General features: G+C 39.6%; 4 protein-coding genes and 1 long non-coding RNA gene across 9 annotated transcripts; 1 reads left to right on the top strand and 4 right to left on the bottom strand.

Moving 5' to 3' along the window:
• Positions 1 to 42894: 42894 nt before the first annotated feature.
• On the bottom strand, positions 42895 to 44311 carry LOC130609264 (uncharacterized). Its single transcript, XM_057428042.1, has 2 exons — positions 44087 to 44311; positions 42895 to 43352 (listed from the first exon to the last, which is right to left on the bottom strand). The coding sequence occupies exons 1-2, from the start codon at positions 44283 to 44285 to the stop codon at positions 42895 to 42897; spliced, it is 657 nt and encodes a 218-aa protein (XP_057284025.1). The 5' UTR covers positions 44286 to 44311.
• Positions 44312 to 46297: 1986 nt separating this feature from the next.
• LOC130609251 (uncharacterized) lies at positions 46298 to 50552 on the bottom strand. The gene is made up of 4 exons (XR_008974743.1): positions 50293 to 50552; positions 48442 to 48483; positions 47950 to 47980; positions 46298 to 46364 (listed from the first exon to the last, which is right to left on the bottom strand). It is a non-coding gene; the product is annotated as an uncharacterized LOC130609251 (long non-coding RNA).
• A 498-nt stretch (positions 50553 to 51050) lies between these two features.
• Positions 51051 to 57481, bottom strand: LOC130609213 (cytidine and dCMP deaminase domain-containing protein 1-like). Its single transcript, XM_057427934.1, has 3 exons — positions 57187 to 57481; positions 52291 to 52477; positions 51051 to 51843 (listed from the first exon to the last, which is right to left on the bottom strand). The coding sequence occupies exons 1-3, from the start codon at positions 57241 to 57243 to the stop codon at positions 51665 to 51667; spliced, it is 423 nt and encodes a 140-aa protein (XP_057283917.1). The 5' UTR covers positions 57244 to 57481; the 3' UTR covers positions 51051 to 51664.
• A 1960-nt stretch (positions 57482 to 59441) lies between these two features.
• On the top strand, positions 59442 to 65788 carry YARS2 (tyrosyl-tRNA synthetase 2). The gene is made up of 5 exons (XM_057428020.1): positions 59442 to 60271; positions 61391 to 61558; positions 64357 to 64512; positions 64845 to 65015; positions 65491 to 65788. The coding sequence occupies exons 1-5, from the start codon at positions 59457 to 59459 to the stop codon at positions 65648 to 65650; spliced, it is 1470 nt and encodes a 489-aa protein (XP_057284003.1). The 5' UTR covers positions 59442 to 59456; the 3' UTR covers positions 65651 to 65788.
• A 3756-nt stretch (positions 65789 to 69544) lies between these two features.
• DNM1L (dynamin 1 like) lies at positions 69545 to 113145 on the bottom strand. Of its 5 annotated transcripts, XM_057427865.1 has the most exons (20): positions 112887 to 113145; positions 101862 to 102009; positions 93158 to 93196; positions 91928 to 91974; positions 90761 to 90832; positions 90086 to 90172; positions 89109 to 89271; positions 87391 to 87511; positions 86199 to 86330; positions 85734 to 85940; positions 85427 to 85547; positions 83948 to 84103; positions 83749 to 83838; positions 82659 to 82751; positions 80463 to 80519; positions 79243 to 79320; positions 76807 to 76971; positions 76065 to 76174; positions 73561 to 73720; positions 69545 to 72100 (listed from the first exon to the last, which is right to left on the bottom strand). In XM_057427865.1, the coding sequence occupies exons 1-20, from the start codon at positions 112986 to 112988 to the stop codon at positions 72044 to 72046; spliced, it is 2205 nt and encodes a 734-aa protein (XP_057283848.1). In that variant the 5' UTR covers positions 112989 to 113145; the 3' UTR covers positions 69545 to 72043. The 5 variants fall into 5 exon arrangements, with proteins under 5 accessions (XP_057283848.1, XP_057283850.1, XP_057283849.1 ...); XM_057427867.1 differs by lacking the exon at positions 79243 to 79320; XM_057427866.1 differs by lacking the exon at positions 93158 to 93196.
• Between the last annotated feature and the right edge of the window lie 2351 nt (positions 113146 to 115496).

The raw sequence follows: 115496 nt of genomic DNA, 5'->3' as shown, positions 1-115496 counted from the left end.
AAAAATTCCAAAGTGCCTAAAGTCTGTTTCCCTCAGAGAGGGAAAAAAAGCACTAAAAAAAAACATTTGGTACCTTCCATAAGCAAGTTTTATCTTAATAAATGAGTAGTTTAATTGTCTGTTATACCAATAGGAAATTTATATATAAATATGTAAACCTCTGTGGATTGGATTATCATCTGACATGATCTGGCATTCCTCTTCTGAAAGCAGGGAAATAAGCTACATTCATGGCGACAACACTTTGGCATATGTATTTACAAGCCTTCTTGCATGGACAGAGCCTGTCCTGTACCCCCATGTTGAACTGCTGGCACAGGAGCTATTGCAGCTGTTCTTATCCAGAAAGGGATGCATAATCCTTAAAGTAGGGACCTCACTGGGGAGACCATCACTTCACTTTGACACTCCTGGCCAAAGGTCTAGCTCAGAAACTTAACCAAGAGCAAATTGTGACATTGCACTATCCAAACATATTTTGAATATCAGGGAGCTAAATTCTGCTGGTAGATGCACATAGTTCTCACAGGGTTCCTAGGAAGTCCCACACGTGCCTACAGAACAGAACATGTCCTGGGGAGGTAAGCAAACAACCCTGTTTTCCCATCACAGATCATTTTCATAGGCCTGTTAGTCCTACGCATTCGCTTTGAATAACTCAAATCAAATGCATTCCAGTAAGAGGTTTTAAAAATACTAAATTTTTCTTAGGAGGTCATTTTCAAAATACTCCAGGTCCAAAAACAACACAGAGAAAGGGAACTTACAGCACCGCATGTGGAGGAAATTGTTTTTGTAATTTTTTAAAATATGATAGAAAACAGACAATTAAAATCTATTTTTTTTTCTTCTAACTTGTTAACCTAAGTAATACTGCATATGCCATGAATGAATAATCACCAGAAAACCTGGACAAGTCTACTTTTACTGCTCAAAAGTTAGTAGTAGGCAAAACTAATATATGAAAAGTAACCCTGAATATGGAGTAGCATGGGAATGAAGAACGGCAGACTAAAGATCAGAAAGGGGACTTTTAGAAATGGTTTCATCCTGTGAAACAAAACACCAATGCTGGGCATTTTTAAATGTCCTACTTAATATGTCTATCTCCCCGTATGATGTCCCTAAGAAGGGGATGCAAACGTTTTTTGGGTTGTTTCTATTGATTCTGTGGTATTAAAGGTCTTTTCCAACCTAAATAATTCTATGATTCTATGACAGTGTTCCTTTAAAATCAAAGCAGTGTTCAGAAGTCACAAAGGAGTATATTAGACCTGGCAACAACTGAAAGCCATAAACAGAAATGAGGAACAGTGACACACCTTATTATGACTGATCTCCTACTTGTATGTAATCAAAAACATTTCACAGTACTCCAAAGAAAGCAAAGAATGTTAGTCAGAGAAATAATAAAGTGTTTTCTCTAATGCAGAAATCTGTCTTTGGTCTTCGTTGTTATTCATGGGATGCAGTAAATGTATTTTCAAGTCTTAGCCCTTCCTTTAAAAGGGCAAATTCATTTTAAAATTAAATCTAGAAACTTATACTTTTCTAAACCAGGAGGGTGCTACTGGAGGCAATCTGTGTAATGCTCTTGTGGCATCAGACTGCTCCTGCAAATAACTTGTTTTTATTTACAAGATCTGTTAAAGCTTTCTTTGTCTAGTGTTGCTGGCCTACCAGAGCACCTCGCATCTTTAGCCTTCACTTCCCTTAAACTGGTGTTTGTCAGTAAACTTTACCATGGGCCATATTACCACTGGAGATCTCAAACATACTCAGTCATCCTCACCATAGTCTTGTACTTGGGAAATATAACCTTCCCACTTGCTCTTTTACAGAAAGGAGATTTGACTTCAAACATAGTGGGTAGAGTCCAGAAAGTTTTTGGCTGAACGAGGAACTGACCCCAGGTCTTCTGATCTTGAGATAATGTTCTAACCACAGCCCAGTACAACTACCTTTCACTGAACTGTTTTAGTAGAAACCATTAATTAGTATGGATAATGTTGTAGTAGGTAACAGTAAACATAGACATTAATTCATTGCCAGAGAATTAGTCATTCCTTTCCTCATTTCATCTCCTGCCCTTCTTCTGCTGTCATTGTGCCTAAATGTTAGTGCTTTTTCTTCTCTCTCCCTTGCTAAATAGAATTAATCTATGTAAAATATTACATTATATTGTGCACTGACACGGGGTTTGCGTTACTTGGCTTTTTTGTAGGGTTTGTCTTTTGAGTAGGAATATGCTGTCCATTAAAAAAGGTTCAACCCTCCCTTCTGGGCATATACAAAACTGCAGGTGAGATGAAGTGGCACCATCATGAACCACAATACAAGAATCCAGACCTTTCACTGGTTACTGCTAGCCTGGCAGTAGGTCCTCAAAAGGCAACTCATTAAAGCTGAGAGTATCTCAGGCTGCCTGTCTGCTTCTTACCATGTTTAGCCCTTAGGCTCCAGCTTGCCAGAAGCATTATGTGTTCTTGTCTTTAGAGTTCAGGACCAAAAAGACTTAACAGTATCCCTTCACACCCCTCTTGGAGAGTGGTTAATGAGATAGCCCAAGGAGCACAGTCACGAGGTGAATCACGCACAAGCTGTGCAAAGTTGTGAGACTGATATTTCCCAAGTTATTTCAACTCCAGCAGATGCTCTTCCATTCTTTTACTTTAATTGTTACTGATTAAAACCTCAGTTTACATTCCTGACTCATACTCTAGACCCAGCCATCGAGATAATATGACCTTAAGCCATCATCTAATATGAGACAAAGATCTGGAAAGAGCAGCAGAAATCAGAATGGAGAAAATGCACGTTTGAGCTTAACATCACAGTGCATCAAGGACAAGGCTTGAAGAATCAGGTGTTAATATAACTATGTGAGTTTACACCTAGCATATTGTTTTAGATGCTGCATGGCATCTACCTGTTGAAAATGCAGCAGGGAGATTTGTACAAACATATCGAAGACATAAAGGGTTTTATTGCAGATAGCATACATAGGCCAGGATTTTGCAATTCTTTACAGTCATACTTTAGATATTTTAATAGGTTTGCATATGATGAGGAAATAAACCCATTTTATCTCATTTCACATGTTAAGAGACAAAAACATTTAACGTACATATTAGAGGTATTGTCAGCTCAGGATCAGAAATTAAAGTTTGCTTGCATCCTTTCTTCCAGCATGGTGTCCAGTGTGACTGGAAAGAATTCAAGTTTAGGAACTTGACATTTGCTACAAGTTTTTCTGTTATTCAGCCTAAGCTCCCATTCCCATATTTGTATCCTGTAATTCTTAATGACCTTTCAGACCAGCCTAAACATCCACATATACAGACAAAGGAAAAAAAAAAAGAAAAAAAAAAAAGGAAGCAGGCATTTGCCTTACATGTCTTTAGCAGCTACAGTTTAGAGCCAATATTTTGAGCCGAATCCCCACAAGGTATCAAGGCCTTCTGAGCATGCCCATGGTCACAGAGCAGGCATCACCATGACCATGAAGGGGAGCAGGGACACGAGCTGCAAACACAGTGCCTGTCATTAGCCTCTTTTTTTCCATGCTGAACACATATTCCCCCTAAAATTGCACAAGACCCTCTCTTACCTATGCCTTTGTTTTGCAATCTCTAAGCTGTAACCAGCTATAGAACTATGAACCAAGCTGCCATCCCTCACACTTTGAAGGGTGTTGGCCTCAAAAGTCTCCAGCCTCCTTTTGCTTTCTGAGGCTCAGAAATACACCAGTATTTAGACATCTGGGAGCCCCTGTAACTTAAATTAGAGACTTAGGTCTCCCTCAGTTCTGGAAAGATTTAAGAGCATTGTTTGACCTACACAAATACGTCTTATTTTGTGTTCACTAGGAACTGAAATAGCCAAGCCTGAGCCACTGGGCGAACACAAAAAATAAGAGCGAAAGGGGCTTTTTTAGCTGCTGCCCGAGAGGGTAAATATCTTTCAGAAAGTTCAGAAACTTTCTGAAGCCCATGAAGGTCATAAAATAATGGGCCCCAGCCAGAATAGCTATGTTTGGTTTGGAATATCAACAGAATAAATCAGCAGTGTTGTAGTGTCAGTGTTGAACTCTGCTTGGAAAGCACACTGTGCCTCAGGATACATGAGCACACTTGAGTTTAATTCAAAACACTGGACATTGGGCAAAGACAATTAAAAAAAATGTGCACAAGTCTAAGCCCCACACAACTCCATCCAAGGCTGGAGAACATTGGATGTGGCATACAGGATGAATGACCTGTAACAGATTAAAACAGACTGTAGAAAAGAAAGCTGTTGGCTAAAAATAGGAAATAATATGAGGGGAAATACGCTTTTTCATCATAAAACTTCCCCTTTGTAGTAAAAATGTTGCTTGGCAGCTTCATTGGAGTGGATTGTACTGTGCCCTTGTGCTGTAGTTACCTTTGCGTTTGCAGTTACAACACAGTAACAGATAGGGTGCTGCAGAGAACAACGGAGGCTTTCAAAGACAAGCTTTAGCCTTGAGGAGGGACAGGGTGTCCATGCAAACTGTCTGTTTGCAGGTTGGCTTAGGAGTGTTATGCAGCTCTTCTTTAAAATGAAAGCTGGGATTACATGAATTTTAGTCTGTCTTTTCAAAAACTAGAATAAGGATTCTTAAGAAATTTCTTCTTTCCTGATGCTAGGAAAAAACTGCTCTAAACATACGATACATATAGCCATGAAATAAGATTTTATTAATAGGATATTTGTTGTTTTAAAAGCACATGGAAAAAGCTTAGAGTTTTTAAAATAAAGGGAGGCTGTGATGAGAAACCCTGGCCTGATAATATACATGCTGATAAAAAGGAGAATCTACAAAGTAGTATTTGCAAGAAACATTGTTGTAGGGTTTTTAGGGTTTTTTTAATGATACTGCTACTCAACCTGAAAATACTTAAAACCTGGAAGTGAAAAACCGGTGCTTTGGATTGCAGTAATGTTCCTGTAAGTGTTATTGCAAAAGTTTTCTCACAGCTTAAATGGCACAAGGAGATAAAGGAAAATTTGTCTTCTGGTGTGAAGGATTGGAGCAGAGGCATTTGAAAGAGGTATGAGTGCCAGAGCGGTTCATTGAGGAGGGGGCAGGAAAGCCAGAACATGGGGAGGGTGGAAGGGAGCTGGCTTCTCTCTGGTGAGGAGTAAGGGATGCCAAACCTCCAGTGAGAAGTATAACTGAACAGGGCCAAGCAGCAAATACTACACAGGCAAAAAAAAAATGTATGGGCTGGGTAAACTGTGGAAGGCAAAAAGGCCAAGCAAGCAGTGTGGAAAAGGAAGGAGAAATTTCAGAAGCTCTGAAATATGCATGGTGGAAAGCAAGACCGCCTAGATGGTCTTCCAGCGTATCCAGCAAGGAGGACTCAGAATCATAGAATCATAGAATCATAGAATAGTTAGGGTTGGAAAGGACCTTAAGATCATCTAGTTCCAAAATCCCTGCCATGGGCAGGGACACCTCACACTAAACCATGTCACCCAAGACTCTGTCCAACCTGGCCTTGAACACCACCAGGGATGGAGCATTCACAACTTCCTTGGGCAACCCATTCCAGTGCCTCATCACCCTCACAGGAAAGAATTTCTTCCTTATATCCAATCTAAACTTCCTCTGTTTAAGTTTTAATCCATTACCCTTTGTCCTATCACTACAGTCCCTAATGAAGAGTCCCTCCCCAGCATCCCTATAGCCCCCCTTCAGATACTGGAAGGCTGCTATGAGGTCTCCACACAGCCTTCTCTTCTCCAGGCTGAACAGCCCCAACTTTCTCAGCCTGTCTTCATACAGGAGGTGCTCCAGTCCCCTGATCATCCTCGTGGCCCTCCTCTGGACTTGTTCCAACAGTTCCATGTCCTTTTTATGTTGAGGACACCAGAACTGCACACAATACTCCAGGTGAGGTCTCACGAGAGCAGAGTAGAGGGGCAGGATCACCTCCTTTGACCTGCTGGTCACGCTCCTTTTGATGCAGCCCAGGATACGGTTGGCTTTCTGGGCTGCGAGCACACACTGAAGCCAGCTCATGTTCATTTTCTCATCAACCAACACCCCCAAGTCCTTCTCTGCAGGGCTGCTCTGAATCTCTTCCCTGCCCAACCTGTAGCTGTGCCTGGGATTGCTCCGACCCAGGTGTAGGACCTTGCACTTGGCATGGTTAAACTTCACAAGGTTGGCATCAGCCCACCTCACAAGCGTGTCAAGGTCCCTCTGGATGGCATTCCTTCCCTCCAGCGTATCAACCGAACCACACAGCTTGGTGTCATCGGCAAACTTGCTGAGGGCGCACTCAATCCCACTGTCCATGTCAGCGACAAAGATTTTGAACAAGACCGGTCCCAACACCGATCCCTGAGTGACATCACTCATTACCGGTCTCCAGCCGGACATTGAGCCATTGACCACAACTCTTTCTTTGCGGCCATCCAGCCAGTTCTTTATCCACTGAGTGGTCTCAGGAGACCTTCACTGCAAACCTGTCAGGGTTATACTCAATTCCTTCCCCAGTTTGTATGTGGAACACACAAGAAGCTAGAGTGGATATTGCTAAGGTTTAAGGACATTGCTAAGGGGTTTTGTTTTGCAGGTTTCCAAGGTCCTTCACATAGAGCTAGGAAGTCAGCACTGGTCTGCACTTGCCTCTTGTACAGCCACAGCTGTGGCGCAGCAACCTGACCAGTTCTGTGCCTTCTGAATACACAGAATGCATTACACATCCATCAAGGACTTTCTTACTAATTACATCAGTTATTTTCTACTGTTATGAGAAAAAGTGGACAGATTCACCACAGCCTGAGCTTAGGGTTGTAATTAACTTATTGTGGAGGTAATTATGAATAGTAAATGGAGCACAATGAATTCTGTAGTCTACAATATGCTCACCTATAAAAGAAGGGGTATTTAGTACACCTGAAAAGCATGCATCTGTGTTTTAAAGGCAAATTCATGTTCTTCACATCTACTGCAGTGCCTACAGATGCAGATTTGTTAAACTGGCATTAAAAAAGAGAGAGAGAGAAAGCATAAGAACCTGAGGTAGTCTTACCTAAAAAAAGTGTTCACATATAGATTTAAAAGTTGGGCCCTACTGTTGCCATTTTGTGTATTTGTTTCAATGGAAAAGTGCTTTCTCCACAGGGCCAGAGAGCTACCCGACTCACAGCAACCACCCCTGGACCACCCCCGGACCATGCTTTACCCATCTGCTTATGATCATGAATAGGCCCCTTTTTTCTCTCCACTGCCACAGCAAAAGCAATGCTGTCAGCCAGCCAGACGGTGCATGTCACGCTTGCTCCCCTCCAGTGCCTGCTGCACCAGCGCAGGGCACGATGGCACACAGTGGGGATGGCCACGGGGAGCCTTTATGGAGCAGACACTCCTTTGGCAAAGAAGGATTGTTTGAACTAATCTAGGATGGGCACAACATGGCAGACTGGGAGGTCTCTGAGCAGCACAGAGGCTGCTCTCTACCCATCGTGTGGGCACTCTCTCCTTGGGAAAAATCACTTAGCAGTATTGATTAAACAGTCATGTTAACTGCAGTTGGCAAAAGCCTTGGAAAGTACATGTCTGCTCTCAGGTTCTTCATTAAAGTCCACAAACAGCAGTTAGTTGATTCCCAGACGGGAAAGAAATCAAAGTAAATAAGGTGTAGCCCTGGACAATGGTCCCTGATCTCTCGCATGTTTACACCAACCACCAGCAACAGATGTGTATCTTGCCCTGTCGCTGTTTTCACTCATGCAGACTGGTTGTAGGGCCTTGGCTAGAATTTTTTTCTCTGTAGACACACGTGTAAAAAAAATAAATAAAAATCAGTGTAACATTTCAAGCCAGAGAAATCTCTTAAAACGATTCTTGTTAAATATTAAATTCTTGTTAAATGCTCATGGCCCTGCAGTTTGGGCAACAAGATTCTCTCGTGACTGCTAACATCACCACTGGCAAGGTTTCTTTCCTTCACCCTGGGCAGTCCCCAGGATGTTTAGCTCTGGCTGCAAGCAAAGCCCCTGCATGACCTGCTGCCTTCACAAAAAGGACAGCAAATACCCCATAGTTTACACTAACTTCTGCTCTTGCCCTTTAAGCAGAGGCATCTTTACTGGAGTAAGACAGTTTTCTTTTCACATTTGTGTCACTTAACAACAGCTTTTTCAGGTCAAGAAGAGGAAGTCAAAGAGGAAAACAAAAGGAGGGTTTCTGTAAAGATCTTCCCAATATTTTTTCCTCTTTCTATGCCATAACAATAGCTCTTCTGCTGAACTAAGGAAAATACTTTTCCCCCACCCCCTTCCAAGACAAATTAATTAATGTTTTTTTGGGAAGGACTCTGTGCAGCAGGCTTGCTGAAAACTGCACACGTTATAAAGTACAAATCATTTTTGCTTTGGCTTTGAAGACAATTCCTGAAGATGACATCTCACTGAAAAAGTTGAGATGAAAAATAATCCAGCAGTTCCATCTCTGCTCCCACATCAAAGTAGCTCCTCCTCCTGTAAATTGAGTCGTGAAGGCCGGGTAACATATTGTTTATGTTATAAGCGTAATAACATATTATAATAACATTGCTTAGCTCCATAAAACCGAAAAACATTCCCAGACACAGAAAAGTCAGCACAGGGTGGAGGGAAGGGAGGGTCCCAAAACAAAGGATATTGCAAATGTGGCTGGAGAATTTTCTTGCCAAAACAAAGTGAGATACATCTGTTTGGGCCCTTCTTAATTTCAACGGTAGCTGTGTTAATACAATGATTGCTCATGGGTGTACAAGCTCTCCCCAGGTGGGGAGGGTTAAGGTTACGACAATGCAGGAAAAACCCATGGACACACACACATATACACACATTAGTGTTTTGCAGTGTGTCTATATACAAAGAAACCTCCGGGATGGTGAGAAGAAATTTAAGAATATGGGCCCTGTAAGGGATACCCCTAACATAAGGGATATCTCATTGTTGGTGGTAAGAGGTTTGGGAGGCTCCCAGCATTGCTTTCCAGCCTGCAATTTCACTGGAAAGGGATACATCAAAAGATGCAGCCTAGCTCACCAAAACTGTTCATATGCAAGATAATTTCTGAAGGAACAAGAGAGCTGTGACAAACATCTTATACCTGTTTATTATTTCCTGAAGAGCTCTGATGGGGACCATCTTCAGTAATATTGTTCTAGTGGTTGGAGTCCCGTATTTCCCCAAACATACTTCTCAGAAACTGTACTATAATGTCTGAGGTGAGGGTTTGTGGGAATATCCCAGCTCCAATATTTCTCTGTAAAGTGGTATCTAAAAGCTCTGCATGCTCACATTCCCTCTGGATGCCAGGCCATTTAACTATTGCTGACTTTCACACATGGCTGAATTTAGCAGACCATCCCCATCATCAAGTGGCATCACTTGCCACTTTCTCCTTCCCACTGTGACTTTTTCAAACCTGTGAATGCTTCTCTTCGTAGCTCTGACCCTTGCAATTTGCAGGTAAGGAAATACAACAGCTTTCTCACACCTGTGCTGTGCAGTACTTAGTTCTTTGCGCCAGACTTAGAACTGCATCTGCTATAGACATTTCATAGGATGAAGACTGTTCTGAGTCTTAAAAGTCCCCTTATATGAGAGACCTGCCCCCATAAGGAGCATCCTACTCTAAGGGATTTTGAGGGTGTGGGAGGGGTAGTCCTGTGAAAGCCAAGCTTGTAGTTTGACATAAACAGCCTTAGATTGTAAAAAGAAATTAAATTGCGACACCTGGAAACTTCAAGTTCTGTTGAAAGCTGTCTGTAAATGAAGCTGTAACTTCACCCCTCCCCTCCTCCCCCCCACCCCCAGCACTTTAAACCATTTTAAAATCCTTCACAGTCACTGGCCTATAGCTTTTAAATGCCTAAACACAATTAGTTTGGGGGGCTTAGGAGCTTTGCCATCCTGTTTTTCCATAGGTGTTCCACAGACAGGCATGTTTGGGTACAGCATCTACCCTTGTTATCACATACAATATACGTTATGCATGTATCGTTACAGGTGGCCAGCTCTTCCATGCATATCAAATGAACTTGTCACTGTCCAGAACAAACATTCCATTTCTTTTAATATGTATTCTTGCTGGTCTCTTCAAAACACAGGCATGCTGCTCTCACAGCCACACTGCTGCTGGTGGTGCCTGCACTAGACAGAGGATTTGGTCAGGGCTTACTAGAGGAGATACTAGTGATTTTGCCATCCAGAAATATTACAAAAAACCCTGAAAAAGTGTAAAAATACCTTCAGGTTTGGTTATGAGTATTATTCAAGAGAAGCAGGCTATAAGTTTTGCAAAAACAAGATTCCTAGGAAAACTCTGACCTTCCTAAGGAGTGGAAACAAGACTAACCTGTGTAAGGATCTACGACAGGGACACCCTCACCATGACACTCAGACTCAAGCACTGTGTCAACAGAGATTTCAGCGTTCAAGCACTGCAGATCTCTGTACTGGGTGTGGAATAACCCCAGACATCAACGTCAGCTGGGACTGACCATCTGGGCAGGTGACCTTGGGAGTTACAGTGGAAATCAAATGAAAAATTGAACCAATAGCACACTTACATTGTGAATTGGAGAAATGGCGCAATGGGCTATGTTTGGAGAAGCATGGCTAGCAGACCAAGGGAACTGGTTACCCTTGTTTGGCAGGGAGTAACACCACATTGGAGTCCTGTGACTTGAACCCTCCTAGATCAAGAAGAGGGATGCCAAGAAGCTGGATCTACCAAGGCAGTAAGAAACATACAGCACATAAACTGTAAGAAGAGGTTGAAGGAAATGGGCTTGTTTGACCTGGTTAAGAGGAAGCAAAGCAAGGATGTAAAGCAACCTATAAGTACTTGAAAATAAGTTCCAGAGATGACAGAACCAAACTTGTCACAGCAGTGATAGGTGGTGAATCAAGGGGCAACAGGGCATCAGCATCATGCTGAGGTTCGGGAGATTTGGATTGGGCATTAGCAAAAGACTTATCAGGACAGTGAAGCCATGCTAGAAATGGCTTCGTAAAAAGGTCAGAGACACTTCCACCCTTACCACCTGTGAAGACTTGGCTAGAAATAAAACAAAACAGCATGGTAACACAGTATTTCCTACTATGTGCACAGTGCAAATGGTAACATCTCCAGTGCAACCAAGACAGCTGCTGATAGTAGATGACATTTTAGTGGTACTTTTGGTTTTGCTCCCCTTTAGTACTATATAATTTTTACAGGAATATGAAAGCTTCTTGACATAAGGCCAGGTTGGATGGGGCTTTGAGCAACCTGGTCTAGTGGAAGGTGTCCCTGCCCATGACAGGGGGCTGGAACTGGATGAGCTTTAAGGTCTCTTCCAACCCAAACTGTTCTCTGATTTTATGATTCTATAACGTGAAAGAATAACAAACCATCTTAGGTTTGTGGGGATAGAAAGAAAAAATCTTCAAGCTAACTTTAGCTGAAGATTAGGAAATATTTTCCAGTTGAAGGCAATCTCATGCACTAGTTGGGGATTTAAGTTCCATGTGGCTCTGACTAGCTACAAGAAGCAGATCAGGGCAACATTTGTTCCAACTAACATTAGCACTAATTTGTTTTGGCCAATGACAAGATGCTTTGACCTTCTAACAGCATAAAGAAAATACTTTTCTTATTCCCTAGCACAAAGTTTAGATTCACGGCAAAGCAGAGAGTTTTTCACAGGTCTTGAATGCTTCTACACTCCTGTGGTGTTGTTCTAATCAAGCCAAGAGTTCTGCCCCCATGAAATTTCGTACAACACCTACCTGAAAGGAAAAATACATATGGAGAAAGAAAAAAAAAGAAAAAGAACACTAACTTACAAACTTTCCTGAAGACGGACTTAAAATTATCACTACAAAAGAATTTTCCCACACCTATTTTCAGGATCCACCATATTTTTGCTTGAGCTTTGATTTTTCACAATGCTGACAGCTTCCTTTACAGTATTTTTATGCTTTTGTGCTCTTTTCAGTATAGCTCTCACATTACAGCTCTAATAGTCACCGTAAATCAGACCAGGCCAGTTCTGGAAATTCCTTTAATCAGGGCCTTATATGTGAGCCCCACATCAAGAAGCAGTCTGATCTCTTAAAGGACTTGGAGTCTTGCCTAGGTGATGAATGAGCCACTCCGTTGTGAGAAAGGTCTCAGATAAGGAAACCTAACCTTGTTCATTAGCTGTTTTCACCAGCTATAATCAACAGATGGCTTCCAGACAGATACAAATCCTGAGCCCTCCATGTAAATGTTTGCCTAATGTGGCACTTGTTTTTCTCATTATGGTTACTACATTAATGTTAATAACTGTGTTCAGTAGGTAAAAATATTAGAGGTTATCATTCCTTAGAATGCTAAAGCTTAGATGTATAGACTAATTTTAGTTTACGGGTCTTCATTCTTGTAATTGTGGGGGCTTTTTTTCCCCTTACAGATTAAAATCCGGGAAGAAAGGGTAGAAAAATAATAACATACTGCAGAAATCACCTTCATTTGATATTTTTTGAAGCTTCTTTTGTAACTAATATGATAACTTATGATTTGGAGAAAACTCCAGGAACAAACTTGCCAGCAGATTTTCAAGTTGACAAGCCGGTATTCTTTATAATAGGATAGCTCCTCCTAACCTGTGTCCCCGAATTGCTATACAGGTCATCCTTATATGGTTACTGAGCATATTACATCATTTTCCAAAAGGTTTCCAGCATGCATACAAAAATGTGGTGGTCTTTAAGGGTCGTTTACTTTTCCCAACAAGCTTAATTAACATTACAGACATAGCAAGCATCCTGGCCTTCTACTTATCAGTTAGTTTAACTGCTCCCATCCTGGACATCTGCTAGTCCCAGATACTCCCCATCCCCAGGTCCTGTTTTTCTATTCTGCTTTTCTCACACCTTTTGTGCTAAGGTCCAGAGGACCTGAACCTATGTCAACTACTTCCAAGCACCGTAGTTATTTTCCATTACAAAGCCATCAAATTTAACATTACTTAGAACTGATTACATTTTGTACTTTTGTGCCTCCTTGTCTCACTTAGAGATTATTTATTAGTTCACTTATTTATTTATTAGCAGTTGTCAGTTAGAAACATTAGGTATAAACAAGTGGTGGTTAAAAAAGTGTCCATGGAGATTGAGCCTGTATTTTTAAGTATATTTAGAAACCTAGTACCTACTTAGGTAAGAGGAATGGGAAAAGGCCTGGGCGTGTGGGTAGCAGTTAATAGATGGGTAAGGTTGTACTGCATCTGTCAGTAAATGATGAACAAAGAGGAAGGAAGGAATAGACATTGTAGCTCAGGACAGAACAACCCAAAATCATATGAAAGAACTTCATACTGAAATAATTTCCTTGTTATGCCTCCAAGGCAGATTGCTACAATAATATTCTATTTTAACAGCAGTAATAAAGCTGGAGATAGTTTGTTCACAAGACAAATCCTGTGTTTCATTCCTAGTTGATGTAAAATCTAAGTAATATCCACCAAAAGCCCCATGTCTCAGCAATTATGCTGTACTGATCAGCCTGTTACAGTTCTGTGAAAAGGTATGAAATAGTCAGCAGTAATTACTAACAGAGGAGTTAGTCCTGTTGTTACAAAACTGAGATGCACGCTACTCTGCAGAGCCGAAGCACCGAGTCCACGTACAAGGTAACTGAGTAAGGAAGTGGAGGTAAGTGGTTTAGGAACCACCAAAGACCTTGTCATGTAGGAAAACCTTACCATGGAGTCTTCCTTGCAATGTGTTTGAGGCCTTAACAAGCCTAGTTGCCACCAAGAGTCATATATAAAAATCTGAATATTTATTCCTAAAGAATGTAGGAACCTTAATTAAAAATCATGTGATGCCACTTAGGAATAGAACTGCCCTTACATATGAAAGTACAGAGGAAATAACAACATGAAAACTATGCTCAAACTTCATTCTCTGTATCAGTATCATGGTTCAGAATGTACTGCAGGAAAAGACCAACAAGTTTTACCTGTTCTTGAAGAGTTTACTGGATTCCTGTGCCCAAAGTTAATCATCTATTTATTGTTGCTCACCTGTCAAATCAATGAAAGGTTCTTGGCACTAGTAAAATCTGCTATGAACTAAGTGACCTTCAAAACAACCAGTCTTCTCTGGCATCCTCTAGAATAGCAGTGGGTGAATTAATCTCAGCAAAGTACTCATGCAGGAGTTTGTTGGTTTTGATATTGCTTTTTAATCCTTTGAAAAAGCTTATTGAAAGGACTATTGTTACATCAAGCAGAATTTTCTCAGTGTCTGTTAGGAGCCCACATATTTGTGAAATGAATGTACAGGGCTGTATGCCTCCCCCAAAAAAAAAAAGTCAAAGACACTACCAAATCTCTTCTTTAGGACAATGGGAATATCCATAGCAACTCAGTGTTTCAGAGCAGTGCAACAGTTTAGAAACAAAACAATCATCATTCCTGGCAATACTCACTTATCCCTGTGGAGCTGGAGGCAGTAACATGATATCAATCAAATATTCTCGTTAAAAAGTGGGCAGTTGTATGACCATAAACTAACTTGTAATTTGTTGTGCTTCTTCTTTTTTAATTTATTTTATTTAACAGTCCTCTCTGATTTCAGTAGATACATCACTTTGGCAGGGAGCTGCTCTTTACCAATATCCTGTAGCAGCAATGGGCACTGTGGAGCCCTCCTGAGCATAAAGCACACATGAGTGCAAGGCTTTACATCAACCTTTCTTCCTTGCTGAAAGAAATAAGAGGAGGAAGGTCTACATAACTTACAGATATAGATTGGGAAAGCATTAGATAAGACAGAAATGTATTGGTTTAGGGGTTTTGTTTTTTTTTTTTCCATAACATAGTTTTTTCTATTAAAAAAAATGAATTAGATTTTCCAAATGTGTAAGTAATCCATCCATGCTACAGCTCAGCATGCCTGACCTCAGCTGTATAAACCAGCTGACGCAGACAGTCCTGCAGCCCAGGCTCAGCCTCAGACTAAGATAGATTACATGATTGCATCTCAGCCACGTGGCCAAAGACCTGGAGAAATTTTTCAAGAGATCAGAAAGGCCACAAGGATAGGGATAAATCTGTCATTTAACACCACTTTTTTACAGTTCAGATTGACTGTAATTTCCATGATTTCTGTATTCCTGATCTACCTTGGGCCACTGAATACCTGAAGATACTTGTGAGAAGGTGAAGCCTAGAAGTGCTCTGCTGCCTTTGAAAGGTGGCAATTATTTATTTGAAACATTGATTAGACATATATTGACATGGATTGAAAGTGCCTGCTTCAGATGAAGGGCTTTCTTTTGCTCTTTCCTGATAAATAACTGTTGATAGCTATTAAACAAACTTGACCTACAATAAAGAGCAATTGATGCTCCAAGAAGCCCTACCTGTGCTCATGAGCATTTGGGCTGCTGTAAGTACAGCAGGTTCAGGAGTTGGTGGGTGTTACTCCACCTTCAAGGTCAAATAACTACCAATCAATCAACTTTATTTTTCTTTTTAGAGTTGTTATTTCTGACAGACAAATGTAGATTGAATATGTTCAGCATATATTTATTGCAGTAACTTCCTCTTGCAATATGCTAGCTCAAGGGCACCCTTTTACCAGTATCAGCTAGATTGTTCCTAGGAAGGTGTGAAATCTATTCAGGCACTCCGAATTCTAATGTGTCTCTATATATACCTGTCTGTGCTTGTGTGTCTATACAAATTTATGCCATTAGTTATAAGAAGAATGTCCTGAGGAATGTCCAGCATTGAAAATTAGGAAGGGCGAGCAGTAAAACTACATTTTTCAATCTGTGCTCTCATGTGTCCAGCATATGCTCTACGTTGGAACAGAGAGGAAGAGCTTAATCTTCAAATTGAATTGCAATCTTAATGACAGTCTAATGTCTATGTTCACAAGAATTCACAGTACAAGTAACTCAGCCTCTGCTGGCAATGGCAATTTTTGACCCTGCGTTACTGCTCACGAACACTTCAGCTGGTTGAAATGCTTAGATGCCAGCTGCATACTAGCAGCAGATTATAGTTCTGAAAATTAGAGCACTTTATTTTTCTCAGCAGTGTTAAAAACCACACAGGATAATTACAGCAGTTCTGCAACTCGGGCAGAACGCTGAACTTGCCTGAGCCCTTCTCACTTGAAAGTGACATACCAATTACAGGTTTCATTTGGCTAGAGGCTTTAATTTATTACATTTCAACATTATGCTGAAGCTGTAACTTCATTTCACACTGCACAGGCCTATCCCATGCCAAGAGAGGGCCAGATGCAAAGATAAACCCTGAAGAGAACTTACTTTGGCAACCCACACCCACAATCCTGGAAGGAGGCATTTAGGTGCCAAGTTTAGATATAAGCTTCTGCTTCATTTTGCATGTTGTCATTAAAACACATCGGTAATGTATTTATGACCACAAAGTAAAGTCTCATGCCAATAGTTAACTGTAGAAAAGCGAGAACGGGGACTAATTACAGTATTACTTTGAAATGCATGCTGCATGGACAAGACCAGCAATGATTTATCTGCCTACCAGCTTTGCAAAATTTCACCTGGCACCTAAAAAAATACAAGTATAGAAAAACAACAAGATCCTGTTTCTCACTCATGTTGCAAAGGAGAATTAGAAGGGTAAACAGCTCAGGTAAACTAGAACAGCTGGTTTCATCAAGGAATCCCTTGTTAGAAACAAACTGTATTTCAGAATACCTTTCTCATAATGATAACAAGACATTTATTGTTTTCTCTGAATCAATAACAGTAATCACACACGAAAGCATAGCCTTCCAAAACATATTTCTGCCAGAATCAGAAAAAATGTACGAGAAAATTGATTCTTTAAACATGTGAAATGTTGAAGAAGCTACTGCTCACTCATGTAGGCCAGTTTTGAACATTTCCACAGGGAAAAAAGTTTTACACTGGCTGCACCAATGTCTCAGAGCAACCCTCTGGCTCTCCAGACAGCTAGCAACAGCTTTCCCACAAGGTGTACATGTGAGCGTTTGGTGGGGAGGTTGCCTAAAAACAACAGTGTCTTTATAGGCAGCCTCAGTACAGAAATCTGCACCCGTGGCTGTCAGTGAAATGTCAGTGTGGCGTTTCACTACCCACAGGGGTGATAACCCACCGGTGCTGCTGCCACACTGCTCTCCCTTGGGAACAGAAAGCAAGGTCTGCCTGCCAGGAGGACAGAATCCAACTGCTTTTTTAAGAACTGTCTGGAGATCCTGACTGCAAACTGCTCGGAGCATTTAAGGCTTTGTGCAAATGCAGCTCCTTTAATTACAACACTAAAAACACCTTCTAAGCACTCAAGAAAACTGCATTTCATGTAAAATGGAACATTCTACATTTCATGGCCAGAATGGAAGAAGACAGCTTAATTAAAATGACCAGGTTTTCAGACAGAGCACAACGTTTTGTATCTCAGCTCTAGAGTTTTATAGCTCTGTAGAAACTGTTTCACAGAAGCTGAGATCTGCTCAGATTTCTTCTTAGGATAGTATGTTTTCTTTCACACGGAATTCTCACCTTCGTGTTTCTGCTAATAAAATCATTCCTTATATTCTTATTTCACCTGTGCTGTATGTTCTCTTCCACTTCTAAACTAAAGAGGCAAACGAAGAAAATTGTTCCAGCAAGGCCTGTAGCATGTCCAGCCATGTGGCCATCTAAGAAGTTTGAACTGTATGAATTTCAGTGGCCTAACTGCTTTCTTGCTAGTCTCAGTACGGTATTAGAATTGGCCAAGTCAAATGCCTAAGCTCTTTTTCAACTTTTCACAAAAATAAGGCAATGCTCTAAATTCCAGGTCTCACAGAAGCTTTTATCACCCAAAATTGAATATTTTTTCTGCCACTGAAATTAATCTGGAGCAAGGGTAGGAAAGTAGACACCCTGATTTGCCATCACCTCTGGATCTTCACAAAAGCTCAACAGAAGACTGACATCAAGCAAAAAGATGTCCTGTGAATTAAGGTGAGATTTAATTGCCTTTGAATTGAACTGAAAGAGAAAAAAGAAATGGATGAAACCAAAGAGTGATTGCCTCTAGGTATTATGAACCATCAGTTAATTGTACTTTGACTCTGTAAAGAACACCTCTCCAGTCTGACCTGGTTGCTGACTAGCTTTTCATCTAGTGGGAATGGCAAGTATTTGCAATGCCTCCTTAATGAGGTTATTCAACACATGACCATTCAGCAGTTTTATGGAGCACTTAGAAGTCCAAGGCTTGCGTTTGCATTGGAGGACATTTACTGAGGACAACAAAGTAAAGGCAGGGAGCCACAACAGCATCTTACAGGACAGGGAAATCCTGTTTCGATTCGGATGTCATTGCTGGCTCAGAGTGGGGTTTCACAACAGTTTAAACAAACTTAAATGGTTGCTTTTCCTCCCCCATGAATATACTTTCTCTTCTCTTGCATCAATTTCAACATTTATTCAATACCTCATTCTCTGTTTTTCACCTTCTTTGCTGTGGTTCCTTTGAGCCCGTGTAGCTCTCCAGACAGCTTGCCTGGGTGTCAGGCATGTGTGGCATGTGTGGCCAGGACAGGTACAAATGGCCAGGGCCAGGCTGAGGCTTTGCCTGCAGATGCCCTGGCACATTTAGATCTGGCTTGTCACCAGCCTTGGCTATGGCTCTGTCATGCATGACCTGACAGACACTGTACTCATCAGAGGAGGAAGACTCTTGCTGCAGTCCTCAGGAAAAATCAAGATCACAATGACAGTAACTGGATTTCTTAGTTATCCTCTTTCTTGCTATTATTTCATGCAATTGATTTATATATGGCTTTCTGTGAGGTCTCTACCAGCCAGTCTCATCCCTGGACAGTTTGTGGTGCCACACCTGCAGGTCAGGGCTTTCAAAGGCTGACAGGGTGAGCCAGGTCCCAAGAAACACAGTGTTAGCAAATAGGAAGAGAAGCACTCCAGGAAAAGCGTATCTCCATGTTTGCATACATACACCATCATGCTCTGTCCATGCAGTGAGCCATCTCATAACCTTACATATAAGTCTGGAAAGAGCTTCTCCTTCCCTCTTTCCTTCAGAGGACAGGAGGAGTCATCCTTTTCAAGCCTCTTCTTGCTTGAAGCTATTTGACTCAGGTCCCAGACCTGTACTTCCTCCTTAGGGAGATGAGAAAAACCAGAAGCCTTGTTGCTTGCATTGTTTCATGACCATGGATGATGTTAATTGCCCCCAAAGTAATTAATTTCAGGAAGCATTTGCTTTGATTGCCCACTGAGTCAGGAGCACAACCACTAAACAAGCCATAAAGATACATATCATAGCCTATTATTTCATTAATCCTGGAAGAGCTGCAGTAGCATGCATTACGTGCTCTTTGAATATTACCTGGTAACTTAAAGCTTTGGTTCTGAACTGCTGGCCAAAGCAATCTCTTCCTCTGGTTTATCTGAAGACTTGCATCGTGAAAAGGTGCAGCATCAGGCCCCCAAGGGGGTACAGCATCTCAGCCACAGGTGATCCATGTATTGCCAGTCCCTCGTCAGAGCAGTCATCCCGCAAGAGCCAACGGGATTTAGGGAAAGAGCTAATTCAGTATTTTGAGGATTGAGCAAAGTGGAGGTGCCCAAATCCAAGCTGACCTTTTCAAGGAGAGACCTCATTAGATAATGCCAGGTCACTAGGATAATTTCTGTGGAGTTAACAGGGACCAACTATTGGAACTTTATTGAAAGAAAGGGCTGTGTATCAGGCTGTGTACCAAAATACCACAAAGTATCTCGTGTTGCCATACTTCCCTGGTGCCCCCCCAATCTTCTTGAACAAGACTTAGAGCAAGAAATCAGAAAGGACCAGCTGTGCAGGTGTCAGCCATTCCAGACGTGCGATGGGAACAGGGGGTGCTCTCCTCGCTCCATGCCTGCCTGAGCACAGAGGAGTTAAAAGCTTGGGTGGAGCCATATTTACACGTTCGCTCTGTGCTCTATGCAGTGAGCAAGGAATTGACTAACACGGTTTCACTCCCCTGGCTCCTTTGTCTGTAGCTGGGATTTGGCACCGTGAACCGAGCCACAGTTTATCTACACTTGAGGAGTGGTATCTGATTACTTGTAGGAATAAAAGGCTGCCGGAGCTGTTTCATTTACAGCTGGCCAGCTGAACTCTAGGCAGGAAAGCCGCACCCATCCTCATTTCAGTTTAAATGGGATTGCTCTGGTTTTTCACAGGTAATTTCCGCTGAAGGTCCCTCCTGTGCTTTACTGCAGCACAGTTTAGGTATGGCAAATCAACACATCCCTGTGAATTCACGGCTTTAAGGGAAACCCCCCTCAGCGGGAGGAGAGCACGGCCCCCTCCTGCCAGCCCCAGCCTATGCCCTGCACAGCCCTTCATTGTGGCTGGGACCGGCCATTGGTTTGCTCAAAGCAGCGAGGGGAAGGAAGGTGTTGGCTCTGCCTGGGAAGTGCTGCCTCGGAGAGGAGCCCGCAGTGACTCACCAGGCAGTCTGCTGACAGACGTGGGGGGCTGATCAGGAGCGGCAATGATTTTCAGTAGAGTCACTGGTACAAGGACTCAGCCCTGCCGCTGGGACGTTGCGCCTGTTGCTGCCTCACCTTTCATTGCAGAGACACCAACAGCGCGGCTGCAGCAAAGCCGGGTGTACAGCCTGAGGGTGGAGGACAGGAGAGCACGGCAGGGACTGCCGTGCCTTGTCTCCCCAAGTCACCTTGCAAGGGAGGCACAGCTCCAAGGGCTGCTCTGCTTTGCTTGATCAGAGAGGTCTGATAGGAGGTGATCTCCAAGGTCACCCACAGACGGACACGGCATGTGACAGATGCTCAGAGGGGGACTGCACGCCAAAGAGGAGCTCGGTAGCCTGGGCTGCAGCACCCAATCCCCAGCATGTCAGGCAGAGGGGGAAAAGAGGTGCCTTCCTTCCCAGCTGAGCATTCTGTACCCCCAGTTCCACACAACCCTGCACTGTTTTCCCTACTTTGCTGGGTATGCATTCCTACACTGCTGCTGCAGAGTGGATCACCAGTAATGTTAACTATTTGCCTTGGAAGAAGAAGCATGGTGGTTTCTCTTATAAAACTACATCTCGATAGCATCGGGTGAGAAACCACCATTTCAGGAACCATGTAAAAGGTTTCAATTAAGATTTACACGAAAATGAAAAAAACATCTCGGGGGGGGGGGGGGGGGGGGGGAGTATTTTGGACTGAACTAAATATTTTCCTACTTCCAGCTTTTTCATTTTTTTGTATTACCAAAAGCAGAGGGAAGTGGAGGACACATAAGAAACACCAGACATACATACACCACAAAAGTCACCAGTGATCTCAGAGGAAACAAACACACCCCAGGGGTGGGAGAGCCTCAGTTAAACCTCTGCAGCTCAAGCGCGCTAGAAGCCCACTGAGCACGTAGCAGCATGTCCCTCTGTGATGCAGCGTGATAGGACCAGCAGATCTCTCTTTCACAGATGGTGCTATAAATATTTAGGCCCAAGGTAACAAAACAAAACAGAGCAGATCTAAATACTTCTAGAGAGCTGGCAGGAGGGATTGGGCATTCAAGGTCCTGTTCCAGTGAGCCTTTCTCATGAAGATGTAAGACAAACGCTGCCAGGAGCAATTTGCCATGAGCAACTAATCAGATTCCTGTGCTGCTGGACAGCAAATTTCCAGTGGTAGCAGACTGCTTTTCATGAAATCTTCTGGTTAACAAAGGACTGCAATTCCCCCCCACCTCTTCCCTAAGTAAGTCTTAGTTTCTTCAGTGGGGTGGACCCGTGTGTGCTTTCCCAATCATCAACACAGTCATCATTTTTCCAGGAATTTTGCAAGAGGACATGGCCACATAAGGCAGTTTTAGTGAATGTGAGCTGGTCCCAAGAGCGTTTTGACATCAAGGTTGGTAGCCTTGACATAACAGGATCAAACTATTAAAGGCATTTAGGGTGTGAATGTAATTTGAAACATATTTAGGAAATAAAGCTTGACAGGCTACCACATAACAAAGTAAGAGTATTGTTTTGGGATCTCACAGGGCCTCTGATTCTGATAAGAAGGCGTCCAAGTAAAGCACAAAGAATGATGACAATAAAATCCGTGTTTACCGATCTAAAGTTAAGAACTGTAAGTCTGCAGTTTCCTGTGCAAGTATGCCTATTGCAGCTGTGAAAACTATCACTAAAAAATAGAAAAGGGAAAAAATGCATTTGGCCTAGTGGGGTAAATGCATTTTTAGCCAAACACTGTCATTCCTTTTTGCTATACAACACCTTTGATAGGTGAAACTCCTCTGTGACAGTTTGACAGACCTTTCAAATCGTATTGATCACAAAAAGCTATCAGGGCCAGAGATGCTGCTGTTGGAACATGCTCCTGCTTCCTCCAAAACAAGCATGTACAAATGAGGAGAGGAAGGAATTAAGCCAGAAAAAAGACACTTTTGACCCTGGCACTTTATTCAACTTTTGATATTATTGCTGAGGAAGTAAAAGCAGTTTAACTACAAACCCTCTCCCACATACCAACAATTAGGCTTTGAAAGGCATGATTTTAGTGCCTTGAGGCAGTTTTGCAAGAGTCACTTTGGCCAGGAAAACCAATAGGGGTGAAAAAGAGAGAGTGGGATAGGAGAGATCAGAAAATAAAAGCAGGATGATGAGGAATATGGGACAGGAAGATGCAATTCCAGGTTCATATATTGTAGGTGAATTAACTGAAGCCAATGGCCCTCTTTGCAGGAGGGTGCATTTTAGCTCAAGATTAAAATCTGGTTGCATTTGGGGATACTGAAGATCCAAGAGAAGACATTGGTCTGGCAGCTCTGGACTCCTTAGTGCTCCCAGCTTATGGCCACTCATAGCCCGTGGAGGTGCCCCAGCCAAAGCACTTCAGTGGTACAAACCCTATTGACACCTCTTTCTTCTGTCTTTTTTTTATGTTGTTTTTTGGGAAGGGGGGGGGGGGGGGGGGGGGGGGGGGGTGTTGTTTTGATTATAGTGGGTTTTTTAGTTCTCTTTTTGCCAGGTACCTGGAAAACATCTTGACATTGTCATTTCAGATTCATCAGACTTGTTCCAGCCTGTTGTTTGCCTCCATTTTTCATGTATATTTGTGAATGACTGCATAGGAACAGTCTGAGCTGGACTTCAGTACATTTTCCAACGTAGGTTCAGGCTGCTGGCACCAAGCTGTGTGCCAAACATCCTAAAAGGCAAGAAACTGGTTTCTGAAACTTTTTGATGGACTTTAGAAAGATAGCAACTCTTTAGGTGAAGACTCCCTTCCCCAGAACTTCTTGTTGAGTGGCACAGGCTACATTTCCTTTCAGTTACACACAATTTAGGGATATTTTGGTTAATATGGAGTATGTAAACTTTGATTCTGAGGAGAGTAAAATGCCAGGCAAAGGAAAGAAATAACTATAGCCAGCATGAACTTGGCAAAGGCCCCTCAGCCAGGCAGACCATGGCTAGGTACCCCAGATCAAGTTTATAGAGGCAGATTCCCATTCTCCATGGAGGACAGCCTGGGGGAGAAGGGAACCTGAAGGCAAGCTCACTTGAGTCCAAACCATGGAAAAGGGGAGCTAAACAGAATTACTGGGGAGGGCATCACTACCCAGCACATGTGCTGTAATGTCTTCAGCTGGATAGAGGCAAAAGATATAAATAAATTGCATTTCAGATACCAGAAATGCTGTGAAAAAATGCAAGCCGGAAACAGCAGAAAGCAATGGGCAGCTGCCCTATTAGCACTTCACAACTGAGAGGAGAGCTTGAGGCTGGGCCCTTCACCAGCATACCTGAAGGGAATGCATTTATTGTGCTTAACGAGTATTACTCACGGAGGTCACCCAGACAGATGACCTGGGTGAAGTGATAAAATGAAAACCTCACGTTCCATTAAGAAAACTGCCTCAGCAGTTGTTTTCTCTGTGCTTCAGACTGAAATGCATTCCTGTATTTATGCCAAGTACCTTTTCCTATATCATATATCTTTTCGTTTAGCCAGACAAAGGGGAAGTAATAAATTAGAGCATATAGAACAAGGGAATAAAATGCAGAAGTTTTATATTGCTGTCCCATCAGCCTGAGAAAACAGATGAGATCTTGGCTTAAGCAATGATCAAGAAACACGCTGAGCAGCATTAATTCCCCTCAAGTGATTTCTTGAGGAACAGTTTTTCTTATCTTAGCCCCAAAGTTACCTCTGTTCCTTGCAAATTTCTGCCTTAATCCCAGCAGAAGGATGGCTGCAATTTCAGTAGTGAAAAAATTATTTGCAGAGATAACAAACATATTATAAGTGAGATGATCGATAGAACCGCTAACCTCAAAGGGAGGAAATGCACAGAACGCAACATTTCCCATTTTAATCATTTTTGTGCATCTCTCGGTCTAGCAATTCATCCCACATTAGCACCAATAGCAGGGTCACAACAGGTTCAAGACACACTCTCACCAATTACTGAACAAGTTATTTTGATCTGTAAAATCTGTTTCCTCTCTGGATTACAGGAGGAAACATGATCTGCACGGTCAATGTTTAGAAAACTGATGGCAGATTAGGCCTGGTTTTGTATGCAGTCTAGCAACAGATTTATCTAGCTTCGAAATATTTAGTTGATAATTTTTTTCCACTAAGGGCTGTTCTCTGCCTTTTCGGGTTGAAACGTCTGGGTTATAACGCTCTGCGAGGAAGTCTGCATGTTGGATGTGCAGCCAAAATTTTAGGCAGATAGGCACAAGCGGGTGTTGAGTGAGAGTCACAGATGTGATTTGTGTCGGGTGAGTGTTACTTGTTGCTGTGCCAGAGCAAACTATATAGATGATGGTGTACTGCCCTGGCACTATCAAACAAGAGAAAGGCTGCTGCTGCACTGGACTCCAGCACACTTCAGCTTCTCATTGTCCAGCGCGGGTAGTTTTAAAACCCAAAAAGAGCAGGATGAGGCCTTTTACAATCCTGTATGTGCATACAACCTGTCCTGAAAACCTCTCTACAAAAAATGGGCAAGGCCTTCTTGTCCAGGTGCAACCCATTGGCTCAGTCTGTTTACTTCAATATGAAATTTTTCCCAAATCTGATTTCCATTTGCTGCAAGGAGCTGACCTGCAGGTCAGGAGTTTCGCTATTCCTACACAGCCTATCCAAGGAGATCTATTGTTTTAATATAGAAAAGCTACAATTCCGATTTTTATTCTAAGGTCTGTGTGAAATAAAGCAGAAGGTAAAATGACTGTAGTTTGCATGGGTCACTACACACACTTGAAAGCAAACTTTAATATTTATAACTTATATATATTTAATTTGCCATTTTTCCTGTTTTGAGAAACAGTAATGGGACACAAACCCCCCTCCCTTCCCCAGGCTAATTTAAATTACAGTTTTGTGAACAAAGCATCTGCTTCACCTCTGCAAGAAAATTGAGTTTAAAGTCTTTTACTGAGTGGATTGCATTAACCTTTCTAATTGTTTTTCTCCTGAGAAGGCATTTCCAGATTTCTCCTGACAAGACATATTTCACTCCTAAAACATATTTACCACCAGTAATTAAATCCAAAATGAGGCTCACGCGCACACACGCTCTTGTAAAACAGGCAGCCCAATAGCATAACTGCAAATGCTGAAGAGCCTCACGGCTCCATACAAGCTTGGAGCTGCCTGTAACTACAGCTGATAACAAATTCTGTCCAGCACAATATGTCTGCTAGCTACAGATTAACCAAAATAACCAAACTCCATTAGGTTAAGATCTGACACTGGGAATATGTTTAGTCCTCTCATTTTAAAAGTCCTACATTTGTGTTAAAAGCAGATGCTTGGCATGCTGTTTGTGCATTCCAGTGTTGCAGAGGATTGGTATTTACCACCAAAACAACCCCAGGAACATCCACAGGATCTTTAAATGACTGAATCATATAATCACAGAATGGTTTGGGTTGGAAGGGACTATGAAGGTCACCTAGTTCCAGCCCTTCTAAAAACACAGTGTCTGTCTGTCCTTCCTTTCTCCCCGCACACCAAATAGTATACAACCCTGTTTTATCTTATTCCACAGAGCAGCTAAGACACTGGAGTGGTGTCTTCCTATGATAAATACCAGCACATGTACTGGGAACTCAGCATGCTCACAAAAGTGAAGTGAATTGAAATGACAGTGCAGTGAGTCACCCAGTGGCTCCTCCCTTTGAAGGGATGTGGAAATTGGAGACAGCAAACTAGAAGGGATCACCTTTCCTCTGACTCTGTCAATGCCATTCATATACAACTTGAATTTTTAGCTCAAATCTACAAAGGAAAGAATTCTTTCATAATGGCCACATTGAACTGAGAAACAATGGAAAATTGCTGATTTGATTCTATTATAAAACATGCTATTATTTTGGAGTAGGCACAATAGTACTAAATTCTGTTTCAGCTTGGTATAATTATAACCAGCCATTCATATGCTGAGCTTACATCAAAGAGTAATTAATTTTGAGTAATAGCACATAATTCACCCTAACGTGTGTAATTAGAAATGAAATGCAACATGTGCCCATGTTGCTTTCCATTGAGGGAGAACAGGAAGTGCAGACTTTTGAATTCATACTGCTTAATAACACAACTGGTAAAGATTAATCATTCATCATAGTGCAACAGATCAGGTAATATTAAACAACCAAACAAAAATCGAGCTGCTCAGCACAAAGGAAACCCATTATAAACACAGTGAGAAATTACACATGCCAAAGCTCAATTAATTCCTGGTATAACTCCACAATTGGGGGGGTGGGAGAGGGGAAGGGAAAAAAGGTCCCCAACATAAGTAATGAATAAATAATGAACTTGGGCCTCTGCTTCTGCAGCACATGGTACTCCCAAAGACAGGCTGAAGCTCTGCCTTAGCCAGAGACGGCCACCCAGCCTACCAAGACCACAGCTCTGATGTAGCATCCCTCTTATTCCCCAGCAGCACATCGGGGACAGTAGGACCAACAGGATAGATGGGTGGCAATGGCAGCCTGGAGCCCACCACCCACCCCCTCTGCAGGACCACGAGGGACACCACTGTGGGAAGGATTAGGGCGGCCACATCCCAGCACCACAGAACTCCTGACCAACTGCAGGAGCCTCCAGCAAGCCCTGAGGGGTCTCAGCTGAACCAGCAGCAACTGCTTGGGCTACAGCCAACCCCGGAGAGTCCACAAGCAGCATGGGGGCTCTCCAAGGGTCCTGAATCTGTACTGCTGCTACTTATTGCATATTATGGCTAGCCAGGTGAAACGATGTCTTCATTTCTGCAGCAAAGACCTCCACACCTGAAGTCTTTTTCCATCCCAAAGTATTGCCGACTGGCAAGTCAGCTTTCTCTCTCCCCAGTATTTGCACATAGTTGTCATGATCCTTTATGTAAACACTAAAAGAGTAAAGAACCATGCTACTGTGTACCAGGCAGCAAACAAAAATAATAAGAGATATGAAAGGAAGGTGCTGACATGGGAACTCTTGTAAACTGGAAAGAGCAAGTGATACACATGAGCAAAAAGCAAAAAAGGCTTACAAAAAAAAAAAAAGCTGCCTTCAAAATATGGTGACTTACCTGCTTCGAATAAAATAAATAGAAATGTTACTGTGATAAAATGTCTATATTATGTAGCACATGGGGAACAGGCACGATTCATGGCAAAGCATGTGCCTTGTCCCAGTAGCCGCTACATGGTATTTTGAGCTGGTGTGTCACTAAAGTTTTTGTAACTGATTTATAGTCTAATAATTTTGACTGCATTTTACAGATTTACCAGTTACATTTGAATGGATGCATTTAAATCCTTTCTATCTTGATAATTTACCAATATACTCTTTGATCCTTCTTTGCTAGCTGTCATTCAAATCAACATTGAAGTTTGGCTTCAAGAAGAAAGCAGGGGGGATGCTTATTTACTCTGAGACACAGATTTTATCTTACCTAGGCAGCCAGTCAAGGGACCAGTGAAGAGAAAGGTTTCCCTTTGTATTTCAACATTGGGTTGTTTGGGGTTTTCTTTTCAGCATAGGACATTAGCCACACAATGGAAACACAACTGTGACAAAAGGTTGAAGATATTCTGGCTGGGCAAAGATCACTTTTCTTTATTCTCTCAGGTAAAGAAAGTTTCTCTGAAGTATCATTCCCCTAACTGCTTTTCTTCACCTGGCTTGATTCTTCTGCACTTTCCCAGTTCCCCAGCTCTGATTTTGTTTGTTCCCAGGACTTGTCATCAGTTTAAGATGAAACAATATTTTATGGAGGATGCACAGCTCTGAACATCTCCATTTCATGTATGTGGGAAGAGAGGGCTTTTCTGAGGCTGTTGTGACTGGAGATAGGGGGTAGAGAGCTCCAAAGAACCAAATGCAGTTACTCACAGTAAGTGCAAAGGTGGACTTACAACATTTGTCAGTCCCTAGGAAATATCTCAATATATTTTGGAGGTAATGGTGGTTGCTCTCGATTACCAACCTTTCTGTAGCACTTCAAGGGCCACTGTAGCAGCCTGTGCTGTGGGCAGGCATTATGCTTCTGAGATTTTTAGTTTGATTTGGTTTATTTTAAAAGTTGGCTTCTAAAGTTACCTGTGTTCTACCTATTTAATCAAATGCATTTGACCAAACGAATGTCACTAGGCCATGATCCAGTTCTTTGGAATACAGTTAGCAAAGAGCCAGCTGCACTGGTCTTAGCCATCTGGGAAAGTCTCCAACAGTGGGGTTAATTTCCCTGTGCTTTGCTCTTCCTTCCTCATGTGAGCTTCAGTGAATTTTAAAAGGGGTTGAGGGTTATATTTATGTATATGTATTTTTTAAAATACCTCCATATGTATGTGTACAGATACAAGCTAAAAGGTTATATAGTAATCACGATTATAGCTAATAACTGCCAATAATCCAGTGGTTGTGTGTAGCCACAATACCAAAGCCATACATGAAAAGGCTCCTTTACCTACCACTGGTAATGAAATTGCTATTTATAGAAAATATGGGGTTTTGTATGCTCATGGCAAAGATTGAATAGTGAATTCCTCAGGGTTATTTGAGGTTCACACACACACACAAAAAATTAAAGTGCTCGCATAGCTGCACCTGGACTTCTTCCCTTCTGTTTGGCAGTCAGGGCTTATGCTGGGCTCCGAAACCTCTTGTGTACTTTAAAGTTAAGCAATGTAAACACCTAACAATACCCTGTAGTAGGCCATAATCATAGAAGCATAGAATCATTTAGAAAAGACCGTTAAGGTCACTGAGTCCAACTGTAAACCTGACGCTGCCAAGTCCACCACTAGACCATATCCCTGAGTACATCTACACATCTTTTAAATACCTCCAAGGGTGGTGACGCAACCACTTCTCATGGGCAGCCCATTGCAGTGCTTGACAGCCCTTTTGGTGAAGAAATTTTTCCTAATATCTAGATTGGTGGGGTTTGAGCGATCTGGTCTATTGGAAGATGTTCCTGCCTATGGCAGGGGGTTGGAACTAGACTTAAGGTTCTTTCCAACCCAAACCATTCTATGATTTTATGATCTAAACCTCCCCCAGCACAACTTGAGGCCATTTCTTCTTGTCCTATCATTTGCTACTTGGGAGAAGAGACAGACCTACTCACTACATCCTGTTTTCAGGTAGTTGTAGAGAGTGATAAGGTCTCCCCTCTGCCTCCTTCTCTCCAAACTAAAAATGTATTATACTGAGAAACTTTGAGTCTCCTTACTTGCAAGGATAATTAAACTATTGCAGACAGGGATATATAGAGCCACTGTTTGCCTGGCTTTCGTATCACTGGAGTCCCACAGAAAGAAGGAGGATTGTCCATTACCAGATCTGTTTCAAAAGGTTAAGGAAAAGTTTTAAGTCTCTGTTACCTAAATCATGACTGAGCAGATTCAATTTCCATGGATTCCCAGCCTGCAGCTGCTACATTGGCAAAGGGAAAGGAAATAATGTGCCAAAACCCACCACTTTACAGCTCTGGGACATGTGGGACCATGGCCATGCTATCACCTGATAGAGCGAGCATTAGATTGATACAACACCTTTGACAGCCATCACCTCCCGGAGTTCATTCCTCACATTATGGAAGATGTTATGGCTTGGATTGAATCACCACTGAGAAGCTTGTATTTCTGGCTGCTCTTTAGTCTCTGCTGGCTTGACCTGGCCAACTTCATAACTTCATAGCTAAAACAAGACTTCTGGGCTGACACACACTTCACCCAGACACTGCAACTTGCAGCCAGCAAAACCCACTGCTTCTTGAAAACATCATGGTCTATCAGGTTTAACCAGTATCACGTAAAATTGCTGACGTGTCCTTACAGAGTTAATAACCCCAGCTGCAATGAAGCTGATCTCGTGGCTAACTTCGAGCAGATGAGAAATGCCTGCAACTTAAGGGCTAGGAATGAGATTTAGGAACAGGTTCATACAAAGAGCAGCAGATGAAGGTAGGCACTTTTCAGGCAACCAGAAAATAAAATGTACCTTTCTGACACAACCAGCATCTCTAGACATCCTGTGTTTCATTAATGGACTTGCCTTTCCTGTGCATGTCCAATAATGCCACATTCAGGCTGCCCAGCTCTGCAGGGAGGAGCCCAGAGAGGGGACAAGCAGGGGGTGAAGGCAACCCTTCACCCAACAGACATCATCCAGGGGCTCAGTCCCACAGAGTCCATCAAGGGGTGAGCCTGGACCAGGGTGTCCCATCAGGAGCAAAAGGAGATGGGGCTGGAAACAGGGCTGGGCAGAAGCACCCTGTAAGAAGCTAGGAGAAGCTGAGATGAAACAGGGTCCTGGACCTCGGATAGGGTGGGGAGGCCACAGGGGAGTCTGGGCAAGGCAGTGAGGGCTTAACTCCTGAGTGTTACCTACCTACATGGGCCATATTTTATTTCTGCATATTCATTGCTCGGTTGCTGGAATCCCTGGACATACCAAAGTCCTCTGGCTGCACAGTGGTCTTTATAAGTGAAACTTCCTAGTATACAAAGATCTTCCCTGATGGATCTAGAAACATCAAAAACCATGATCATATTAAAAGTCACAGTGTCTAACCCAGGAGAGAAAGGCTAGGCATCTCTCCACATGTATTACCTGATTGCAGTGATCAATATGACACTTGTGAGCAGTGTGACACTGTTCACAGAGCTCCTGAGTTTGTCCACAAGCCCAGTGTTTCTTCTCCTCCTGAATTCTGTTCAGTCCTCCATTCTGATATCTCCATGATGCCTGACAAGAAAGATTAGATACAGTAGCACCTTGATACACAGCAAATCTCTAAGTGTGATTCGATTAGAGCATCCTGAAATGTCTTTGGGAGCTCCTACCATCTTCTCATCACCAACCATTCACTAACCACCTACTTTTCCACATTGTTGGTAGGTATTTCAAGCAGCACTGAGCTTAATATAGATCCATAAGGGATTTTAGTTGGGAACTCCCCTCCATTGTGAAAAATTAACATTTTTCTCTATCTTATATCAGTATTTACAGCTTGCCTTATCATATGTGCGGAGAAGTCTGTGACCTGTTGGGGGAACTGCTACTAAGCTAAAATATTTCAAGTGGAATCCCATTCCTTAATTTCCCCTTATCATGTAGCAGTACAGAGGGTATGAATAGCGTGAACAGAGTATCTTGATTAGCAACTCCTGAGAAGAAAGAGCAAACATCTCCCTCTCCGAAGTGGAGCAGGAATGTAAATTATTACCCTTCAGACCACAAAGCCATCAAATTAATCATCTGTGAACATCAATGACAGCTATTTATATACATGATGCAGTATAAGGAAAATAACCACCAACCTGGAAGGAAAGCTGACACTGTTGTCCACATAAGGGAACAACATGTTTCATCACTTGCTTAAATGGTCACCAGGCTCCTGCTTTTTGTTTAGATATATATTAAATATATATTAGCATATATATGGTCACCAGGCTTAAATGGTCACCAGGCTCCTGCTCTTTGTTTAGGTATATATTAAATATATATTAGAATAATATATATTCTAATAGATATTAAATTAGAAACAGACGTGGAGTACAACAAACGTTCAGTATTCATGCTGAGATACACAGAAGAAAAACAAACTGCACAGTAAGCAATGACACAGAATCATCTTGTTACACAGAACTGCCAAGTGCGGCAAAATGTTCTAGGTGTCTCCTGGAAATACGGAGACATGCTATTGATAGTTAAAGTTTACTCAACTTGAAAGCTCTAGTTTGCTTAGAGTTTGGAAACCACATTTTGAGGTGTAAAAGAAAGAAGGGAAAAGGGAGTTGGAGAGAGTAAGCAGTATTTTATCATCTATGCCATATCTTAAAGTAGATACTCTTCCCTGTATCACTGAATGCTTTAACATGCCAAGCCAAAGCCACATGACATCGTCTGATATCAGATAAACACAAGTTAAGTTTTGGCAGGATTTATTTGGATGTTTCTATCTAAGGTCAATTAAAACTGAGTTTGTTGAAAGCTGATTCCCAGCTCAAAAAAATGCAGAACAGGCAGACCTGTTCTCCAGACTGGAGAAACACAGGTAGAAGTAATTTGCTGCTCTGAATAGAGCATTGAGAGCACTCCATTCCCACTGCCCAAGCTGCATCCCAAGCCGCATCCCAAGCCCCACTGAAAAACCTTGGTACAGTCCAAGATTTTATGGGTTGTTCCTGGCAAGATAAGCAGAAGTATTTCAGTAAAGCTTTCTGTGGCTGGCTCTGAATAAGCATTTAACATATATGTGAAATATATATAACATATATAACATAAATATATAACATATATATTTAACATGACAACCTTTACTCTTCTCTACTTTTTCCACATCCTATCCATGCTAATAAACACCAACGTTTAGGGAAGACAATAATGGCTGCTACAGGAACCAGTACACTAAAAATATTCACAGAGAAGAATTCACAATACAGAACACTCGGCATTTCCAAAAATGGTTTTATTTTTCTGGAAGAAAAATATATATGGTGTGTAGTGTCTCTCCTTAGTGCTGTACTTTTAGGCTAGTAGTCATGTTCTTCTCTTCCCTTTTTAATTCTCTTTCCCCATATAAACATGCTATTCTGTACAGTTACAGTTGTCAGGGTAATGTCCAAACACTGTGGATTAATAAAAGCATGAACATATCTTCTTCATTTAGGTGGACAGAAATAGTATCTTATCAATTACAATTGACACGGACTTGAGTTCGCGTTCTGCTCATACAGCCAATAACATGTCATCTCAGAAATTACATCAGGGCTTATATGTAACACCTCACCTGCAAACTTGTGAATGTGACTGGAGAAAGCTGTGAAGGAAAAGCAGTAGCCACCCAGTTTCTCAAACATCACATCCCAAAGCTCACTTTCATTGCTTCAAACACCAGCCATCTTTTTAAAGCTTATTTTATGTAACCTGCCAGGAACACAGCCTGAGGTTTGTGTGGCTGCAGGCTGTGCAGTGTGTAAACAAGAAAGCTGATACGTGCATGCAAACAATTTCCAGAAACAGAAGAGGCTTGAGGGATTACACGCATTTTCCAGAAGAAATCTGCTGTTATCAGCTTCAAAGACAAAGTTTGTTTATCAACTATCTAAGCAGGCAGCTCGACGTTAACAGATAAGGTTAGAGATACACCACAGCCCAGGTGCTTTTCAAAAGTATGTGTCCCTGCCAAATACAGGTCCCCATTTGTGTTAACTGTTAAATCTCATGGCCAATATTGTGCAGAGCCAATCCGTCAATCAATCAGCCAACTGTTTCCTTCAAGCCGTAGAAACTGTGAATCTCAAATTCTCAGAGGACAAGGGCACACGTGTGCCAATGCTCCTGGCCCGGCAAGAAGTTTGAATTGACACAGGCCACCAATGGGCTTGCAGAAGTAGCTGTATCTTATTTGAAATACACAGCAGTCTCAGCACGTGTGCCCACAGCTGATCTGACAGCCTGACACCCAGCTCACAAGCAGAATTTCGTCTCAAATCCTTCTGATAGAAGTTCACACCTCTAAAGTTACTTTTCCAATACTCCTTAATGGGCTCCTCTCCTTTACACTGCTATTTACCTGCTAAACCACAAACTTGCATGTATTTGAAACATATATTTGCTAGCACACTGACTTCACAATGTATCACCTAATTGGAAACAGGATTTCCCATAAAGTGCTCAAAGGAAAAGTGGTACCATGTCAGAGAAGGCAGCAGCAGGCTGTTATCACTTTGTGCAAAATAACAATCCATATTAATATATCCATAATAACTTCCCCGTGTCCAAATAATGCTGTGGCAAATCTGCCATGTCCACAATCTGTTTCTTAAGCTAGAATTTTTTTAGTCTATCTTATCTGAATAAGAACAACAAACAAAGACCCACAAAAAAAAAACAAAAAAATAAATCACAACCACCTTCTTCAAAGCTGTAGTTTTGACTTCTACTGAAAGGAGTCACTTCAAAATGAAAATGTCTTAAAACACTTTCTCCATTGCAGTGGGTGGAAGAGTAGTCCTCGAAAGTAAGTGTAGAAAACAGAGATGTTAATGCTTTCCCTATGCTTGCAAACAGCACAAATACTTTTAATTCCAAGAAAGGAAGAAAAAGGCTGGAAATCAACTATTTCCACCTGACACCACTTTTGATTCACTGTCAAATGCTCTTATAATGCAAGAAAACAAGCATCAACTGTACTAAAAAGTGAATAAGAAACCTGACTGACAGAAGCAGACTTTAATGGAGCAAAGCAATCAGCTTTCTGGGAAATTCACAAGTATGAGGTGTCCAGGCTCCTTTGGACCTCAGGAAGGTCAAGACTTAAAGCCAGAAGAGGACTCACAGCAGGACAGCTGTTTGTCACCAGTGCATCCCCTTACCTAAGATATTTTGCTTTTAACAGCAGCTGTATTCTTAGTAGAACATTTCTCATTGACTACTGGACCACTTACACATATCTATTATTATTCACATAAAAGGCATAAATTATTGATCCAGAAAATCACCTAGGTCTTTCTTGGCTTTTGTATTAAGTCAATTATGCAGATGCGGAACACATAGTACACTGGCAGGCAGAGTCAGACTGCAATAACACCTCAAATATATTTACTTAGCCGATTCCCCAAAGCCAAACCTGCGTGAATGCTACGAATACCAGCAAAATTGAGGATATCAAGTTCTTGTATTGCCACCTCGTGGCTGATGCACGTATAACTTCGTTTTGTTGGGAGGAGAGAAAAGGTAAGGAATTCTGTGTGGTGCGTAACAAGCTAATAAATGCTGGCTCAAATCAAAGCAGAATTTTAAATTTAGTTACATTTAATAATGATACTTTTAAATGGAATACGACTTTCCTGTGCAAGAAGAATAGGAATCGAATTTAGGTGAAAACTTGCAGAACCACCCCAGTTGTGATGTGACAGTTGTGCAGTCCTCCCTCAGCACAGCATTCTTGCTGGTGGGACACAAAAGGCAATGTTGCCACTAATAAGTAACTTCTAAATCCAATTATGTAGTTCTTCTGGGAAATTCTTGTAATAGTTTTCAAGGCCTCTCAGTGATTTGAAATTCAATTGCTACAGGGACAATTATGGTTTACAGGAAATGTTACCTTCTTTTGAGAATTAGATCCCACACTACTGTAGTGGTTATACTTGATATGCCCACATCTAGTTTAGAATAAGCAAAGGATCACTGGACCCTGTGAAAAGGAGGAAAACACAGGTGGAAGCAGCATCAGTGACTGACCACGGAATCGTTTGGATGCTCACCAGTGTCCACAGAGGCTTTTCATACTAACCTTTTGTATCCACTTTAAGTTCACATAGCAGTTCCCCGAACTCTCCAAGTAATTTCCTTCAGATCACTAAGGTGCTTATATACCTGCACTGGCAAGCAGAGGGAGTTTTAGCTTTCACATATGTTTTTTATAATCTGAAAACAGAATTGTTTCCTCCTTCCCTTCAGTGTCAGCACCATCCAGAATCCAAAATCAGACAGCGGGGATAAAGGACTCATCCTTGAACAACTCCATTGGAAAAAAAAAAAAAAAAATAAAAAATTTACATTCTTATTCTCATTATTAGCTCTTGTTATTTCTTGTTCTAATTGACATTATTTACCCAAGTATGTTGCCATGAAAATAATTATCCTTTTGAGACTATGCTATTTATTACAAGGAAGGCTAAGCCTTTACTATCAGTTCTGTATTTTTTGTGCAAATGCTTGCAAAATGCTGCAAACAACATTTTCTTACAAGGCTAAGTTAAATTGCTTTATGATTAATGAGAAGATGATCACACACAAAGCCTGATGATTTATAATAAAAAGGCTAAGCACCTTAATTTTCTTTATCTACATGTATCCACATTTCTTCTGCTTAGGCTTAGCCTTTTTTCTGGTAGGATAAAGTCCTGAATACTTCCTACCTTTCCTGATTACACTACTGGTATCCCATGATACAGCCAAGAGAGATTACCCTAGGCTTTGTCTTGCTTTTTTAAGAGAATGGTTCTTAGAACAAAATAATTTGATAGTTACAGTATGGCAGGGTGGTGAATAGCCATGAGAATTTTCTCAGTAATGCCACAAGCAGATATTTTGTTAGCAAGTGATAGCAACTGTAAGCTTTGAGGGGCAAGAAAGATACTATGTGCATATATATACATTGTCTGATTATTTACATTTCTGTGTTATTAACATAGCATGGCACTTTTAAAAATTATACACATAAAAATATCTTTCAGTGATTAAAAAGGCCTGCATCTGATAAGTACAAACATAGTTGCCGATAGGTAAGTTCTAGTATTATGCAGTGAGTTAGATGCAGTCCAACAACACTGGCTGAAAAAAAAATGAGTCCTTTGAGCAGTCTAGCACCCTTTGTAAACTTCTACATGAGCTCTTGCTCCATCTTTCCCAGGAGTGAAGTACATGCACCTAAAACATCACACTGTAATGGAATTACAATGGGGATTACTTTTCTGATGGCTTCATGGGTTTCTGCATCATCCAAGGAAAGCTGTTGCAGTTAAAATAGGAGGTCCATAGCTTTCTTCCCAAGACTTCCTCTTACTCTGAAACTGAGCTTGTGCATGATTGGGTGTGGAGAATAGAGAGATTTTTGACTTATTATACTGTCGTGTTATTTTTACATACAGCATTTAGCCCTGTAAAGGTGCTCTTAAAGAATGCCTGTAGCATGGCCTAGTCATACCTACATTGTATGAGTGGCATGTCCTTGGAAATTATGGCCACTCTTCAGGCCCTTGCTGCATGCATACACACACACATGCACACATTACCAGCTGTATCAAAATCCTTTTTTTGCTGCTGCCTTCTCTGTTTCCACACTAAGCACTAGGCACAGAGCCTGCTCCTGTTTTCAGACCAGCTAACAGAGGAAATGAAGAATAGAGGTTTGTCCAAGACTTGCATGCACATTGTGTGAGGGAAACAAATGTATTCCCAGCCACAGCAGCATCCAATCCAACATGAGTACCAACTACTATCATTGCCATTTGGTTTGCGATGGTGTGCTCTTTCCATCTCCAAAGGGAACACAGTCAGAGGACATATGTTGAAACTGCAAACAAATTTATTTTTTTTTAAATGACATAACCTTCAATTTAATCCCATGCAAAACACTTTGATGCTCTCACTCTAAAGAGGATGTATAAAAGGAATAATTGCTGAAAAGTAACATATAATAGCATTTTCACTGTGATATTTTAAAAATCAAGAGGATTTGCATAATTGATTCTGGGTTTGGGATTGTCCTAGAAAATCACAGTATTGAAACTGCAGTTGACAGAGTCTGAAGGCAAGGACAAAGGCAGCTGTCAGCAACAGAGTCTGCAAACCTCTGGCTCATTTAGAGAAAAATGATTTAGCCTGGAAAAATATGAAAGCATAGTCCACATTAATTGGTCTGGTGTTTCAAGGACAGACATCAAATTTAAGTCTAAAACGTGATCAACATGCCACAAAGACTAATTAAAAACAAGTATGTGCCTCTCAGAGCACATATAAAGAGGTCCATGAATAAGAAACAAATTTAAACAATATATTACATCAGAGAAAAAGGGGAGAAGGAAGAAGAAAGGATACGTAAGCACCAAATACCCCTGGGCAGAGAGAAATAAGGAAACAGGGAATTAATTATTTTTCAGCTAAATAAAGATGATGGGACAAAAAAAAATATATTCAGAAAACAAGAATAAAATTAAATAAAATAAAAACTAAAATAACATAAAATTAAATTAAAGTAATTATGAAAGGGAGGATGGGAAACCACAATAAAGGAAAAGGAAAATTCCTCATTTTGATTGATCTGACTAATCCAAGCGAAGAAAACCTCCTCCAGAGGGAATGAGGACTGCAGAAAACAACCACTGCCTTCATGTCTACAAACATCGCAGAGTTAGGCATGACTACTCCTTAGAGGTACATTAGAAGCAAATGCTTTTTCCACCCTTAAGCCACAGACAGAAACAAATCCTGGTGGAGCACAGCAGAAGCAATAATGAGAAAAGAGGTAGCAGCGGTATTGGTATGAGGTGTGCTTCTGGAATGGGGTTGGCAGAACCAGAGCAGCTGCCATCACAAGGTTATTCCACCACTGAATGTACTGAGGGTCTGAGGGAATTGGATCCTAAAGCTCATGTTGATGTTGTGGAGCTTTATGTTGGTTCACTGTTGGCAGAAGCCACAGATCATCCCTCTGAAATGAAAGCAGATATACAGGAGACATGAATAAGGAACAACTGGCAAAAATAAGCTCTGTAACTAAATCAACTAGTTCATTGCAAAGGGGGGGGGGGGGGATGCTAACAAGATGCAAAATCCCAAAGATTTCAAAGAAGTAATTTGATGCAATTGCTGTATCTTTTGTGCTTCCAAGTTGGTGTAAGCTGTCTATTTTTCAACAGACTCTGCCTGTCTTGGTCTCACATTTAGCACATGTCAAGACCTCACTCAATTTATTTTCTTCCACTTCTCCTTTGGAATGGGCATATTTCAGAGCCATAATAATTGTAGCTGAAAGTCAGTATGAGTTGTCCTTTTCATATTTGCTGTCATCTCATTTGGACATCATTACCTGAAGGATCTTCAGTTAATTCTCTGGATTGCTGATAGAAAAGAAAACAACACAGTAAGTGAAAAATGTATAACCATTAAACACCATTAAACAGTATGGAAGACTTTCTAAGACAATTTTCTGATTTCATATTTCTATTTTTGTATTTCTGACAGTCTTTTTTATAAATTAAATCATCTAAGGTGTACACTAATAGTGTGCTAAAAAGCCTTTAAAAATCAAGCTCATTAAAAATAATTTGTGTTAGTGAGCTATGTTTTGATATAGGAAAAAAGAGCTCTACTTCACTAACTCCATCTCATATCAATGAAACTGTATTATCTCAGTTCTGCAGAGACCTGTATGCACACGTCCACTGAGATAATTCTTTGCAAGAATGAAAACCAGTAGTCCCAACGCACTCTACGAAACACAGCTGTGTTAATGTAGGTTCAATGTTGTGACACAATTTAGGTCCAGTGATATATATATTCAACTTTGGTTTTCTGCAGCAACTCTGTTTGATTTCTTGAAATGGAACATCACTTCCTTGTTGGAAAAGAAAGTCCTTGAATTAAATGCATTTCCATGGTTTTATATTGAATGCCACTTTGTTGAGAAGTTCTCATGCTTTCTGGCTCACAGACCACCATGTATCCTGTGCTGCTAGTGAGAATTTTGCAGCTTCAGGAAACTATGAATTCAGAAGAGGGCAAGATGTGACACTGCCTACCTTGCACTACTTGTTTGGCATCACAGCTCTTGGGGAAATGCACATAAGAGGCTTCTTACCCTATAACGGTATACATGTCATGCTGGGTATTTTACATCCAACCCTGTTCTTATCTAGCCAGACTCAATAAAAGTATTAAATATGCCCTTACTCACCAAAAAAGTGTTAGTTTAGATTTGGTGGTGAATAAGGAAACACTTGTAATTGCCAACATTAGTGCTACCAGCACTAAACATCCACTTCTAAACTAGGCATTTACCTGAATCCACAGCAAGTAGTAACTTTCCATCATCACTGCTTTCAGTAACAGTTAAATGTGCTGTAGAATAGCAACTTTATTTGCGTGAAAGTGGTGCATGGGAGAGCATTACCAGGCCCTTTACAAGATAATGTCTATTTTTTTGGTTTCTAACATGCAACAACTAGATATGATCTTCTTGTCAGCATTATTTGGATAGTGAATATTTTTTTCTCATTCTGTACAGTATTTTTCTGTTCTCTCTTTGTATTATCACTTTCATACATTACTTCTAAGAATGACAAAGATTTTAACAACGTTTATAAAGTACTTTCTACTGTCTTGAATGTAGCTGCCCCTGTTAAGGTATTTAGACTGTAAGACAGGCAAGCATGTAGACCCTGGATTTCTAGGGAGACATACACATGCCTTTAGGGGAGCATGACCTGTTCAGAAAGAGTATGTGGCTCCACAAAGAGGGAGGAACTGCCGCAGTCAGTAGGTGGATAACAGGTATTCACCTATCCTATCTCCTAGGTAGACAGGAGGGCAGAGCCTATTTTGGCATGAAGGAGGGCAGGATGGGTGTGTTGAAGCTCCATCTGAAGGCTATGTGCTGACCTTCCCCACTTGTTGAAGGAGATGAAGGACAGATTGTGCACATGACCTTTCATCCCCATCTTCTTCCCCTTCAGAGTGGGAGCAGCTACCTCTACTATCTATATCCCACCGATAAGTGTCCTTCTCCTGACACTCACCCGCTGGCACTCACCCCACCTCCAGTGGTGCAAAAAAGCTGGCAATGCAGAAGAGAGCCCATCCTGAAAGGGTGAAGAGTGTGCAATTCCTCCCCAGCAAAGGGAAAGTACAAGGCTTTTAGGAAGATGTCCTCAGGGAGGGGACAAAGTAACCATGACACATGGATTTTAACCATCCCTAATATCACCCACATTTCTGTCTCGGAGAGGCCAAATGACCTTTGCTATATTCTTTGCTCGGATCAGTTTCAAACAGTCAAGGCAGGGTTTACATGTAGTGATGAGTTCAGCATTACACAGGTCTCTCTCAGAACTGAAAAAAAAACAATAGTGTCATAATTACAAACAAGGTGTGCTTGCAGAAGGAATTATTTCTCTTGGAATCTAGAGCTGGTTCTTCTCTTATTTTCTCTTCAGTCATTGGCCAAGAGAAGTGAGTAAGTGATCTCCAGCCCATGACAAGCAAATACTTGCAGTTCGTACCATGAGCTTGCCAACTGAGGAAATGGATCTACCTATTCTTTGTGTACTCACAGCACCAAAAAGACAGATACTGTGTTTATGAAATGCATATCCAGGAATCATTTCACCACCAAAACACAATCACCTGCATAATTGAGTAGGTGACAACAGAGCACAAGCTTTTGCAATATCACTGTCAGTCTACAGAGAAATTTCCCGCGGGCAGGAAACTTCATAAAACTCAGTCTGCATGTGTCAATGGATCACCCAGCTGGGATGCTCTGCATTTCCAATGGCTAAGTAATATGAGAGCCCATACAGAAGCAATAGCTCTGCAACTGGCTACTCCCATCCTCAGCACGTGTGAAGACCCCTGCCCCTGACTTCCCACAGGAACTGGGCTTACATAGGGTCAAAGACATTGCACTAGCAGAAACCTCTGAGGCTCTGTCACATAAGTTGAATACCTGTATTAGAATATAAGATCGCATGGACCAAGATCTCTGTAAAAAACAATTGTATTCACTGGCTTATATTCCTTTCCATGCTATGTAACATTACTTCTAATTTCTGCGCTTTGAAATTCCTATGCTAGATTAGTCAGAGAGCTTTTTCTTCATTAAGCACCCAACACCAAGCCTTCTTTTGTTTAATTCCTTCAAAATATTTGATGAGTTCCTACCTCATAATAATTGCATTAGATTCTGCACATACAATCGCATGCTGGTAAAAATCAACATCCGCCTTCTTGCAAAATAAACTATTCATTGCCCCTTTTGGATATCCACTGTAGCCCACGGCAACCTAGAAACAAACAACATACAAAGAAATAAAAGGTAATGTTGTTCTGGAATCTTTAGCTATTTACAGCCTAATCCAACTCCTAAAAGTTGTTAACAACTTCAGGAAGAGTTCTAATGTGATGTTTGGTAATGTTTATGCAGATCTCCATTTCAAAGTGATTAATTATAGATCTCAACTTCTTGTTAATAACTTCAGGGAGAATTCTAACCTGATGCTGTTTGGTAATGTTTATGGAGATCTCCATTTCAAAGTGGTTGATTATAGATCTCAATCATATATTTGTATGAAATGTGAAGTTTCAGAAAATTACGAATTCTTTTCTCCCCCAAAGGAAAAATTGTCTTTGTTTCCAGAAATACATTTTCCTATGAACAGTTCAGACATTTTTAGAAGAAAAGCACAATTTCCTAAACCACATAAACCTTTACTTACAATGTTGTCTTCCTTGAAAATCACCGTCCCCACTCCATTGTTATTGTCTGAGAATAAACGGTCAAATAATCACAATTATAAATTCGCACAACACTATGATATTACAACAAACCTGCTGGTCAAAAAGTATGACATTCATACTCATGTCTACTGGTCCAGAGTTTCATTAATTCTAATTTTTCATTAATTACCTAACAGAATGAAGTGTAATCAATGAAATAGGGGGGAGGGGTGTTGCTCAGTATATTACATCTCCAGGAATATGACTAACAATTGTGTAGAATTTTTCCACACTGAGTAAATTAAGGAACTAAATTTAGTAATATTAATTTACTTACCACTTCTGGATGCTAACAAATCACAGAGCTGTAATGCATGGGTGTACTTAGGATTATTCTTTACAGTGGATTCCTTCTCTTCTAAGATTTTTATTTTTTCATCTTTGCAACTTGCAAGAGATTTAAAACAGTTCTTTGCTGTAGTAAGATTTTTTTTGTATTTTTTCAGTCGGTCATCCTTCAGGTGTTCCAAGTTGAATTCTTTTAAAATATCCCCACTAGTTTTCTTATCAAATACAGATGAAACTGGAACTAAATTATCATTAGAAGATGCTTTTTCATTTGAATGAAGTATTTCCATCTTTCTTTGGTTGGCTATTGTAGGTACATATACCGCCGCAACAACATTGCTTTCTGTAAAGATGGCATTAGCATATTTTACGAGATTATGCTTTGAGTTTGCCATTTTGATTTCAAAATTTGGCCAGTAATACACATGTGAGACTTGTGCTGAATAAAGAAAACAGATATGTAAGATTAATATTAAATATGAAATATACTAGCAGTTGTGTTTTCCACTAACAAACATAAAGTGATATAGAATATACTTAAGCAAGCTGCAGCTTTCCCTCACATTAATAGAATAATATTAAAATATTTTTTATTATCACATTATTTTCAGAGTCAAAAGGGAAACTTAATATACAATTGATTACTTTATATTTTTTTCCAAGTGATTAAACTTTTATCTCTACTTATGTTTACCAAACTGTAAAGATTTCCAAAGCAAGGAGATTGTTTTGAAAAGATACAGGAAGTTGTTGTAGAGGAAAAAATGTATATCATATATAAAATATATAACATATATATATAAAAAACATATATTTTGTCTCTTATTTTTTTCTCATTTAACAAGCTCTGGTGGCTCTTTTTTTCATTAATGACTTGCACTATTCCTTCATGATCCATGTGTTAGTAAATACCAACAATTTGTACAATTACATTATGAATCACATCTTAATGTTCTCTAATAATCACAGCTATCTATTGTATAAGATATTTAGCTACATCAGCTTCTGACAGGGACCTGAATGATTCATATAAGAGCCAACTGAGGAAAAATGCAGAAAGCAAAATGGAAGTAACTGAAGAGGAAGAGAAATGACTGCTGTGACTAGTTTACCAGCCTGTAAGTATGACACGTGCAGTCTTAGTCTAGGAGATATTTCAGTTTTGATACTGACCTTGAACCAGCAATTTTGCACAATAATTGCAAGGTTTCCGAGACATGTAAACTTCACAGCCTTTCAGGGCATTAGGAAACCTTAACAGCACTTTTGTCACAGCATGAAGTTCCCCTGTTGAGCAGCCCAGGGCAGTAATCCTTTTGGGCTTGCTTGGTTCACAGATGACAATTCCAGTTCTGCAATCCTGCATATACATACACAAATAAATGTACAGGTATACAAATGAAAGTATAACCGTCCAGCGAATGAGAGTCCAGCCAGATTATGTGTACGTAAAGATAAAGCAATCAAAGGATCTCACAGAAAAAGAATGGCATTTGTTGCAAATGGCTAGGGATGAAGCAGTCTAGAAAATCCTTGTGGATTTTCAGACAGTTTTGTTGTGTCTACAGCACCTAACTCAATTGTTGTATTCTAGATCAACCGGGCAAATGCTTTTACTGGAGTCCAGAAAGACTTAAGAGGTAGACAGACCTTTGTAAAGTCTGTAATTGTGTGTAACATCATGAAAAAAGCAGGGAGATGGATATTCGAATAACTGGTTTACTGCAGACTACCAAAACAGGAGAAAGGAGTGACAAGGTGTAGTATCAAGCAAATGGCAACACTATTCAAAGGATACTCACCAGACATCTATGTAACTTCAAAGCTTCAAACAGCTTTGATCTACTAAAAATCCAGAGTCTAAGCATGCAATAGGTTAAAATTCTAACTGCAGGTCTGTGGCCCACAGGCAACCCACACTGGAACAGAGGCTCCTGAGGAACCACAGCCAGCAGACACCTTATGCCAGGGCAGGGCCAGTAGGAAGCATGGAAGAGCAGAGAAAACTAGGAAAAAAGTACAGAAGAGTTGCAGACAAACCATCACCTACACAGCCCCAACCTCCTGCAACACCCATCACCTCACTGAGAGTAACATAAGGTAAAAACAATGGAAGTTGAGACTAGGAAAGTGAGAGGGTAGGTGTTTGGCTCAAGCTGAGATAAATGTTTACTTTGGTATTTAACTCTTTCTGTTCTCTTTCTCTCTTCAATACCCAATTCAGTAAACAGAAGTTTGTATTTATTGGCAATAAATTGGATTAAGTAAAAATTCTCCGAATTAAGATCACTTTGCCCACAACACCAAGTCAGTAGTTTTTAAATCAAGATCCTATTTGACAATATGGCTTTTTTTTAGCCTTGATAACAATGAATATGCTTGAGTTGAAGTAACTCACAGATTCCTCTGATTCACTTGGTAAATTTTCCATATGTAGTGCTAAAAAGATGCACAGGTCTTCTTTCTTCAGATGAGGAATGGGAGGACCTAGAAAGAAACAGTGGACAGAAAAGCTAATCAAAACAGTCCTGCAGAAAAAAATAGGCAATGTCACACAATTAGTAAATAATTACTGGTAATGAGATAGAAAGGATAATTATTTAGCTCTCTGGTCCTAGGTGGAAAGTTGGGGGAAAGGGTTATAATTTCCATGCATGTTGAAAGAAAGAACTGTTTCTTAATAATGCATCAGTGCTCGATGAGCCAGTTACCCTGTAAAGAGCCTTATCTTTGCATTTCAAACATCAGCACATCTACTTATGCGTGCCAGTCCTCCGAGGAAAATGGAAATGATCATCCTAGGAGCCACTGCTTGACAGAGTGCAGAGCTATCCTGGATCTCCTTTTTTTTCTGTTTTGTTTCTTTGTGGGTTTTTTTTTGGGGGGGGAGTTTGTTGTTGTTCTTTTTAAATGCTATCTACTCTTCTGTCACAGGCAATGATTTCTACTGACTTCAAGAGGAAAGAAAAAGTATGTGAATATCCAATGTGCAGTCTTAGTCTAGGAGATATAGTCTAGGAGATCTAGCCAATCTGGAAAGACCAATTCTATTGCCCTATATCATACTCTTCTTCAAAATATTTCAACTATCACAGTTGAAAATCCTCCCTTTTTTATGCCCTTTTTTTTTTTTTGGTTAAGATTTCAATACCATTTGGTAAGACTGGTAAAAAAATGGATACAATTACTTTTACTTAAAATAAAATTAAAATTAAGACAAATATGTTGCCAGAGCGATATGTCAGAAGTTTGCACATCAGCTCTCTGTGCTGTGTAATATCCAGCTCACTACTTTCAGGCCAATTACATTTATTCAACCCTGTTTAATTAAATTAAATTAAATTAGGGAAACCAAAAACTGATGATTAGTGAAGAGTTTACTGAATTTATTTCACTTTGCCTTCATCACTCATTCCTTCTGTTCCTTCACTGTCTTCTGAATCACTAGGTACTGGAAGACACAAAAGAAAAAAGGTTGGATTTGAAATAGCACATAAAAAGACATTACATGAAGTTTAGAAGTTTATCAGCCCTCCCCCTCTTATTATCAACACTGACACACTATCCACTGTGAGCTGGACATCTCAGAAGTCACAACTGGTTCAGAACAATATTTGACAGTCAGGCTGGACTCTGATACTTTATTCAGAAACAATCTATATTAAGATGAATGGGAATTGCACAGATATAAAACAGTTAACTGAACTTCATGTAGAAATACCTACAGCTGCCCAGTGGTGGTGGTGACAAGAGGATGGCCTGGGTTTTTGTTGTTAGGTATCTTTTTAAAGTTTGAATTTCATCTTTTTAACCTCCAAATGCATAATGTTCTCCTCACATACAGAATGGCCAATACTCACACTGCCTTCTCTCTCCCTTTGCTTTCACACTCAAGACGGCCTCTTCTTGTCTTTGATACTGAGTCTCTGCTTGTTCATTTCTGCCATCCTGTCATCTTCCTGGTTCTTGCTCTTCCCATCAGTTTGATTTCATTCTACTGCAAATATCACACTTTTCTCTTCAATTTTAAAATAATCTATCCCTTACTCCTCTTCAATTACATAGTTCTCCCCAGTTCACTTGTCCAGCGTATCTTCACACTCCATGAAGATGTGGTCAGCAACATTTTTGGAGATTTTATCTTCTAATTTAGTTTTGTTTCAAACGTTTATTTCAAATCTTTCTCCCTTAGTAAGAGCATTGGTGCTTCAGCTTATACGTCATTAAGATTTCAAATTTCTACCTCAGTTATAACTTTATTTTTCTTTAAACCAAGCAAAAAGTATAAAGGATTTTGTGTATTCTCAAAATGTGTGGTGTTCTTAAAAACTTCTGTTACTTTTTACTGATTGTCTACTCTAAATAAAATTGTAAGTTACTTAAGAAAATTTCAATATTGATAACATTATTCTGTGGTAGGTGATCTGACTCTCTAACTGGCATAAACCCAGTGGCATGTGGAGAAGAGTCAAGCCCAATACCTCCACAGATTTGGATAGCAGGACTTGCAGTCATATGTAAGGCTGGAAGCAATTCACAGAAAAGGCGTGAAATAAGAAAACTATCACAAAGGATGCTGATTAGTCGTTTTGGGGGAAAAAATTATGACTTAGCAAAAGAGCAGAAACCATTAACCCCAGAAACTTGCTATGTTATTCCTCTGTCTTTTCAACTGTAACCAGTTATGGGGTTTAGCCACTTACCGACCGAAAGGGCGACATTTTTGTGTAATTCTGTCTTCTGCATATTCAGAAGTACTGTGGCAGAAATGGAATCTGCAGGGTACAGATATTTATAATGTATAGCTCCAAATGAAGGTTGGAACAAGCAGAACTAATTTAAGGGTAACTCAATTCAATTTACAGCAATTATGTGCCATTTATAAACAGATTCTGTTGTATTTATTACATCCTGCAAAAAGGGCTTTAAAGAAAAATACTTAGTAACATACTATACTCCTAAATTTAAACACCAGTAATACCAAAAGAAGCCAAATGAAATGGTAAAAAGGAGGAGGAAATGAATCTTAACCATACCTGCCATAAGTTGAATTTCACACTGTTTCCACTGCAATAAAAAGAAAACAAACAAAAAGGTATTTAAAGCATATGTGAACATTTACTTCATACATTCCACAATTTATCTGTTCATATCTGTCATTATATTTGTAACAGCTATTAATCAATCTAACACGAAGATTTCTTGGACCCCTGGACATATATGGGTCCTTGAAATCATTCTTGTCTGTTCCAGTTCTAATGCTTTTGTTCTCTACAGGGAGATAAAAGTCAACTACATAGCCTACTCTCCTCTAAACATTTATCCAGTTCATCAGTAGTTTTGTGTGTCCCAGTTCCCTCTTTTCCCAACTCAGACTGCTTTACTTCCATCAGATGTATCTTGAAAGTGAAGCAATATTTTTCTACATTATCTGCTTCCACTTCTGACATACCTTCTACCTGCTTAATTATTTTTATTTATCTTTTAGTAATACCACCCTGAGTCTAATCTTCAAGATTCAAACCTACCTCATGATAGTCAAAGTTTTTCTTTAAACCATCTAGAGGATCCTAAAACAAAAAAAGAGAAGCAAATAAACCAGGCACTCACAGAATCACTGAGGTTGGAAGCCACCTCTGGAGGTCTCCAGTCCAGAGACCTGAAGGCAGGGTGAACTACAGCAGATCTGTTGGGGTCATGTCCACTCAGGTTTTGAGTATCTCAGAGGATGGGGGCTCCACATTCTGTCTGGGCAACGTGTCCCAGGGCTCATCAGCCTCAAAGCAAAAAGGCTTTTTCTTACATTTCAGTGAAATTCCCTGTATTTCAAATTGCGCCCACTGCCTCCTGTCCAACCACTGAGAAGGCTCTGGCTCTGTCTTCTTTACTCCTTCCCATCAGGTATACACATGGATAAGATCCCACCTGAACTTTCTGTTCTCCTGGCTGGTCACTCTCATCTCTCTCAGCCTCTCCTCATACAAGAAATGGTCTCATTACTCAATTGTCCTTAAGGCCTTTAGCAGGACTTGCAGTCATATGTCCTCATCTTTCTTGTACTGTAAAGGCCAGAACTGGACACAGCATTCCAACCATTACCTCACCTCAGGTAGCTGTCAATCCACCTCAGTGACCACTTATCTAGTTCATTCTTCACCAGTTTGTCTATTAGGATGCTGTGGGACATGCTGTTGCAGTTGTTAAATTCAAGATGAAAACCGTCTACTGCTCTATACTCATCCAGTGGGTCATCTCATCACAAAAGGATGTCAGATTAGTCACGTATATTTTCTCCTTCATAAAACCATGCTGACTACTTACAGTCACCTTATTGACAGGTCCCATGGTCTTGTGCATATTCAACTTCTTTAAATATTCCATAACCAGATTTTACTCTACTACCTTCATTGTTCCACATCTTCCCACCAGTCTCAGGGACATGGAATTCCTGAGGGCAAATCTTGCCAGCAAAAAACAAGGCAAAGAAAATTTTTAATACCTTGGCCATGGTTGTCTTTATAGGGGTAGAATTTAATCTAGAATATGGGAATTAACTGGATACTTGGGCCTGAACCAACACTGAGACATTGTCTTTCAGATAGATTTCTCCAAAGGTGTTCATAAATTATTTAAGTTACATCTGATTAAATCCTACTAAGCAATTGTTGGACTTCCCTGAAAGGAATAATACCCCTCTGCAAACTCAAAAAATACTTCTTCCTTCCACTGCAGATTCATCACAAGGGTGATATCCTGTGATGAATCTGAATATATGTTGTCTGGCACAGACCTGTGAACAGTAAAGCTGAACTCATCAGATGCTTCAAATATGTGAATGTGAGACTTACTTAGAAAGAAGAATGTTGCATTTACCCTGAGGGATAAAAAGTGTGTGCAATGTAGGACAGAGGTACGCCTTCATATTGGAGGTCTTAATGAAGAATACCACAGCTCCATTAGGTATCTGTGTTCCAAGTTCTTCAACCAAGACACATATCAAGGTCTCATCACCATAAGAGTTCAGACACAGCCAGATGCAAAATCAGAGTACATTCCAGAGCTCTGACATATAGCTTGAACAGAAAGATAGACGTCCCCAGTGCGAGGTCTTAAAATATATAACTTGTTCCTTTCCTGACTTTAGAAGTATAGTAGTGTAAAGATCTCCAATGCAGAAAGCAAACCATAAAATTCCAGCTGTATATGAGTATAAAGAATGAAACATTTTGTAGGTGATAACCTGGTATAATTCCTCTCCTACACAGAAGGGTAAGAACTGATGTATTTTTCTGTAAGTCAACTACTAATAAACTGACCACCCTTTCCTCAAACATGTGATTACACTATGACAATAAATAAATAAAATTACATAAGCATACATCTTCACTCTGTTTGGATGATTCTTTTACACAGTGAATTGTCTTGATTTTCATATCTTTCAAAAGGTTCTGACAGTCATGACAGGGAGGTTTGATGCAGTAAAGTATATCACTCTCTTCTATTTTGGACTTTGATCTGAAAAATATATGTATTTGCAAAATTAATTAATTTTCTGCAAAGCTAAAAATAATCTTTAAATTGGATTAATGGGTGAAGAACAGATGGAAAGGACAAAGAGAAAATCCATGATTACTCACTGACTTACTCACACTGCACACTGTTCACATCTATTGTAATAAAGAATGCCTGTGAAGTCACTCATTACCAGATTTGTAATAATAACCTGTACAGGAGAGCATTTGCTTCAGCATGGAGAACAACTTCCGATTTTGCAAGTTCAGTCCTTCGATTTTTTCTCCCTTTAGAGGGCAAGTTTGCATATAATATGCCGATGGGATATCCATTATACCCTGCCCCCGTTAAGTGACTGCTTATATGTTGAAAGAATCCCTCCATGCAGATACATTATCCAGTTCTAGAGAGATAACCTTACACAGTAACACAAGGCATAACCACTATCAAGTACAACAAATGGCAGATTTCAGAAGAACACTACAACTTAAAATCTGACTCAAGGTACACTTACTCTTTGATTAGAAATTGCAAAGTATTAGCTTGATATAAAATCTTAATAACACAATATAAAAGGTTATAAAATCCCATTTATGAGATTCGCTGTAAGTTCACCTAGTTACATTAACAATATACTAAGAATGTTTAAATATATCAATATATAATATTCTTTCCCCCCTCCAAAATGGATTAAGTGATAAAACATTATTTTCTATGTTTCCATAACATGTGTTTCCATCTTCTACTTTAGGTTTTAGCTCAGTATTGCAACAAACATTATAAACAATTACATTAAACTTTAGTGTAACAAATATACTAATGGAAAACATTTGAGCAGTTATGTTAGGAAAGCGTGACAATTCTTCTGGTATCCACACATGTTGTGAAATACTTACTCTTTGAAGTAGCTTAATGAATGAATCAATGGTAGTAATAAAAACCAGATAGACGGTAATCCATTCTTTATATTTGGTTACTATTCTTTATATACTTTCACCATAACTTACCAGATCTTGCTGCTAAAAAATAACAAAGCTGCAATGCATGTCGATGAACATTTTCCTTTGGTTCTTTTTTCTCAAGTTGGGAACATTCCAATAAAAAATCATAGCAACGTAAAGCATTTTCCATCCGTTTGACATACATATCTTTATCTATGTTAAAAAGGGAATGATATTTTTCAAAGTCTTCAGTTTGATAACTGAACAACTTAAAATTGCTGTTTGGCTGTCCTTTGCATCATGTTTCTTTTGCAATCATTTTCACAGTTTCAAAGCTTGTCGTGGGTAAGAGCACACTGCTACTTATATGACTTCCGAGAAGCATATAGTCAGCTTGCTGAGAATCTTCTTTAACCACTGAATCATTACCCTTTTTTTCAGGAGCTATTGGCCAGTAGTAGACTGAAGAAACTGAACCTAGAGACAAGCACTGAAAGTCACATAAGGTGCCATACAGTTGGGTGGGACTTTTAATTCACGTTTTTTGGTTGAAACAGTGGGCCAATTTTCTATTGCATTGCAATTCTGTGTGTGCACTAGAGTCCAAAGCCTATCTTGTTACCCACAGGCTTAAGCCACTCCACTGTAATAGTTCTACATTCAATTCAAATCTCAATTTGAATATAGATAATCAGTACCTTACTTTCATTAATGACCTCCCACAGTTTGCGAGTCCTTTCCCATGCAAGCAGTCTCACTTATTTTTAAGAGACTATCTACATAAAAAAAGGATGACATCACTACTGGACTGAGCCATGTAGCACATTTTCCTAGGCATGATGTTTAGCGGGGTGACTTATGAACTTTTTACTCAGGTAAAACTGCAGTTAACACAGATAGATTGATTAAGAATGTATTTTATACCTTGAATGAGGAATGTTGTACAAGTTGAGCATGGTTTCCTTGACAAATATATAGTGTGGTCACGCAGAGAAAAGGGAAGACAGAGAATGATATGTTGTACAGCATGCAGCCCAGGTTTGGAGAAACTCATAGCTACCATTTTGTGAACTTTGTCTGATTCACATATTACAATCCCAGTCTTATTGAACTGAAGGGGAAAAAGAAAAAAAGGCAGCTGATTTTTCACAGCAGATTTTATTTTACAAGTATGCAGATTCAAAAATATTCTCTAGGTTTTGAAACATTGTACTACATTTAAATGCACTTTAGACTTTAGTCCCACCATCTTTAGGTGACAATTTCCCTTTACGAAAAGTTAATGTAAATCTAGTACGAATTGATTTTTTGTTTGCACTTTTTCTCAAGAAAATTCCATTTAAGAGACACATCAAACCAAAACTGGAATCAATCAGAAAGATCAAACTCTAGATTTCTAAAACACTCTCAGAAATATTTGTTTCTTTTAGCCAAATTTGTCCAAGCATACACACACACACATATATAAAGGTAGGTTCTTCATAAACCTGTATTAGCTGTGGTAGGAAAAAAGAGAAAAACACATTGACATTAAAGTTAATAATATCCCTAGATACACCACTCCATCCCCCCCCCCCCCCCTCCGGTAGATCCACTACAGAGTATAATTTACCTTGTGCACTATTGTAGCAACAGTGGGCAGTAGAATACCTGCATTACACGGATGTACAGGAGATTTAAAGAGCATGGACACTCATTATATAATAATCACTACAGAGTAACTTAGATTTTAATTGGAATCCTAACCATTTGGAATCCTAACCATTATCATAGAATCATAGAATAGTTAGGGTTGGAAAGTACCTTAAGATCATCTAGTTCCAAAACCCCTGCCATGGTCAGGGACACCTCACACTAAACCATGTCACCCAAGACTCTGTCCAACCTGGCCTTGAACACCACCAGGGATGGAGCATTCACAACTTCCTTGGGCAACCTGTTCCAGTGCCTCACCACCCTCACAGGAAAGAAATTCTTCCTTATATCCAATCTAAACTTCCCCTGTTTAAGTTTTAACCCATTACCCCTTGTCCTATCACTTTAGTCCCTAATGAAGAGTCCCTCCCCAGCATCCCTATAGCCCCCCTTCAGATACTGGAAGGCTGCTATGAGGTCTCCACACAGCCTTCTCTTCTCCAGGCTGAACAGCCCCAACTTTCTCAGCCTGTCTTCATACGGGAGGTGCTCCAGTCCCCTGATCATCCTCATGGCCCTCCTCTGGACTTGTTCCCAACAGTTCCATGTGCTTTTTATGCTAAGGACACCAGAACTGCACACAATACTCCAGGTGAGGTCTCATGAGAGCAGAGTAGAGGGGCAGGATCACCTCCTTTGACCTGCTGGTCACACTTCTTTTGATGCAGCCCAGGATACGGTTGGCTTTCTGGGCTGCAAGCGCACACTGAAGCCGGCTCATGTTCATTTTCTCATCGACCAACACCCCCAAGTCCTTCTCCTCAGGGCTGCTCTGAATCTCTTCTCTGCCCAACCTGTAGCTGTGCCTGGGATTGCTCCGACCCAGGTGTAGGACCTTGCACTTGGCATGGTTAAACTTCACAAGGTTGGCATCAGCCCACCTCACAAGTGTGTCGAGGTCCGTCTGGATGGCATTCCTTCCCTCCAGCATATCAACCAAACCACACAGCCTGATGTCATAGGCAAACTTGCTGAGGGTGTGCTCAGTATCCACGTCATGGAGGTTATCTAATCCACCTTCCCACTCAGAGCAGGGCCAACTTCAAAATTAGGCCAGATTATTCAGTTCCTAGATAATGGTTTTTGCCGCCTCTGTCACAGAAGCAGTTGGAATAAACTACTCCAGGTGATCATCTACAGATTCAGCAGTACTGAAGTTCAGTAACACCTGCAGGGAGCCTCTCACCACATGAAGGTTTGCTCCACCTGCCCTGACAGATGTCTGCATGAGAACTGAATACCTTGTGATATTTTTCAGAAAAGAATAGCAGCTTTGGGATTCACTAACATCTTTCAAGAAGACTGTGAACATGCATTGCTGTAAATGTCTCAAATAAATAATAGCATTAAGCAAAGCAAGAATGAAGAAAATAGAGATATCTGCAGAGATTTATTACTGACCACCTGACCAAAAGGTAAAAGGCTGAAGTGCCTTTTTTTGTTTGTTTGTTTTAATCCTTAAAGCAATTTTCTGATGCATTTAAGGACCTTTTGATAACGGTAGACTGAATTCTGGAGATAGCAGCTAGAAAAGTAATATGTTCAGGACATACCTGCAGCTATGAAAGCATACTGCAGCCTATTTTTATTATAGCAATGAGTGAGAAAGCAGATACTTTACATTTTATTATAACACAGAAGAAATCACCATAAATCTGAAAATGAAAAGAAATTCTAATAAAGATTATGATGATGTTATATGTAAGAAAGGATGTTGTAAAAATAGAATTATGATAATGATTTCAGAGAGATATATAACAGCAAATTTAAGCAACTTTTAGGAAATCTCTTGGAAAAGTAGTCCAAGGACTATGAGAGTCTGACTTAGTATCAGCAGTAAAATATCCTGATGTAAGGGAAAAGTCAGTAACACCATGAGACCACTTTGGTTGTAACAACAGATCTTTACCAAAAGTAGAATCAGAAAATAAGAAAGGAAGTAAAGGCAATGTAAGAATAAGGATAAAGGAATAGTATAGCAGATACAGGTAAAAATAGAAAGACTAAATTATTGAAAAAATACAGATGCTTTCACTAGCAAGGGATACAAAAGGCAAAAAGAAAAGGGTATATATAAAATCACAGGAAGAAAGTCAAAGGAGGCAGTTACATTACACAACAGGGAAGGAGAGCAAATAAGAATGCAGAAAAGGTTGCACAGCAACAAGTTGAAACTAAAACCAAATAAAACAAGATCCTGCTTTGGAAATATAAACTGCACAACCAAACATGATATAGAAAACATCTGATAGCCACAAGAGTCAGGAGACTATTGTGAACTACAGTTCAACAGACCAGCAACACGCAATGTTACTATTGACCTCCTTGCACAATAAACATTTAGAGGAATCGCACAACTGCAGTTACTCGATCTGAAGCACAAACACGAAAAACAAAATACAACAAAAATCTAAGAGAAAGACTGAAGCTTCACCTAAGAAGGTTGAGCAATTGCTCCTAGAAAAGTTTGAAGATCAGATTAGACAAGTATCTGATACGGGTGGTGTGATTTGACTTAAATCTGCTTCACAGCAAGGAAATGGATTAAATTACTTCAGGCCATTTTTATGATTCCATTGCTTTACATTCAAAGCTGGTTGTTATTATTAGGTCCTCTATCAGATCAATTGTTTATAAATTCAGTAGTATTTAAGAAGTAGTTCTTAAAGTTTGCAGAAGTGTTGCCATCACTGTTACCGTTACCTGATAATTTGGTCCCTGTGTAGTATTTTATTGATAGTTTTATAAACCATTTTCAGATGACCTGGAATAGGAAAAACTTTCTACACAAGCCAATCAGCATATGAAGTTGAAGATAAAATATTTAATATTTTCATATTCACAACTATAATTAAGCTAGGGTGCATTTTAATTGTGGAAATGAATAAATAATAAAATGGAGTTTGCTGTTTCTTTTAGAAAAGCACAATGGCTCTTAGAGTGTCTGGGACCAATATGGCCATCACCATCCAAGCCTGTTCTGCAAAGTCTGTCACTCTTGTCCTGTGAGGAAAGGGCTAAAAAGAGCTCTGCTTAACACGCTACTGCTGCCATAGCTGCGCTTAGTACTGAGAAAGGTTTCAGTTTTCTCTCACCTAACAAATGCTATCCCTAAACTGATCCTTATGTGAATGAGTTCACAGCCTATAGCTCTGCTGAGATGATCTGAGGAAGACTCACAACGCTGAAAAAGTCTGGCACACGAAAGAAAAGGTAGAGTTGCATGCTGGTCTTGCTACTATGTGTGATAGGTTCTATTCTCATAATATAAATGGATAAAGTACTAAAATGTCTTCAGAAACAGTCACACAAAGAACTGTACTCCCTGAGTTAGTAACATCCCCAAAGAGAAAACACTTTGCCACTGTCCATGCTGTCTAGTACCATTCCAGCTATTGACAAGACTGTCAATTTGAATATATGAGTCTTCTTTTAGCTGGCTGTTTCACCTGCTTTGTGCCATTCCCAAAAGCAACGACAGCTCTGGCTAAATCACTGAAACTAGGTGCATCTCCAGGACCATCAGGAAGAGAAACTGAATCTAGTTCAGTACCCACAGGAAGGACAGAGGAAGGCCAACAACTGCCTCATAAAATGATTTACTACTTTAAGTCAGAGGTAAACACAAATACTCTTCATAATGTCCCTACATGTAGAAAACTGGACATCATTTATCCCCATCTTTCAAGCAGGAAAAGCAACCACATGACAGTGCCACTTTTCCCAGGCAATCCCCTTCCATTTCTATGATCCTGTGTTTCTATGATTCTATGATTTCATTACGGTATTCATGAACAATTAGGACATGACAGTATGCTTCAGCAGTATGACACAGGGAAATGAAAAAAAAATTGGTATTAATCAATTCTTAGGAATCCAGTATCTTTATGTAACATTATTAGATTTCCATGAAAACTTTAACAGCATGGCTTACTAGCAGTAACTTTCAAAACACAAGACTAGAATGGATAACCTCATCAGATTCACTCCACCATAAAAGTGGCGATCACACAATAGATGTTTATGAATGTTTTGTTTGATGAATGACATAAGATGTTTTAAAGGCTAATTCTCAGTAAAATAAGCAGTAAAAATACTTCCTAGCAGTGATACCCTGTTACATACCTCATCAGATGGGGCATGACACTCCGGAGACTCCTCCATAAGACGAGCTAGAAACATGCACAAATCTTTCTTTCCTAAGCGTATGTATGGATGACTCTCTGAACACGTCCAAATAAAGAGGTCATAATTAGTAGGCAAATTCAAATATGGTCAGGCTACAGAAAAAAACACTGTTGATTACTGCACTTTCACTAATATAGGAATGAAAGCAGAGTATTTCAATAAAGAATACAGAATTATTTCTTTTAATGTACTGCACATATAGATTACCTGTAAAAAATAAGTGACACAGACAAAAGCTTGTGGTGGCATTGCCTAAGGAGCACACCACTTACTGCTAAGGAACACTTTGCTGGTTAACAGCCCTAAAGCAATACATACCATGACGCAAATTACAAAACCAATAAATACCACAGAAATTAGTACTGAAAGAAGAGCTCTGGGCTGCGATTAAACTCCTGCTGCTGCTCATTCCATGTACAAAGAAGTAGTCAAACTTAAGTTGTGATGTCCTGTTTTTGTATTATTTCTGAAGCTGAAGAGATGTTCCTGTTCCAGTTGTCTATATTGAGATGATTAACTGAAGCAAAGAGATACAAACCATCCTCCATGTCCTCAGCTCCAGAAGGTCTCATTTCCCAAGTTAAAAAAAAGTCTTCCTTTTAACTTACTTTTGAAGCATAAGCACTGTAGTGAAGAGGATATACATGTATGTGTGTGTATATAAACATGTAAGTTATTTGTCTTTATTCACATTTAAAAAATAATAAACACCCCTCACCCCATATAAAAGCAAACAAAACATAAACTGTTATCTTGTATTGCCAATCCCCTTTCTTTTTGTCAGCACAATAAACCTTCAGGAAAACAAAACCAATTCATACCATCCCTGTGAAGCATACAACTACCAGTCCAATGACAGTTATGTCACAGCACCTGCCCCCATTCTTACAGAATACCACTAGCACAACCATTATTTCCCACTGACAGATACCTCAGCACTTCAGGATTTACCTCACTGATCCTTAATAGACTTTTCTGGGGTTGGTTTTTTTTTTTTTTTTTGCTTCTTCTGTTATTTTCCATCAAATGGAATAATTTCCATCATGCTTATCCCCAGTGTGGTATAACAGAATGATTTTGTACTTCACTTACCTGTGCACTTGTCAGCAGTTAAGTCTTCGATGCCAATAACTTTCAAGTGGTGAAACTACTGCTTTTATACTTCTCTCCTGTGAGTCATAGTCCTGTACACTCTCTGTTTCACTTTTGACATTGCCTTTGACCCACCCTGTCAATATTTTTATGGCATGCGGATATACAGTTTGCCAATACTTTCCCATGTAAACAATATACAAAGAAGGGCTGTCCGAGATTGGAAGGACTTGTTATAGTAAAGACTGAATGTCCCTAAACAATATTATTTTCCATTCTCAATCATGCTGTTCACACCGTTTTTCTTTAAACTACTCATGACTTTCTCCTACCACAGTGCTTTAGGGAAGCATCAAAGCGTACCAAGTGTAAAAATCTTTCTAGTATCTTTTACTACTGTCACTAAATCAAAGTAGACTCATTGTTTGGGTAAACTGAAACAGAAAGTTACTCAAAAGGAGGAATGAATGGTTCTGTAAAACATTAGCAAAGCAACACCGTGAACATTGCTCTCGAGCTGGGAGCTCCTGGAAGTGGCACGTAAGCGGTGCAAGTCCTCTTACGTGCCGCCATACCAGAAGAGATTTACTTCAACTAAAAGACAACTGGGAAGAACGAGGAAGTTTATGGGCAGGTAAAACACATTGTGAAGACAATGAACCCAATTTCATATTAAATCCCACCAAGACAACATTTTAAACACTTGGGTTTTTAAAGTGTACGAATTCTGGATTTTGTGAGTGCTGAAGCCACGCTGCTACCAATTTAAGCATTTGGTACCCATGCTGCTGGACTCCTCACTCGAGGCCAAAAGCCTGATTTCCAACACGTGTTTTAGCCTGAAAGCAGCTTAAAATCCCGTTATTTCGGGTTGACGGGTTGAAAAACAAACCATGAAAGAACCAGCCCATGCCGTTTCCGTTTATAACTTTAATATCCCGAAGGACAACCACTAGCACCGCACAGCCCACCACCACCCTCAGCGGCGACCCTCAGCGCCTTTCCCTGACAGAGTACTCCTTCACACACCCAGGGCCCGCCTCCCCGGGGCGGTGCAAGAACCTCCTCCCCTCAGGCGAGCTGGCTCCGCCCACTCCCAGCGGTCCCGGGGCAAGATGGCGGCGCCCACGGTACTACCGCAGCGATGGGGCCGGGCGGCGGGGCTGTGGGGCGGCCTGCGCCAGGCCTCGCAGCCGCTCTCCTTCCGTCTCCGGCGGCGAGCCCACGAGCAGCCGCGGCGGGCGCGGGGTGCCGGCGGGATGCTGGCGGCGCAGTGCGAGCGCGGGCTGTTCCAGGAGGTGTTCCCGGCGCAGAGCGCGGAGGAGCAGCTGCTGGAGCTGCTGGAGCCGGGGCGCCCGCCCCTTACTGCTTACTGCGGCTTCGACCCCACGGCCGACTCGCTGCACGTCGGGCACCTGCTGGCCGTCATGGGGCTGCTCCACTTCCAGCGCGCTGGGCACACCGCCATCGCCGTGGTGGGCGGGGCCACGGCGCGCCTCGGGGACCCCAGCGGCAGGGAGCGGGCGCGGGAGCCGCTGCCGGCGGAGCGGGTGCGTGCACACGCGCGGTCTCTGCGTGCCGGGCTGGAGCGGCTGTTCGAGAACCACCGGGAGCTGTTCTGGGCGGCGGCGGGCGGGAGGTCGCTGGGCCGCGCCGTGCTGCTGGACAACTCCTGCTGGCTCGACCGGGAGCCGCTGCTCGACTTCCTCGGCGGCGCCGGCGGTCGGCTCCGCATGGGCACGCTGCTGAGTCGGCAGAGCTGCCAGGCGCGGCTGCGAAGCCCCGACGGTATGAGCCTCGCCGAGTTCCTGTACCCCGCGCTGCAGGCCTACGACTTCCTGCACCTCCACCTGCACCACGGCTGCCGCGTCCAGCTGGGCGGCGCCGACCAGATGGGCAACATCATGTCCGGCTACGAGCTCGTCACCAAGTACGGCGGGGCCGGAGGGGCGGCGGGCGGGCAGCGCAGGCGAGGCGCCGGCATCCCGTCCTGCCTGGGGGGCGGTGACGGCAGGGACGGGGCACCGGGAGCCGGAGCTCCGTGCAGGGCGTCCGTCAGACGTCGTGTCACTGCAGGGTGAGGGCATCAGGTGTCCTAGCTCAGAGGCAGGGTCAGGGCATCCATCAGGTGTCCTGTGCAGCTCTGTGCAGTCATCTGCATCAGACACCCTAAACTGCACAGCTTCTTGTTGAAAATCCCTACAGCACGAGGAACAGAAGTTGCCGCTCCGAGAGCTGGCATGGCATAAAATGTGGGATATGAGAAGAATAATGAATTGTCCTAATGATAAGACTGGCACGTATGGACGTTTTGGCCACGGTTTTAAGACTTTTTCATGAAATGTTAATGATTTTTTTTAACCAAAAGGATGGGTTCTTTTATTAATTAATCAGAGAACCAAAATGAAGTATCCTAAAGCACGGGACAATATTGAGACAAGTCTTCTGCTAGCAAACACATTCTAGTGCGGTCACACCAAGGTAGAGCAGTAGTGGATTGGTAGACAGTTGCATTTATTCTCAAAACCTGATGATGATGAGCTTTTGCTTATCCACCAAATTCGGTGTCTCAGAAAAATTGGCAGGAATACACAAGCAAATCATTGAGTATGGGTGACAATCGGAGACAATGTTTTTACTTTACCATATGCTGGACTATTACAAGACAGAGAATCAACACAAGAAAAGCCTTACAAGTGTCCCAACCACGCAGGCAGCCTCAATTAGTGCTTTGAGCAGAAAACGGAAGGTACAGCATATCTTAATTTGCTAGTGCTGTTGTTCATGGAATTACTTAAGTACATAAACTTCTTTGTTACACACAAAAGAATGTGTATTTTTAAATTCAAGGATTTGTTTGTTTTTTCTTCCTAAAGCAGTCTTCACCATATTCTGGCATTATTTGCCCCTCACACTTCATCTTATTTAACTGGTTTGTATCAAGGATAGAATCTCACAGGATGCTTGTATTTTAGTAATCTTTACCAAGAGGAGATTTTATTTTTGTAACAGTGTTTTTACAACATGCAGTTACTCTTCTCTTTCTCAGGATGACAGGGACAGATGTGTTTGGAATTACTGTACCTCTTATTACCAATACTACTGGAGATAAACTGGGAAAGACTGCCGGCAATGCAGTTTGGCTAAACAGAGATAAGACTTCTCCATTTGAGCTGTACCAGTTTTTTGTCAGACAACAAGATAATATAGTTGAAAAGTAAGTAGGTTTTTTTTTTTTGGTCATTGTTCCTAAAAGCTGTTCTTTGTAACTGTTTCATTTGGATATGTGAAACACAAGGTCCATGTAGAAGTAAATGTTAATTATAACTGTACATTCATTAAATAAACAGGCATGACTGGTTCTTAAGCATATAGGATAGTGGAACCTGTCTCTATATGCTAGCATATGCATCATAAAATGAGTGTGGATGAACAAGAAAGCACTTTCTTCTGCCAGTGGGGTGACTTTTACGAGGTATGTTCGTTTCAGTACTGTAACATCACAGTATCAGTGAAATCTCTCCTGCTGATTAATAAGTAGCTTCAGCTTAATAGATATTATCACAAGTTTTTACTTAGTACAAAGTATCCAGAAACACTACATTCAGATAGCAAGAAGCTAGATCGCTGGTTACAAACAAACATGTAAAGTTCAGCTTCTAGAACCACATCACATGAAAGAGTGCGTATCCCTAATCAAATTTAAGTAGTGTCTTTTTAAGAAAAAGCCAATAAATTCATATTTATGATTATATTAGCTAAGTCAGTGATCTCTAGACTTTTTTGATCATGTGCCCCTATCAGTAAAATAATTTTGAGCATTCACTCTCAGTACATGTATGTTTGTTTATTTATAGATTATATAAATGTACTGCTGAAGCTGTAATATTTTCTTCCTGCACCCTATTTGATCATCTTGCATACCTTCTGGGGTGCTGGCACCCTGCTTTGAAGATCACTGATCTAGATAAAAACATGCCCGGGAGACAGTCAGACTGTGGTTGTAGTTCAGGTAAAAAGGGGAAAACATTATACCATTCTAAGTCCACAGCAGGGAGTATACAGGGTAGTGTACAAGGAATTCGTAAGGTAGAGGTTTTCTGGGATCAGTTTAAAGACATTGAAAGTACAAAATAAGGGAGAGGAGAACAGAATGGACAGCCAGTAGGAGTCAGCATCCTAGGCTACAGTTTGGTAGGATCATAGAATGGTAGAATGGTTTGGGTTGGAAAGGATCTTAAGATCATATAGTTCCAGTCCCCCCTGCCATGGGCAGGGATGCCTCACCCTAGACTCTGTCACCCAAGGATCTGTCTAGCCTGGTCTTGAACACTGCCAGGGATAGAGCATTCACCACTTCTTTGGGGAACCTGTTCCAATGTCTCACCACCCTCACAGTAAAGAACTTCTTCCTTAAACAGGGGAAGTTCAGATTAGATACAAGTTTAAGCCCATTACCCCTTGTCCCATCGCTACAGTCCCTGATGAAGAGTCCTAGTAGTGTGACTGTGGTAAAAATGTCATGCAGTTTTGCCCGCTTGTGGAGAAACGTAACATCTTTTTCTGTCCATGTACCATAACTCATACAAGCATTAATTAAAAACATTTAGATGGTGGGAGGAGTGCTTGTTACATAGATGACCAGGAGTACTAACATGGTGGAACCCTAAGGCTGTTTGATAGCTTGCATGGAAATTTTAGTGGATCTTTTTAAAAATTGCAGATAGGAATAGTTTGCATCATCCTGACTCAATGTTTGACAGTTTCATTGAAGTTAACTGTTCAGCTTCCCCATTTCAGAATGTGGAAGCGAAGATTTCTGCTTACAATTATAATGGCAAGTGGATTGATCTGTAAAGAAGATGAGACTAATACACCAAAACTTTGGAAGGACATCCAACTACTGCTTAAAGCAGTAGAATGTAAAAAGACAAAATTCTGAACTGTCATTACTTAAGGCAGAGCAACTCCAGTGAGCTAAACATGGTCTTCTCGTGTTTCTGAATCCAAGTCAACCACACATAACTCGCATTCTTACTGCCAAAGAATGTGTAAAAATATTTAAATCATGTAAGAACACAAAAGGGTAGGGAAAATGTGAGGAAATACCATTTTACCATTAGAGTTTCCTTCACTGATGGCTGGCCTCCATGCTGGTGTGCCAGGGACATGGCTGAAAGTAAAAAGCAAATAGCTTTATTCAGGGCATTACATAAACTTTAATAAGTTGCTATATGCTCCCTTTTAAATCTGCTTTTAACTTCAGTATCATCACTGTCAAATCAGTGTCTTCATAAACTTCAGACAGGTTTCATATTGTGACGTGTCTCGTAACTCAGTTACCTTTCCTAAAGGTTTATTGGCTAGTATTTCTGACTTTCTGCATCCGTATCACTTTTCAGTGCTTGAAAAGAAGGGTGTGTGGGTATTTAATGTTACAATATTTCACGTGTTCAGACTCTGTACCAGTACATTTTTTAATACACAGCATTTCATGGTACTGCAAGGCCATTAAAATGAACTTTGTAGTGAAGAGTATGGTTAGGTACACACCTTTAAATTCTTGATTACCGTAAATAATCTTCCTGCTGAGATACTTGCAATACATCACATACTTCTGTCCCACAGGCTGCGTGTGGTATTTTGCATTAGTGTATTTTGTAACTACTAAGAATATAATCTAAAGCCTTGTTAGTCGACACACAATTGCGGTAAGTCCTGTAAACATTTCAAGAGAAAACCAAGTTGTTGATTGCATTATAAGCTTCATAAAAGCATCTCACACTGTCTTATGTCTGAAGACAATCTTAGGCAGAATATTAAACTAAACGTGAGCTATGCTGGTAAGCGAAAGCATGTGAGCAAAATCAAAGAGTTGTTTGAAAAGACAGAACATCTGTAATACAGTTTTCTTAAATTGACTAAGAATCATTTTAAATGAAGCTTGAATGACAAAGGCTGGAAATGTTTTAATTATGGCTATATAGACAAAATATTTTTTTTCCCTGCACATAGATACCTGAAACTCTTCACCTTCATTCCTCTTGAGGAGATTGACCACATTATGGAAATGCATGCTAAAGAACCTGAAAAATGGGGCCCTCAGAAACGACTTGCTGCAGAAGTTACAAAGCTGGTTCATGGTAGAGAAGGGCTAGAATCTGCTAAGAGGTGAAGTTCGATTTGTCAAGCAGTTTTCTTTCAGATGTTCATTGGTAATTATCCATAGCTTTTCAAGGACTATTTTCATGTAGCTAGTTGTTGCTCAGCTGGTAGAAGAAAAAAATGTAATAATTCTGTAGACTTAAAAATACAGTAACATTATTTAAAAAAATTGCAGAGCAGCAGATGATTACAACCAAAACAAAAGGGGTGTACTTTAAGTACCTCTTTGACTGTGTGGACCCTCACAGCAAGTTGGGGAAAGGAATCTGATGAGCTGAATAGCTCTTTGTGTGAAGATAAGACTAGCCCTGTATTTTGAATGATCTTTATTTTCACAGGTGCACTAAAGCCCTTTATCACAGCAGTGTGGAGGCATTGGAAGCTATGTCTGACCAAGAGTTGCAGGAACTTTTTAAACAAGCTCCTTCAGCTGAATTGATGCTTGAACCTGGAATGAATGTTCTTGACCTGTGTCGCAAAGCAAATGCCATTGCAGATGGACCTAGTGGGTAAGTTATCACCTGTGCTCTCTGGCAATACCTCACTTGAACAGGTTAATAGTGGTATGCTTTCAGCAGTTAAATGAAAGATGAGGACAGCCAAGTCAGGTAGAAACAGGCTAACAATCTTACATACCAGCATTAAAAAGAGGGGAGCAAGTAGCCTTATTCCATTTTGAAGTGAAAGTAGGATAATGCAGCCTTATGTATCTTAGCTGTAAAATCTACACCTGATGAAGGGAGAGTCTAAGGTAACAGCCTGCTTCCTTATACCTCTCAGGAAGAGTGAGAGTTGTAAAGACTAAGGTTAATTTCAGTCACTCTTGACCTGGACTGAATGGAAGTCCAAGATAATTAATATTTACTTAGTTATGGATCAAACGAAAAAGCTCTTAGCTGAACTTTCAGTACCTAACAATAATTTAAAATTTGCTTGTTACAGTTGATCTTGCAATTACCACTTTCCCTGTTTGGATTTTTTTAGGTACCAGAAAATTACACATGGTGGAGTTTCAATAAACGGGATTCGCGTAACTGATCCTGAGACTGTTCTTATTCTTGGACAGCATATTCTCAAGAATGGAGTATCGTTGCTTAGGATTGGAAAGAAAAATTACTACATTATAAGATGGCTGAAGTTGTGACAACAGAATAATGACCGATCATTTCAACTCTGTTGCTTGAAGATGTTTCTATGTGGTGCATTAGTGCACAGCTCACAAATTGCCTGATACCAGAGTTTCATTTTCAGAATACATCAACAGAGTTCCAATAAAGGCAGCTAAGTTTAGATACTCTGCCGTACTCAGAGTACTGTTTGCAAGAGGGTAGGCACAAGATGAAAAGATTAATCTCAAAGCCCACAGATGAAGATGCCCTTCCTGTCCTTTAACAACCTTTTGTGTTGTAGAACAGTGGCCAGGGACTCTACAGCATAATACACAGCAAGATGAGCAAAAGTATATTCTCAAAACCAGTACTTCTTACGGAGGATGTATGCTGCTGTCCAAGTTTGACTTCACCCTAGCAGAGAAATCCACATAAGTGGGTAAGGACAAGCAATCTACAAGCAGTGTTCTTTTCTGAACAAGTTTGGTTTTGAAGGAAGCTGCAGGATATTCACAATAAATGAGCAGAATGATTTAAGACCCATTATGTAATGCCTTATTGGTTATGTACGGGGGGACACTGTACAAAAGCTTTTTAGCCCTAATGTGGTAAAATGCAGAGCGAATTCACTTTTTGAACTACAAGAGAATATAAAGCCTTTCAAAATTTAAATCAACCTGATGAATCCCTCTGTGTGTTCTGTGTGCTTAGTGTGACTTTACAAAGTGGGTAACACTCATTCTGCTTCTTCAGTCCTGTGAATTACCAGGATGCATCTGTGCTATCTAGAATCTTTGTCAAAGCTATGCCTTGGTACTAGTTTGGTGAGCTTTACGGTTGGTTGCAAGATAATCTATTATACTAAAAGATTTGAAGCATGTATATGAAAGCTGTTAGTTTTAGCTGTCTAGGAGTTGTGGGTGAACAGGAAAACAAGGGTATCTGGACTAGGAAATGTGAGGGAAGCTATAGTGCTTTTGCAATTAAAATAAGTCAGACCTTTCAGATAAGGCAGTGTGCAAAAGCTGCACTTTTTGTCTCATGAAAGAGCCAAAAGCAATCCTACTGCTTATGGCCTAGCCAACATTCAGAATTGTAGCTTCCTCATTTTTGTGTTAAGACAGCGTGAGACTGTACTTCCAAGAGTTCACAGAATAGCAACATCTACACTTCAAGGTAGAATTGCTCCAAAACACCCCCCAACACACTCCCCATGCCCCTGTTTCTGTTACCTGCCACTACAGGTGCTTACACACCTGGAATGAAATAAGCATGGAGTACCATGTCTTGCTAAATTCCCTTCCACTGGTGGGAGTTTGGTATTGGTTTGTTCAGGCAATACAGGTGCCATAATAGTTGGAAGCAGGTCACCTGAACAACACAGCCCAGATGTAGTTACCCAATATTATTTGGTAACTACAAGCCCATACTTGAATTGCACAGGACTGGTTAACTGACTGCTAGACTACAGTAATGTAGCCAGCTGGCTTAGAGTGTTTTTATTAAGGGACCCTCTCTGCCCCAGCACAAACCCTCAGTCTGATTTATTAAGTGATTGATGGCTTTGTGTATTGACTGCAGTGTTGTTTTCAAGGTTTAGGGTAATCCTTGCTCTTGGCCAAGGAGAATCATTTCCTGGTCCATGAACTCCTAGACAATGCTGTCTCACAGTCACAAGGGGAAAGGCCTTAATCTTGCACACCTGAATGCTGTCACTCAGCGTAAGAGCTGGTGATGAGTAAGTCATACTATTTCAGCTGGTTTGAAAAGAATGGGGAAATTAGAATACCGACATTCTATAATTGGGTGGGAAGTTTCTGTTGTTTTTTTAGGTAGGTTTGATTTTGTGGGTTGTCTGTTGGTTTTTTTGGTTGGCTTTTTTTTTTTTTTTACTTGATCAACTTGATGTTGGCTTTATTTGCATTGTTACTCAAGATTTCAATAGTAATAAATTATATAGTGGCTTCCTGCTTATACATCAGTTTCTTCAGATTATTAAACTGTAATATAGTAGTACTTTCAGTAGCTTACCACATGGTGTTATTAATGTCAGTTTCTAGATCCCACTTACCTGCTTGATAGTGAGGTACCTCTATCTAATCACTGTTATATAAAGAAAATGAAAAATAGTTGAGTTATTCATACCTTAAAAAAAGGTAGCTCAGTTTGTGTTGCTTGTGACTTTCTCTTAAGCTGCAGTAATAATCAGAACTATTCTAGAAAAAACATGGAGGGAAAAAAAAAAAAAAAATCACACCAAAAGGTAGAAGAGGATGAGTTAAGGTCATCCCCTTCATAGAGCAGCCTTGTTCCTTAAATGGCAGAAGCATTATAGCAATACAGAAATATGCACCTGGGAACAAAATATATTGGTACACACCCACATTAGTCTCCAGAGAAATACAAATCAGATTTGACAGCTACTTTCTGGATGCAGGAAATAAATTCCTAGTAGGGTAAATGTGTTTTGTGTGAGTTGTCTCCTGCCTTTCTTCTTTCATCTCTAAATAGTGCAGATACATGTATATCATCAAATTTCAGCTTTTTTTTTTTAAAAGTATTAGTGCCCACTTTGATGACGCATTAAAAGGATTTTATTTCTTTTTACAAATACAAAAGAGAATTAAATTCTTTGCATACAAGATTTTTAATAAGATCCACAAACTCCAAACAATTTAGCCCGTGCCTCCTCTTGACCAACTCTTAGCAATCCAAACCCTTCCCTGGCTTTCCAAAGAAACAGCCTGATACAACCACTACTCTTTACAACTGTACAGGGTCATCAGAACAGAACACTTAGGCCAACAACCAAGGATGACCAAAAAGTCCCAGTATTCTTTCTTAGCCTGGTCTCATTTCACGTATACTCCAAAGCAGGCCTGTTCAGGTAATTGGAGACATAGATGGTTCAAATGTAAACCAGTAGTAAAGTATTTAACATGCCTACAAATATGTGATTTGGAAGTAGAAGAAGTCATTATTTAGGCCAGGTACTACTAATAAAAACCAAACAAAACAACATCTGTGCAGTACCTGGGGATAACAAAACCTGGAGGACTTGAATTTAACATTCTTGTGGCAGCTAGCAAGGACGAGGTAAGTGATGAGAGGGTGTGCAGCGAAGGAGCTATGAGAGCATGAAAGCATCTTCACCAGTTTAAGTGTTACAGGGCATAAAACAGTACTCAGGTGGTCTATGCTGTTGTAAACTTCAAAGAATCATCCAGCTCTCACCTCAAAGCAGAGTTCTTGGCAACAAGATAAAAAGCACATGCTTTTGAGATCTTTAGTATCTACAGAAAGCACTAGCTAGCAGTTGCTCTCATAGCTGAACCATTTAACAAAAAAGCAAAACCCCAACAAAACCAAACCCCAAAATCCCAAGATAATTCAATTCAGGTTACCAAGAGGGGCAAAGCAGGATGACAAGTTGTTTACCTGCTTGTATTCCATAAAACAGGGACCTGAGTTTACAATATCCAGTCTGGCATCTTTCAAAGTCAGTCCTCCATAGAGTAAAGGCAAGTTTTATGTAGGTTTTGTTAAGCAAGTTTGAAGCAGCACACAGCCACTCGGTCTTACCCATCTATTCCACTAAGTGAAATCTGAACTGACTACTGAAAACCCCCAAGTAATTTATTGTCAAATTCTGTTCATAGAGGGATGCTAAGTTTTAGTTACAGTAATACCACACACAGGTCAGGTATTAATGTCAGACATTTACTTATCTAAACTTAGCCACAGTGGCTTTTCTCCCCCATGATTGTGTGTTTCACTGGACAGCAAGTTATTTTAAGCTAGCTAAAATTTGTGCATTGATGACAAGAGTATTTCAAGTTTAAACTAAGTAAGGTGGACTGGCAAACATTTGTAAAACATCAGTCTAATCTGGGATTTTTTCAACCACTGCCTTCATTACGTTTTTGGGGTTTCTTTCCCATGGTTTTCCCATAATTTCTTTTAATGGTGGCAATAACAGAAGCATTTTAAGTATTTTCAGTCAATACCAGACAAGCTGTTTAAAAACCATGAATAGCCACTAGAAGTGTGTCTACACTATCAGTTCTGCAACTATACAAGAACTAATAATGTAAAAGTGCACCAGGGCAAATGCAAATATACAAATACAAATATAGCTAGTTATGCCATTAATTTGTAAGACCATGTACGTCCTGCCACCGGAACTACAAGTCAGTTCAAAACTTTATTTCTGGGATAATTAATTTTGTGTATTATCTATTTAATATCAGGATTGTTACAGCATGGATTTTTAAAGACTTGCATTATGGATTTCAAATCATTTCTTGGCACTCAAACATTACCGAATTCATAGTGTCTGTGAAACAAAAAAGTCATAATGTTTCAAAACAAATTAACACTGGAAGTTTCACATGACATTACAGTTACCAGTTACAGGGTGTTTTTTAAATAAATGGAATTAATTTGCTTTCTGCAGCAGTATTTCAAAACTCAACATGTCAGAATATTTCTTCACAAGATACTCTTGACTGAACTTTGGGAGTTAAAGCTTAGGTAGCAGTTCACTTGTAAATGGCTCTACCTTGTTGCGAACATACTTCTTCCATGTCAAAAGGAAGAGAGGTGTCATGTGAATTCCAAATAGAAACGTACTGATTTTGACAACACTATTAAAAGTTTTTCCTGTTCACCAGAACTGATTTGAAAAGTGGCCTGCACTTCATTACAGACACATTTCTCTTAAACTTGGGAACTACCACCCCAGGATACAATGCAAGAAGCTTAAATTACTTCCTTTGTATTCATTACTTGTAATGCATACATCATGACTTTTTAGGCTGTTTAAAAATACAGAATATATTTTTGTGTTCCGCATGGATTGCTCTTAGGATCATGCATAAAGTATCCAAAAGCTGCATCTGTCAGACTTAAATCCTTTTGCTTACATTGATGCCCAACTGAAGACTACCATCAGAAAAATACATTTTTATACAGACCTTGTAAACTGGGGTCTTAGTAGGTGTTTTTTTAAATTTTCAATCTTTAGCAGCTTACAGAAGGAATTCCATTTCTTTTAACTGATGAAATGAGGAAGGAACTAAATATGGTATTAAAAATCTCATTATACTGGCCTACTAGCATAAAAGAAAGCCATGGGTGATAACAGCAGCATCCTATTTTTCATGCAAGTTGTGTTAAATATCGGCAACACCACAGTAAACATTTTTACTTTGTACAAAAGTGAATCTACTTGAAAAGTACATGCAAGTGTGCTGACTGGATTTTAAATAAATTTTTATTCATAAAAATTAAAAATTTTTACTTTGTAAAGGCTAGTGTGATCAATATTTATCTGTATAAATTATAATCAGAAGAAAATAACTCATCAACTTAATTTCCAACATAAAATTCCCTCATTTTAGGATTGTCATCAAAAAAGGGGAAAAAACGCACGCTACTTACAGCACAATAGTATTTCCTCAAAAGTAACTATGATCTCTGTTATAAATACTCCAATACAACAGACTTTCTGTCATACTGTCATACATTCCAAAATTTGGAAGAAGTTGTAGGGCTCCCCTTCTCCTTGGCCAACTTAAATCTGTTTTTTAAAGAAACACTTATTATCCTGTTACAGTTTTGAAATCCGCTTTTATTTTTCAACTCTGCCAGAACAAATTTACTATTGGACAGTCCATGGGGCTTGGTCCCAGGGGGGAGAAAGGGAAGGTGTTCTTGTACCCGATTATAATCCCCAACATTCATACACAAGATCCAGTGCACATGAAGAAACTCTGCACCTACATTTTAGTAGGCTGCTGTTGTTCGCAAGCTCCAGGCTAATTCTTCCTACACAATACTCCATTAATGAAGTTCCAAGTTTTGTCTGCAGTTTTAACATTTGAGGAAAAAAAAAAAAATTGGGGACACACATATTAATACCGTAAACATCTCTACTGTGCTATAAAATTGATACCTCCGTCATAATGCATGCAATATAGTCATGAAAGAAAATACTTGGTGCTCTCTTCTCTTCACAGTATTTAAACTTCTATTGTAAAAGCAGCTTAAAACTATGCCACAAGACTACACCATCCATCTTAACCACAGGCAACCTGTTTAGCAAGTCAGGCACTGGAACTTTAATGTTTTTTCCCCAAGTTCAAATGAGACTGTCACTGAAACAGCAGGCTTGGTCTGCTTTAATTTGCTCCAGAAAGCTGGTAAAGAAACATTTAGAGCCATTTATTACGTAGATTAAATACAACTTATCAGCATATTTTTCTGTTTGCAAATCAAACCAGCTGTCTTTACATGAGCAGATTTACACAGTTGCAGTACACAGATGAAGAGTTCATAAATAAAAATTCTACTCCGTATACCATGCCTAGCAATTTTCAAGTCAATATAACCTCCAATGCATATAAATAGTATGGCTGGTACAGTCTTCACCACAGATGTGTCTCACGAATCTCTGCAATGATTTGACTGGCTCGCTGCAGGGCCTGCACACAAAGACAGAAAAGCCAAAGCTAGTTTTTGCGAAGAGATTTTTCAGAGAGTTAACAGCAGGAGTCTTGGGAGTATAACATTAAAAATCAAATTAAAGCAAATCATTATGAAATGAGTGGTACCTGCAACAACACTGATTAACAACTAACTCTGAAGCCTTCTATCTGCAAAAGATTATGCATGTAGAAAGCACCACAAAGCAAAAGATAGTAACAGAAGCCTTCTATCTGCAAAAGATTATGCATGTAGAAAGCACCACAAAGCAAAAGATAGTAACAAAACTTAGCACAGGTCTCATTACAAAATTTCCTTAGGCAAGAATTAAAAATTGAGAACTAATCTTCCACTTAGAAGCAGAAAGAACTCATTGTTACCACTTCGAGCAACTTCTACACACTCAGTGTTCCATTAACACCTCTGTTTGTCTTAACCTTCTGTATTGATAAATAAATCTGCAAGAAGGGTAGATTTTTTCACCACACAGAGGTTTAAAGATTTAAACCTTTCTCAAAATAAGAGAAACTGCATGTATTTTGTATCATGTTCAGCATTCTGATGTATTCATTACAGTCTAGCCTGCTAAACTTTGCAAATTGAAAAAGCTTAGAATACCAACTAATACTAACATTATTTAAAGTATTACTCCAAGTTGGATAAATCTGGGCTGAGTTTGGTCCTGTGAAGTTCACAGTTTAAGACACTACTAACAGAGAGCTGCCTTCACTCAAACACTGATCTTACATAGCAAAACTTCCTGCAGGCAGTCTTGGGCAAGCAGTATTCTCAGGATACCCAAATCCCTCAAACATGCAGTCTGACCACACTGCACATGAGAGAGAAGCTCCTTCAGTGAGCTGAACTGGCAGAAGGACTCTTTTCTCTGCAGTTCAGTGCAAAACAGCTTATTTCTGATGCAGATGATGCAGAAACTGATACACCACATGAACCATGAAGAAGCGAGTTCTGTTAACACGGACAGGTTAAAAATGCACTGTCTTACAGAGGCACACAGGGTCATCAAAAGTGAGTCCCAACATTCCACAGTTCATATTATGGGGTGCTGTCTACATATACCAGCCATTGGCCAGCAGGCTCTGTGTGAAGCACAGACATGAACAGCACTTAAAATACTGTAAACTTAATCCCCCAATAGAGAACTGCTGAAAACTATAAATAAAAGCAAAGTATTTAAACCAAATGTATAAAATTGATCAAAACAGCAGATTAGAGCTTCTGCTTTCTGCCCAAAATGTAGTTTAAGTCACTTCTGAAGTACTCAATCTACATGACACTTTCTGGTCACATATTGCTTTTAATTCTAAGAGAGAAGTAATACAGTGGCATACATTAAAAGCAGCAAAGAGAGAAGGAAAGCAAGTCTTCAAAAAAATTTCACATTTATGTGGCTTCAACTTAATTAACTATTCCCATAAGTTCCTGATCTTTTTAATACCTTTAGCATGTCAGCTGCCTCTTTCCTGCGCTGTGCCATGTCCTCAGATTCCGTCAGAAGGTCATCCAGCAACAAGGATTTATATAGCTGGCCTACCAGCTCACTCTGAAGAGTATCTTTGACGTGGTTCACCAGAAAATGCATCACTGCTTTTGGCACACTACAAGCACAAAAAGATTGTTTCTCCAGAAAGGATTATTCAAAACCAGCTCTGCCCTAGATTGAAGAATGCACAGTGTGAGCAAGTAGCTACACACAACCTTGGCTCAAACTATCAGGAATTTACCACCATCATAAATAAAAACCTCTCTCCCAGGTAAATATAGTCTCCTGTACAATTTAAGAACTGCTGAATGTCTTCGAAATAGTATAGCTGCATTGTAAAGACCATGGATATATGTATTGTGTAAAAAAATCAGAATAAATTACTTTGCTCACTAGAGACCAACCTGAGTCTCCATTTTGCTAGGCATGACAAAAAGCTAAGTATTTCAACCCTAAAATCAGTCTTAATGTATGAATGACAAAGGAACAGGCAAAGAAAGAATTAATGTATTTGATCTTACTTAGCAGATGAACTGGAAACAGGATCACTCAAGTTCAAACACTGGGACACACTATCTCTGATATCTGAGAGCATAACATGAGAGCAATTTAAAACTGCAGCTGGAGATAGAGTGTGAAAAACATATTTGTCTGGAATGGATGCAGGCAGCAATAATCCCTCAGAAAAATACTATAGAATCTGTAGAGCAACACTTAACTTCTATGTCAGGCTAAGACACCTGAAAGAAGCCACTGTCTCAGCTTTGATTTCCATGCCACTAAGCTTCCTTAAAAGAATTCCAAGTGTTGCATGTAGCAGAACCTAATTTTCTTTGGGAGTTCAGATATGTAAAGTGGTATTTTTCTGAAGGAATGGGGGGAAATATTTACATAAATATTGGCAAAAATCAAATCATCATACTAATGCAGTACCAAAATCTTAGGGTATTTAACAAAGGATCAAAAAAATAGTGCAGATGTCTTACGTTCTGCTGCAACAGTTATTTTTCTCCTTCTTAGTGGCACAAGAAGCCAGAAGGAAGCAGAGACAGGACACCTGACCCAAACTAGCCAAAGGGGTATTCCATACCACAGCACATCATGCCCAATGTGTAAACTGGGAGGAGCCACCCAGAAGGGACAGATCACTGCTTGGGTCAGGCTGGGTATCAGTCAGCAGGTGGTGAGCAATTGTACATCACTTGTGTTTATTGTTTTTTTCCTCTCCCTTTTAGTTTTATATTCTTTCACCTCATTATTTCCCTTGCCATTATCAGTAGTAGTTGTAATATTATATTTTAGTTACTGGACTGTTCTTATCTCAACCCTTGGGGTTTACATTCTTTCGATTCTCCTCCCCATCCTGCCTGGAGGAAGTAGAAAAGGGGGTCAGTGAATGAGCGGCTGCATGGTTCTGAGTTACTGGTTGGGCTTAAACCACAACATCAGGTTATTTCATCAGACTGACAGTAACTGACAATGAAGTTGCTCCCAACAGAAAAATAAAACATGTTAGTTTATACAACATTGCTGTTGTAAGTCTTAGCAGCAGTATTTTGCAAGCAGAGTGGACTGGGAGTTGACATATAACCAGTACTGACTCATTAAGTGTAGTGACCACATCGCTCTTCTCAAGTGTCCATAGCCCTAGATCTATATCAAAGTAATATTCATGCCCAGATCAAGAGTTTTGTTCAGAGTGCTGCAACTGCCACTGTAGAATTAACTTGATAAGGATCATGTGTGTCAAAATTAATTCCCTGCCATGAAATACTCAAAATTGTATTGAGGAGAATATTAGCTTGCTGGATAGAATAAGACTTCTATAGCCTCACAAATCCACTCTAAAGCTGGTTTACAGATTCCTGTATTTCCCCCAATTTCCCATATTTTTATACACACACACACAAAGACTTAAACCAAGTGAAGTTTTCATTGTTCATTGAAAAAGTATGACAATTGTTAAAAAAAACTTTAAAGGCATTTTCCATAGTTGCACACAGCAAAAACATTACTTTTTCACTATTTCCATCCTTATGGTTAAGTATTAGAGGGCTTAGCCACAATAGTTCCTATCTGACCTTCCCCTTTGAAATACCAGGATGGTAAAGCTAAGTTCTGTCATGGCTACATAGCACGTAGAGCTTATTCTGTTCTTTTGCTGCAAATCATCCATGTGAATTGCAGTATCCTCCAGAAAAACAGGTATCTGCTAAATAATTAACTAAACCTTTTACTTACTTAATATAACACAGAGCAAACCATTTGAGAAAATAAATGCTTCTTCAGGCTTAATTCTGAGAATGGTCTACTGCTGCCCCTTCTAAAAAAAAACAAATTCGTATTTTCTCTCTGCTTATAGACATAAGAACATGATAAAATAACTAGATTATATACATGACTCTAGAGATATCACAACATCTGTATGGCTTAAACATTTCTAGGAAGTTTTGTTTTACCTGTCCTGAATGTTCTTCCTGACAATAAGGAAGTAAGATTTAATAAGTCGTTCAATCACTTCACAATCTCGTTGCTCCCGGGCAGAAAGCTTGCGTGCAACAGGTACAGGCTATATAAAAAATTAAAAACCTCAGTTTACCAATTCTGTTCATTTGCATAAGTAAATAAAACTCAAACTGCGAAGTCTAAAATAAGCTCTTTCAGTCAGATAGATGTAACCTGTCTTGCAACAAACCTCTAATTCTTCAGCAATAGAATTAGAGACATTTCAAAAACCAGATCTGTGAAACAAAGTCCAGAAGGCACCACTACTATTTTTTAAAAGCTCACTAAGGCAACTAAGCTCTCCAAACACTTAAAAGATCAACATCTATTTTAAAATTAAGTGGGTTTTGTCTTTAATGATTCTTTTCCTCTAATATAAAAAAAAAACAGAGCAGGAAACTGAATTGACACATGACCTGAGATTTGTCCCTGTATAAAGAGCAACTTAGACAAGTTCACTTGCACAGAAATTTGTGAAAGGAAGCCAGTTATCCCAAATCGTAAGCTGAAACTGGAGCGGGGGGAAAGATAAAGGATTGGCCAAGGAGGAAAGCAGAGAGACTAGCTGGAGCTCCCTGTCCCTATAGTGATAATTATTTACAAATATATATATATTAGTAGCAAAGTTACAAGATCTGGATTTCAGGTGTTTTCTTCCTGAGTCTGAGCTGCAAAGAGTAGTCTTTCATGACTCACCACATCTAATAAGTTTACAGCATGTCCCTTTTGAGGGCTAGCAGGTAGGGCTGCAGTTGGCTTGGATTTTTCCTCTGCCGATGCCTCTTCTGCTTTTGATTTCAGCATTCCTCTCCAGTTGCCTGTTCCAGGCTCCTGAGAGGCATCTCCCGTTCCAGAAGCAGCCTGCACAAACAGCACAATGAAGAAACATTGGAGAGTTAGGACTTGAGAACTACAAAGCAATGTCTAATAAAATCTATTATTACTAAAAATGAGATTTTCACATGTATATTCCCTTAATTCTATTCTTCACATTCTTCACCTTTATTTTCCCTTTGCTGCTTACAGCTGACACTAAGTACCAGTGAGAAGGTGGCTTTTAAAACTCATATATTCTTCCTAATAACGGTATGAAAAACCTTCATGTAGAGAAGGTCCCCAGCATTTTAAGGGTCGATAAATCAATTCTGAAATATGGAATGGTCTTCCTAAATCTTTCAACTTTTACCACACATCCTTGGAGTAACAGAACCTACACTATCACGATCATTCTGAAAGTAATTTTTGAAGATCACCACAGTGATTTGGTATCTTATTTAAGCTGAGGGTTTTTGCAATAACAGCTAAAAAAAAAAAAAAAAAGAAATGTTATGCACATTTATGCTTCCAGGTACTACAGTTATGACCTTATTTGTGCTCCCAGACATCAATTTCCAGAAGGTTTCTTTTTTGTGTACCAAACAAAATCAAATTTAAAAAAAATAATAAATAAATAAAAAGCCCCATCCTCTGGAAGATGAGAGTTTCTGGAATATACCAGGCAAAGAATGACTCACTGATCTCCTGATAAAAGGATGTAACACCCAACTCTCAACCATCAGGAATCACTGGATGAAACAATTATTAGCAGATGGTATCTACCACTGGATAAATCAGTATTATTACAAAACAAACAAAAACTAAAACCTAAACAAACAAACAAAAAAAACAAACACAAAACAAAAACAAGAAAAACCCAAACCTTCACAAGCAAGCAAACAAAAAAATTTAGAAAAAAAATCTCCAAACACACAAAACAACCACTAAAACCCCCAGTTTATTTTAATATGGAATAGTGGTAATTTTTATTCTGTACCTTTCCATAAGCTTCACATATGTTCTATTTACTACTGTGCTTTATTGTATATTCAAGGTCATTCAAGGTTCTGAACTACTACTACTTAAGCCTTTTTTCAGAGCACCAACAGCTGCATACTGGGAGGAAATCCTGCTAAACTGTGCATATCAAAATTTAATCAAAATTGTGCAGTTGTTCAGAAGCAGTGTAAAAAATACACTGTAAGAATTCAAATCAACTTCTGCTAGTAAGAGGGAACCACTAGAAGGAAAACTCCAATACACTATTTCTGATTGCAAGACAGATACTCAAAAATGGCAAAAATCCCTATGCCACTCTCATTCAGTATTACTGTGGGGCCTCCTCTGTATCCAAGGTAATTTCAGAAACACAGCTACAATCTTTCACAAGACAAAGAGTGGTGAGTATGTACTACCTAGTAAAGGACAGTTATTGTGGGAAACACAAATGTAATTAAATTTGTCAGCTTCCTGCAACGTAAGTCACAACAGTAATCTCACAGTAGCTCTTGATTTCTCCTTAATGTTTGCAGCATATCAGAACCCCTATACTAGGACAAAAGTAACAGTTAAAATTTTACTAATCACAGGATTTTGACTTTTAACTACTTTGTTCAGGACAGAAATGGCAGCTTTGCACTAGAAGCTGAATGTGTTTATGCAATAAGGCAGAATGGCAGAGACCTCTTGGAACTCCTAATACCCAAACCTGTGACTACCCATCTTTTCTGACTCCAAGTGAAAGCAATTAGCAAAAATATCTTTACAGTAATGACCTGTTATTTTAACATGAGAGACAGCACATCTAAAGTGTAAAAAAACACTACAAAACACATTTCACAAATATAAGTAAACCAGGGACTGCCCAGCAACAAAAAGGAGGTTCAGTTTGAACAAAGCCTACAAAGATTCCCTGCAGGAAGCAGGAAACTCACATTTTTAGCTTATCTTCTGTTCTCCTTCTTTAACTGTCAACACATTAAAAACATGCAGTTTAACAATCATGCTGAACACTTCTGATTACAATACTGTTGCACCAAACAATCCATTGACTACACTTTGAGGCAAATTATGTCATGTACTTACACCACAATATATTGCAACCAAGAGTTCAAACGGAGCAGTGACTTTGCCACCTAATGACACATCTTTACTTGCCACTGCACGTACTAAAATCAGTAATGCCAAGTAGTCTATACTCCGTAGGGCACACTGTATGAGTGGCAGAGCACTAAATACAAACTGCTTTCCATACGATATGTGGCGCACAACAGAAATGTGCATGCAGTGCTTATAGGAAAAAAAATTGAGACAGACCTTGCCATCAGCCTCAGCAGAAGCAGCAGTAACAGTCTCCTGGGAAGCAGGTGTCAATGCACCTGGAGCTTTAGTAGACTAAGGGAGGTAAAAAATTCAGGAAGGGGAGGAAAAAAAAATAAAATTCAACTGACCACCAAATCTACCTAGCAAATTTCATACACTTTTACCTACTAGCATCTTTAAAAATCCAGAAAAGGTAATGGGTTGAATTTGAAAGCAAAACATTAATACAAGCAGAAAAAAGAAAACCCAACAAAAGAAATGCATCTCCAAGACAAAGAGTCACAAGACTTTCAATTTATTTAGCCTTCAATTTCGTTTCAACTCCTACACTGATGATATGAAGTCCATAAAAAGAAAGATAAAAGAGCACTGAAAACAATCTCTAGGTAGCTACTCTGAATTCCTACTTCATCCATCAGCTGGCTTCTACTGATTAAAGGCAGTAAAACTAGATTTAGCCTGTGACTTCGCCTCACTTTTTAAGCTAATGAATTTAATGAACCAATTTCTGTTGGCTGTAATAACTCATTTTACAAGCTGTAAGGAGCTTAAAGTATATTCTGTGTATTTAGATTCTAAATACATCACATAATATTAAATACCTAACTGTCAAAGACACTTGGTTCTTCCACTCACATACTTACTTGTCACTGAAATAATCCCCAAACCTGGTAAAACTAAGCAAGCTCCAGATACAGAATGCAAGACTTATTTAGGATGATCAACTGAAAATGCCACCTCCACCATCTTCTTAAAAGAAAGCAAGACTGCAATAAATTGCATTTTTAAGAGCAACTTAAAAAAACCCCAACAAACCAACCACCAAGTCACTATGTGGCACACTGAATATATTTTTCAAAATTACTGTTTTGGCCATAAATTTAAGCATGCAAGCTCTGACTCCCTCTTCAACATCTGCTAGCATCTTAAACCTTACCTCAGACAACATTCAAGCAAGTGTAATATTAATGTAAATTTAGACGCAAGTCTTCAGAAATCCTAGAATTAAAACCTGCCAAAAACTGCACCTTTGGAAGAAGAAAAAAATAACATCCCACTTCTATTTTATGAAACAGAAAGAAGACAGACAATACCTGGAAGCTGCCAAGACTGTTACCAGGGCAGCATATCAAAGTTTCCAATACTTTGACCGGATCAAAGGGGAATCCATTAAACTTTAAATAAATAAATAAATAAACCCAACATCTACTTACCTTGTCTCGTGGCACAGCAGAAGGCAATTCCCGGGCTAATCTGTTACGCCTTTGTTCCTTTAAAAACAATCCAGCAAGACCTCAATTATGTATTGCTCTGTATCAACACATACAGAAGATTCATATTTTACAGACGACTTACATTTTAGAGACAACACTAGTAATTTCATCTCATCCAGTGTCATGTAGTCATACTATAATCTTATGAAAACCTCTGTTATTTAGATAAAAATCCTCTGATTGCCTGGTCAAAATTAAATTCTTGATATAAAAATTCTTGCAAAAATTTTTGCAACATGCTGTTGCAACAGCACAACATGCAACAGTGTGCGCTCGCAGCCCAGAAAGCCAACTGTATCCTGGGCTGCATCAAAAGGAGCGTGACCAACACGTCAAAGGAGGTGATCCTACCCCTGTGCTCTGCTCTCCTGAGACCCCAGTTCGAGTACTGTGTACAGTTCTGGTGTCCTCAACATAAAAAGGACATGGAACTGTTGGAACAAGTCCAGGGGAGGCCCACGAGGATGATCAGGGGACTGGAGCACCTCCCGTATGAAGACAGGCTGAGAAAGTTGGAGCTGTTCAGCCTGGAGAAGAGAAGGCTGTGTGGAGACCTCATAGCAGCCTTCCAGTATCTGAAGGGGGGCTATAGGGATGCCAGAGAGGGACTCTTCATCAGGGACTGTAGTGATAGGACAAGGGGTAACGGGTTAAAACACAAACAGGGAAAGTTTAGACTGGATATAAGGAGGAAGTTCTTTACAGTGAGGGTGGTGAGGCACTGGAATGGGTTGCCAAAGGAAGTTGTGAATGCTCCATCCCTGGCAATGTTCGAGTCCAGGTTGGACCGAGCCTTGGGTGATATGGTTTAGTGTGAGGTGTCCCTGCCCATGGCAGGGAGTTTGGAACTAGATGATCTTAAAGTTCTTTCCAACCCTAACTATTCTATGATTCTATGCTCAGTAATCAAAACTAGAGCCTTTAAAAAACAAGATCAAAGCTACACAATTTGGCTCACCATAGACCCTACAGCTCTCATTAAGCTTTAAATCTCCACAGTATTCTAAACGGTATTATTCTGTGGTCATTAGGGTTAACTATGATTAACCCAAAAGGAAGAAGGTGGAGGTAGAATTCACTTTATAGCAAAACAGAATGTGAAGCAATCAGGACAAAGATCCAATTTTTCTTGAAATTAAGAATTAAGTGCCCACTGCATAAGGAGAAGATGCTTTATGTGCTTTGTTTCTTCAAAAATTTCAATGTCCAGTTCAGGAAAATGTTAGGAAGGAGCTAATTTAAATAACACATGATAATACAATAATCTCATATGGTCCAACTTCACAATATCCTAATTTTTGAACTCATGGCAGTTTGCATACATGTTGTTTCGGAATTCAATTCAAGAACAGTCTACCAAAGCTAATTCAATTTCATACCCACTCAATACAAAATTTACGTATAGAAGAAGTTAAATGTTAAATCTAAAGAGCAGAAATGATAACATAAGCATTTAAAAAAAAACCAAACACTACTATGAAAGAATGCGTTGCGTAAGCAGGGGAACAGAAGAATATTAGTGAGCTCTTAGATTAAGTACTTCAAGAAAGAATTGAGCAGATCAGTTGTAGACAACTGCTTCTCTAGGATGATAACAGCAACAAGTATTCTCAAAACTGAGCATGGAAAAAAAGAAATATTGCTAAACTTGTAAACAGCTTATGAAAGATTAATGGAGAGAATTGTCTTAAGGAGACTGAAGTGCTTCAAGACAGATTCAAGAACCTGAATAGAGAAAAAATATCTGCAGTATCATTTCACAAATGAGAGGAACATTATAACTATTAATACATTCTGTCAGAAACAAAATGCACTTACTTCAACATTAAAGAGTATTTCACAGCTGTCTATTTAAGGTTTCTCTTCCAATATTTCATTTAATAGCCAATACACAATTAAAGTGCCCATCTTGTTTTCCAGACAGAAATACAGACAGAATTCTTTTCAGTGAAATATCAACCACTGTTACTGAATGTAATATGTAATAGAAATCTAACAAATCAACGGGTCACAATAGTATACCCATATTTGTAATACATCATGTTTCACTGAAATAAATTGAGGCATTTGTTCTTTCACCAATTATTTAGGCCCTCACTAAGTCTAAAGACTTCTTAAGAGAACGTATTTTCTTACCTCTATGTTGTTATTCATTAACCCACAGGCATCAGCAAAGTCTGGATGTTTGGTATTGATATAAGCTAACTCAATGGCCACTAGATTATGAACCTGAAATGCAATGTGATTAAGAGTTCAAAAATTCTGTGAGTAAATCTAATGCTAGTGAAGATCAATGACCTACAATCTTAGAAAGTGTAGTTAAACCATCTGTAGCAAAAGACCGTTCTTGCTGCCCCAAAGACATTAGAGTTCTGATACAAAAGGCAAGAAGGGAATTCATTCAATTCATCACAATACATTCAGACCTTTAGCTGTTTTGGATGTTACATCAGTTTAACTGGTTTGCTTCGTCAAGCTAACCCCTCTCCAGCAATAAACAGAACAATTTATAGCAATTTAATAAGCTTTATAGTAATGAAGTGAGCCAACTATTCAACCTTCAGCCACAAGCCACATAACATTTGACCCGGTGAGAGATGGCTCAATATGGGGGATAACGAGCATAGAAAAAGATTTCTGCTTTTCACATCAAACACAGTCAATAAATAAAACACTTTGTTTCATCCCTAACAAGCAGCTTAAAGCAGACTTCTATATAAAAATGTATTTATTCAAACTCAGAAGTTGAAGTTTTAGTTTTCACTAGCTAAAAGGCATTATAAGGAAAAAAAAAAAAAAAATCAACGTTTTGCACTGATTTATCTCCTAAGCACACAGAGTAAGGACTATAAATTAATTTTCATTACTGCATCCTGAACTCTACAGTAAATGCGCAGCTTATGTTACAAGGGAGGGAAATATACCTACATCAGAAAGACTAAGAGATGTTAAATCCAAGTTTTAATAGCATTCTTCTTGGCAAATTGAGACATAGAGGACAATAAGATGAAGAGGCGTCCCTCCATCCCTTAGTTTTTTTATGTATCTAACTTTTAATATAGAGGAAATCGCAAACCATGTAGATATTAAATACCTAGCTATTCAACAAATATAAGCTTTCTTTAATGATTTGGGTTCCTGACATTACAGAGCAAACGGAAGCATGAAGAAAGATTCCAGAAAACACACACTTTTTCCAGCAAAGTTATGGTAGATGGCAAATTACCATTTCATTTGTGACAGGGAGCCTTCTACGCAGAAGACAGGTCACTACTTCAACTATGGCATCGTGCAATTTAGGAAACCTCAATAGTTCCTAAAAAACAAAACAAAAATTTAGCGATGAAACTTCCAGAAATTTTAGGGAAGTGGGGAGAAAAAAAAAGCCCAATACTTACAACATAATTCTATCCATGTATTTTTACCTGTGTACTGTAATTACTACAATGCTGGATAATCCTCTGCATTTCTTCATGAACTAGCTCCACACAGCGCAAGCTAGGTTCTTCTAAACGTTTGATTTGCCTTTTTACCAGCAATTCAAATGAGACTTCAGGAACAAACAAGGCAGGACGGGGACCCTAGTTCATAAGGAAGGAAAAAGCTGTGAAATCCTGTATTAAACTAATATGTATTTCTAAGTAGTAATAGCTGATGAAGCCCAGAATAAATGACATCATGGTGCTTGCACCCAAAAGAACACTCAAAAAAGATCTTAAGTGTAAAATATGTTAAAAGAATAATTAAATATAAAAGCTATAAAATACAGTTATTACCATTAAGACAAACTCTGTATTAAATAATGATTAGCCAGCATCCTTATAGAATCTTGAAGCTTTCTATCTGCTAATGTCATTCTAGCCTTAAAACTATGACAATTCTTTCACATTTGTGGATCCCAGTTTAAATGAACTTATTAATCATAAGGCAAAGACATCCTCTTCCTAAATTTGACAGTCATGGGCATATAATTCTTACCACAAGATAGGTGGGTTTTCTGTTAAGTATAATCATAATACTGTGTCAATGATTTACAGTGTTTGAGATAATTTAATTTATGACCATACAGACCAATCCTTAGCTATAGGTAAAACATTTTTTACCTGGAATTTCCCTTTTTTTTTTTATTTAATTAGCTTTAGAAACACAAAGATATATCACATAAGACACTTCTTATGTTACTAAATGCTGTTTTACATTTTACATTTACAGAAGGTTAAAAGCATGCACACAGATCACTGCCGCAGAGTACCAAAAGCACTCTAAATTTAGAGTAATTACTGACCATGCAGAAACATGTCTGTCCACACCTAAAAGGACACAGTACAAAAGCAGGCATAAGTGTTTGACATCCTAAGTCAAGGTTTAAGGTGTGAACATTCTATATACTACAGAATTTAAAAGTGAACATACTCTGTTAATTCTTAGCAGCACCAATTCCCATATTCACAAGACATCAAACCTATCACATGAACACTCAACCATTGAAGAGCTGTGTCCTTACACAGAATTAAAAGATCTGAACTTGTCCTAGGCCATACATCTCAGCCTGAATCTTCATAATTAACAAAATTACTTAATCCAAAATAATTGAGGCAGTCTTACATCATCATTTCTGTAATATATAATAGCTTCAGTATCAGGTTGCCAAAGCTGACCATGAGCTTTCAGCCTGTAAGAGTAAGCATTTGACTTAAACTTATTCCACATAGCATAATGGCTGCAAATTTGGATATGGTAATTTTTCCACTGAAAATATCAATAAGCAGGATTCAGCCTCTTCATATTAACTCATTCATCCGAGATCATTAATTCATAGGACTGAAGAAGCATGAATTTGTTGAAACCTTATCTTCAAAGCCAAGGTATAGCAACAACACTTAGAAATACAGAAGAACACTCACAGTGGCATTTCTAATGGCAGTCAGAATATCAATTGTGTTAAGGCCACCCAGTGGGTCAACAGATTCTAAAGTTCTTCCAAAAGTCTCATGAAAAATGTAACAGATTCTTGCTCCACCACATCTGAAATAATAAAATAACAACTGAAGTAACAAACAATAAAAAAGTTCTCATTGCAAACAGTTTGGAATCAAACTTTTTTGAGTATGTTATGTTCTAGTACAGTAATATTGCCAATGAAAGCCATCAAGAGCCACTGCATCCATCTAATTGCTCAGTCAATATTCTAGAAAACCACTTAGTACTTACAGCTCTGAAGTCTCTATGTATTTTGCTGTTCCTTCAATAGTGTTACAATATTCTGTGGCAAATTTGGTAATAAGCTGCAATAAAGTGGCACTTTTGTCTTCAACAGGTTCCCCATAGCTGTTTAGTAGAGACTGGTACTGAGCAGCTAAAACATTGATTCTGGTTTTCAGTTCTGGCAAGCAATCTCTGATATGATGCATCAGCAGCCTAAAAATGGAAAACAGTCCCTCATTAAAAGGGAGGAAAAATTTCAGCTTTATAAGCCCATTAAAACAGAGGAAAGATAGAATATAATCACCAAAGGAAAACATTTACTCCAGAAAATTACAGTAAATTCAGAAATCAAGTTTTCCTTAATGTACCACTGTACAGTACCAAAAGAGAAAGGAAATGTATTTCTAACACACCAATATATTAGAGTATCTTTAAAAACACATTTATTTTACTTTATGTAATATGTAATACCTGTTCAGTGTTCTAGCAAGATACTTGGTTCCATTTCGATTGGCTAGGGAAGGATACTTCTTTTGAAGAAAACCATACTCATCACGAATGGAATCGGCTACACTCTTCTTATTGTTAATATCCAACTGACTCCTTAAGTTAAGAGAGAGTTACAAACTAGTTAACAGATGCAACGTAAAAATAATTTACATTTTTGCTTGTCTAAGCAGGACATCTAAAAGCTGCTTTTTGCTCTCCACATGTAACTTCTTCCTGAGATAACAAAGGGTTTTATTTGTTGTTCCATGCAGCACACTCAACAAATCAGTATGGGTAGCAGCTGCACACAGACTAAGCAAGGCTTTTATTAAAACTACATGAGATTCAACCCAGCTAATGCAAAAAATAAAGTGAACAGTAAGATGGCTATACATATATTGGGCTGCATCAAAAGACCAGCAGGTCAAAGGAAGTGATTCTACTCTGTTCTCATGAGAAGTTGGGGCTCTTCTGCCTGGAGAGGAGAAGGCTGTGTGGAGACCCCATATCTGAAGGGGGCCTACAGATGCTGGACAGCGACTCTTCATTAGGGACTGTAGGAATAGGACAAGGGGGAATGGGTTTAAACTTAAACAGGAGAAGTTCAGGTTAGATACAAGGAACTTCCCTACTGTGAAGGTGGTGAGGCACTGGAACAAGGTTGCCCAAAGAAGTGGTAAATGCTCCATCCCTAGCAGTGTTCAAGGCCAGGTTGGATGGAGTCTTGGGTGACATGGTTTAGTGTGAGGTGTCCCTGCCCACGGCAGGAGTCTGGAACTAGATTATCTTAAGGTTCTTCCCAACCCTAACTATTCTATGACTCTATATGCAATTAGCACTAATATACACAAGATCTGTAGTCGATCACTGCTAATGTGAACAGCTGACCACAAGGATCCCTCAAGCTAAAAAACAAGAGTGGAAAGAAGTGGTGGCACTACAGTTCTTTTAGAAGCAGCATCCCTACTCCTTTCTAAATTAGCTGCTGGTTGAATGGAATAAGGACAGACAGGATTTTGACAAGTGGGCAACAAACTGGTTGCTTGCCTGTTCTTAAGCGTATTTCAATATAATGTCATCTTATTCTTAAAACCATATTCGTGGTTAAAAAAGGCTGAAAGTATCACTTTGTATTAAAATGATCTAAAAAATAACATTAATGTGCCAGACCAACCTGTTCACTACTCCAATGATACCAAGTTTGACTGGAATCACCCTTCCCATGAGCACATCCATAGCATCAGTGCCAGCATCCATGAGATCCAACTTTGTAATAACAGCAAGGGTTCTTCGACCTACAAAAAGGAAAACTCCAATGTTTTGTCCTGATCAGGGTAGCTAAAATTCACCATTCAAAAAGCTCTTTCACCGCATAAAGTTTAATACTGCAAACCAGCAGAGACCGGTTTGAACATGTGGTATTTGTCTCTGGAGCCCCTTATTATGAGGTGTATAAGGAAGTATTTATCCAGTACTACTCCCCTCACATACCTGGTAAAGAAAAAGGTTTAGGCACCATGCAGTTTGAAATTACACTCATTACTGACTACAACAAACATTTTTGCATACTACATGAAGTTAGAGGTGTTACGAAGAACTTGTGGAGAAGACTAAGTAGGGCAAGCAGGGGACTCAAATGTGAGTGGACTGAACATATTTCTAGCACGTACGTAGGACCAGACACAATGGCAATCTGTTTGGAACTGTATTTGAAATACAACTACCCACTGGAGAAGCTGCTAAAGGAGAAAACAGGCCCACTTGCAGCACAGTGCATCATATACATAGGCTCAAAGCTCCAAGAGACCAAACTGGTTAGCTCCAAGAGACCGAACTGGTTATCTCCAAGAGACCAAATCTCCAAGAGACCGAATGGAATCCATTCCTTGGAATCCATCCACTGAAGAAGCTTTAGGGGATTTAATTTTGCTAATGAAACATATTTTATTGAATATGTGACTGAATGTTTTCTGAATTAAAACTAAGCTTCATATTGGACACTGTGGAGGAAAATGTGACCTGAATACACTAAACAGGTAAATATTGCACATCTAGACAGAGGTTAACATGGACAGAAGATTCATCTGGGACCTTGGTATTCCCTAGGCTTTTGGGTCTGAAACAAAATATGGCAAGAACTTTTTCTTTAAAATATAACACACTTTTAGGGTGTAAAAATAAACCATTTACCTCAAGAAAATCAGTATGTTCTTGGGTCCTGAAACTTTCAGATGGATACAAGTCAGAAAGTCTACCTACTTCAGTAGTTCAGGTTCTCACTATATACCATTATTCCAACAGAACCTGCAACATGAGCTGCCACTCCAGACCTTTACAGTTTAGAATTTTGGGAAGTGATCCAGAAGTCACAGCTGATCATTTTTACAGGGGTAAATTAATTCTTAGTAAAAGTCACTAGACTTACAGCTAGACAGTCAATTCTTAGTTGCGGGATGGCCTATTCTACTAAAAGAAAAAACCTTGGACACTAAAGCATGAATTCATCCTAACAGACAGCTGTAAACTACTGAAAAAAAAACAACCACCAACCAACCAACCAAACATATCTCAAACTTCCCAACATTCTGTAATGCCATTTTGCTGCTCTGGAAACAGAAGTGGCTCCTATGACTACTAAAATAGTTATCTGGCCTGTGACTACTAAAATAGTTGTTTGTAAGCCAGAAATCCATTTGATATTAATTCATCACAGCATTCTCCAAGTTGCAGAGAATTCAGCAGGAAGTCCATGGGCAAACAGAATAATTGCATTTTCTAGGAAAGGCAATGACATTTGTTTTGCTTCCTACTTTTTGCTCAAACAACTGCAGTTTTAGGACTTAACTAAAAAAAGAAGTTGAATTACAGGATCCAGTTTTTCTTACCACTTACCATCTGGATCTACCTCCCGTGCAATTTTAAGTGCTTCTGAAGTGGCCATGTCTGTGTTAGCAGCTGTGACTGCCAGAATAATTGAATTTGGGTTGCTGATGAACTGAAGGATTAGCTCTCTTATTTGAAGTTCAATATCCTTAGGCTGATCACCAACAGGTACCTAGAGGAGAAAAAAAAAACAAAACCAATGCAGAACTGTTCAAAATTGTATATTTATGCCTTTGAGAGACCACTCATTGAAAATTCATATCCTGTACCATGAGTTTTCCAGCCCTTTCCTTCCCCCTTCACAAACAAACACAAAAGAAATGAAAGATCTTGAAAGGTATACAAATCAAAACCACCCTTAAAGAAATAAGAATCAATTCAAATTATTTGATACTGTTGTTAAGAATTTATTAACTAACTTTTTATTAAGAACCACCAAGAACCGCCTGCACAACTGGCAGAGTAGGGTGTATACGTGCACAGGCAAGGCAAGAAGTCATCTTGTCATCTTCATGGCACAGAAGATTAGTTAGTCTAAAACCTGAATAAACATGACCTGAACATTTCTTCTAGTTATCCTTACTTTACACAACTTCTTATGCAAACTATACATAGCAAGTTGTGGAAAAGCCATAGGGAAAACATTTTTGAACTTGTCAGCTACCCATCTATATCTGCAGGTGCAACTTTGAAACTTCCAATGCTACCTCTTCTACTAAAACAACATGCAGTTTGCACAATGCTCCCAATCCCTCAGCTGTATATAGGAAGAGGAAGAACTTAAGCAAATCTACCTCTGACAACAGCAAAGAGCACCAGAAACCAAATCTCACACCAGAAGATGGTGGCATCTCAGATTTATACAGTCAACTACTTAACCTGAGGAAAACGTCAATAATACAGAATAATGCCAAAGTATGAACATACACTCTTTTTCAAAATACACTGTTCACAGTGAATCAAAAGAGAAGCATTCTGCATCTCACCTTTGTCATTCCAGGTAAATCCACAAGAGTCAGATTTACAACATTAGATGAAAAAATCTTAAGATGAATAGGTTCAGGACTGATCCCCTAGAAATATGATAGTAAAATTTGATCACTGTACTGGATTATGTAAATGCACCATTCAGAAAGCCAAAAACTGTTTTTCATACTAGAATTCTTCCATCATACACATTACAACTATATGGTGAGGAAAAAGACAGCTACATCTGCACAATTCCTTCATCTCTGGAAGCAGCCCTATTTTCCAGCCCTATTCCATCTCTGGAAGCAGCCCTATTTATGCATAAACGCTTACCACATTTCAGTGATTATACTGATATGCAAGAACAGAATACTCAATTTTCTAATTACATGTAAAACCATGTATGTGGAAAATGAAAGCAAGTTTAACTCAAAGTTTTGGTTTTGCACTATTATTAAGGAAGCTCTGAAGTAAAGCAACTGCAATTCTTTGCATTTTCTTTTAGTTGAAGTCATTTACCTCACAAACCCAGTGGAAAAAATAAAAAAATTAAAAAATCTCAAGCAGCAATACCATGCTCTTCATTAGAATAGTTCAATGTTTTTTCACTTCCAGATGCCAAAACTGTTGAATAAAGGTTTAAGCAGCAAGAGAATCTACAGCAAGACAATGACAGACAGTGCAACATTTACCTTATTATTTCCTGAAATCCTCTCTGTTTCATTTTCTATTTCCTGACGAATTTCATCAAAATCTGTATAGATCTGAAGTATGGAAGAAAAAGATTTTTTAAGAATCAAAGACAGCATCCACTTACCCAATTGCAAAATAATGCTCCCTTCTCCAAGAGACACTCTGTAACTCAGTACACAAGAGGTGAGAAAAAATAACTATTAGACCCTAAACTAATGCTAACAGCAGTACAGTGCTAAAAGTTACAGAATTTGTAATCTTGGTATTTAATCTGTTGATTAATACCGTGAGATGCAGTTAATAACCCACTATGTCAGACAATGTATAAAATAGTGTTCACTTAAAGAGAATTTCAAACACTTAATTCCATGTTAAATCTAGTTGCAATCCTCTGAAGTTAATAAACAACATAGAGATAAGAAGAGGTTCAGGATACAAGAGCAGGAAGAACAAGGGCAGTTTCATTTCAAATTTCTTCCACTCTTGCCAAAACTATTCTCCTTGCACCAATCCAAAATATGTATCATAGAGCTACCCTTGCACAGGTTCCTTCTGCATTCCTCTCTAGATTTCCTTCAATTACTAGTACTCTCTAGAAGGCAAGGAAACCATTTTAAAGTAATAAACAAATTCATCTGCCAACAGAAAGGTTAATTTCTTGGAATAAAGATTTAAGCTTTGACTCTCTCACTGGAGTCCTAGGTCATCTCATCTGTTTCTCCCCCCAATGCTCATTAGGCTCTTCCTTCCTTGTCATAGCTTTCTGATAAATCTCTGAAGTAGCCAATTCTTCAAAAGAATGAAATGACTTGTGATTATATACTTCCTTGTCTTTACAATGTCCTTTCTAATTTTGTCAACACACAAAAAAGAAAAAAAAACCCTAACAAAATAGCACAAAAAGGATTAAGATAAGTAACTTGGCAGAATCAACGACCCTCACTACAGACAACCATTAATAAACTTTCCATCTTAAATTTAAAAGTATGTTTTCAGCAGTTTTCTACTCATAAAAAGCAAAACAGAGAACCTTCAATATTCTGGCATATAGTATAGCAGGCAAAACAACCTCCTTTTTGGGAAAGTCGAGGGAAAAGGTATGTAATTAAGTATATATATGATAGCATATTTATGACACTGCTACTCCATCATCGGAGTAAACGTACCTTATTTTTGGTGTGAAGAAATTTACCCCACTCTGCAGCATCTATCTCTGAAAACAAAGAATTGATACATGAGGAACAGGAAGTAGATCTTTCAATTTCATTTTTCCAAGACCCTGTTTGTTGGAAACTACAATAGGAATTTTTTTCCCCAAGCAGCAAAATTAGTCTGCTTTTTACATTTAGATGTTAAATAGCTCATACATTTATGATTCTGCTGTATGATTGCATACATTTATGATTCTCCTTATGTAAGCATTGCATTTCATTACTCTTTAATTTGCCTCTTTTGCACAAGTCCATCTTCACAATTGTGACTGAGCCAGTCATAAGCTATCCCCCCATTTTTCAGAAATAGTCTAGTCCATCAAATATCAGCTCACAACAGAAAACAAAAGAATTATTAGCAGTAGTTAAAAAACCTGAAATAAACACTAGCTTTTAGCATCTTTACCATGCAAGTGAGGTCTAATTACAGCTGAAAGAAAAAGTTAGAAAAACCTGTAGAATGAAAACCAAGCAAACAGAAAATACGTAAGAACTCTGCATAGCAATGTAGTCTTAGGAGGACATGTCTCTTCCCAAATCTGTCAAGGACCAAACATCTTAAATCTTGCCAGTCACCACTGATGTCCAGAATGACTTGGGGCTATTCAAAAGAAGTCCCAGAAAAAGCAGTTCTGTCAGTTCCTGCTTGGTAGCACAGCAGCATTCTGAGTTACACTGTGAGATACTGACACTTCCACAACTAGGTTTCCAAGTAGTAGTGATAAATTCCATTTACAATTTTCAGTTTGTGGTTATTTCTCCTCTGTTCCCCAATACAGCAATCTGCTCTAGAAGAACAACCTACAAGAAATGTGGCCGTTTGGCAAACAGTTTACCTACAATCAAGTAATCTTGCAAACCATTTTTCCACTCAAGTTGAATTTCAAGATGCTGATCAATAGATTTTTTTTTTTTTTTTAAGGATTTGGGAATTAAAAGTGCAGGAAATTCTATGAAGCAGCAACGGCACAGAAGAAAAGCAAAAATCATCTCATTCTAATGCAACAACGTCAGAAAACTAAAAATCAACCAGATCACAAGACAGCAAAATAATCAATCAACACAGTAGCCAAAGTGTAAAAGTAAAAGTGTAAACAACAATAAAGTGCCATGAAATGTATGTGATTAGTGTGTATAAGCATGCACTTTATGCGTAGGGAGAAAAAGCAAGTGGATAAAGGCAACCTTTAGAAAGGTGTCTTGGATTTTTCCATGTAGCAGGGTCTGCAGTTAAAGAGAAACAGCATTGAATGATGTTTAAAATTTTTAATCAGATTTAATATAGCATTTTATTAACTTTCAGTACCAGACTGTATTACAAAGATTACAAATGCATGCAGACAGATGTGCATGCTATTCTACTATTGGTGAGAATGTGTAGCATATTAACATTATGCACAGAAATAAGATCTTAACTAAAACACTGATAAATTATGCATATTATTCAATACAACTCTATACAAAGTTTACTTGATGATAACATTATTATTGCTGCTAATCTAATTCCAACGGCTCACAATATTTTTATCAGAGCACAAGAAACAGTACCATTAGCTTCTGCAAAACTGAACTTCTTTGGTGAAGTATGTTTCTCATCATTTATTCATGGCATGAACAGTAAAAATGTTCCTTAATCCTTCTTGTCACTGGAAGTAACAGTATTGTACAGGAAAGAAACCTGAGGTCTTTCTAATGCTCAGCTAAAAAAAAAAAACCACACCAATATTATGGCAGTTCTGAGACAGATTTGAGAAGAGACAACATTAGCTATCACCCTTCTCAACTTTTCATTTTCTGGAATTATTTATGGAAATCCCATTACAAAAAAAAAATTCCAAACTTTTTATTGAAAGCTCAATGAGTTTACAACTCTTTTTATGTTACAGCAGTAAAGAACCATGGAAGTGCAAGAATCAAAACAAATAGGTGAAGACATTTTTGGCAGGTTCCTGTTTGGCACACAATGCAAGTAACACAGCAACAATCAATTTATCAGTTTGGAAAACCTAGGACATCTGGGTAGTTACTTTAATATCCTGCTCAGGTCAGTAAGTTAAAAGTTTATCATCAATGGAAAATTGCTGATTTAGATGGGACTGAGTCCGTTAAGGAAAAAAAAATTAAGAAAAACATACTACTTTTATCCTTTCTGTTCTGCAGGCACCTGAGCTATGAAGAAACCATTGTTAGGAATCAGCTTTTGTTTGTCTTTGTTGGTAAACAGGCAAAACTGCATACCAGCTTCCAAAGTAAGTGCAAAATTAAAGGGCTCATTAATTCCAGGTTATTAAGCAGGTTTGGTTTATTTATAGTTCAGAGAAAATAAAGCAAAATGCACATATGGGAATAAACTACAGTATCTTCAAGATCGCATTGCTCATCTCCTTTTAAAAATTGAATATAATAAAGACAGGCATAAAGCCAGGAAGAAAGAGATACAGAAAGATATTGTCACCATTACATTTGAAAGACAAGGACCAAGCACTCTGGTGTTATGTCCCTCAGAGGCAGATCGCATCCTCCTAGGACACACTGGTTTAGTCTTAAATTACTGCCCTAGAGAGGGCAGAGGGGCCCAAGACTGTTGGCTGATATTCAAGGATCACCTACTACGAGCTCAGGAGTGTTGCACCTCAACTAGAAGGAAGTGTAGCAGAAGGGCCAGCAGACCTCCCTGGATGGATAAGGAGCTGCTGAGGAAACTTAGAGGGGAAAAAAGAGGCTTATAAATGGTGGAAGCAAGGACAGGTGGCTTGGGAAGAATACAGGGATGTTGTCTGGGAAGCTAGGGACCAGGTTAGGAAAGCTAAGGCCCAGCTAGAATTAAACTTGGCTAGAGATGTGAAAGATAGCAGGAAGGGATTCTATAGGTACATAGCAAATAAAAAACAGACTAGGGAGAATGTGGGCCCTCTCCAGAAGCTATGGGGAGAACTGGCTACACAGGATTTGGAGAAGGCTGAGGTTCTGAATGACTTCTTTGCCTCAGTCTTCACTGGCAAATGCTCTGACCATACCACCCAAGTCTTGGAAGGTAGACCCAGGGAATGTGAAAATGAAGACCTTGGGCCCACTGTAGGAGAGGATCTGGTTTCAGACCATCTTAAGTACATGAACATACACAAGTCCATGGGACCTGATGAAATCCATCTGCGGGTCCTGAAGGAGCTGGCAAATGAAGTTGCGAAGCCACTGTCCATCATATTTGAAAATTCATGCCAGTCAGGTGAAGTCCCCAGTGACTGGAAAAAGGGAAATATAACCCCCCTTTTCAAGAAGGGGAAATTGGATGACCCGGGGAATTACAGACCAGTCAGTCTCACCTCTGTGCCTGGCAAAATCTTGGAGCAGATTCTCCTGGAAGGCATGCTAAGGCACATGAAAAACAACAAGGTGCTTGGTGACAGCCAACATGGCTTCACTAAGGGGAAATCCTGCCTGACCAGTTTGGTGGCCTTCTATGATGGGGCTACAGAACTGATGGACAGGGGTAGAGCAGTTGATGTCATCTACCTGGACTTGTGCAATGCAATTGACACTGTCCCACACGACATCCTTGTCTCTATATTGGAGCGACATCAATTTGATGGATGGACCACTCGGTGGATAAAGAACTGGCTGGATGGCCGCACGCAAAGAGTTGTGGTCAATGGCTCAATGCCCAGCTGGAGACCAGTAACGAGTGGTGTCCCTCAGGGACCGGTGTTGGGACCGGTCTTGTTCAACATCTTTGTCGCTGACATGGACAGTGGGATTGAGTGCGCCCTCAGCAAGTTTGCCGATGACACCAAGCTGTGCGGTTCGGTTGATACCCTGGAGGGAAGGAATGCCATCCAGAGGGACCCTGACACACTTGTGAGGTCGGCTGATACCAACCTTATGAAGTTCTATTCTACCAGGTTTGTGGCGGTATTGGAATGTGCAGCTAGGTACTAGGTTTAGTTCTATGTATAAATAAATGCTTTGGTTTAGGATAATCTATTAATTTTTTAAAATACATATAAAAAAAGTAACCAGAAGCATTGTGTTTTAATTTGCTAATATCTATGGATCAAAGGAGACTCAACATTTTATAAGCTTTAATAAGCCACGTTTTCTTTGCTACAGGCAGCACAAGAGAAGAGTGAAGCCGTAATAAATGGCTTAGTCATTGCTGCAGCGTTGGTGCACACAGAGTGAAGGGGAAAAAAAAAAAAAGTGAAGGAATAAATGCAGTCTCCTGAAGTGTACACAACAACAAAAAAGAATCTCATCTGGTCCAAGTATAAGCTTTTAGAAATATCACTTTATACACTGGGAAAACTCTTGCCCCATGCTTCTGAGGAAGTCTATACAGAAACCCCTTTAATATTTGAGAAAAATTACCCACTAGCTTGCATATAATGCAAAAGAGTTTTTAGGAAAGGAGGAAGGATTCGCATTACTCCAATTGCAAGAATGTGCAAGGCAAGGAGAAAATATTTTAAATAATCTACACTGAAAAACCCAACATTCTGGTTTACATGTAGAACTTATTTTTTTTTAAGCACTGTAGTTTCACTGGTATATCGATCTTCCACACATTAGGTTACTTTCTTTAAGGCAAAACTTCAGCTGAATTAATCACCTGTTACATTCAAGAGTCAATGCCAGATAAAAGTGTGCAGAAATGACATTTTGGTCATTATAAAATTAAGTATTACAGATTATAAGAAATTATTTAAACAGTGGCTATTTAAAACAAACAGATACTGCCTTTCAAAAAACCATCTCCTGAATAATGCAACAGTCCCTTTGCCTTTCTGGCTTTTCATATCTTTGAGTGAGACCTAAAAACTTTATAGAATCAAGGAATGGTTCAGGTTGGAGAGGATCTTAAAGATCATCTAGGTCCAACCCCTCTGCCATGGGCAGGGACACCTCACAATAAACCAGGCTGCTCAAGGCCATGTACAACCTGGCCTTCAACACGGTCAGGGGTGGGGCAGACACAGCTTCTCTGGGCAACCTGTGCCAGATTATGTATTTTTCTCAAGACTGCCTTCCACCAAATTCTTACTCCTATAGCTCCTATACTGGAATGCACCTTTAAGAAGTTCAAATACTGTACAATGCTAACTTTAGTTACCTATGTAGCTCTTCTCCCTAAACCAGTGGAAATGCAGAATGGGAATGAGAGCTTTCCAAATACTAAAATGAACAAAATCAACAAAGCATGAAGAATCTTAGCTGTTTTGCTAGCATTCTAGTTCCCGTATCTTCACAGCTCTTGGACACAGCAGACTACCATCTAAACCCTTTTCCCCCTACCCCATCTCTCCCAGCACCTCATCTCTTCCTAGCTCTCTTTCTCTAAGCAGACACACACACACAAAATTATCCAACTTGTGAAAAAAACATGCACATCTTCCAATCCCTTCTGTATGCTGCACCATTTTTTCTATCCCTGATGCTAACAAGATGACCACTCTTGAGTGAAAGCTCTTCTCCTGCTGTGCTTCTATAAAGCTAAGTACAATGAAGCTCTCATTGTTTGGGAGCTAGGCACAAGAGACTCCTATGTGAAGTAGAGAACAAAAAGCTGACAAAGCAGTGTCGATTTATCAAGCAACAGATCTCTGTTAACTATTCCTGTGTTCCATATCAATTCCATCTGTTCAGTTTTGAATAATATTTAGCTTCCCATCTTGGGGAAAAAAAAAAAAAACAAACAACTTATAAACATTTACTAATGGCCCATTCATATGTTCCCTCCTCTTTCCATTTTCTAACAAATGGATAAGCTACCACAATAGGACTTAGCTATAATACCAATTTAATAATTCATGAGACCAGACACTTCTCTTGCAATCTGGTAAGACAACACCATACCGGGGTAACACTACAAACACACCATATGTGCTGAATCACTAGAGACTAACAATAAACAGCAAAAGCATAATGAGAACATTTCCTTCATACCATACCACATACATCTCAGTCTGAACTATCATATTAGGAAAACACAGCTTTTCATATTTATATTTTCTATCTTGATTTCTTGCAGAGTCCACTGCAAAAGGGTATCACACAGCTCATCATTGACTTTAGAGATCATATCTGCTGTTCCTCAATGCTGCATGTTAGAAGATCATAAGTTAATTCAGATGTTTGGCTGCAATTCTTGCTCAAGTGTTGTATTAAAAACCAGGAAGCTTTCCGGAAGCAAACACTCAGAGGTAAAATTTAAGCTTGTAACAACCACAGAGTAGTACTATTTTTACATGGACATATTCATACGTAACACTAGTACATAGCTAGAGCAAGCACTACGATGGAAAAAGGTGACAAATCACAAAACAGAAATTACAAAAATAGAGGTAGTTGCAAAAGAACTATCTGTGAGTACATAGTTCATTGCCAGCACATTCAGAAAACAGTGGCCAAGACTTGATACTCTCTAGTCCAATATTCAATTTGTAAAGAAGAAAACCCTCATGCAGAGAAAAACTTTTTCTGCAAGACCATGGATTTCCCTCCAAGAAATCCTAAACGCATTCAACCCTATCTCAGCATGCACCTCATAACACAATTATGATCTGTAGCAGTATAGTGACTTATTACAGTGTCAGAAAACATAGCCCAAATAAGGGGTTGCCATCTTTTTTCTTTCCAAACTACCTCATCCCATCTCAGATCCGTACATATGCTAAACCAGATCAGTGACAAAACCATTTTTGTGATTTACCTGGATTTTGGAGGCAGGAGAGAGACATTTCAAATGCAACTGCTAAGTCACAAAGGTTTGTCTGTTCTTAGCAAACAAGCCCACATCTCTCTCAAAGGAACATCAAGAAATTGTAACATGCACATATTAGAAATTGATTTTTTCCCCCAACAAAAAAAGATCTAAATGGGCCTCAAATATTAGGTTAAATTATTTTATTAATTTATTATGCAATAATATTGTCCCATTTTAGATTTAAAATCTGAAACACCAGATCAAGTGCAACCCACAAGAGAAAGGCTCTGCCTTCACTCAGAAAGCTTTAATTACAAAACTATCTTTTATACCTGTGAAGTTACAGAACAAAATCATGTTTTACACCCAACAACTCAGAATCAAAGAGTTCTGAAAAGTACCGGAAAATGCACACTGCACAATACAAGTAATGTAAATCCACATTTAAAGAGATCAAATATGTCATTTCTAAAAGGCTGCCCAGAGACTTTCTGAATTCACCACCCTTGGATGCTTTCAAGAAACTGGATAAAGCCCCAAGCAACCTCACCTTGAGTTCAGAGTTAGCCCTTTTTTGAGGAGGAGGGTAGACTACAGACCTCCTGAGATCACTTCCAACCTGAGTTTTCCTACAGTTTTTCACAATCCAGCACACCCTGGATTAAACACTAGAAGTTTTTAATTGCTATAAACCCAAATTGTGTTATCTGCTTGTTGCAAGAATGGAAATTTGATCTTTAAACTGCACAATATTAGTAACTGTTCTTCAGAAACCAAAAGCAACAAATATTACTGCCAGAATGAAGACCTTAGGCCCACTGTAGGGGAGGACTGGGTTTGAGATCATCTTAGGAACCTGAATGAGCACAAGTCCATGGGATATGATGAAATCCATTCGTGAGTCCTGAAGGAGCTGGCAAATGAAGTTGCTAAGCCGCTGTCCATCATGTTTTAAACACCATGGCAGTCAGGTGCAGTCTCCAATGACTGGGAAAAGGGAAACATAATGCCCATTTTCAAGGGGGAAATGGAAGACTCAGGAAACTACAGAGCAGTCAATCTCAGTTCTCTGCCTGACAGGATCATGGAGAGGAGTCTGCTGGGACTCATGCTAAGACACATGAAAAACAGTAAGGTGGCTGGTGACAGCCAGCATGGCTTCTCTAAGGGCAAATTGTGCCTTACCAATCTGGTGGTCTTCTGCAGTGGGGCTACAGAACACTAAGATAGGGGCAAAGCAGTTAACATTGCCTACCTGGACTTGTACAAAGTATCTGACACAGTTCCACGTGAAATTCTTGTCTCTAAACTGGAGAGAAATAAATTTGATGGATGGACCACCAGGGGGATAATGAATTGGCTAGATGGCAGCACACAGAGTTGCTGTCAACAGTTCAATGTCCAGCTGGAGACCAGTAACAAATTGTCTTGGCTGTCAGGACAGAGCCTGTTCAATATCTTTGTTTGCAACATGGACATTGGGATGCTGATGGCACTAAGATATGTGGTTCAGTTGATATGCTGGAGGGAAGAGATGGGATGAAGAGGGGCTGTGACATGCTTCATGAGGTGTGCCAGTGCCAACCTCATGAAGTTCAATAATGCAAAGTGCAAGGTCCTATACCTGGGTCGGAACAATCCCTGGCACAGCTACAGGTTGGGTGGAGAAGAGATTCAGAGCAGCCCTGCAGGGTATTGGTTGATGAGAAACTGAACATGAGCCAGTAGTGGGCGCTCGCAGCCCAGAAAGCCAACTATATCCTGGGCTGCATCAAAAGGAGTGCGACCACCAGGTGGAAGAAGGCAATCCTGCCCCTGTGCTCTGCTCTCCTGGGAGCCCACTTGGAGTACTGCGTGCAGTTCTGGCATCCTCAACATAAGAAGGACATGGAACTGTTGGAACAAGTACAGAGGAGGGCCATGAAGATGATAATAGGGCTGGAGCACCTCCCATACACAGAGAGGGTGAGAAAATTCAGGTTGTTCAGCCTGGAGAAGAGAAGCTACACCGAAACCTCATAGCAGCCTTCCACTATATGAAGGGGCCTACAAGGATGCTCGAGGAGGGATTCTTAATTAGGGACTGTAGGGATAGGACAAGGGGTAACAGGTTAAAACTTAAACAGGGGAAGTTCAGGTTAGATATAAGGAACTTCCCTACTGTGAAGGTGGTGAGGCACTGGAACAAGATTGCCCAAAGAAGCTGTAAATGCTCCATCCCTGGCAGTGTTCAAGGCCAGGACAGACACTTGGGTGACATGGTCTAGCGTAAGGTGTCCCTGCCCATGGAAGAGGGGGTTGGAACTAAATGATCTTAAGGTCCTTTCCAATCCTAACTATTGTACCATTCTATAATTACATTAAAAGAAATACTGTAAAGAACTACTGATACCTCGACTTGCTACCGCTAAAAATACATTAAAAAAATTTGAATATAATGAGAATAATTATAGCCCCAAGTTTACCACACCATCAAAAGCCTGTGCACTTTTTACTGCCTACATGAGAAAGCTAAGATTTATCTACAAACACAAGGTGGCTATGACTCCGCTGCTCTTTTGTATCATCAAGTGCAGTAGTTTGTATAGAACGAGTATTTAAACTCCCAAGGGAGAAGTAAGATTACTTTCTTGATCTGCTAGAGATAAATTTCAAAGTAAACAGCTTCAGAACATTTTGTGTGTAGTTCTTTATGTGCTTGGAATCTCAGTGCAGCTCAGTAAGGTAGCATCTGTATACTACAGAACATGCCCATTAAAATTTGTTTGCTTCTACTATGTTTGTTTTCCTTTCTTCTTCTTCTTCCACCTCTGTTCAGAAATTATGTAATTCCTAACCTCCTTTTAAGAAGCCACATACTCATCTTCTCAAGGAAAAACCTTATTTATACAGCAAAAGAGGAGGGGAAGAAAAACACAAGAAAATCACGTTCCCTACACTCTAGACAATTATAATCATAACTCAAATGCTTTCTCTGGTATGCTTTTCTCAAGTGTTTCCTAAGAATAGAAAAACTTAAAACATTAGAGATATTTGAATATCCAGATTTTGACTTCTAAATGACATTTCTAAATGGACAGAACAGATGTGACAAGAGCCATTTTTTTCAACTTATTTTTCAGTCAAATGAACAAGAAAGATTCAAAGTCTCTTTCCTACAAGCAAAACACACTCTTGGATCACACTTACCATTTTCATCGCCAGCTGTTTTCCGACCATCCTCTGGGGAAACATGCACCAGCTGCAGAATAAGGGGTCTCCGGGTGACAACTCCAGTACCTCGTGGGAGCAGATCCCTCCCCACAAGACTTTCCAACACAGAACTCTTTCCACTGCTCTGAAAATTAGAATAGAGCTACATGATTTTCTTAAACATCAAAATGCTATAATATTTTAGTTTTAGCTTGCTTTCATCACCCCTGCAAACAGCGGTCCACAGTCCTCTGCTATACAGTGCCTGAAGAAGTGTCTGACAGACTTTCTGCATATAACAGCGGTACCACACTGCACAGGCACTGAAGGACAAAAGTCAGCTACAAACCAGTAACTGTCTAAACATGACTGGGATACTTAAAAAGCCATGGGACACTTAGAAGCCATGCAGACACATGTACTTTCTATCTCTTAAGACTAAATGACACATATAATAGGCTTCAGAAAAAAGTCATATCCTATTGAACATTTTCTACCCCAAATATTAATCTCTACAGAAACACTTCTGGGAAAGAAAAAAATATTTGTCTTACTAATGTTCAGAAAGAAATTCTATGTCTTCTACTACGACACTTTCTAAAAGATATTAACTATGTACACTTGAGTACATTAAGCTATTACAACCTTACATTCCTTTCAGTTTGCTTTTTCTACTGTCTTAACCAACTTCGCAAGTGCAGTATTTGATATGCTATATATATAAACATTGTTTTATACTGTCTCTCCAACTTTGTGTACATAGAAGTATTTACAACTAAATTGACTGCAAATACCTGTCCACATAATAAGAAACTGTAAGAAGTTATGAAATACTTAAAAAGCAGTGAAATTACAAATATGCTTTGAGAGTCTTAAATTTAAAATGTTCTTCTGTAGTATTTTTGTATAAAATGCAGAATTGGACTATATTGTCCAATGAGAAGCTGTGAACATACAGGTTTTAAATGTGATTCAAGACTACTACCATGATAAAACTAACCATATGCAAACAACAGACCCAGATAATGTCAACCTATACTTCGAAAGTCTGACCAACGAGGTTTTGTCTTCTTAACAGAACTGTATTAATCTTTTACAGTTTCCTTCAGCTGGACAGTCAGCATGGGCATGCCATGAGAAAACCTGCTCTGACAATCATTGCCATCAGTTAGGAAATGTTTCTATAATAAGGCTGCTACCAAACAATTCTCTTAGAAACCCCAACGAAACAAAAAATCCCAACAGATGCTTCTGACAGCCTGAATGTGCATTACTGCTCTACAACCTCAATTCAGCTTTCCAGTTCTGAAAGAACAGATTCGAGCCTTCAAGTAAATCATAAAATGTGTACATAATGTAGCATACCATAAAAAAAGCAGTGTTAAATATCTTTTAAATATCATACATTTAATGACATCATAGGTGACTTTTCTAAAACTGAAAAACAGATCAGCAGAAATGAAGCAACACAGCACTATAAAACAGCACGTATCTAACAGCGTCGTAAGACAAAAAGGAAACATGAGAGGATCAGAACCTATTAAAATAGGACTTAAATGCATAAGCACAAAACAAATATTAAAATACAAGGTCAAACCCCTAGAAAGCTTGAACAACAGCAAATGAAAACCTTTTCTTCTAACACTTCATTGTGTAACTATGCTTTATGGCACAGGATGTCATTTGTCCCAAGAGGTGACTAACAAACCAATGCAGATTGTGTATATTTTTCAAAGCAAATCTAAGTCAAATTTGACAGCAGTGAGATCAACTATTTACAGTAAGCACAGAGGACAGGGTCACAGGAAACAGAAATACAGCCTTATGAAGATTTTTTGCTTCAAATAATTTTCTTATTCACCTGATCTTTTCCAGTGAACTTTGGGAGCCTTCCATGCAAGGAGCTTATGACAGGATATTGGGCACTGAAATCTTCCCTAAAAGTCACTGAAGAACAATCTGGCCAAAGCACAAACTAGCTCTGGAATACTCCCTGCAAGAACTGCCATTGCAGCAAACTTCTCAAGAATTACTAATATTACAGAATATGAAAAACATTTATTTCAGAGTGACAAACAACAAACCATTTCTTAACAAACTTTGTAATTTAAAACACATGGAATGCAAATCCACCAGGGTTTCACTTATTAAAAATATTTTTAACATCTCTTGAGCCAGGTTTCTTATTCATGGGTAGAACAGTCTCAAAGGGCTGGAAGAGAGACTCAGAGGAAGTGGATTCTCCTGAGCATATAATTCAAGTAAAGAACAGTTAGTACTAAACAGCTGAGGTCCTCACCAAAAACCTCAACAAGACCAAAATCTATGGCACCAGGTGCTGCACACTACTGCTCATTGTTTCATCCTTCCAAAAGAGTAATATTGAAGGAAGCTGAGACGGGGACACACCAAACTATGTACAGAATTGAAACGCTATGTCTTACACCATTCTCACATTTATCTTTGGATGTAGAAGGAATGATATGGATCCTTTGCAAATATGAAGTCATGCATTAGATAAGACACTACAGAACTCCACACATCAGGATATTTGTTTCAAATTGCATTATGTTCCCTATTAAAGCAATCTGTTCTTGGAACATAATACACTATCTAATGACGCACTCCTTAACCTGGGCCCCATACACATCCATTACCAAGAACTGTCTGGGAAGTGGTAAGGAATGCAATACACACAAAGTTTATATCTTTTCTGCCAGTAGGAAGAAGTGAAGTATATGGGTCTGTCCAGAATATAAATTCAGTTCAGCCAGTTGTTCATGCAGCGAATTTAGACAGAGACTAATACTGATGACCAGAGGTACCACAGAATTTTTAGGAATAAGTCTGCAGCAGCATCACACTTGGTTTGTCATCTTTTGTTATGGGAATGGCTCATCCTGATTTTACCCATGGACTGAAATCCATAAACTCCACAACGGGTGCAGAAAAGCATTAACAAATTCTAAGTTCTTATGGCAGGTCAGTCTGGACCCTAACACTTGACCCTTACTTGAAATATCTAAAAGCTATGATATTTAGAGGAACTTTATAAGATTGCTCAGAAAAAAAAAAGGGCAAATACAGGAACATCTATCTTTGTCTGTTAATTCTTTAACCATTGCATCAAACTTCCACTGTTGAGTGTTTTAACATTGCTCTGTTGACCATGCTCAGTCTCACAGATAACTCACCTGAGTTTGATGAATGATAAAACCATTTTTCCCAGAAGTACTAAGATGGTAAGAAATGAGGCACACAAAGGCCTGGTTTTATTTCAAGACACTCTGACACACATATGATGTAAATCTCATCAGCTTTCGCTCTGCATCCTTAAGTTGTATTTTCACCATTGCCAACACCACCTTCAGGCTAATCTAAAATAATCAAGGATGAAGGGCAGAACAACACAGAAACAGCTGTGCAGTTATTCTCTCAAATTAAAAAGCTGAACTCAGTAAGAACTGTGATCCACTCCAAAAAGCCAGCATCTCTACTGTTCAACAGTCCCAATGATTTTGCTTCTGCTTCCCTACCCTTCATTTCTTCTTTACTTGTTCCTGCATATTTCAACCTTGTGTGCTTATTATCAAAAGGCATATGTTCCCATCCATTAAGCTAATCCTTATGAGAAAATTTGTTTTGCAACTTGCTGTACTGCTAACCACATTTTTCAGGAATTCAGCAGCAATGCATGACAGAAGCAGACACAGCACATGACTTTATAATCATCCAGCTTCATTAACAGCAAGATATGTTACTTTAAAAACACTTCAGAGTTGTTGACAAGCCAAATGGAAGACAGTTTGTATTGAAAACTTAAGTAACACTATGAAGAACCATTCCCATTTGTCCCAAGCATTTACTCAATTGGCTTTCTTACTCTTTTTCCAAGTCTTCATTAGCATTCCTAATTTTAGAAGACCTGCACCCCATACCCAGCAGCATCCAAAGATGGCTTCTTCATACCCAAGAGAACCCTGGCCCAATCCACTTCCATTGATAGTTACCTTCTACTTTGAGCCCCATCTGTAAGTACAAGGGCCTAGAAGACCCTACTGGTGAAGATCAAGGCAAAAAAAAAGCACCACATGCCTCAGCCTTGTCTGTATTCACTGTCACTAAATCAGCCATCACATCACAGGAAGCCCATATTTTCCTCATTACTCTTTTCCTCTTGAACTTCCAGCACCACATTGCAGTTATTCTTGTTCCCTTTGATGTCCCTTACCAGTTTCAACTCTATTGGAACGTTAGCCTTAATACCATCTTTGCATATGCAGCCCATGTTTTTATGTCCTTGAGCAGCTTGTCCTCACTTCTGTCTCCTACACAAGTCTTCTGTGTTGGTGCTCAGTCACAAGTTCCCTCCACAATGCTCTCATTACATGATTACTTATTTTCCTGAGCATCTGTATGGACTACTGTTTTGTGCTCCACTGAGATTATCCTTAAAGGCATGTTTGATCTCTTGAGCTTCACTGTGCCATAACTCACTGTATCCCACTACTTAGCTCAGTAAATAAGCCAAAGTCTGCTCTTACTCTTAAGAAGTCCATGCAGCAAGAAGGCATAAAAAGAAGACTCACCTGGATTCTTACTGATGCACAAGAATCATGAGAATTTTTTACAGTCCTTTGCTCAGATTGTTGACTGTTGCATATTTAAAGTATTACCAAAATTATAAGGGACTTATATTGGCTGAAACAAATTCCAAGTCATCTTACAACAATCTGCTGACTTCCCTCTACCTTTAGACTTCTTAACCATTTTGTGGAGCCAATGTAAAATAAATCATCTGTGGAAAAAAACCTTTATAAAGAAATCTGTCCAATAACCTACTGGTGAATGCCCAGTAAGAAAACTGGTTAAAAGGGGTGTAAACTTTATTTCTTGCTTTTGATAGGAGAAACTGGTAATTATTATCTGATCAAACAGGAAAAACTGAAAAGAACTCCAACACAATACAGATGTACTCAAGAGAGCACAAGAAAATAAAGAGGCAGTGGTATTAGTATTCCCCATGTCTTTTTAAGTGGCACAACAATAACAAACCTTTAAGAATGCCAGTAAGGAATTGTGAAGTAGGAGAAATTTCTCAGTGAGACACAGTAATTCCTGAAAAGTTCTCTTAAGAAAAGCAATGCATTTACTTTGACAACCAAGGCAGAATGGTTGCAATTTTGCAGTTTCTGTCATACAAGAACTGTAAAAGCCCTGCTGGCTAGATCATGCTCTTAGCAATACATACATACACAGTTCACTAAATTTTAATTCTTTTATTGGAAAATATAAGTTAATGCATTTTTGCTGGGATCTCCTCAGAAATATTAGCCAGATAGGTGCTTTGAAAAGAAGTTCTCTGCAGTAACTATCCTGGAAGAATTCAGCATGCTATAACTAAAGAGCAGCAAATTTTATGCTTTTTCTCTTTCCAGGTTTTGCAAACATGAATTATTCTGAAATAAAAAGTACACATGCAATTCCAGAGCAGTTCCACAAGGGAACTGCTTTGGTTGGAATGGCGATTGTGGAAAAATTTTCCTATGTGAACCATGCTAGGCTGGTTCTAAACAGCCAACAAATCTGAAAATGTATTCACTAATCAGAAGACAATTTTGAAGTTACATGCAGGCAAAATGAATTATTGTAATACATTCTTTGAAACAAAATTATACTCCTAGAAAGATGCAGAAGAGGCCAATTCCAACTTGAGAAAGCAGTGAAACCAGCATAATGTACTGCCGGCTTTTGCAAAATACATTTTCTCCATGAAGGACTGGATCAGAAGACTGCTGCTCTTGCAGGGTGTTCCCCATTCACTGGAATAGAGAGCTTCCCTGAAAGAGTGAGGAAGAAGCCACAGGAACTCCCTCCACAAAAGACACCTTATGTACAAGCAGTAAGGAAAGCCATAATTTGCACAGCTCAGTCAAACTTCTTCAGGAATCCTTTATTTACACCATATCTAAACGTAGATACATGCCAAACAACAGTAAATAGATAAAAGCAGATTAATTCTTTCTCAAAGCATCAAATCCTGAAGTCCTCCAATAATTCACTTAAAAAAAAATGCCTCATGTAATTAGAAACAAGTATAGAAGTTCCCTATGTTAGATAATGGAACTGTGATATCTGAAGACACACATTTCAAAGACGTGTAGACTGATCTCACACAGTATTGCTTATACTGCTATTTTCACTACTTTTTCAGTAAAATTATTCAAAACAAAGCCAAAGTGTATCTTTAAATTGAAATAATTACAAACAACAGAGATTAAAAAAAAAATAAAATAAAAATAAAAAAGTCAACTTTATGACTGCTATATGAGCAAATCTGTTCAAAAAACCACTACAAGCCATTTTCTCTCCAGATACTGAAAAACATTTGCCAGGGCAGTCTGCCTGAATGCTCTTCCCCTTCATTTTCCCAAGAACATGTTTCCTTTGCATTGTCCTCCATGGACAAGATATAAGATCAATCTGTTCTAACTAAAATACAGGTTTTCCAGGAAAAACAATTGCCAATCATAAGAACAGGACCCTGGCAGGAAGCATACAAAACTGGGGGGGTGGGGGTGGGACAGTAGGGATGGAAACTCTCCAACTCTTCTACAGCTCTCCATTCTTCCAAAATAACTGGGCATTTTCAAACAAAATCAGTATCTCGATTTAAAGATGCCAACCACAGAAGCTTTCAGGGCCCAGACAGTACATTTGTTCAGAAACTGAGAGAGAAAAGAAACAACACAATGCCAAACGTTATTCATACTACATAACTTTAGCAGCAAAATTTATATTGCATCTGGTAAACAGCTAATAAACGTCAGACTCACTTTGCTGCTTGTCTGAAACACACACCAGAACAGCCAGGGCACAATTCAACAGGAGCAAGGGATGGTAAAATGGAAAACAGTTGCGTCCAAAACCAGATATAGTGAATGTCATATATCAAAACAAACGAAAAAACAAACCAGAAGTTAAAAATCATTTAGGAGAAAAACTAAGCTGTCCTCAGCCAGCAGAGCCAGCACTGAAGCTATACTCAGTCACATCCCCTTTTATAAATGTAGATACAAACGTCTTAGGGAGGAAGACATTCCTGAGTTGAGCTTGGCACAGGGTTTTCCTGTTACTTGGTACAAGCTGATGTTTCCTTCACTTAAAACTGACTTTTTGCCACCACAATGGTGGCAAAATGTAGGATACATTGAATTAAGTAAGGTGAAGTGGCTTAAATTTTGGTTCCTTTGACTTTCCCTGGCAGAGAAAGGTCACAGAAGCTCTGTAGAGAACCTGAAGTTTAAGATCACAATACTAATCTCTCTCAAACTGGATGCTTTGATACGGCATCCACTGAATTCTGAAGCTAGGACCATACATCAGGTTGCCATAGCTGTCAACTTCTTAACATGCATATTACCATCTTAACTGTTTAGCCTAACAGAATATACAGTTATACATATTCAAATGCTCAGGCTGTTAGATCAAGAAACCTTCCTCTTTGGCAACAAAAACTGGTTGTTGAAACATCAAACATGACATGCCAAACAGCAAAAAAGGAAATAAATGTAATGCTCATCTGTGAGAAACCACAGAGGCTAACAACAGCTCTTTCGGATGGAAACATCCAACAGAACAGTCTATGTTAAATACTATGAAGTACACCTCCCCGTTTAAATTCCAAAAATAGCATTATCTGAAGACTGAGCAAAAGTCTATATAAACATTAACCTGAAAGGTCATTTAAAAATCTCATTTTGAATTTCATTAGTTGCTATGTCAATTTAACTTGATGTGTGCAGATAAAGCCCACAACTTGTTTTTATAATGTCAGTACCGGAAGAACCTTACTACAAAACTGACACTAAAGTTTGTATATAAGTACGTCTATGACTTCTAAAAACCCAAAACAGATTCAAGAATTAATGAACTTAAAAAGATAAAGGCAATTCATCTTTATACATCTCTAGGCAGATAGATATTTTGTTGGTTTTTTTTTATTCTAAAATTCATGCTCACTTTCATAGCATAGGGATTTCATTTTTGTAATAGTATCTATGCGCCCTTAACATACAAAAGACCATGCTAATCAAACTTTTTTTTCTTCACCTTGCTTCCTTTTATCATAGTTTAAATGTGTTTGGCTGAGGCACTTCAATACCACCTTGCTATTCCTTACAAGCACACATCATAAAGCATTTGATAAAACATCAGAAAGTTGGGTATTACAGTATTATTGAACAAATATTGCTTATATAGTATTCCTCTGGGTTCTAAAAATGGAAGTAAAATACTGAATGAGGTGAAGGGAAAGTAGGTGAAGGGGGAGAGGCAGGGGAACAACAGAACACCTAACTGGGAATGGCAAAAAAACCCCCTCTGAAATAGTGATGAAAAGCTGGGAGACTAAGGGTGCTCTCTTAGTTCTATTAGCACCAAAGTCTTCAATTTCTTAATAGACCCTGTACTAGGATTCAGAAATAACTTACATGGTATTTATGTGGAGAATGAGAAGGAATTCTCATATGACTGAGTCATAGGAATACCCCTAGAAGTGTGAGGCCGCTTCAATTGCTCATGATACAAAAACAGTAGGAAATGAATCCTGAAATAACAGAGGAGGGGCAAAGAGGACATGGGAAACAGAAAACATTCAAAGCTAAATGAAGGACTATAGGTAGTTTCTAGTTCTACATACTCTAGAATAGAATTAACTTGATGCACAGAAGTAGAAATAAATGAGAACTGGAGAAAGACACAAGCACAAACCAATAAAAGGGTAGAAAAGAGACACAGAAGACAGGTGAGAAAAATAAACAGCAAAGCTATTTTAAAAAGCATTTTCCTTCTCCTTGCTGAATATGTGAAAAAGGTCATTTAAGAAAAGCAACAGACAAACTGGAAGGCAAATAAAAAACACAGACTCAAATATAAATCAATTAACAGAGAGATACAGAAATCTTAAATGGCAGCATTTGTTTCCTACAGTGAAAAATGGAACTGCAAAATTCAAAATTATTTGTGTAGATTATTTAAAGAAGAAAAAGACTGCATATGCCAGGAGGCTACAGACAAAACAACTGTGTGAACAAACTCAAAGACTTAGCCAAAAATACCTCCAAGAAACAAGTGTTTCAAGGCATATTTAAAAAAACCATGGAAGCAAACTACCAGCAGCAAAACTATCAGCTCCAAGGCCACACGTGAGACCTCTCAAAAAATCTGCTCTATAATAAACTAACTTCAGATGAACAAAATAATAACATTTTATTTAAATTCTTTTAAGACTGATTGCATAAAATAACCATCTAGAGAACTACCACGTCAGGAAAGACACTTGCTTCTTTCAACAACCCTGACTAAAAACAAAACGGAAAACACACACAAGATACAGCTTGCTAGACATACTGCTATGTATTTTCCTGGAGTCTATAAAGGACTTTGGTTTGGCATGCTAAGAAATACTATACTAATTCAAGTGGTTTTATGAATATACTGTATACAGCACTGAATACATCTTAATACTGATGGGTATGACTACTGAAGTGAAAGGTGTGTCAATACTGCCTTAACTTCTCATATTACGTACAGTAGATGCTGAGAGTTAACTAGTACAAAGTTGTTCAAAAGGATGATTGTTTTTTTTAAAAAAATACCACTTCAATGCATTTCATAAAGTGAAACAAAAATATTTTCTGAAATGTCACACCTCTGCACTTTCTGTTGCAGAACTTAAACCAGCTTGCTTGTATGAATTTTAATGTAAAGGTGATTAAATGTCTTTCTAAAGTGATTAACTCCTGTTAGCAAGTACCTAACAGTGCTTACCAGTGCAAAGTCTCTCACACCAATGCAAGTATTTTAGATCTATTTTATAAAGTGGCTAGTATAAAGTGAATTACTTTATCTGATTTATACTGATAAAACAGAATGACAGCTGGTTGCCTCACAACCAGTTTGACACTATAGCTGGCTTTTAGCAAACCTACTCTATTCTTCAGCAACGCGCAAGCTTTAAATGCACAGCTCATGTGGTTTAAGTCATATAATCAGATCCCTGGGTGGAGAGTAGTTGGCATTACTTAGGTAGGCATGCTACTGTCAAGCAACATTACACCTTCAAAAAAACCTGTTGATTTCACAGAAACAAAAAGATCCATTAACTTTAGTTAATCACAACTAAGTTTTAGTTGTGCTCAACTTTTTGGTTTCGATTCCCTTATGACTGCTGCAGTTCTGGTCACACATGTTCTGCTGCCAAAAGCCTTGCTAAAGACAGGCATCCCACTGGCATGGATCTAAAAGGTTCTGAGCTGTCTTCGAGCCCAGCAGCAGCACTATCAGGCTGAGCAGCACACACGGTAAATGTTACAGCCAACAAAGGCTGGCTTTGCCTCTCACCTTCATTCCCTACCAGCAGCTAGGACAAAGAGGTCCAAACTGCAGTAGAGCTACCAGAAAGGAAAAACGATCCAAGCCTGCAAGATACCGTTCCGCTCCCACATCCCTTTTATCCAGCCCTCACTTCACGGCGGCTGTCAGAGAAGGGAAGCCACCGACTAGCGACGGCGGTCGTGCTGTAGCCCAGGGCCGGTAGCGGGCCCACCCAGTGTAAGGAGCAGACGCGGGCCCACAGGCGAGACGGGGGGCAGGCCCTCCCGGCAGCCGTCAAAGCTCCTCGGCCGTTCAGACCGCTACGGAGAAGTGCGAAGGGGAGAGAGGGCGGTGGAAAAGGTTAAAATTACAAATGGTCACCCGTTACAAACGGCGAAAACGCAGAGGAGCCCAGAGAGCGAAGGGGGGGGGGGGGGGGGGAGAAGGAGAAGAGGTGCGGGTAGTCTTAGGCGCCCCGCCCGCCCTCGGCTGCCCGCGTCCCCCCATGCCCTTGGCGGGGGCAACCTCGGGTCAGCAATACCGGAGGCGCGATGGTCGCCCCGACTTTGCCCTCAGAGCGACGAAGGCCCGCGCCGCCCGCTCCCGCTCCCTCACCCCGGCCTGGCCTTCCCCTCCTTGCCTCACCTGCGTGCCCACCACCACGATCTGCGGCAGCTGGATGATATCGGCCCCCACTGTGTTGAACACATCCTGCAGCTTGTTAATGACGGGGATCAGCGCCTCCATAGCGGCGGGGGAGGGCAAGGGTCGAGAAAGGCGTCGGCGATGAATGGGCGCGACGGGCAAACGGTTCCCGTCAGCCGCCCCCTCCGCCTACCGCCATTGGCGCTGGCCCCCGCGCACGGCCCGGCCCCAGCAGCCTCTGCGCGCCCACCGGGCGCAGCTCGGCCGCTGCCAAGCATCACGGGAGTTGTAGTGCGGGGTGAGGGCGCGCGGGGGCGCCCTCTGGGGCGGCGCTGTCAACCGCCAACGTGAGGCGGCTGCACCCGCACCGGAAAGAGCTGATCCTTAGCGAGCGCCCGTGGGATGAAGGCGTTCGAAGCTCAGGCAGCGTAGTCGCTGTGGTCTTGTATTACAAGCCATTCCCAGGGTTTGTTCTACCCGTCGGTACGGACAGATAAAGCTGATCATCTCCAGGGATCACCAGTAATGGTGCAGCCTGCGGGTTGAAGCGCCAAAGGCAGCCCAGGATCATCACCCCCCGGCGTAGCTGCCTGAGGTAGTGTTCAGCAAGCAACGTGAAATAGCCACGTTTATTAGCGGCACTGTGTTTTGTAAACACTTGAGAAGCAGGAAAGAACGAAACGTGTGCCCTCACTGCCCTGAATATGGCAAGGAAAGGCGCTGAATGGCAAATTGCTAGACCTTGTCAGCAACTGGTGCCACAAAGCAAAATAAATATTAACAAAACAAAACAACTTTTTAAACGGCGCCATTTATTCTGTTTGCTTTTTGGTGGGCTGTGTTATACAGAAAAATAGAAGAAAACTCTCTGGTAGGAGAATGACTTGTGATAAGAATTTGTAGCAAGAAGCTGTCTGATATTTAAATGTCTTTCCCTTGAGTGCATTTTCTTGAAGACAAATTATGACTATGCTAGCCCTGAATTGAATTCTGGCTTTGTGCTTTCCTGTAAGCCAGCAGAGTGAAAATGTTTCCTAAAGTTTCAAGTTCTAGATGGCATTAGAATTTGTATTCTTGTTCTATACAAATCAGTCTTTGCCAGTCTTCATGTCTTGAAACCTTCAAATGCTAAAGAAAAGAACATACAAAAGAAATGCGTTCTTATCTGTATTTCTTTATTACAAAGTTTCTCATTTCTACCCAGGAAACATCATACTGCTTGTCAGAGGACAAATATTTTGTGATAAAAGTATAAAGATGGCTAAGCAAATTGAAACAGTAAAAAATTAGGGTATTCATCACAGAGAGAAACAGTTAATGCATGTAAAACTGTGAAGAAGGTCCTGAATGGTGTGTTGGTGAGGGGTTATTGTCATTGCGACTCTGGCACACTTAGCCAGTGGTTTCACCCGTTAGCTTTCATTGTGCTGCAGCCAATTGCTCTCAGAGTTCATTAATACCAAGATGCCATTTGGCATCCTCCTCTCCAGCTTCAGGGACAATAGTGAATGTTCTCCACATTGTACACCTGACATAGAAAATACTCTTTCTAAAGGGTTTGCCATTCTTTGTGTAGTGTGGAGCCTCATCTCCTTCACTGAGTCCCTGGAAGGAAAAGAAAAGAAAGAATTCCATTTACACAGGAATAGAAGCTGCGGACAACCAAAGTAGGGAGATAACACCAGCTTATTTCTCTGTGCAAATCTCTTCTCTCCTGCTCCTTTCATTTTGCCATATGTCCTCATGGACACCACTGTGAAATGGAGCAAGTGCAACCTGGTTTATATTTTAATTTAGACCAGAAGTGGGACATCTCGGAAAGAATGTAGAGCTGGAAAAGAGTCAGAGAAGGACAACAAGGATGATGAAAGGTGTGCTTCAATACCAAAACCAACTAAGTAACTAGGAGTCATCAGTCCTAGCAAAAGAAATGCTGGGAGCTAGGGAGGATTAGACATCTGTGTAATCATTAGCAGTCTGGAGTGGGAAGAAGAGTCCCAGTTTTGTTTACTCTCCCTTCCAATACAAGTATTTTGGAAGCATCTAATGAAAATAGGGCCAGGACAGCACAGAACAAAGACAGTAGCCCCTCATGGGTGTTTTGGTGACCTGTTAAGCTCCTTGCCAAAGGATGTTGTAGACAGTAAAAGTTTAAAGTGATTCAGACAGTATTTGGACAAGTTTAAGGAAGAGAAATGTAAATAAATAGCTATGCAGGAATCAAATCTAGCTCTGGATGTTTATGAGCTGACAGCAGTTGGAAAGTGTCATGCAGAAGCACTGTGTGTGCTTGCACTTTAGTCTGTCCTACTATGTCTGTTCTTAGAATTTTATCAGTATAATACTTCAGGAAGCACACAGAGAAAATATCAGTTGCTGAACCAAGTGGAGATGACCTAGCCTGCACTGCAGAGATGTGGAAAGGCCTATTTAGAGCTGGATACCCAAAGGGGAGATGCAAAGTGCAGGTGGAGGAAGAGAATCAATGAAGGAAAACAAGAAGAAGGTACTGAAGAAGATATGAGGCTAAGAAACAGCAGAATGCAAAGCTTAATACATTTTATATTTCTGGCTGAAAAATGAGAGATGGAAATCCCTGTGCTATGAAGT

This window comes from Pezoporus wallicus, unplaced genomic scaffold (assembly GCF_028554395.1).
Source record: "Pezoporus wallicus isolate ANWC-B61680 ecotype Strahan unplaced genomic scaffold, APGP_CSIRO_Pwel_v1 contig_2908, whole genome shotgun sequence".
Classification (NCBI taxonomy): Eukaryota; Metazoa; Chordata; class Aves; order Psittaciformes; family Psittacidae; genus Pezoporus; species Pezoporus wallicus.
The sequence above is the reverse complement of the archived record's forward strand: the minus strand, read 5'-3'. Positions and strand labels throughout refer to the sequence as shown.

Excerpts from the sequence above, each read along its gene's own strand:
- DNM1L (XM_057427865.1), bottom strand. The coding sequence starts at position 112,988 with ATGGAGGCGCTGATCCCCGTCATTAACAAGCTGCAGGATGTGTTCAAC. Across the intron at positions 93,197-101,861 it reads AACAGCTGGCGATGAAAATG|ACCCTGCTACATGGAAAAAT; the intron begins GTAAGTGTGATC and ends CTTTAACTGCAG. Across the intron at positions 72,101-73,560 it reads AGGCAGCTGACATGCTAAAG|GCCCTGCAGCGAGCCAGTCA; the intron begins GTATTAAAAAGA and ends CTTTGTGTGCAG.
- YARS2 (XM_057428020.1), top strand. The coding sequence starts at position 59,457 with ATGGCGGCGCCCACGGTACTACCGCAGCGATGGGGCCGGGCGGCGGGG. Across the intron at positions 60,272-61,390 it reads GGCTACGAGCTCGTCACCAA|GATGACAGGGACAGATGTGT; the intron begins GTACGGCGGGGC and ends TCTCTTTCTCAG. Across the intron at positions 65,016-65,490 it reads ATTGCAGATGGACCTAGTGG|GTACCAGAAAATTACACATG; the intron begins GTAAGTTATCAC and ends GGATTTTTTTAG.
- LOC130609264 (XM_057428042.1), bottom strand. The coding sequence starts at position 44,285 with ATGTATATGCAGGATTGCAGAACTGGAATTGTCATCTGTGAACCAAGC. Across the intron at positions 43,353-44,086 it reads TGCAAAATTGCTGGTTCAAG|CACAAGTCTCACATGTGTAT; the intron begins GTCAGTATCAAA and ends TTCTTTATTCAG.
- LOC130609213 (XM_057427934.1), bottom strand. The coding sequence starts at position 57,243 with ATGTTTCTAGCTCGTCTTATGGAGGAGTCTCCGGAGTGTCATGCCCCA. Across the intron at positions 52,478-57,186 it reads GTCATGCCCCATCTGATGAG|TTCAATAAGACTGGGATTGT; the intron begins GTATGTAACAGG and ends TTTCCCCTTCAG. Across the intron at positions 51,844-52,290 it reads TACAACATTCCTCATTCAAG|GTTCAGTTTCTTCAGTCTAC; the intron begins GTATAAAATACA and ends GCTTGTCTCTAG.